This window comes from Neodiprion lecontei, chromosome 3 (genome assembly GCF_021901455.1).
Source record: "Neodiprion lecontei isolate iyNeoLeco1 chromosome 3, iyNeoLeco1.1, whole genome shotgun sequence".
Classification (NCBI taxonomy): domain Eukaryota; kingdom Metazoa; phylum Arthropoda; class Insecta; order Hymenoptera; family Diprionidae; genus Neodiprion; species Neodiprion lecontei.
The window spans coordinates 30769756-30873990 of record NC_060262.1 but is presented as its reverse complement, the minus strand read 5'-3'; the positions used below and the strand labels follow the sequence as shown (position 1 = coordinate 30873990).

The 104235-nt window shown below is 38.1% G+C and overlaps 4 protein-coding genes and 3 long non-coding RNA genes across 14 annotated transcripts; 2 read left to right on the top strand and 5 right to left on the bottom strand.

Moving 5' to 3' along the window:
- Positions 1–4580: 4580 nt before the first annotated feature.
- On the bottom strand, positions 4581–18126 carry LOC107225269 (1-acyl-sn-glycerol-3-phosphate acyltransferase beta). Of its 3 annotated transcripts, XM_046735860.1 has the most exons (7): positions 18012–18121; positions 17711–17931; positions 9089–9274; positions 8305–8438; positions 7681–7862; positions 7360–7525; positions 4581–7080 (listed from the first exon to the last, which is right to left on the bottom strand). In XM_046735860.1, the coding sequence occupies exons 2-7, from the start codon at positions 17773–17775 to the stop codon at positions 6917–6919; spliced, it is 897 nt and encodes a 298-aa protein (XP_046591816.1). In that variant the 5' UTR covers positions 17776–17931; positions 18012–18121; the 3' UTR covers positions 4581–6916. The 3 variants fall into 3 exon arrangements, with proteins under 3 accessions (XP_046591816.1, XP_015521166.1, XP_046591817.1); XM_015665680.2 differs by lacking the exon at positions 17711–17931 and having other exon boundaries at positions 18012–18126; XM_046735861.1 differs by lacking the exons at positions 17711–17931; positions 18012–18121 and adding an exon at positions 9710–10042.
- Positions 18127–20361: 2235 nt separating this feature from the next.
- On the top strand, positions 20362–26005 carry LOC124293724. 3 transcript variants are annotated; one of them, XR_006903600.1, is made up of 5 exons: positions 20362–22580; positions 23635–24023; positions 24749–24950; positions 25163–25425; positions 25949–26000. It is a non-coding gene; the product is annotated as an uncharacterized LOC124293724 (long non-coding RNA). The 3 variants fall into 3 exon arrangements; XR_006903599.1 differs by having other exon boundaries at positions 20362–24023; positions 25163–25345; positions 25949–26005; XR_006903597.1 differs by having other exon boundaries at positions 20362–24023.
- An 8575-nt stretch (positions 26006–34580) lies between these two features.
- On the bottom strand, positions 34581–38981 carry LOC124293725. The gene is made up of 5 exons (XR_006903601.1): positions 38571–38981; positions 38252–38351; positions 36546–36735; positions 36139–36301; positions 34581–34626 (listed from the first exon to the last, which is right to left on the bottom strand). It is a non-coding gene; the product is annotated as an uncharacterized LOC124293725 (long non-coding RNA).
- A 1167-nt stretch (positions 38982–40148) lies between these two features.
- Positions 40149–47830, bottom strand: LOC107227554 (1-acyl-sn-glycerol-3-phosphate acyltransferase alpha). Of its 4 annotated transcripts, XM_046735863.1 has the most exons (7): positions 47546–47830; positions 43645–43832; positions 43353–43486; positions 42324–42505; positions 41502–41676; positions 40735–40961; positions 40149–40646 (listed from the first exon to the last, which is right to left on the bottom strand). In XM_046735863.1, exons 2-6 carry the CDS (start codon positions 43830–43832, stop codon positions 40765–40767), a joined length of 876 nt encoding a protein of 291 aa, XP_046591819.1. In that variant the 5' UTR covers positions 47546–47830; the 3' UTR covers positions 40149–40646; positions 40735–40764. The 4 variants fall into 4 exon arrangements, with proteins under 4 accessions (XP_046591819.1, XP_046591818.1, XP_015524229.1 ...); XM_046735862.1 differs by having other exon boundaries at positions 40150–40961; positions 47498–47830; XM_015668743.2 differs by lacking the exon at positions 47546–47830 and adding an exon at positions 45101–45669 and having other exon boundaries at positions 40150–40961.
- LOC124293726 lies at positions 45654–49802 on the top strand. The gene is made up of 3 exons (XR_006903602.1): positions 45654–45938; positions 46071–46111; positions 49590–49802. It is a non-coding gene; the product is annotated as an uncharacterized LOC124293726 (long non-coding RNA).
- Positions 49803–51775: 1973 nt separating this feature from the next.
- LOC107227553 (protein obstructor-E) lies at positions 51776–55527 on the bottom strand. The gene is made up of 5 exons (XM_015668740.2): positions 55373–55527; positions 53141–53446; positions 52845–53039; positions 52556–52754; positions 51776–52395 (listed from the first exon to the last, which is right to left on the bottom strand). The coding sequence occupies exons 1-5, from the start codon at positions 55428–55430 to the stop codon at positions 52341–52343; spliced, it is 813 nt and encodes a 270-aa protein (XP_015524226.2). The 5' UTR covers positions 55431–55527; the 3' UTR covers positions 51776–52340.
- A 5175-nt stretch (positions 55528–60702) lies between these two features.
- LOC107216565 (beta-1,4-glucuronyltransferase 1) lies at positions 60703–102654 on the bottom strand. Its single transcript, XM_046735859.1, has 6 exons — positions 102200–102654; positions 91853–91898; positions 71401–72889; positions 66483–66818; positions 66034–66276; positions 60703–65915 (listed from the first exon to the last, which is right to left on the bottom strand). Exons 3-6 carry the CDS (start codon positions 72151–72153, stop codon positions 65718–65720), a joined length of 1530 nt encoding a protein of 509 aa, XP_046591815.1. The 5' UTR covers positions 72154–72889; positions 91853–91898; positions 102200–102654; the 3' UTR covers positions 60703–65717.
- Between the last annotated feature and the right edge of the window lie 1581 nt (positions 102655–104235).

Here is a 104235-nt window from a genome sequence, read left to right as displayed (position 1 = left end):
TTCCGCTCGTCTGTTTCAATGGTTTGACAGAACAAAAGAAAGAAACAGTCCGAATAGTGTTCACGGGACCATATTTTAGATTTCAGTAAACTAAATTTTATTGTGAAAACTGAATGCCAGATGTCTCATCCCGATAATTCGAAACAAGATAAATTAAACGACGTAATATTACAAATGACTGCGTTAACAAATGCAGTTGACGAATTGCGCGCAGAGGTGAATACGATCAAAGTCAAATCGCTGTTGATTAAAAATGAGAGGATTAACAATGAAGTTTCCGCAAGGAAAGCAATAATACATGAAAATGTTGGTAGGAAAAAGTCTGCTGCAACATTGCGAAAACTGAACGGTCGATCTCAAAATGGGACACAAAAAACATCTGGTCGTCAGATAGCTAAAAACCAAGATTCAAGTGAAATTTTTTCCACAGATACTGCCATAAATTCGCCACCTTACATGCCATCCGGTAAAAATATTGTATTGTCTGACTACTTTTTTCAAGAATTGCAAAATTCGTCTGCCTTTTCGAAGTGGGTGTCAAAATCGTCGCCAACGAACAAAAATAAATCGCAGAAACAAGAGCCGAGTAAAACGGCGGAAAAACGCGAGCCCGCAAGTGCCAATGTTCAATCGATAGGGAAAAAAATTAGAAACAGCGAGGAAACTCGGAGAACTTTGAAAACTGAAGAGAAAAAGCTCATCACTGAAAAAGATGGGAATGCAATAGTTGGTGCGAATAGTAGCAACGGTAAGAAGAACAAGAAGCAAACTGTAAAATCAGAACCAAGCGGTAGTTTGGACACTGCTGAATCGAATGATTCTGCCTCTATCGATACACGTAAAGCTAAAAAAAAGCTTAAGCAAAATCGCAGAAAGATCAAATCAGAGGAACTGTCTTCGAATGAACCGAGTCAAACATCCAATAGTGTCGTGTTGACTAAAGTAGAAACGTTGGATCGGAAAAACGTAAGAGATGAACAAGGTGCAAAAACTCCGGAAATAGACGGCCAAAGGAATGCTAATCGAACAACAAAACCAAAGCGGTTGTACAAATCAGGAAAACCGAGTGAGGATGAGCAACCAAAAACCATTTCAACATCCGAAACTGTTTCGAAGAACAATAGAAACGAACCAACTCCTACCTGCATGGGCAGCTTCAAACAGAATCTTGGATCTCTTTGTACACCGTTAAATAGATGCCGTAAAAACGTAGGTTCATCGAAAGCCGATTCGAAAGCAGAAGCAGAAGTTTTGGAAGCCCAACCTCTGATTGGAGATACATCTACCGTGCCGCCTAATGATTCCGTTGAACGTGCTACGGGTAAAAATAACGAAAAAAAGAATGGAAGTAAGAAGAAATTGGAGAAACAGGAACCAATGGAATCGCATTCTTTGAGTATATCTACCTTTGCTACAGTGTCGGGTACATCGGCTGAGATTCCAATCGAAAATACTAACACGAAGAAAAAGAATAATCTAAATAAAGTAAAAAAACAGGAAATGGCGGAATTACAATCGTCGAGTGTAGCTGACATTGATGTAGAGCCGAATAAATTGCCTGAAAAACCAACTGAAATTACTAAGAAAAAAAAGGTGAAAGATCAAAGAGGAGTAGAAACATCGGCATCTTCGAAAGCAGCTGTGGTTGATACGGAGTTAGATGTTGCGGTAGAAAAACCAATTGAAATGGTTGTGAAAAAAAGAAAAAGACATCAAAAGGAAATAGAAAAATCGCCAACATCAAGGACAACCGCCATTGATACTGAGCCGGATGGTTTGGTTGAAGAACCAACGGAAGTTGCTTCGACAAGGAGAAAGACACGAAAGATAATAGAAAAAGCTCCGCCCATGAGGACCGTCATCCCTGACAGAGAGTCGGATAATTCGGTTGAAGAACCAACTGAAATTACTACGAAGAGAAAAAGGAATAAAAAAGAAACGGAAAAGGAAAAGTTATCATCCTTAAGGACAGCTACCGTTGGTACAGAATTCGATCATTCACTGGAGGAACCTATTAAAACTGTTGAGAAAAAAACAAGAAATCGAGCAAAAACAGAAAAACCACTACCTGCGACGATAACTGCGATTAGTGACGAGTCGGATAGTTCGGCCGCGGAACCAATCGAAATTGTTACGAAAAAACGAGAGAGGCGTCGAAAAGAAAAGAACAAATCGCCACCATCCAGGACAGCTAACTTAGATACAGAATCGAACAGTACGGAAGAGGTACAGACTGAAATTGTGAATCAAAAAAGAAGAAATAAAAATAAAAGGGAAAACCCACCATCCACCAGTACAGATACTTTTGGCGCAGAGTTGAATAGCTCATTTGAAAAATCGACTGACATTGCTCCGAAAGAAAGAAAGAGACGAAGGAAGACGACTAGATCACCACATTCAAAGACAGCCATTCTAGATACAGATTCGGATAATACGGCTGATGTCCCGAATAAAATTTTTAATAAAAAAAGACGAAATCTTATGAAAGAAGACAAACCGCCATCTCCCAGCACAGATTCTGTTAGCACAGAATCAGATACCTCGGTTGAAGAACCAATACAAGCTGTAAAGAAAAATCGGAAGAACCGAAAGAAGACCAAAAAATCTCCAACCTCGAGTATAGACACTCTTAGTACTGAATCAGAGAAATCAGTGAGAAAGCTTCCTGACATTGAAACAAAAAAAAGGAGAAGACATCGAATGGCTTCGGAAAGATTGTCATCCTCGAGTACAACAACCCGGGATACAGAGTCGAAAAGTTCGGTCGAAATGACAACCCATGTTCCTGCGATAAAAAGAAGAGAGCATCCCAAAGAGGTAGAGAATTCATCATCTTCGAGTACATCTATTCATGGTACGGAGTCGTATGATTCTGTTGAAGTACCGACGATAGTTACTACACAAGAAAAAACGAATGACAACAAAGAGACACAAAAATTTCCAAAGCCATCAGTCGAACGAGAAGTTGATGATAATTCAAAACTCAAATCTAATAAAAAAACTCAAACATTGGAAGAGCCTGCCAGTTCGAAGTCGACGGAGATGGGTTTACTTGAGAGCTCGAGAAGGGTAAAAATCGCCGATGCTGCTGTCGGTACCCAAGAAGTAACTGACGAGCCTGAAAAATATGCGGAGAATCTAACCAGTGACAGTGGCTGGTCGATAGAGACCGGCACGACATCGGAGAGCTCATCAGTCGATCAAGATACTTCGAGGGGTGTGAATACTGACGAAGCTGCCGCTGCCGTACCCAAATGGACAACTACTGAGGAAGCGATCAGCGTGTGTGGTGCTACCGATAAGCTTCCGGCAGAGGTGTGGTTTCCAGATAACGATACACCTTCGGTGTATCATTGTAAAAAGAGTGTGAAACGGAATCAATACAAAAAGCTGCTTATCCCATTCAAGCGCAAGAGTAAAAAATGCCCGAAGTGCTGCGGACCCAGAAAGCTGTGTAATTCATGGCAGTCATCAAAATATACACGGAACGTAACTCCGTCCTCGGCTCGATCGTGTAATTCTGACAAGCGCCCGGTATCGTCTGCTGGTCCAGCTAATACGCCAACAGAGAAGCTTCCCTTCTGTAATCGAAAAACCTATCACAGTTATCGCGTATCTTCTGTGGTACCAAAACCGGATTTCCGACAACCGTATCCGCATTCGAATTCTGTACCTTGTCCAATTCGGACTGGATTTAATTTTCCAAAATCTGGTCGCCGAGGATACATCGAAAAGCCGCATCCCTGGGACCAGCAGCGGTTCGATCCTGCCGTCAATCACTTCTCGTCACGTTTTAATCCGCTCGGAGCAGTACCGACGAACAGCTCAATGACGTCCAACGATTTAGAGCAAATTACAACCGACGAAGAGGCGACCAGCAAAGTATCAGGATCACGGTCATCGCGTTCTCGACACAAGAAAAACGCGCACTCTAGATTCGATGATTTCTACATTCCGGCAGATTTTGGAAATTTTTCAACGCGAAGGCATTCAAATGCGCCGGATGCGAGAGAGCCGCAAACGGCGTCGAGCAGACCGGCTCTCCTTCGACGCGTAGCCAATTATTTCCTCTCAAGAAAATCCTCGCAGTATGCCGACGATCCGCAAACCGTGGCTGATTGTGCGGATCCTCAGTCGGCAGGTTACTATTCTACCTACGTCAAATCGCCGCCACGATACGCTCGCAAAGAGGATCTTCTGGATCGAAATCGTCGCAACTATCTAACGCAGAGGGCGGGATCGTATCGGAACTTCGAAGAATCGCAAAATGTTTTCACTCTTGTGCCGGTTCTCGTCGGCGAACAATCTCACGTTTCTGACAGAGGATTACGAGTGATAGAAATGTCTGACAGGCGTTACGCTTTTCCTTCACAGACGTTGGATCATCTTGTTCTGGATTGAGTGAAGCTTCAGCTGGATCCTCGAACTGGTAAGTTTAACACTTTATCAACGTGACACATGCTGTGAATCCACTTGTATTTGTTCGAATCATTATACAGACGTGATTACTCGAGATTCTATTAGATATACAGTATCAATCAATGGGATTTGAGCATGAGGGCAGCTAGTGTACTCGGCAGTTATAGTTTAAAATAATTTATTACAATAATAACAACATTTCTACACGTGCTCGCGACTACCTACATCATATACGTAATTATATCATAAACTACAATAATCAGTACCATAACTGTATCAGTACAATATACGTATAATATTATCAACTATTCGTATACGGATAATAAATAAGCCCTCACATCAACTGTCGTGTTGATCAACAGTTAGAAATAGTGTATGACGTGATATTTAGTACAGAAAAAAATATACCTATATATTTATACATAGTTTGTCGTTACTGCCTAATGAGACAGACATAACTACATATATACGTAGATGCATACACGCTTTACACGTGTATGCACACCAGGAACAATGGAGCGGAGATTGGAAAAAGTTATTCTGTACATTTTTCTCTTAAACTATTTACCAACTTGCCTTTTCATCATTACCGACTTACACTATTACACAATGGTCATGCACGTTGTGTGCGGGGTAATTAATCTAATTCCTCAATATTTTCACTTACACTTTAAACCGTTTTTGATTGCTGATCAAATGACTTCAGACTTTCAAAAGGAAAGTGTTGGAATAAAAATATTTGGCGTATTCCGTTGCAGTGCACTGATTGTACTGAAGCTGAGAGTTTATATTCCGAAATTATTGGAAAATAGAATGAGTTGAACACAGATCCAATTGCTGATTAGCAGTTCACCAACAGGTTCAAAATGTTCTTTATAAAATAAAAAAAAAAAAAAGCGTTACAAATGTTACATTCAAACGCAGCGGGCAAAATTTTTCATGATGTTACAAAAAACAACATGTTTTGTGACCGTCCGCCAACTGGGATATATGATTTGCATTTAGAAGATTAATATCGATATGTCTGCGTTACTTGGGTAAATGACAATCACCACTGAATAATTCTTTGGGTTATTACAATAACGAGGTTCTCAATCGCGCGTATATTCTAGATTTATTTTAAGGCCACTATAATAGCTCAGGATACCTAATTCACATACCAATACTTACACAAAAACTACGTATTTACAGAGTTCGAAAATCAATGTACAACCACGAACCATCGGAAAACCTTGATTATTCAAAATCTTAAAAATTTATTGTAATGAAAAACAAAAAAAAAAAATAGAAAAAACGGGGTTAAAAACACCCAAAGTTCTTAGCCATTCGGACTAGTAAAGTTTTGTCCTCAAAATTTCCAAAGTTTTGATAAATATAACGGAAGAAGGTGTTTTTTTTTATAAGAAACTGTACGAATACATTCGTATTTCGGGAACCAGAAGTTATGTTGTGTCACGAGACTATTTGAATTGCGCCGGTTCATTTTTGTCTTTCCTATGCGTCGTATTAATGTCATGACAAAAATTTCTAGAGACCATGAACAATCAACACCAGAAAAATATTTCACATTAATCCGAAGTAGTCGGAGTATATACATGAGATTAGTCCCTGTTACCAACATAAATAATAAAGTTTGTGCACAGCTGCTGTGGGACTAACCAGCGAATGTGCGTTAGGCTTAAATAATAATCTACATATGTAAAGATATCGCTTTTGAAAAAAAAAACATCAAAGATCTCACAATCAGTTCAAGTAAATGGTGTTGGGATCCAATTTCACCCATACCTTCAATTCGATTGGAAATCAATTCACCTTGATGAAATAGCCGACCTAAATTTAAACTCTATGAATTTTAACCAAAACTCGAACATGTTACCAGATTTTTATTTGCAATCTTAAAATGTTTAAAAATGAATCGCGTTAGAATTTAGATTGAGATAGAAAAGAAAATGTAATTCACCCGACATTTACTCTTCTTCATATGCCGTACACGACTTTTACGTAATACTATAATTGGATATATGATCGGTCGTAATTTGGATATGTTAGTTTTGTTTCAGTTCACAATCGATCGTTGGTACACATTTATATGCATATATCGCGTATACAATATAACAGGCGTGTGCGTGATAGACGACTTATATATTTTTTTCTTTTTTGCTTTCCTTACAATGTGTCGACATCATCTAAAAGTCTGTATAAAAAATGTTGTGCGGGATATTGTATACGTATAGCGTTTACACGTATACAACTGTTCGAATTTTTCATGTAAAATAGTTGTATGTGGCAACAATCGATTCTACTAGGTACACGAATTCTTACTGTACCGACGCCAAGGTCAGTAATCCAAGTTTCCATGGAATTTCCAACTCTACGTGTGTTTAAAGTATGACGCTGGCATTAGTCAATATATTTGCCGTTTCGTCTGGATCTTCGTGCACTGTCTCTTTGGATTATTATTACTACAATTTTTTCCCCATAAATTTCCTTACTCTCATTATTTCGAATTTGAATTGTCGACATGTAAAGCTAGAACTTCCTGAGAGGTTTCTTGGAAAACTTTGTTCATTTTATCGTAGGCTTCATCCATCAATTCCGCCATATTGTCCTTTGTCATTCCGACTGTGGAAATTGGTGGTAAAATGGTGATATAACTTTTTCCTGGAAATTAATTAACCATCGGTGAAGTTTAACACAGTATCCATTACAGTCCGGGCGAATGTCACAATTACGTGGACTATAGGTACAATTGTTAAAACTGACATGGGTTTGTATTGCTCTCGGGAATGTTAGAAGATAGAATAGAAACCATACTTCTGTCGTCAGACTGTAATTTTCCAATGTAATTAATAATCGTTTGATATACCAAAATACGTGTTTCGATGTTTTGGATTCCCATGAGTTCAACTATACGAATCGCGACATGAAGCTCCAACTTACCCGAGCCAAACTTCTTGAGGTTGTCGTTGAGAAAATAGTACTTCGAAACGACGACCGGTTGAATCGGGGTCTGGGAGGCGATAGCGACGTGGAAGGCGCCTTTCTTAAACGGAAGCAGCGTCGTTCCGGAGTGCCGCTTACCCTCAGGAAATAGACAAAGTTTTGCCTGATAGAAGAGTTGTAACATTATTGGACAATTGCTGAGTCGTATAAATGCAGCTCTCCTCTTAATTCAACGCGCTCACTGAAGTTCAATTTCCTTGTATTATTCCTCAATTGACAATATAATCGTATATATTCAACGGAGTAGACCGAACTGACCTTTCTGTTATTGATAATGTCCGCCGTCGAGTTCATGGTGCTATGTGCTTGCTCAGCTTGCCGTCTGTCGATGAAAATCGTACCCCAAAGCCAGGAGGCGAGGCCAAACGGCCCCAAGTAGAGAATCTCTTTTTTTGAAATCACCGTGCATCGTTCCAGCACAGGCCACAACTCTGCCAATACTGTGAATGCAAAATTTGTTTAATATAAAAATCGGTTACGAGGGTTAAATCGATCGGGTCAGGAACTGATTTAACAATGGAAATATGCAGTTTACGTCAACGGCATTACGGTAGAAAATATAAAATGATACTATGGGTAAATAATAAAATAACCGGACTATCAACACTCTGACCAAGAAAATAATTTGTAAACAATAATGATTCTTGTTCGAACGAAAATAGGTCATCTTACAATTAGTCAATCTCAGTGCACTAAATTGTCTAGCTCTGTATTTCGATTGCCGTACGATTGTAAATATTCATAAAAAAAATGTGAAAAAATGAATCGTCTAGTTATTCGACGAGTCTAATCGCTTACGCAGTTCCACGCAAAAGGCGTGTCCATCTACTTGGTGTTACGCATACATTGACATTAATTGATTATAGCAATGACAAGGTTTACCGCAAAGATCAAGTCCGCTCTGGTGATTGATCAACACCACACAACCCGTGTCTTTGACAATATTTTCCTTCCCACGAACATGAAATTGTATTCCCAGGAGTTTTGCAATTTGTCGTGCTCCCCACGCAGGTATGCTGTAAATTAAAGCTCACAGTTGCATATATACATATAAATATACGTACTGCCGTTCCTACGTAGAATCTCGTGCTTGCTACTCAAGCTGTAGCTAGTTTATACTGATTTGACGTGGATTTTTTTCATCGAAGGTATAAAAGTTTATGGGATGCGTATACTGAGGAAGAAAGTCTATAGTCTCGATTTTTTAATTAGTTTTTCTTCTTTTTTAACATTTCAAGTCTGAATATTTTTTAGTTTGAATATTCACTGTTCGAACACCCGACAGAAAAAAATGTAGCTAGTGAAAAATTAATGCACACATCACGCGAGAACCTTTGACTCATTAGCGGTTGGCAACAACGTTACACGTAATTATTGTCAGTCACTACGTTTTTGTTATCTCGTAAAGCGAAACGTTGTTTAAAACCTCAGATAAATATTTATAGTAAGTAATTCTGAGGTTTTCAGTTTCCTCTATATTCTGGTGTAGAAACATTTTCAATAGTCAATTAGGTATACTCAACTGGAAAATTTTAAGAGCGGTAAACTACCTACTCTAGTGTGAAAAAAAATGTATGAATTGTCCGCCGTAATAGAGTGGAAAATTAAAATTGACGTTACGTCGTAAGTACGTGTCACGGTTAATTACTAAAAGAGCGTTACTCACAGCGCATTTTTCCAATGTCCTGGCTGGAAGAGCATAATCGGTATGCACCATGTCGCCGCTATTGCACTGAGAAAAATAAAGAGTACAAATTTAATTCGATATCTTGCTGCATCGCTCACAGCGCAAACTACGACCAGGAGTAGCAGGAGAGCAACGCCGATGCTGCTGCAAGAAACACCCAGGACCCTAAAAAAAAAAGGAACGATACCGTCAGGATCTGGTTAAATCTGGTAAGCATGTTGGTTATATGTACGTTTCTTGAAGGCAGTATAGTGACGACGCGATTGTGCTGTATTTTTCATTTACATAATTTGGTAAGGCAGATAGGAAGCTTAAAATTTCAGACATCGTTGGGTCAGGAGGTTTCGAAATTTAAAATTACAAATAATTATCGCCTGAAATGAATATTGTACAATTTTGACTTTTGATGCCGAAACGTTGTTTCTACTCGCAATTGTTCATGCAACGGAATTCTCGCAAATCTGATCATCGTTAACGTGCGACATATTTCAAATTGCACCGATCAACGTTAGCTGTGAAAGTCAGTCAGTCAAGGCTTGATTTATTCGCTGACGCTTTGATTCTCGATAGTGTAGATAGTGCAGAAGCCAGACTACCTACCTATGTTGCAAAACTAAGGATAATTGGCAACATTGTGCACGTAGCCTCGATGAAACATGCATGCATACATCACTTCGAACGCGAATAAGTACACAGGCTTAAGGCTTTGCCATCTTGACACCGTAATGCGAGTTGAATAAATATCGGAGCACATTTCCATGAGTAAATATTGCGTGAGGATGAATAGGCCGATGTGAAACTTCAAGGTGTAAAATTCATTGCGGCGTCAATGTTATACTTAAAAGAAAAAACAAACTGACGACGACACCGACTTTTGTATAAAATCGAACCCACGAAAGAAAACTCTGATTTTCATGAGAACATTTAAGCCGTAGCATCCGTTTTGTACCTAACTAACACCGTTTCCTAAAAAAGATTAAATAAATTGCGGATACAATTTCCACCTTACTTTGAATTTCGGGTCTGAATAAAGTTAAAATTATTATTGCAAAGTAAAAACTTGAAGTTTGTATTGTTTGCGTATCAGTTCGGTGTTCCACTGAGTGGAGATCTTCACCATGCACCCTCAGCTACCGTCTTCACTCATCCATTGAAATTTTGTAAGAGATCTTGACGCGTTATACTTGACGTCGTGGCAACTAAATTTGAAAGAGCTTCTGAACCCTCAAGTCTAACTGCCGTCGCCGTCGAGACCCGCGAAGCAAAAGCAGTTCAGGACAGTTATATAATATATACAGGCGTATTGTTATATCTGACACTTAAACCAGGACGACGCCTGAGGCTGATTGCCCCCCGAGATTTACTGACAATGTAGGATTCAATAGCGTCGTGACGTCACTACCATACAACACGCAAGCCTTGATCTGACTCTCGTGCATTGTTACCTGATTTCCGCTCCAATAATAATCGCGTCCATCTCATTTCGTTACCAACGGTGAAAAGACCGTTGAGACGAAGATCTTATACAATTGTGATATTTTTCACTCTGACTTTGTTCGCCTGCAGCATTATAAATCAGTAAGCGAATGAAATCGAGATATCGTGAAAATTTATTCGATTGAAGAACGACTGGTCCTTTGTAATGGATTCGCGTCAATAGACTTAAGTCATCCTTCTCTTGCGCAAACCGTAATCAATAAAAAATAAACAGATCATTTTTTTGCGACTTATCTTTTATTCAACGCCCTGAATCAAGTCGAAATGCGCTTTATATAGCTTTTTTGGGATACGACAGCACGAGTTATCGATTTGTATGAAATTTGCTGAACGGGGCACATATGATTAACCGCAAGAAATATATATGGAGGAATATAGCAAGATGGGCTGGAATTACATTTAATATTTTCTATTACAGGAGTGCGGAATACCGAAATAAAATTTCTACCGCGTTATGGATACAGTAGTATAATATACTTTGTATACTCGTACGCTACGGCCGGTATAAAAATGTGCTCCAAGATGACGTTCCGTATCTCCGCAGAAACCATTCAGTGAATTCACATAGATGTCATTTCATATCTGAGATTTTATTTCTTTTCCCCACGTTCTATACGTCGCGATATATAATAACGAATCGATACTTTTCAAAGTGGTCATCATTCGCGAGAACTGGGTCACTGTTCGTTTGCAACTCGCGAGTCTCAGAGTGTAGAATTGTTGCCAAATTTTCTGCCTGATGCTTCATTGTTTGACCCTCGGGACTCCAATCATACAGCGACGACAACTGCAGACCAGCTTTTACAATATCACCTGTCATCCACTACTTTGACACTCCAAAAAAAACATCCGTTTGACATTCCGTTTCGAATTCAAGTTTTTTACATTTCATGTTCGTAGTTTCAATCCGGCGAGCCAGGAATCGCAAAACGTAGAAATGTATTGCCGCGACTGATACTAATGGGACAAAGAAAAACCGCAGATCGGAAGATATCCGTGGTCTGAGTTGCTCAACTGAGTCCTATCAGGGCAACGTTGCTAGACTTCGTTTAGGGCAAAAACCGATATTAGAGGAAGAAACCCGTGCCTGGTCTTCTCATTAAGACGTATCGACCGGCTGTGATCAGTTCCGATTCGCTACAGAAGAGCGAATCATTTGCGTAACGGAATACAGTTATTCATACCGTGTCTGATTTATATTATCGCGAGCCTTCGAGAAAACCGTGGTACGAGCATCAGTAATATTCGACGTAAAAACTTATACACATTGGAACATCTCCGTCGCTGAGAATGATCGTCGTCGTGATTCTAGGCAATCGCCAGCGTCGTTGGAGAACGAATTTATGATTGAGCAATGTTGATACAAATTGCCTGTAATTTTTCTCAACCTTACGGATTTCGTATACCTTCGTTACACAACGTCACATGCAGCAATCTGGTTGTTGGTATGATTGCACGTGATACGAGGCATAAGAAAGCTGAAAAAAAGAACACAATGACGCAGTGGCAGTGATAGCGTTGAAGAGACGAGTGCTTGCAGCCGCAGAGATATAGATACGTTGCATGTCTATTGTTCCAGCTGGTAAGAAAACCTGCCCGATGACAAAGTCAATAAATTAAAACGGTTCCGCAGATTGGTTATCATGTTCTATAGTTCGACTGAGAAAGTTATTATAATTCAGAAGTAGAGTCGTACTTATAAGGAGACAGGGAATTAGAGGGTCGCACTGTCAGAAGAATCGCCTGGTTTAAACAGCCTGAACCCTGATGAAAGTTCGAAACGCAGTTTAATAACTTCGGGTGAAAATTTGTCGTTTGACCGTACTTGCGGTAGTTAACGACGTTATAATTTTAAAACGCCAGAAAGTGCATACCGCGTACTTGCAGTTTGATATTCAGTTATATAATGCTAAAAACCGAAGTGTATCACCCGGACTTAGGAACAATTATGTTACATGACACGTACAACGCGACAAAAGATTAAAATTTAATATCTTACCAAGCTTAAACGATCATCGTTATCATTATCTCAGACTTCGGGTCAAAGAGTTGAACTTGGAACATGCCGACCACGAATCAGTGATATAAATGTATCTAGAGTTCACATTAGGTGCAAAAATTGGCGGGACAGATCAGCTTCGAATGAACAATATGCCGATACCTCATCAAATGGAATCACTCGTGTAACCTACTACCATTAATTTACGCTGAATTATTTAAGTAATAGTGTTATTAAAAAGGCAAATGCACACGTATCGAATACCGTTTCTCCGAGTGGATTGGAAGACGGCGAAACTGAAATCTGGCAATACACTGAGGTATATAATATGTGATACCAGGAAATATTTGCAGAGGTTTGAATATTATCTACTTAGAAATGATGATAATCAGGATTATCGAATCAGTCAATCAGCGAGCGTAGGTTTCAAGTATCTAACTATTAAAGTATCAGTCCCTTGATACGATCACGCCGAACGCAATCGCGGCGGTAATTCTGTTGTGGGTAATCAGGATTTCAACTGCATGTAATTCTTGTCAATGCATGTGACGGATAATTGCCAAAAGAGACATACTATACAATTATATCTCCGCAAAGGCAAGAGGCCAATAATTAATTGCCAACCCGACTAATCAATTCTACTCACATCAGCAGTACTCTAACCCAGATTCCCTCAGCATTCAGACTATCCTACGCGAAATTGCAATACAGTTATCCAAGTTAGATACGAAATAATAACTTTCAGTTGCAACGATGCTTTGTAACGAACATCACCAGAATGATGAACACTGGATGGACTTTAATTACATGTTACCCGTTCGAATCTAGCTTCATATGTGCGGATGAGGCTTTTATTACTGTTTGAATATCGTTGCTCCTACAGATACGTTATACGCACACGGTTGCTGCTAATACAATCTGTTTTATTCCGTAAGTTGTACAGGCGTGATAATTAGTTTTTCGTACGCCATTTCCATTTGGTGGTGAAAAAAGCGACACGTGTACTAGATATAAAATAGGGCCAACGATTACATATAGATCGTTGCTGGGTAGTCTGAAAAGGAATAAAACAGGAAAGAAGTTAAGGCAGAACGTGTTCCTCAGACGTATTCAATGTGTTTAATTATTACGGTAGAAAATAATAAATATTCGGATACAATTCTATGCTGCTTATTCGTCAGAATATCTAAAGATACATCGATTGAAGATAGAATTTACGAAAGTACAAATAATATGCACATCACAAGGCAAACTCAAGTCGACTTCTCGGTCTGTATGGTCTGACGATTACATATGCGATTACAATATTCCTGACTCTAGAGCGTATATTACTTTTTAAAAAATGTAGACGAATACGCCAGACTAGCTACGTCGTATTCAGAATTTAGTTCACAAGACCATTCGAGATTGGAACAGGTTAAGATTGGATTCAAAAGACGTAATATTCTCGTGTAGCATGATAAGACATCAATAGATACCCGGCTAATATGTAATTTACAACATTGCTCGGTTTTTAATCAGATATCTAAAACTGAAATTGACTTATTTTGAAACTGCAGCCATTCGCCAAAATTAGGATTATTCTTTGAAGTGATAAAATGGTGCCACAAAGGTGGTATTGATCGTAGGGATCAATCATACGACTCGCATCTTTTTGAGCTCGCTTCATTCAAATCAAAGTTCATGAAGTACTATCTAGATATCTACCGACGCACCCTGGCACTCGCTCCATTAGATACTGGTTAAAAGTAAACAAAATTCTTAATCATCCGATTGAGATAACGAGTACTCTGCGCCTATCTCTTGAGCTCGCGATGGATTATAATTCTTGAACATTTTTTTAACAACTACCTCAGAACTGTTGGATGAACGGTATCCCCGTATTTCTCTTTGCCTACTCTTTCCCAACATCATTTCTGAAAAGCAGCTGATGCTGAAACGAGACTCAATAACCTACTTAGCAAATTGCAGGAAATCTGAGAAGCGAATTAGTTCTGACCAAGTAAGTGGTTAATTAAAAAAAAACATACTTTGTCCTTTGCGAAACTGTGAAAATGTATAATTTGTTTCGTACCGTTATTTACTGATAGATTTTACACGGTTCGCCGAACGGCAAAAGAGCTGCGTGAAATTTTTTTGTACAAAAATTGGCTTGTATAATTCGGTTCTACCGACAGAATATTGTCTCTGCTTCAAATTTTTGTTAAATATTGAGATATGACTTTGAGTATCAAGGGCGTACTTTCTATGCGATCTGCTCGCTTTTCCCACATTTCTCACTTGTCAAACACCGCAATATGATGACTTTATCGTAGCTGCTAATCAAGCTGGCTGCATATATCTATACACATATTAACTGCTTGCAATCTGGTATAATATTTGATCAGATACCTTATCGACGATTTTTTTTTTCTTTTCGTTTTGTTTCTCTTGGTTTTCGTAAAGTGGAAAAAGGTTGTCGATCACTGTACCTATGACATAACGAATATAATCATCAAGAATATTCCGTTCATATCGTATTTATCTTGTTGCAAGATGTTTTGCTGGGATTACATGAAATGTATAAAATCTCAACAATTTCATTTAATTCATATTTACGAGCGCATGTCAATCGGAGAAATTGTAGAGCGTCGCAGCTACGGTAACATCTGCAAGCCGAGGAACCAGAATCGCTATACCAAAATTGCAGTACAAATGTACATAAATTAATCAGTGACTTAAATTTTTTCAAAGATGAACTCGAATACCGTATTTCAAAGAGAACGAAATGTATGTTCAGCCGCTAAAATTGACTTGGTGTTCTGTGTGCGGTACTGACGTAATACTCCATATGCGGAAAAGACGATTCGTTGTATTGTTCATCTGTCGAATAAAATGCTTTCTGTTTTGGGAATAAAATAGCGTTATAACATTTCGCGAATATGTTGTTCCGTTCGTTTGCATAGTTATGTTCATACCTGTATTGTACATTGTACGTATAAATGTCAAATACATCACAGTTCCAAGTTTTAAATTCACAATCCATAAGAACACCGATCAAGGTTGAATTTTTTACGTTTATTTTCACACACACGCACGCACACGCATGTGAAAATAAATTGACATATATTTAAGTAAAAAATAAATGTCATAATAAACGTAAACAATTATTTGTACATTCCGCAGTTGCCGGATTCGAAATTCGATGTTGTCCAAAGACGCAATTAACGTAGAAAGGGGAAATGTCAATCGGCGTTCCTTCGTATCACGTCCCACGCTCGAAAAGTGATTCTATTCTATCAGAAGTGTAATTTTATCGGGGAAACAATGAAATACTGATTTTGAATATTTTATCTTGCAATCGACTCTTCGTGACTATGTTGTGAACCCATTTTAATTTCCGTCGATGTTGTTTCCGCTTTACATCTTTTCAGAACGGCACTTCGAGACGAATGTAAACTTTTGTATTTATACTCATTACTTCCATCATCCTTCCATGATAAATGAAAACTTAGGTGTACTTTTGGCATAAACGATTTATACTCTAGTCTAGTCTAGATTTAGAAAATCTTTGCGACAGTGATTTCAGGTCTGCTATCCAAGCATGTTCTGTGGAGCGTTGATCGCACTTCTTACATGGCGTGCGTGACGCGATAGTGTGTACACTTTAGGAAATAACAGTGAGAAGAGTTACACGCGTGATTGTACGTACATGGTCATACGTACACGTACAGTGCGATAAGATCTGCCGATGTGCTGTGCGCTGACCCTGTGAGCACAACGCGTGTTGTTCTTCGGTAATCAATGAGCTGAGCAGATTAAATCTATTCGCAGGTCCAACTTCATCGGTAAGAGACTTATATTTTTACTCGTTTTTATTCTCACGTGATTCAGTCCAGACAATCACTCGACGTATTACATAGGCATAATACGTTCAATATTAGACCCACACATATCTAGTTGAATTGTTTAAATTACGGATAAATTTTCAATTACACTTCCGCACATATTATATAGGTATGTATATTTTACGTGCATCGACGATATACGTGGGAGTCGCTTGTTTTAAACGGTAATCGTGAAACAGACGTCTGTAATTTGGTGTGAACAATGTACATATTATGTCTTGGGGGTAAGGGTAGATATGACTAAGGATATATGTTGGAATAATCAATGCGTCCTGATCCGCTTTCGGAGGAAAGTTTCGTCCTTCGTGAAGAGTATAACCTTTATGAATGAGTGATGAATCGAAGTAGACGCAATATTTCCGTTCCACGGAAATCTAATGTCAGTACGGAATTCCCGGAATGTAATCATGTGAATACACATTTTTTATTTCTAAAGATCGTAATATGACGTATGACGTACGACTAGACTTAGAATTTTTCCCAGAAAGTATTCGTCGAGCTAATTGAAACGATTATTTCTTTTACATCACAAGCGAATTTTGGAATTTTCGTCGATGACAATTGGCGATGCAACTTCTTGCTTCGAACTGCGCAATAATCTACAAGCTCTGCCGTTGAATCTTCTCGACGCTATCTGTGCATATTTATAAATAACAATTTCTTTAAATATCTTAAGTTAAACAGATGTAATACATGTACGTGTGTACAATCATTTGCAAGTGAATGAAGTCGAGTAGTTGAGCCTGCGAAATTCATACTACACTCAAGTGTGGCGATTGACGGCGAAAGTGTTGCCCAATTATTGCGCAACACGTTCTAGCTGTAAAGTGTTGTTTGATTTGGATTTAAAACGTTCCTTAGCGTACCTACTTCGCTGTATAACCGATACGAAATCATCCCTCTATACCATCAGGATAGGTACTCTACCTTTACAGTATATAATTTTTCCACTAGATGATCGAAACCGCGAGAAATCGCTAGGCGGGTGAATCAGAACCTAACTTTGAAGTTTGAATATTAGTAAATATCTCTAGGGGTCAATCACTGTCGAAGCAAGTCGCGAGATTTTTTCTTTTCCAAAACCTAATATCGACTAGAAACGACCGTAGCCAAATACAACCCGTATTTTAAATATGCTTACAGATATTGATAGATTCGCATTGTTCCAATTCATTTATGAACAATGAATCAGAATGAATCCAAATTTCCAATACGTACCGACAAGATAGATTTGAAAAACGTAGAGGTATAACGGGAAAGATTGGTTGTGTTTTATCCAGCATGATAGACAAGTAGTCGAGAGTTTGACAACTTTATACTCTGCGTAATTGGATGAATGTTCAGACCTTCTGGATGTGTAAAACTTGACTTGAAATTGTTATCACGGACTCTTCGCGATGAATTAGATTCGGTAGGTTTAAATCAGACGTATTCATTAGCTGGCGGTACATAAAAGAAGCTCTTATTGTTAGTGCACTTAACACGCGTTACTATTTATTAAACGTGTCCTGATACTTACATTATAAAGAATCAGTAGTAAATAAAAACCACTAACAATCACTACCGTCAACTGTCGAACTTGCGATACCGTTCACTCCGCAGTCGGTGTAGTTCCTCACTAAAATGACACGAACCGACAGACACGTGCGCTGTATCGAGCGAGAGTTCTTCGGGTGACTTCGGGAGCTTTCGGTACTCAGGCAAAGCTCTCCTGCGCCTGATTACGCCAGCATTCAATTTTCGAAGTGATATCGATGATCCTTTACCATTTTACGGATTCATCTTGTATTGTTAGTCGGAAGTTAAAGACATGTACGATCGCGTTCGAACGCCGTTGCACGGTCTGCCTCCATGTCGCACACTTACAATTAGCCTCTAAAACCTAATCAGCCATAAGCGTTATCTGTACCTGTCGTGTTCACGCACGATAATATATTGTGATTTCATAACTAGTGTTATTCGTGATACAATTTCACGGCACGCGGTACTTGAGAAATAGACGTAATTATATTGTAAGGATAACGGATACGCAGGAAACGAGCTTAATTTCATGTACCGATTATAATTACTATAATTAGCATAATTAGCGACGATGTCAAGTAATCGTCGATTCGGTGCCGGTGGGTAGGGACGTTCATTAGGTTGATCGAGGACCCTGAAACCACGTATGAAGGGGAGTAAGGCATTAGCATTTGAAATGAACGAACTATTTGTGTTTGAACATATGTACGTGTACCTTTTCGATAGCTCGTAATAGTAATTCCGCTTTGCCGATACCTCGTTTCCGGAAGTAAAATACCGTCAATGAGGATGATTCTTGAAGATCTCCATCTTTTTCTCACAGGAAAGTCGTAATCGTAGCTCTGGCTAAATCGATTTTCACTGTGAGCATAACAAATTATAAGCCAGACTCACAATCAGTGGAAGGACTTGAACATTTTTCGGTCAGTAAATATTTTGCTTATTTTATTACTGTACACTGAGGAAAAAAGTTATCGAACTAAACAGCTAATTTTTTTGATTTCCATTTTATTAGGTTTAAACAATTTCTCACTTAGACCAACCACTTTTTATTTGAAAGAAAAATATTGATGCATTGATTTCAGTGCTGTATGCTTTCGAGTTCGATATATTCCAAAGAAGTACATATATATATTTCATAGGGTTTAACTAGAACTTTTCGGAACGAAAACTTTGCTTGAATCAGCAAATCTCATTTAATTCGTGAAAGAGTAGTACTTTAACTGCTGAACACACGGTTCAAAAGTGCCGAGAGATTGGAAACAATGCTTGCTGAAATATTAACGTTATTGTCAAATAGTATATTTGGCCCAATGTGATGTTTGTCTGACGTAATCAATGATAACTACGATCAAAGAAATGTGCAATATGTTGAAACAATAATTTGTTTCACAAGATAGGTTTTAATATTCATTCAGGAAAATTATTTTGTTCATCAGATTATATAGCTACTTCAAATAAAAAAAAAACCTTCTAAGTTAATGCGGATATGTTTGAGTGGAGCCAAGAAAAAGTTCTCGAGTTGCTATATGTACCATACTCGTATTTAATTCAAGTTATTGACTGATAGAATGAAATATAACTTTTCTCAGTTTTAAACAATCACATGTAGTTGAAATTGATTTCAAGACCTTTCGATACCATTTGATACGAGCTTGCAACAAATGAATCATTGTTTCTACGAAATTAAATTTTGGCTAATTCGATAGTCTTCTTATTCTTTGATGAACATGTTTCATGTTTTTAAACCGAACCGATAATTCATTCGAAATACTGCCAATTTCGGTCCCTAGACGCAAGCTTTCCCGTTTGAAAAGTAGCTTCAAAGATGTTTATATACCCGAATCCTTCGCATTGCGAAAATCTAGATTCATACGAATCTGCCAACTAAGTATATATAATGCGATATGCTGGGTTATGGTTTTGAAACCAAAATGTTTTCCAAAAACTATTCCGGAGTGACGCTACTATACGTTACATCTATACATTACATTTATATATCCTAGAACAGTTCGAGACGCGTTCGCAGAACTGGGATAATAGACAAATATTAAAGGAGTCATTGAATTATTTAAATACATTTTTAATTCACATACGGGGTTAGTCGAAGATTTCAATTTTTTCTGTACAATTGCCATATCTTCTTTGATCCAAAGAGAATATCCTATTTTTGAAACCGAATATTCGAGTCAAGGGATAATTTGTTTTACATGAAAAGTGCAGCGCTTGGATAAGAATATCAAACCAGAAGAGCAACTCACAATCAGTGATTTATGTAGCTCAATCTCTATTTAATTTATTTAAAATATTTTTTATTGGACCTAAATACGTATTTCTTAAATTAAAAACTAGATAAATTGTCGCTTTAAATAAATGTGCTCTCAGTGCACTGATTTTTTGGATCAATTAATACTTATTAAATCGAATAACTTTTTTTTCTCAGTGTAGCTAAACCACTCGAGTCTGCTGCAAAAGTGAGCTTGTTAATCAGGATACGTACAGTTTCTCTCCAAGTAAACTTACTGTATGCTTTTTACTTTTGTGTGCACACGTTAGGACTTCAGACTCGACGCACCTCGGTACTTTTTTGATTTTCGGTAGTTACATATTCATGGCGTATAAAACCTAATTAAACGCCCCTTGAAACATCAGTGCAAAGTAATCAAGAACTCGTGAACTAATTAGCAAGTCCCATCTAATCACCCGAGTGTAGCATACTCATGTCCTCCGCGTATATATTATATGTATAGGTATGACTTTTACTTTCATCATTCATCGTACCATGGTGTACTTCATTATTTACGCATAAAAATTACCGAACGAACGAAAATTGCTCGAATGGGTTCCTCAAACATTCTAGGACTTTAAAGCTTCTATAATTGATATTTCTAGGCAAAATTTCTACACGCTCAATTTAAACGGTGCGATGTCTAGATCTGCCCACGCTTGATAGCGTAATTTAATGATTTTTTTAAACTCTCCTCTACGAAGAGCTGAAGTGAAATAGCGCCGCACTCGAAAGTGTGTCCTCTATAATTCTCATCGCTCGTAGCTCCGTAGATCTGAATTATCATGATTTAATACTTCGTACTAATAATGTTGAAAAAAATTTGACCTAGGCTAAATAGAAATTGACACGAAATTTAGTCTAATTTCAAATTACCGTTCTTTCCTAACATATATTTTTACGACTAGCAGGACTGATTGCTCAGCTGCACCTACGGTTCCGTTGCAGTGTTTCTCTAGTCTACTGTCTCTAGGACGTTCTGCCAACGGCAAATGGCCAGGGGATAGCTCCTGCGCCTAGACAAGAATACCAGGGGAGCATAGCGGCACTTTAGTGATTTCAGGTTGGATAATCGTTTCTAGAGACACGGAGAGCTGGCTGATCTCGGCTCCAGTCACCGACCTAGGAAAACCGGTTTAGCCGCGATGCTGCCGAGGCGGCAAGTTCACTATTAGGGAACTAGGAAACCCAGTCGCTGTTTCGCTCCGATGCTCGATGGTCGGGTGAAAGGTAGTTCCACAGTTTGTATTTTGCGAATGATTAACACTTGCGCAATGGGGCCGCGTTCTTTCCATATCTTCGTCTAGAAATTTTTGACTTATAAATTCTATCTGTACATTACATGCTCGAATCGGACTGGATCAAGACATCCGATAGCACATTTATTTATACCTATTTTTTCAATTACATTTATGCATATATTTCACAAAATCACACAAAATACTGAACGGATTTGGCACCTCTGACCTTACGTTAATTGTAAGAAGTTGCAGATTCGGATTGCTATTAGCTTATAAAATCCAATGAGTACATGAGACGGAATTGTAAAGTCATTAGTAATGTTATTGCAACGATGAACTTTTGGGAAAATCGTTATTTCACAACTTTAACATTGTGTGAAATTCAAGAAATCGTAATAAAGCAAACCATACCTATATTTCGAAAACTTGAATCATTTGAAGTCATTCTAAAATTGCAAAGCTGCCATTTTTTCTCCAACCGTTTGTTACGGTAACGCTGCCACAACTTCATTCTCGTATGACTAGAATGATCGTAACAGCTGGGACGTGAACTGTTGTATGAATATTCAGTATTTAACATTTGGGTACCGGCATAAAAGGTGTGTTGACCTGATCTGATAGCGGTCAGAAATTTCTATTGTTTGCCATGTCTTAGTGTGGCAATGTAGGAGAGGTGATGAAACCTCGGACTCCCAGTCGCAACTAGGGCATTGTCAATGGTATGACATAACGCGGTTATTGTATCGTAATTTCGTAATCGTTAGCGGCTAGTGAAAATCGCTAAAAGATAGGAATGTGAAACTCGAAAAAAAAGAAATTGCGCATTGATTGTCGCTGTAAAAATTTGTATCAGCTCGATCGATGAATAACAATAAGATGATTCGCGTGCACGAACGGTGATAACAAACCGAACGAAACCTATCAGCATCAGAGAGTTTTATACTTCAGTGAAAACACTCAAGTTCAATTTAAATGGTGTGACGCGACGCATTAATCATACGAGTGGCACGGAGCACCGACTGGAACCTCCCAACAAACGGTAAGAAATTTAATGGTATTGATTATCACACTTGTCACAATCCTGTTTCTTCAAATTTTTGAATTGAGTATACGTATTTCTAGTGAAACTCTATTTGTTTTTACGTGCTTATTCGTTTCAATTCTTGGTTAAGAATAGGTTATTACAATTCCAAATCCGATTAGTTCTATGTATGGAAATGAATTTTTTTATAAGAATATGAATCAATGGACACCATCTTTTTTTCTCTCCAAAGAATTTTCTTTTTTCAATACGAAAGAATAACCGATGAATTAATACGACGTTTCGGATTTCTTTATGTTATGTGCAATTCGAACCAATTACTAGAGTGAGTCAACTAATCGATGAATTCGTTTTCATTCGGGGTGCATCTGAGTATAAATTTATATGAATTACCGTACAAAGACACCGTATTGGATCGAATTCAAGAATCTCAATCCCTTTCAATTCTTTCCGATTGTTGAGCCAGTAATTAAAACCCACTATTTGCTAGTCCAGATTGTTAATTCTGATTCTGAACAACTTTTATCGTTGGTCATTGTAATTTCGATTCGGACAGGAGCAGAAAATGGTAAGTTAAAACGACAATAACAGAATATGATGAGTTACGTTGTTTAGCAAGAGAAAAACGAATATTGTCGTGTGACATAGTTAGTGTTTTAACCTGCATAAAATCAGTTCAAACCAGTTTTCCTTATTTGATTTCAAATATATCTGTTTATTTCAAGCACTGCGTTTTACTTTTCATCACTTACGGTAATATGTATAAGAAAAATATTGATTTCTGGACTTTGACACAGTTTATTATACAAAGTTTACAGAAAATTTCATACAAATTGCTATACAACGTATAAAACAATGCAGTAGAATATAATTTCATAAAAAAACAGGGGAAGCGTATGTTTGATGAAGAAAAGAGAATATTGACGACAAGAGATTTTGATCTTACTTAATGATACTTTCAGTAATTATTGATTTGCAGAGTGATAAGCATTATCGCGAGAAATATTATTTTTACGGTCTAATTGTTCAATAAAAATAATTACTTTTCTAGATGACTGATATTTTTTCACTACCTTCGCTAACGGTAAATATGACGTGCTTACAGGGGGAAGTTCATTCGATTATTCGTTTAGTTGGAGGTAACACATTGAAATAGAATATCAAACGATTGATTTGTATTATACGAGACGAATGCCGTTGGGTTGTTTGTAACTAGGCGCCCAATCTGTTTGACTAATTACTTGTCAGGACCGTTACCTGAAGAAGATAGAGAGTTGCCCCACTGGACTTTGGTGTGACAACCAAAAATGGTCGTGCGCTTGCGCCCCCTGAGATGTTCCAATGGTAGAGTTGAAAACTTATTGCAGAACATCAGAGAGTTGCCGATTTCGACATGATGCTGGCTACATTCACCTTCCGAGTAACGCAGTCTTCGCAATGGTAAGCTCAAGCCAGTACTTGGCCTGTGTGTATTTACCGACTTGTCGGCGATACAAGAAATTAATGATGAAAATGATTTTCTTTGAAAATTCGTAGCAAAACAGTAATTTAATTAAAGTATACAGTATAAGGGTACCCGAGAGAAGAATGTATACATAGATCGTGAATAATAATAGATCAGATGTAATAATAATGCTGAGACCAAATAGTATATATGTATATGCGGTCCATGTACGATATTAATACATGTGATCCATTTGCGATCAATACGTGATGCATCCTCTAAATTTTATAATTTTCCAGGAGGCAAACTAGATTATCTACACTAATCGGCTATGATATGAAAATAGCAGAATTACAGATTTCGAAATAGGATTCTATTCGACACGCGCTCGATGTATTCCATAACATTAATATTCATAATTATTACAACTTTTCATTTGATGTCTCGATCTTGAATTTTCGTGGGCATAGAATCGAAACGCTGTTTTAGTTAGTCGCAAGTGAAGTATCTACGTTGGGTAGAGAAGCAGAATTGTTTTTCGGAAAGTGTTCGGATGAAAAAAAATTCAAAGTAACTGTAATACATCACGGATGCGCTAATTTTGATCGAGATGAAATGGATGCTCCGTATATGAGACAGTATTTAACGCAGTGTCCTGATCTAAAGACCACCTAAAAAGGTGATTGTCGGCGATTTATTATTATTTTTTTTTTCTTTGAAGCGGAGAGATAGAACGAAGCTTCTTGAAACTTGCAGTGTATTTTAACACACATATGAGAGGTACCAGCTAAAATTGTTTGCATCCAACTGTTACAGAACGGCAGCATTATTAGCTGACCCGTTAACTGGAGAATATATCTTTAGTAGACGCTGACCATCGAAGGGCGTAGCCGCTTGAGTCTGGAATCGGCAAGAGAGATAAGGTGCGTACTTCTTGTCTGAAATGTAAGAACTAAAATCATTATACATCATGTCATATCATCATACATCATACATCATACATCATCATATCATATATTATCATCATACATAGTATTAAAGTTCGAAACCAAAGTTTGGATGTTCGGATATTCGGATGTTCAGAAAGTGACGTCACTCAAATTTTTTTTTCTTTTGTCGTCATCGATCTATATAGACGAAAATCAACTAGCCGATTTCCTCAGTCCGGAAACAACCGCGCAGTAGAATGGACGTATGAGAACCGCGCTCCGCAGATTTTGAGTACCGGGGTCTCTACCTCCTGGACCCTGCGCTTCGGGGCCACTTTCTGGTGAAACTTGAGTTCCAGGACAAGCGCTCCGTAGTTTCTACGCTCCAGGTACGCTACCGGGTGAAACTAGACGTTCATTCAACTCGAATCTAAGACCAAAAACGTTTGACTCCAAGATCTAAGAAAAAGTAAGGCTAACTTCCTGCTTCCCACGTTTCTATGTTCCTGCTTTCATCGCTTTATTCTGCTTTTTTGTGTTTTTTTTTTCTTTCCTTTTTCTCTTTTTTTTCTGACATTGTCTTCGCCGTCTATGTGTCTTCTAATTCTCTGTTCTGATTTTTTGTATTCCTAGAACTTAAATAGAAATATAGAACTGGGCTAAGGTTTTGGACTCAAGACTTTGTTTATTTTTAAGTTTGTAATAATCGTTCCTAATATTATCATGGGAAAAATGAATAAATAAACCATTGAACCATTAAACCCCTTTGTATTTTTGGCAAATATTTCTGGGATTTTGAAAAGTGCTGAAACAAATTAATTGTGGCATTATTCCGACGTAATTTTGCGGGAGAAATCGATTGGGCGCAGTTCCAATTCGCTGCGATCAACGCATCGAAAGTTACAGCCAAGAAACAACACCTGTGATTATATGAATCCTTACGTAATGTTTTTGATGTGTTCTTATACTGAAAATATTTATTGCTATTCCAGGTACAACCCGAGGTGGTTATCGGTGGTTGTTCGAGGTGGTTGGCGATTGTTGGAGGTGGTCGGAGGTGGACGAGGAGGAGGACGAACTGAACTGAGTTTCAAAGCCCTGTTGACATAAAAGCAGCTATTCGATAGAAATTATAGTTTATAGCTTACACAGCCCATTGCATGATATTTCATTATAAATACGTATCTTTCAATGTATTTAGGAATAATTTATCAAATATACAGAGGTCATGTGCAAATAATAAATGGATTGATTCGACCTCAGTTTGATGTATTCATTGGAGCTTTAACAATAAATTTAAGCTTTGTTACTTCTTTTATTTTATTATGGATAATCAAAAACATTTCCGACTATTCGTGCTGTGGAAGCATGGGGATTAAGCCAAATGTAGCAAAAGATTAGAAACAGTGTATGTAGAGTACGGGTACTTTTCTGATAATGCAAATAGAATAGAATACCACGCCTTGCGAATTAGCTTTCCAGACAGAGATGAACGATGAATTTTAAGGACTGCATTATCGTTGTTGAATACTCTATACCTCATGGGAAAAGAAAATCTGTAACGATAAAATTATGCACCGGATCATCGTCGACTTTAAGATTTGAAATGTCCTACCATTTTCGAATACCTCCTACCTCCCCCTGCCACCTCCCACCATCAATGGCCACTTTCGACCATCCCCTATTACCTTCTGCCAGCGCCGACCACCTCCTACCATTTCCGAACACCTCCAACCGTCCTATTTACCTATATTACTAGATTAGCTATGATATGAAAAGAGAAGAATTATTCATTTCGAAATGGGATTCTATTCGACGCGCGCTCGATGTATTCCATAACATTAGTATTCATAATTATTTCAACAACTTTTCATTTTCTCTCTCGATCTTGAATTTTCATAGGCATAGAATCGAAACGTTGTTTTAGCTGGTCGCAAGTGAAGTATCTGCGTTGGGTAGAGGAGCAGAATTGTTTTTCGAAAAGTATTCGGATGGAAAAAAATTCAGAGTAACTGTAATACATCACGGATGCGCTAATTTTGAACGAGATGAAATGGATGCTTCGTATATGAGACGGTATTTAACGCTGCGTAGTGGTTTAAAGACCTAGAAAGGTGATAGGGAGAGAAAGAACGACGCTTCTTAACACTTCGAGTGTATTTTAACACACATTTGAAAGATACGAGCGAAATTTTTCATCATCCAACTGTCGCAGAACGGCAGCGTTATTAGCCGACCCGTTCACTGAAGAATATATCTTCAGTCAACGGCTGACCATCGAAGGGCCTGGCCGCTTGAGTCTGGAATCGGCAGGAGAGATAAAGTGCGTATTTCTTGTATGAAACGTGAAAGCTAAAATCATTATACATCATATCATATCATCATACATCATACATCATACATCATACATCATACATCGTACATCATACATCGTACATCATACATCATCATACATAGTATCAAAATTCGAAACCATAGTTTGGATGTCGGATGTTCAGAAAGTGACGTCACCAATTCAAAATCAGCTAGCAGAATTCCTCAGTCTGGAAACAACCGCGCAGTAGAGCGGACGGATGAGAGTCGCGCTCCGCAAATTTCGAGTACCGGGTTCTCAACCTCCCGGATCCCGCGCTTCGGGTCCGCTACGTATTTCGAGTACGGGGTTCTCAACCTCCCAGATCCCACGCTTCGGGTCCGCTACGCGGTGAAACTCGACTTCCAGGATAAGCGCTCCGTGGCTCCTCGTTCATGTTTATAATAAATTATTTCAATTCGTTTTTCGCTCAACCCCAAATTCGGTAGCTGTCAGTCCGCTAATAAAATTTCTCGACTTCCAGGATAAGCGCTCCGTGGTTTCTGGTACATGTTTACAATAAATTATTTCAATTCGTTTTTCGCGCAACCCCAAATTCGGTAGCTGTCAGTCCGCTAATAAAATTTCTCGACTTCCAGGATAGGCGCTCCGTGGCTCCTCGTTCATGTTTATAATAAATTATTTCAATTCGTTTTTCGCGCAACCCCAAATTCGGTAGCTGTCAGTCCGCTAATAAAATTTCTCGACTTCCAGGATAAGCGCTCCGTGGCTCCTCGTTCATGTTTATAATAAATTATTTCAATTCGTTTTTCGCGCAACCCCAAATTCGGTAGCTGTCAGTCCGCTAATAAAATTTCTCGACTTCCAGGATAAGCGCTCCGTGGTTTCTGGTACATGTTTACAATAAATTATTTCAATTCGTTTTTCGCGCAACCCCAAATTCGGTAGCTGTCAGTCCGCTAATAAAATTTCTCGACTTCCAGGATAGGCGCTCCGTGGCTCCTCGTTCATGTTTATAATAAATTATTTCAATTCGTTTTTCGCGCAACCCCAAATTCGGTAGCTGTCAGTCCGCTAATAAAATTTCTCGACTTCCAGGATAAGCGCTCCGTGGCTCCTCGTTCATGTTTATAATAAATTATTTCAATTCGTTTTTCGCGCAACCCCAAATTCGGTAGCTGTCAGTCCGCTAATAAAATTTCTCGACTTCCAGGATAAGCGCTCCGTGGTTTCTGGTACATGTTTACAATAAATTATTTCAATTCGTTTTTCGCGCAACCCCAAATTCGGTAGCTGTCAGTCCGCTAATAAAATTTCTCGACTTCCAGGATAGGCGCTCCGTGGCTCCTCGTTCATGTTTATAATAAATTATTTCAATTCGTTTTTCGCGCAACCCCAAATTCGGTAGCTGTCAGTCCGCTAATAAAATTTCTCGACTTCCAGGATAAGCGCTCCGTGGCTCCTCGTTCATGTTTATAATAAATTATTTCAATTCGTTTTTCGCGCAACCCCAAATTCGGTAGCTGTCAGTCCGCTAATAAAATTTCTCGACTTCCAGGATAAGCGCTCCGTGGTTTCTGGTACATGTTTACAATAAATTATTTCAATTCGTTTTTCGCGCAACCCCAAATTCGGTAGCTGTCAGTCCGCTAATAAAATTTCTCGACTTCCAGGATAAGCGCTCCGTGGCTCCTCGTTCATGTTTATAATAAATTATTTCAATTCGTTTTTCGCGCAACCCCAAATTCGGTAGCTGTCAGTCCGCTAATAAAATTTCTCGACTTCCAGGATAAGCGCTCCGTGGTTTCTGGTACATGTTTACAATAAATTATTTCAATTCGTTTTTCGCGCAACCCCAAATTCGGTAGCTGTCAGTCCGCTAATAAAATTTCTCGACTTCCAGGATAGGCGCTCCGTGGCTCCTCGTTCATGTTTATAATAAATTATTTCAATTCGTTTTTCGCTCAACCCCAAATTCGGTAGCTGTCAGTCCGCTAATAAAATTTCTCGACTTCCAGGATAGGCGCTCCGTGGCTCCTCGTTCATGTTTACAATAAATTATTTCAATTCGTTTTTCGCGCAACCCCAAATTCGGTAGCTGTCAGTCCGCTAATAAAATTTCTCGACTTCCAGGATAGGCGCTCCGTGGCTCTTCGTTCATGTTTATAATAAATTATTTCAATTCGTTTTTCGCTCAACCCCAAATTCGGTAGCTGTCAGTCCGCTAATAAAATTTCTCGACTTCCAGGATAAGCGCTCCGTGGCTCCTCGTTCATGTTTATAATAAATTATTTCAATTCGTTTTTCGCGCAACCCCAAATTCGGTAGCTGTCAGTCCGCTAATAAAATTTCTCGACTTCCAGGATAAGCGCTCCGTGGTTTCTGGTACATGTTTACAATAAATTATTTCAATTCGTTTTTCGCGCAACCCCAAATTCGGTAGCTGTCAGTCCGCTAATAAAATTTCTCGACTTCCAGGATAGGCGCTCCGTGGCTCCTCGTTCATGTTTATAATAAATTATTTCAATTCGTTTTTCGCTCAACCCCAAATTCGGTAGCTGTCAGTCCGCTAATAAAATTTCTCGACTTCCAGGATAAGCGCTCCGTGGCTCCTCGTTCATGTTTATAATAAATTATTTCAATTCGTTTTTCGCGCAACCCCAAATTCGGTAGCTGTCGGTGCGCTAATGAAATTTCTATAACTTCACAATCTTCTCATAATCTTTTTGGTAAAATATGTCGATAAAAAAATTATATCAAACCTTACACATTATTTTTGATTTGTTCTCACGCCTAAAATATTTATTAGTATTTGAGGTATAACTCGAGGTGGTTGAAGGTGGTCGGAGGTGGACGATGAGGAGCACGAGGAGGACGAGGAGGACGAGGATTTGTGCTGGGTGAGTAAAACACTTTCACAACATTTCATGGCAATTGTAATTATATTTCATCTGAAATATTACAAACTTGTCACGTTTACAATAAATTATTTCAATTCATTTTTCGTGCAAGCACATATTCAGTAGCTATGAATAATCTTATACAATTTATTATATTATTAATTAATTAATTAATATTCTTATAATATTTAATGGCAATTGTAATTATATTTCATCTGAAATATTACAAACTTGTCACGTTTACAATAAATTATTTCAATTCATTTTTCGTGCAAGCATATATTCAGTAGCTATGAATAATCTTATACAATTTATTATATTATTAATTAATTGATTAATTACATTAATCCTTACACAATATTTTTGATGTGTTCCTATACTAAAAATATTCATTACTATTCCAGGTATTACCCGGGGTGGTCGGAGGTGGACGAGGAGGAGGACGAGCTGGACGAGGAGGAGGACCAGGTGGACGAGGAGGAGGACGAGGTGGACGAGGAGGAGGCGGGGTGGGTCGTGGGAGAGGACCTCTCCTCTCCTCAGAGGAGGGGAGGGGGAGGGGCAGGGAAGGGGAAAGGTGGGCGGGGAGGGGGAAGGGACGGGAAGGGAAGGGGCGGGTGGCGGGGTGGGGCGGGAGGGGGGAGGGCGGCGGGGGGAGGGAGGGGGAGGGAGGGAGGGAAGGCGGTGGGGAGGGAGGGAGGGAGGGAGGGCGGGCGGGCGGGAGGGAGGGAGGGAGGGAGGGAGAGAGTAGAGGACGGATGTCGATGCGAGCCCGTTACAGTTAATAGAACAGTACACCCCCCCCCCTCCCGCGTCCTCCCTCCCTCCCTCCCTCCCTCCCTCCCTCCCTCCCTCCCGCCCCCCGCCGCCCTCCCCCTTCCCGCCCATCCCCGCCGCCCTCCCCCTCCCCGCCGCCCTCCCCCTTCCCGCCCCTCCCCGCCACCCTTCCCTCCCCTTCCCATCCCTTCCCCCCCCGCCCACCTCTCCCCTTCCCTGCCCCGCCCCTCCCCTCCTCTGAGGAGAGGAGAGGTCCTCTCCCACGACCCACCCCGCCTGCTCCTCGTCCACCTCGTCCTCCTCCTCGTCCACCTGGTCCACCTCCTCGTCCAGCTCGTCCTCCTCCTCGTCCACCTCCGACCACCTCGGGTAATACCTGGAATAGTAATGAATATTGTTAGTATAGGAACACATCAAAAATATTGTGTGAGGATAAATGTAATTAATCAATTAATTAATAATATAATAAATTGTATAAGATTATTCATAGCTACTGAATATGTGCTTGTACGAAAAATGAAGTGAAATAATTTATTGTAAACGTGACAAGTTTGTAATATTTCAGATAAAATATAATTACAATTGCCATGAAATATTGTAAAAGTGTTTTACTCACCCAGCACAAATCCTCGTCCTCCTCGTCCTCCTCCTCGTCCACCTCCGACCACCTTCAACCACCTCGAGTTATACCTCAAATACTAATAAATATTTTCAGCGTGAGAACAAATCAAAAATAATGTGTAAGGTTTGATATAATTTTTTTATCGACATATTTTACCAAAAAGATTATGAGAAGATTGTGAAGTTATAGAAATTTCATTAGCGCACCGACAGCTACCGAATTTGGGGTTGCGCGAAAAACGAATTGAAATAATTTATTATAAACATGAACGAGGAGCCACGGAGCGCTTATCCTGGAAGTCGAGAAATTTTATTAGCGGACTGACAGCTACCGAATTTGGGGTTGCGCGAAAAACGAATTGAAATAATTTATTGTAAACATGTACCAGAAACCACGGAGCGCTTATCCTGGAAGTCGAGAAATTTTATTAGCGGACTGACAGCTACCGAATTTGGGGTTGCGCGAAAAACGAATTGAAATAATTTATCATAAACATGAACGAGGAGCCACGGAGCGCTTATCCTGGAAGTCGAGAAATTTTATTAGCGGACTGACAGCTACCGAATTTGGGGTTGCGCGAAAAACGAATTGAAATAATTTATTATAAACATGAACGAGGAGCCACGGAGCGCTTATCCTGGAAGTCGAGAAATTTTATTAGCGGACTGACAGCTACCGAATTTGGGGTTGCGCGAAAAACGAATTGAAATAATTTATTGTAAACATGTACCAGAAACCACGGAGCGCTTATCCTGGAAGTCGAGAAATTTTATTAGCGGACTGACAGCTACCGAATTTGGGGTTGCGCGAAAAACGAATTGAAATAATTTATTATAAACATGAACGAGGAGCCACGGAGCGCTTATCCTGGAAGTCGAGAAATTTTATTAGCGGACTGACAGCTACCGAATTTGGGGTTGCGCGAAAAACGAATTGAAATAATTTATTATAAACATGAACGAGGAGCCACGGAGCGCCTATCCTGGAAGTCGAGAAATTTTATTAGCGGACTGACAGCTACCGAATTTGGGGTTGAGCGAAAAACGAATTGAAATAATTTATTATAAACATGAACGAGGAGCCACGGAGCGCCTATCCTGGAAGTCGAGAAATTTTATTAGCGGACTGACAGCTACCGAATTTGGGGTTGCGCGAAAAACGAATTGAAATAATTTATTGTAAACATGTACCAGAAACCACGGAGCGCTTATCCTGGAAGTCGAGAAATTTTATTAGCGGACTGACAGCTACCGAATTTGGGGTTGAGCGAAAAACGAATTGAAATAATTTATTATAAACATGAACGAGGAGCCACGGAGCGCTTATCCTGGAAGTCGAGTTTCACCGCGTAGCGGACCCGAAGCGTGGGATCTGGGAGGTTGAGAACCCCGTACTCGAAATACGTAGCGGACCCGAAGCGCGGGATCCGGGAGGTTGAGAACCCGGTACTCGAAATTTGCGGAGCGCGACTCTCATCCGTCCGCTCTACTGCGCGGTTGTTTCCAGACTGAGGAATTCTGCTAGCTGATTTTGAATTGGTGACGTCACTTTCTGAACATCCGACATCCAAACTATGGTTTCGAATTTTGATACTATGTATGATGATGTATGATGTACGATGTATGATGTACGATGTATGATGTATGATGTATGATGTATGATGTATGATGATATGATATGATGTATAATGATTTTAGCTTTCACGTTTCATACAAGAAATACGCACTTTATCTCTCCTGCCGATTCCAGACTCAAGCGGCCAGGCCCTTCGATGGTCAGCCGTTGACTGAAGATATATTCTTCAGTGAACGGGTCGGCTAATAACGCTGCCGTTCTGCGACAGTTGGATGATGAAAAATTTCGCTCGTATCTTTCAAATGTGTGTTAAAATACACTCGAAGTGTTAAGAAGCGTCGTTCTTTCTCTCCCTATCACCTTTCTAGGTCTTTAAACCACTACGCAGCGTTAAATACCGTCTCATATACGAAGCATCCATTTCATCTCGTTCAAAATTAGCGCATCCGTGATGTATTACAGTTACTCTGAATTTTTTTCCATCCGAATACTTTTCGAAAAACAATTCTGCTCCTCTACCCAACGCAGATACTTCACTTGCGACCAGCTAAAACAACGTTTCGATTCTATGCCTATGAAAATTCAAGATCGAGAGAGAAAATGAAAAGTTGTTGAAATAATTATGAATACTAATGTTATGGAATACATCGAGCGCGCGTCGAATAGAATCCCATTTCGAAATGAATAATTCTTCTCTTTTCATATCATAGCTAATCTAGTAATATAGGTAAATAGGACGGTTGGAGGTGTTCGGAAATGGTAGGAGGTGGTCGGCGCTGGCAGAAGGTAATAGGGGATGGTCGAAAGTGGCCATTGATGGTGGGAGGTGGCAGGGGGAGGTAGGAGGTATTCGAAAATGGTAGGACATTTCAAATCTTAAAGTCGACGATGATCCGGTGCATAATTTTATCGTTACAGATTTTCTTTTCCCATGAGGTATAGAGTATTCAACAACGATAATGCAGTCCTTAAAATTCATCGTTCATCTCTGTCTGGAAAGCTAATTCGCAAGGCGTGGTATTCTATTCTATTTGCATTATCAGAAAAGTACCCGTACTCTACATACACTGTTTCTAATCTTTTGCTACATTTGGCTTAATCCCCATGCTTCCACAGCACGAATAGTCGGAAATGTTTTTGATTATCCATAATAAAATAAAAGAAGTAACAAAGCTTAAATTTATTGTTAAAGCTCCAATGAATACATCAAACTGAGGTCGAATCAATCCATTTATTATTTGCACATGACCTCTGTATATTTGATAAATTATTCCTAAATACATTGAAAGATACGTATTTATAATGAAATATCATGCAATGGGCTGTGTAAGCTATAAACTATAATTTCTATCGAATAGCTGCTTTTATGTCAACAGGGCTTTGAAACTCAGTTCAGTTCGTCCTCCTCCTCGTCCACCTCCGACCACCTCCAACAATCGCCAACCACCTCGAACAACCACCGATAACCACCTCGGGTTGTACCTGGAATAGCAATAAATATTTTCAGTATAAGAACACATCAAAAACATTACGTAAGGATTCATATAATCACAGGTGTTGTTTCTTGGCTGTAACTTTCGATGCGTTGATCGCAGCGAATTGGAACTGCGCCCAATCGATTTCTCCCGCAAAATTACGTCGGAATAATGCCACAATTAATTTGTTTCAGCACTTTTCCAAATCGCGAAAATTTTCCTCAAAATTGCAAAGGGGTTAGCTTTACTTTTTCTTCATTTTTTAAGCCGAAAATTTCTGCTCTCAGATTAGATTCGTACGACCGTTCTCTGACTAACTGGACCCCCCGGAACTCAGAAAACGCAGCAAAAGGAGCGTGGGATCAACAGGAAAGAAGTTACGTACGACAAAGCACCTGCTGAAAAAATGTCGAAAACACAGGTTCTCGTTTTTTGGCTGTAACTTTTGACGCGTTGATCGCAGCGTATTGGAACTGCACCCATTCGATTCCCCTCGCAAAATTACGTCCGAATACTGCCACAATTAATTTATTCCGGCAGTTTTCAAAATCGCGAAAATTCACGCCGAAAATGCAAACGGGTTAGTCTTACTTTTTTTGGGGTCTTTAATTGGGTTTTCTGGGCAAAGAAGGGAATCAGAACATTGACGTACCAACAGCCCAGAAATTACGATAAATAAGCGTAGAAATGCCAAGTTCGCTTGCCGTAAGCTATAATTCGTATGTTGTAGCGACTGGAAACTGAGTGGAGTTATGTTCCAACACATCCGTCGAAGAATGTCTCAGCTCACATAGTTGCTATCGTATTATTTCAGAGGCATGTTTATGGATAACATCTCTCAAATATATTTGAAACTTATCTATTCTACAGTTGTCGATATTTCTGCTAGAATTCAAAATATCTACATTCTTTGTGAAATAAAAATATTAAAAAGTGCAGATGAGATTATGGGACAATTTTGCACGACTCGTACACTGTATAAATAACATATCATATTTTCCTACGACAGGAAAGCAATAGTTTTCTCAGACGCCTAGTAACATTTCCTGCATAATGAAGCGTCTTAATTATCTACTGGGGCATGCAATATATTCCATCATCGTGTGTCAGCGTTTTGCTGACCATCCCCCTGACATTGCTGTTACCGACAACGTAGACACAAATGATAAGTATAAGCTGATATGTATACATATATGTTTCAAGTAGCACACGGGTCGAAACTGCTTGCTAGTGCTCATTGGACTGTTCAATCGTTGACGAAATGGAAAAGTACACGGTCTACGATTCTGGAGCGGATTGTAGTGAATTGATTCAGTTTTTATTTTTTGTTAAATTGATATTATCTTACCTATAATTCGTATGTTGTAGCGAATTGATCCTCCTACTCCTACTACCACTCCTGATCCTATTCCTGATCCTACTTCTACTCCTCCTTCTGATCCTACTCCTATTCCTACTCCTGATCCTACTCCTGATCCTGATCCTACTTCATCAAATAGTATAAAAATGTTGAACTCACCGAGCACAAATCCTTGTCTTCCTTGTCCACCTTGTTCTCCTCGTCTTTGTCGTCCTCCTCCTTGTCCACCTCGATCACCCGCAACCGCCGTCGAATACTTCCGACCACCTGCGACCACCTCCAACCACCCCCAACAAACAACGATAACCACCTGGGGTTATATCTGGAATAGTAATAAATATTTTCAGTATAAGAACACATCAAAAATATTGTGTAAGGATTAATGTAATCAATTAACTAATCAATTATATAATAAATTTTATTAGCGCATTTATAGCTTCTGAATTAGTGATCGCGCGAAAAATGAAGTGAAACAATTTACATATTGTAAGCATGACTAGTTTAAGAAATTTTAAATAAAATATAATTACAATTTCCATTGAATATTATGAAAATGTTTTACTCACCGTGCACAAATCCTCTTTTCTTCTTCTTCCTCGTCCTCCTCCTCGTCCACCTCGTCCACCCCTAACCGCCTTCCACCACGTCCAACCACCTCCAACTACCGCCAACCACCTCTATTTGTCTCTCTTGAATTTTTTCTACTATGTACAGACAGGCATCGCCAGTAACTTGTTATAATGTTGGTGGATCGCTCTAGATGGGAAGTTTCAAAAATGTCCATAAATTGGCTGACATTCGTATTTTTGTTTTTTGTGAATTATCTCGCATCGCCGTGGTTGTCCAAAAAAAAGTCCATTGAGACTGACGGTAGCAGCCGGAATTAGCAGCATATCTTTTTAATATTTATTCTATTGAGGTAGAGGAAACCGTCAATCAAAATTTCGTAAAATACTTTTGACCCCCATACTTTTATAGAATCCCGAAGATAAATCTGGATTGCATTTTTATACTTTCGAAACATTCAACACGTTTGGCTACTAACTTTGGCTTCTAGCTTTAGGTTCATAAAAGTTCTCAACAAAATATCTACGGCGGAAAATTTTACACAAAATTTTGTCATCTACTTTGAAATACAATTATTTTTAATGTAAAAATCTAAATTTATTCATTCCTCTATGTTCTTCTTTCGTTTCGCTATAACTTTTGAAATACTTGATGCATATTTTTGCAAATTTGTGTATTTGTGTTCCACAAAAGTTGCCGGAAACCGGGGCCAGTATTGTAAGTGATTGCGGCATAACGATGTGAAACCCTCAAAATTACGATTGCCTCTCAAAGTGTCGCATGGAAAGATGAATCGACACTCTCAGTGTCATTTGAAAGTATTTTTCTTCTACTTTCATTATGCAAAAAAAATCTATACTTTGACCGTTGTTCTTTGCCAATAGGGCGAAAAATCTGGGCAAATTTTATTTCCAGCATCATTGAGAGAATTACGTAAATGTAAACAACTGCATTGGATTCAGCGTAAAGAAAAGACATATTTCACTTATTTTCAAAAAAGTTGATTGTTTAAGAGATGTTTAACAGTCTACATTGACGGGTATACCTCGAATACTAATAAATAATTTCAGTATTAGAGCATATCAACAACATTGTGTAACTATAATTTCTTTATTGACAGATTTGACCGACAAGATTATGAGAAAATTGTAAAACATTATAGAAATTTCATTGGCGCATTGATAGCTACTGAATTTGGGCTTGCGCGGAAAATTCATTGAAATAATTTATTGTGAACATGACAAGTTTGAAAAATCCCACCTAACGTATAATTACAATTGCCATTAAATATTATAAAAATGTTACACACACCGTGCAAAAATAGTAACATAGCTTTTTGATATTGGTTCACGTGAAAATAGTTGATTATAATGATTTATTTTGTACTATTATCGTCTACAAGTGGTTAAAAACTGAACGTAATCAATAAATATACAGCTAAATATTTAAGTAACACCGAAAAAAGGTTAATAATCAAATCAGATAATGGAGAAAAAATATCTTTTACATCGGTTCAAAGTGGAAACCGGGTTCTTTAAATGCTGCCGTATGAAAGATCGGGACAAGTACACATATTTTTTTTTTTAATCAATAAAGTACGATTGTTCGTTATTTTTTTTTTGTTCGGGAGATAACTTACGAAGCTTTCTAGAATTTCGAGCGTATTTAGACTCACATTTGGACAGTACAAGAAAAATTTACTCACCATCAATCTTCGCAAAATGGCGAAGTTATTAGCTGACCATTGAAGCGCCTTGCCGCTGGAATCTCGAATTGGCAGGAAAGATGGAGTGCGTCATTTTTGTCTGAAATGTAAAAAAATAAAATGACTTTGAATTGTCATATATTTTTTATCATCGACGAACTAAAAATCTCATAAAAAAACGTTAAATCACATTCATTTTCGTTCAGAATTCTTACGTTTGAGCTCGACAATTAACATGATATCACGGTTTTTTGGATCATCTTGATACATCAAATAGAATGGTGCACGAATTAAAAATAAGTAGTTTTAAAACACTTACTTGCTGAAGCTCGCTCGGGGTCGGATGCCTACGTAACTGGTTTTTGTGCTCGGGCGCTCGCTTATTCGTTGTCAGTGTTTTACCAGATGACAAAGTTGTAGGGGAGACTGAGGCACGATGACTCCTCGAAAAATTCTGGTATTTGCTTCACAGTGTACAGAATGAACACTGTCTTTGTGCATGTGAGGCAAACCGAATCTACCCGTAAGATTTTTTCTATATAATGCTACAAATCACGTTCACGCATGCATGTAAGTACAACGTATTGTGATTTTATGACAGCAAATTTCGTCAAAAAATACCACAGAACAATCAGCTAAGTGCTAACAGATCTTAAACACGACGCACAGCAATTTTAGCTCCAACTGAACGAAGTTACATTCGTGTATTCTTATGTATACCATGCCAACCACTCACCAAATGCAATTTGTTGATCCGAATCGTTAGGTTTGATTGTAATGATTTTAGTTTTCACATTTCAGACAAGAAATACGGACTTTATCTTTCCTGCCGATTATAGACTCAAGCGGCCAGGCCCTTCGATAGTCAGCCGTTGACTAAAGAAATATTCTTCAGTTAACGGGTCAGCTAATAATGCTGCCGTTCTGCGACAGTTGGATCATAACAATTCTTGCTAGTACCTTTCAAATGTGTGTTAAAATACACTTGAAGTTTCAAGAAGCTTCGTTCTATCTCTCCGCTTCAAAAAAAAAATAATAAATCGCCGACAATCACATTTTTAGAACTTTAAATCAGGACACTGCGTTAAATACTGTCTCATATACGGAGCATCTGTTTCATCTCGATCAAAATTAGCGCATCCGTGATGTATTACAGTTACTCTGAGTTTTTTCCCATACGAACACTTGTTGAAAAACAATGCTGCTTCTCTACCTAACGTAGATACTTCACTTGCGACTAGCTAAAACAGCGTTTCGATTCTATGCCTACGAAAATTCAAGATCGAGAGAGCAAATGAAAAGTTGTAATAATTATGAATATTAATGTTATAGACTACAAGGTGGAGCAGGGGGACGAGGAGGACGAAGGTGGTCGGAGTCGGCAGGGGGTGGTTGACGGTGGTTGGCGGTGGACGCGGTTACGCGTCTACTCACGGGGATGATCGAGCCGATCGACATTTCTAAGTCGCAGTCGACAAGTAATCTTACGTACTCACTTTGTATCGTCTCAATCTCAAGCTTCCACACTGACACTACTTTGGCTGCTACGAATGTCGGTGCGAGACCGTTAGGTAGAGTCGATAGACAGAACCCTCCTACGCACCCAGGTTCACCTGGGCCCACTCGCCCGCCGAAAACTGGTCACAAAAATTTACCCAGGGGTGTCCGTCTTTATGTTCTTCAGCCAACGTCAAGACTCACCGAGTCTTAAATCGTGTTGCCTTTAGTCAGGCGTTATAACGAGGCTGGTAGAGAAATTGTGTAAAATTAATTACAAATTATTCAAGTCACTCAGATTTATCTTTAGCTATTCCTAAATTCTAAACGGGATTTAATTTGATGCAGATTTTTTATGCTCCAATCGACGAGCCTTGTAGACAATAAATGCTCTTTGGATAACTCTATATTTATCACTTTACTTTTTACCACTTTAATTTACAATATTTCAGGTAATATATGTAAACCGAACTTCAAATGCACGTATACTGTTGGTACAGAAAATGCCTGCCGTAGATATTCACAAGGCAGCATATCGTTCACATTCTTTGTACACACCTCAGATTTGCAATTGGGTTGCGAAAACTTATTACTTTAAATAATAATTTGTAAATTTCTGATGTTTATTATTTATGTATCAATAAATGACAAATGTCGCATCCACTACATGTGCATAAAATATGTTACTTGTTACAAATATAATGAAAATTGCTGGCACATTATAAATAAAATACAAATAAGATATCGATAATATTAACGAATTGTTTACTTTGTCGAATCGACTGTGATTCTCCTTTCACAATTGATATTTTGGTAGAATAATTATAGCTTCATATCGCAGCTAATTGGCCTACTAATTCACTAAAAATTGATCAGTCTTCGGTATCCTGATAGATTTCTGTAAAGTAACGAACAGCATATACTACGCTGATATTGGATCGCAACAATATATGATTACCAGTAATTAATCATCTTCGAATGATTACATGATTAACATGAAGGCAACGATTTGCTCATCAACTCATTTCAGTCTTAGGGATTTCTATCCCTTGGAGTCCAGGATAATCTGGTGGCAATGGTGCAAGGACTTCTTTCGTCAACTCCTTCAGAGCTTCTCGCATCATTTTTTGCGTCCTTTCCATCAGATCATCGACGTCTTTCAATCCCAGACCTTCTGTAGGTACAGGCTTTAAAGTTTGAACAATCACTTTACCTGCAATGAATTCATGAAGCAGGTATTATTAGTACTTATGTAACATACATTGGTTTCTATTTTTTCATATTTTTTGAAGCTATGCTGGGCATCAGGTTGACACTTTATATTGCGAAGATTAGCTAACCAAAAATCGATACTTCTTATCAACCTTATTATTCTTAAGGAAGTTTTCTGAATAAGTCATCATAGAGTGAAATCGAACGAATATGATAGATTTTAACGATTTTGTAGTGACTTGAAACGATGTAGCGATATCAATGTTTTTTTTTTTTTTGTAATCTCGGTATTTTAGACTTTGGTATTTTTAAAGCATTTTTCGTATAAACTTGCGAATGCAATAATATGATAAATACGCAAGGTACAATTATTGTGCAATAAGATTAGTAAAAACATATCAGTCTTCAGCTGGCCAATTATACCTGAACTGTAGGATTCAAAGTTCTCGTAACTTATTTATGACGAACAAGTCAATACCATCTCGGTGGGTGAAATTCATTTCTTCAAATCACAAACGAAAACTAATGTATTTGCCCTTACCCCTGCCGAAGTAGTGATTTCTATGATTAATGAAGTAGTACGGCGAGTAGACTATTGGAAGAAGCGGAACTTGATTCTCGATTGCAATTCTAAAGGCGCCCTTCTTAAAGGGCAGCATACCCTTCGCAATAATGTTGTTATTTCGCGTACCCTCAGGAAATATCCACATCTTCACCTGCAACAGTACTCGTGGTCAATCGCGGAATCTGACCAGAAAAAATATCCTCAATGTTTTGTACGAATATTTACTTTTTAATTACCAGAAGAAAATGAAACGGAATGACTCACTCACTACGGTATAATATCGTATAAGAAGCATAACGTAATTAGTTCGACATTAGTGAGAGTTTTATAATGAATTAAAATATTATCACCAGTGTTGGGGATAAGATATTGATGCTGCAATAATCACTGTAACCACACACAGGCACGTTCACAGTAATGAAGAAAATAATTTGTGTACCGATTCGCAAACGACACTGTCAATTAAGTTATCAAACGCCATACTTTGTACCTTGAGCTTTTTTAGCAAAATTTTATTGCAAACGGTATGGCCAAATATAAATCATGCTATGACAAATATTTAAAACGAAACGAACTTAAGCCAGTAATAAAATTGTACAAGACACGGAGACGTAGCGTACATGAGTCAGAGTGCGATTTATAAAAATGAACAGATTTACCAACGTACAGTCCCACACACGAGTCATTTAGATCCGACATGACCTTGGTGACTTATTGTTGGAATTATTCAAGTGTAGAAAAGTTTAACGAGGGCGTTTCATTTTTATTCATAACGCAAACAGCTTTTTTCGTTCTTACCTTGCGAGTGTTGACAAGTTTACTCGTTTCATTGAGAGTCGCTACAGCTTTCCCTGGCGTTCGCTTATCAATGAAAACGACCCCGGCCAGCCAAGCCGCCAAGCCGAAGGGCCAGGCATAAAAAATCGCTTGCTTTGCCACAGGTGCACATTTTCCCATTACTTGCCAGATGTTGAACATTCCTTTGAAAGATAAATAAGTTAGCCGTGTAAAGAAACGATATAATAGAAGTATAAATTGAAGATGGAAAACTAAACGCGGAGATTATTAATATCGAAGCACCCTGTGTAATTTTTTGTGTGATGAAAACACTTGAACTTGTTCAAGATCTATAGCGACAATGCCTGAATTAGGATGAAAACTTTCGAGGATTCCAGTGCATCTTGCATTCGGGGAATGCACGGACTGTACGTATTGTACGTAAGGATAAAACTCCGGAAGTGTGAAAATGAAAGAACAACGCCATAATTCAACAGCCAGCTGCACAGAGATTCGGGTATCACAGCGCTGCCAAGTATAACAAATTGTGAAATCACTTGATACATTTAGACAAACCCAGGGCTTAATTTTGCGTAGGTGGATTTACCATCTCAATGGTTATAAATTATTAAACTGAATTGAGGATGTTACAGTTCTTACTGAAGAACCATCGGTGCGATTTTGGAACTCGCCCTATATCTCTCTAGCTGAATTTGATTCTTGCGCAGGTTGATTTACCATCTCTGGATGGTTATGATAATCGAAAAAAAATGGTAATTGTTGGTTTTAATTAGGATAATTCCGGATGAGATGGCGCTAGGTAAGAGATGGCTCATAGTACAGTTTCTCAAGTACTTTACTCTATTGGACTATACCATGTGTCATTTCTTATCTATCGCCATTTCATCCGGAATTTCCCTACATGTAACAAAGAATTGAAAAATTTGAATAACCTTGTAGGGTTTTTTCTAAATAAATGCGTAACATTTTATGCCATGAAAAAACTTGCACGTAGCAATTTTTCCTAGACGTGAATATTTGGATACCTACCAAGAATGTCGAGTGTGCTTTGATGATTGGCGACTACGACGCATCCCCGCTCTACACTCAATTCAGCCGCACCACGAAGTTCCCACTGAATACCCAAGATTTTGGTAACTTGCTTGAGCAGTGCTGACAGATCCCTGCAAAAGAGATTAATAAGTTTACACTCGTCAGCGCCGGTATGTTATTATTGGTTGCATTGTATTCGTAACATATTCGAAATGAAAGGCTATAAAAATTGAAATTTCAAGATGATTTCTTCAAACGATTTTCATTCACATTAGGCATATCAACTTACCGGCAATTCCTGACATCTTTAGGTCTGAGCATAATGTAAGGTATGCCCATCACGGCGATGGTAGAGGAGACTATGTAGTACAAAAGGAACCTGGCGTGAAAACGAACCACGTCATGGCTGTCCGATGTCAGAATTAAAGCTACCAGCAGGAAAATGATGGCCAAAAAATAGAGCAGCCAAGTAGTCATCTGAAACAAAAATTAAAACATCAGAATAATTGATTCGGATGACGTCGGCTCTGAAGAAGATTACTGCTAACGTGTCGTTTCTTCGTTAAAAATCCATCTCTACTCGGGTGAGGATAACTTATCTCGCAAATTCGCAGTGGGCAAATATTTTCTACAACTACAGGATTAGCAGTGTGGATAAATAGAATCGTGATTACTTCCTTCCTGCGTTAGTATTTAAAATATTTAAAATAGTCTGACATTTTACCACACCAGCGGTAGGCTACTTAGATTTCGCAAGTAATCGGGTTACAGTTAGCTGTCGATTTTGGCAGCTTAAATATCCGCGATAATAGGCTTTGGTTCTATTTAATTATGTCTGTTTACATGTGGGTGACACTTTAATCTCTGTATCTCTACACTGTCTGGAACACTGATCAATGACCCAGAAAACAAAAGATAATCACACTGCACCATGTGTACTCGTGGAAATCCAGATTCAACGTCTTTGGAGAGGGTACAGAGGAAAGTAAATGAATCACGTTTCAATTTTAGAATATAGCTTCAATTGAATGGACGGAATCAATTTATAGTATAATTATTATATAGATTTATGTACTCCTTAGAAAATTCATGCTCAGAAGTATATTTCCACAAAGACACTGCAGATTTTTAAGTCAATTTGGTTGTAAAAGTGAATTCTATAATAACACGGCGGCTAGTTTAAAGCCAAATAATTCATTACGGGTTACATTGATTGAATTTATAACATACGTTATACGTATCATGTTGTTTGTGATAATTTTTTTTTCCTTCACTCCACATCGATTTTCACACATTACAATCGTACTAAAGATGTTCCGCATACTCGAGGCTAGCCAAAGTTTCCGAAAATATACGTAATAAATAAATGTTTGGTGAAACAGTTGGTCTGATAACGTCTGTGCCAGCAGAACATTGAAATAACAGACAGAATTTAAATATTTATTTAGTGTGTAGATAAGCCGAACCGTATACACGTATATGTATACATGTGTATATATATAAAACTCATATACGTATATCTCATACGTGTGTAGAATACGCTTAAAATATTAATATTCCTCTTTGTCCGGACAAAAAGTTTTCTTTCAACGTGTACTTGATTCATTTTATTCCATCAATTTACTTCTCCGTTTCGAGCATGTGATTAATATGACGATATTTTTGTAACTGCATAAATACCTTTAAATATAATATTTTCAATATTCTACAAATATCAGACGAGCACAGAAGCAGCACAAACTCACCCTTGACTTGATACGGATCTTCCAACAAATGAAATTCTATTGATTCGTATAGTCGGCGGTTTTCTCAAAGATACGTTTTCCCACCAAACATAGCCTGGGCAAGCGGTCGAGCGACTGAAGTGTTTTCAAATGGACGATGAATGCTATTCTTATCTAGGCAACGAGAACTTTGCTCGCATAGACAAATATCGATCGCTCGAAAGTGATTTTTCATTAAGTTAGAACGACTTATGTACGTATGTCCGAACTGAATCGTATAAAATTTGAATACATTAGGCACCAAACGTTATTGTAGTTGAGTAATTAGAGATTTTTTTTTTTCACTTTCAAGTCACCCAAAAAATCGTTTCGACGATGTAAATGTTAGTTTGTCACAGTACGGGGCTGTTTCTGAAATTGTTCAACGAAGAAGGGTCTGCCACCGCGTATCTGCTCCATCATTTCGCAGACTCCTGCAGACGACGAGGTATTCGAGCGCCTCTCGCGCCCGTGATTCATCCTTGACCTTGGGAATTCCATGACGCCTACGCACATTCGGATGCATTGTTTCCGTCTAGACGCGCGAAGCCGCCTGCGCCGTTAAGTGCATCTATAGAGTTCACTGTCCCGATCTAAGTAAGCAAAGAAGATGCTGGCCTTCCGTCCGACAAATCGATCATCGATTAGAAATTGAGCCTGAAATTTTCACTCGATAAAAGAAACGTACGCAAAAAATCCTCCTGAATAAACATCCATTGCACTGATTGTGAGGCCTACCGACCTGCAGAATTCAACCAAATAGCGCTCAGGCTTGACGGATTCTTTTAACGGCACGTAATTCGTCAGTACTACACAATGGGTGAGTAATTTGTTCCAGATTCTCATTGGATAGTCTACAAATTCCGAAATCATTTTCCGCGCGGACACAAATGTGCGTAAGATATTGAACAACGCATTAATGTACAGCCTTGATAAGACACTTGTTTTTCAGAAGTGTGGCGCACACGCCTATCAACTTCCCCACTTTACAACGTAAGTATGCACGGTTATCAATTACTGCAATCAAACCTCTCACATGCTCTAACTAACACGAAGTCGCGTCTGCCACCTGCCGTGAACGACTGAAATAGCGTCAAATGGCGAAACGATCCGAGTCTTAAATAAATTAGTAAACAGACTCGTTAGTTCCATTGGAATTATGTTAACGACCAGACTCTCATTAGGAAAAGTCACGCGTATGCACGCGTATCCACGTTCCACACATTTTCAATGATTAAAAACTTATTGAACCTCAGGCAGGTGTGACTGACACATTGAAAATAATATTGTTTACCGAAGATCGTTTTGCTCTACTTTTGATTAATCCAATGACTGTATAACGATATGAGATAATCGAAGATTGGGATCAAGCGGATTAGCGTCAGGTTAAATTTGATCGCGCTACCCGGACGTCGGCCCTTTTTTCTGGAATACCGATTAAACATTGTAAAATATTATTTCTAGTAATATACCGCTCACGTCCCATGCAGCTGTCCTCGAGAGTTTTCTTCTCACATCTTGCACAAAGTCCCTATAAAGTTAATGACAAAAATAGCTGGCACGATCGGTAACCATAAAAGCTGCGACGCAAGGATATTTGCAAATTGCTCAACACGTCAGGAGTTTTTAACTCGGGTAAGCAAGATAACTGGTAAGTTTACGGAAATGGCAATGAGAAGCACATGCTCGATTTACAAGTACCGTTATTATATACTTAATACAGTTACACGTGTTTTTATAGTCAACGATAACCCAAGAAGATGTGATAATATTTGTCTGTTTTAAAAATAACGGGCCGATGATCACGATACGATATGATACAACTAGTTCCTAGGAAGACGTAGAATCGGTTTTAGCAATTCAGCATGCTTGCAGAAATTTTACAACTGAAAAAACGTGCAATTAATTCACCGACGAACTTGCTATTGAACCGTAATAAACATGTACGATTACAGAAGCTGGCTGTTAGGTGGTTGGTAAAAAGAAACAACCGCTGACTCAATCTATGATGAAAATACAACATTTTCTTCTATCTCTTATTTAAAGTGACTTTTGCAAAACCACGAATCAAGTTAAAAGTTTTAGCCCCGCGTGATAATCTTGTACATATACTATAACGTTAAAACTACACGGTGATTGTTGTAAGAAATTGAAAGGTTACCGTGTATTTCGAAGTTAGTACGTATTCGCACTCGTTGTGCCATATTTGCTCTCGTAAATGTAAATACACATTCCAACTTACAGGTGTACGTATAACATTCATACCGTTTGTAAAACGATTACAGAATATTAATTACATATAAATACCGCACGACAGCACAGAAGCTTAATTGTGAGAGGAAAAGAATCCAAGTTAACTGTAAGTTTATATTCACATACCGAGATGCCACAAGTATTAGAAGAACCAAATTTGAATGAGCAATTCACCTTCGATGTTAACTGTCGACTAAGGTACCATGAACTGCGTTTCAGTGATCATCAGATTTCGGTAAACGCCTTCGGGTATTCCATGAATAATTGTGACAAATGTGAGTCCGATGTTACCTCGAAAAAATTGATAAGCAGAAGGATTTTCAAGTAACCGACTAATTGCAAATATTTTGGCACAGCTGATTCCATTCGCAGTTCCGAATGCTGTTGGCTTACGAGCTCTGCGCGCGCGACGCATTCACCGGGCCAAGTTGAGCCTCCGACTGACAAAGCCCTTTATACAGTGGTGACGGCTACCCGAGAAATTCAACGGTTGAACATCACAGCTGGTACGCCGGTTTCACGTGTGTGCGTTTCTGCTAGGGTGGGTGGGAGTGTTTTTGTCCTTCTCTATTTTGCTCTCTCCATCCCAAGATAACGATAAGCTTCCAGGCTAGTACGATTATCGTAGGCGAGGATAACAATTGGACTAAGCGTGTGTTGTGCCGTCTTACGATCGGAAATACGAGCCCGGATGGTGTGTGTGTGTGTGTGTGTGTTACTACGGTACGGATCAGTGATCTATTCCGGCTTATTTACTTCTAGGATTCAGAAAGGTGAGCGTGTCCCGCTGCTTATAAGAGTAACAACACAGGCGAACAAAAAAATATTTATTTTACTTCAAGTTTATATTTAAATAAATAAATTTTGATTCCATACATTTAATAATGGCCAAAATCTTCGTGTAATATTTATAAAGTTTGCTTTTGTGTTTCGACGTTGATAAATGACACCGGTCCAACACGAGCTTTAATTCAGCATCCTAGATATCAAGCTTTGTTTTCTTCCACGTAACTAATAGAAGAAAAAATAGGTTTATTAGATAACGTTCGCTTTTATAAATTTTAAGAAAAATTACCTATTTTCTCAAACAAGCATTGTAAATAAGAATTAAAGAAACTTCGGATTCGCATTTCAATTTTTTAATAAAAGTGATTTGAATGCGAAATTCAAGTTTGCTTAGTCGTTATTTACAATAAATGGTCGAGAAAATAGGTGGTTTTTCTTAAAATCCGAAATATCCTTCTGTTTTCTACGAAAGCAAACTTTGTCTGATAAAACTATTTTTTCTTTCATTAGTTAGGTGAAAAAAATCAAAATTCGACATGCATAACTCAGACTCAAAATACGTGTTGACCGGTATAATAACGATAGCTGAATAACTTGGGAAATTTCCAGTACTTCTGAAATAAAACCTGTAGTCTAAAACTTTAGACTGTCGAGGTCGTCATTACTGCAAGTATTTATAGGTATATCGGAAATACGAGAGATTTTTCATCGTAATTTTTAATCTCTTTATTCGAGATTATTCGTGTAGCAGAAGAATAGCACCGGAAGTGTCTAAATCGAATGAAGTAGCTTAAAAACATCCTGCTTCAACCTTATGGGGACCTTGGGTTTAGAATTTTCAGAGAATCGATTTTTTTTTCAATATTTCGAAAGTATACTGTGAAAATTTGGTAATGACATTCACAGTATTTTAAGTTTTACAGCCAATTGAAGGTCGGCGCGAAAGTGAGTAGAAGGGTCGGTCCGCTCAGTGAATAGTTCTATTGTTCGTAGAAAAGCAGCTGCTACCTGAGTTGTCTACCTGAGTTGTAGTGAAAATATTTCAGTTTTGACAGTTAAATCGGTTAGCATAACTCTCGGTCTACAAACGGTCTATGATTTTTGAGAAAATACTTATTTGAAATTTTAAACGCGTTTATCTCGAACCTACTTTTTTCTGTCTTATGTTGATCAATTAAAAAAAACTACTCGACCGATTCATCTCAAATTAAAATATGTTATTAAGTACACTGGCAGCTATCGCAGGGACTACAACGAAAATTTTCCATCAAATATTTATAATTTTTTTATAAACAAAACATTGTTAAAATCCGGCTGTTTTCCGACTTCTAATTTTGACAATACGCCATTTTGTCAATTTTTTTTTCATTTCAGTTCCTGCGATAGATATACTCATAATAATTAAGGGTCATTTTTAATCTTTTGGTTTCAGATAAGTGGAAGAACCAAAACGATCAACAGCAGCACGGTCAACTTTTTTCGAAGGGACGACTTCAGCGCCATTTTTAAAATAATAAAAAAAAATTTCTTTTTTTTTTAATTCCAATTTTGTAAAATTTATAAGTAATAAAACATACCTACAAAATTTATGTGACATTGTTCATTTCTTTCATTAAAAAAAAAAAATTTTGAAAAGCAGTCAAATTCTCACCCGCTAGACCGCAAGGTCCCCTTATCTCAAACTGGGAACAAAACACAGGATTCGATTTAATACCTTTTTCGAAATCAGGTGACTCACTGGTTTGACTAGCGTATGTGAATAACGCTGCTTGTTCGATATCGCGAAATAGAGGAAAAATGATAACGTTCGTTGATTAGAAATGAGTGTGATAAGTAGGTAAAAATGCCACTTAAAATAAGGACTTTCACTTATACATTGATCAGTAGAGCTTATTGGCAAAAATTCATTTTGCGGTTCACGATTGACAATTGGGGGAAAAGAAAATTCTTAAACCAAATCAGAATCTGTTGACTCGTGAAATGGTTCTCGTTAATGTGTTTGCCAACAAAACGCCGGGAATTTGAATTCATGTACTATTCAAATCCGTTTGTAGTGCTTGTTTGCGTGTGTAGTTTTTGTAGAGCTCGAACTCTTTACAGTGTTTACATCATTTAATCATCCATAATACACTATTTATGCCTTTGTACTCGACCAGAGTGATTAACTATAATTATAAAAGAGGACAGGCTTGATAATCAAGCTCTGGTTCGAAACACATTAGCAAGGTAACACGGTCATAGTTATTGATTACTGCTCTACATGTGTGCGTAGCGAAGTGATCAACGGCACCTGTATCGCATGTGCCATTCTCTGATAAAAATTCGACTCCTACGCATCGAAGTTTCCAGAGGAAACGAGGAAACTAGTGCCCATATTTGATTGAACAGGAAATTTGCAGTTGATCTATCTAAATGGTAACTAATAGGTATATGTAGTTAGCGGATACGTTGTGATGTTTCTAAATACCGTGATATCCATTTCAAGTTGTTGTATGAAAGCTTAAATTATTTCAAAACTTGAAAAAGGTTTTAATTCTCGTCTCAAGCTATTCTACGCCCGATTTGCTTTACAAAAATTCAAACCGGTATTTACTTTCGAGTACATCAGAATTACGTGCGCAATTAAACATGTCATATTGTATCAATTTCAAGATATAGTTGAAGCGTTACGTAAGTTATCCGTTGAAATCAGACTCATCATTCATTTCACTAACATACGCTAGATTTTCATAGATATCGATACCACTTTTACAGACGATAAATTATCTAGCACTATCTGTTTCTGAACTAGATTTCAAACATTATATCGATGTAATTAACCGAAGCAGAACGTTACCTGTTCTATTCGCAAAAAGAACGAGTTCAACGACTTCGTAATAATTATGGTAAGAAATATGCGTGCAAAAAATCGTTTCGGTAAAAACAATTATAAATTTTTGAACACTTTTTAAGTGCATACTTGAATATTACACCGAAATAACATCGCGTTTGATTAACCGAGCCACTGATAGACTACAGCTTGAGACGGGAAGTATTACTTGCAATTTTTCTATGCAGCGCGTGAGATATGGATTATGACAAATTTATCACAGGCTTTTTAACGCCTTTGATCTCTGATTTACCTGTATCGCTCCGTGCCTCACTCTGTTGCCGGTGTCGAGGCCTGAGATAATCTAGCCTTTACAGTACGACAGATTACTTGAAACCTAAGTCATTCTGGTCCTTGGGGTGGCGCAATAACCGTCCACATTTGCATCAGATTTTTTCAATTGGTACGTTATGTGATTCATCGCCTGTGTTGTGACTTTCAAACAATAACTTTCCTGACAATAACGTGTTACGTGTACTACAGTTTCCGGTCTTACCTTCCAGTGTCTCCTTTGAGTCTTAAATGGGCAATGGAATAATTCTCTAAAGAGACAATTTTTATTATTCTGATAACAATTCCGCTCATTTTGACTAAAAAATATCGATAAAAGATGTGGCTGTGTGTGACATAGCCAAAGCTATCAATATAAGAAAAACCGTCGAACTGGGGGATGATGCAGCTTCTTCCGTGTATCGTTTTCGCCGATCCTTTTCGATTCATCGCAATATGCAAACTGACAAATGTCAAAATTCATTCGGGAATCTCAAATCCTTTATTTAATCAGTTCATAGTAATTTGTGGCATAGGTTCATCCTAGAATAACACCATTGAACGTACGTTCGTTTGAAGGATTTTTTTCTCATAGGTATTGGTTTTGATCAGATTTACATGGTCCAAGTTGGCGGCCACAGTAATAGCTATTGAAATTCGAAGAATTAAATGTATAATATAGTGCGAAACATCTAGCGCTTACGTTTCTGATCTCGCCAAAGCAGAGCGTGTCTTGAGGAAATGTCTTATGCTTTTCAATGGCTCAGAAATGGGTCAGTAATAAGTGTCGAGTCACTTTGATAACTTGATGGGATTTAGTAATCTGTGGTAGTCCTCAATCAAGATAACAAATATGGAGGTGTGAAATAAACGACTTGAAATAATCCCAATTATTGTATGGTATCAGACAGTTTTAGTGTCAAGTATTTGTTTTGATAATGTGCATGTCATGTAACGACTGTGTCAAACTCATGGCTTTCTTCGGCACGTAGTACAAGGTTCTTCGAGTCCAGTGTCAACCGCATCTTCTCTTCCGCCTCATGACTAAAACAACTTCACTTGACCGACACCTCTGTCCAAAATAGAGCCAGCCGGCTCGCTGAAAAATTGAAACAGTGAATACGAGAGGTGAGATTTTTGATAAAATTTTACTCTTGCTTGGATGAAAATTTGATTAAGATCTCAGAATATTATCACAGGTTGTATTAACTATGCCTTTTAAGTAGCTTTATTACAGATGTAAAATTGATCGTACTAACCATCCGGTAACATTTTCAGCTGCATCGCAGGCGTTGATATCTTCGCTGAACGCATTTCCTTCGCCACAGTTTTGAAGGCGGGGGCTGTTATCGACGCAGATGAAGTAACGCTGGCAATCTTGCGGGCTTCTGAAGTAGCGAATCTCGCCTTGTGCAAAAATTCCTTCGCCGGGTGGAGGGCAACGGAAACCCAAGTACGCTAAGAGAAGGAGAAAATCCGCATTAAAAATCGCCTGCACAGTTGCGGATATGAAATTTATCCCATAACGCCTGCAAACCGGAAATCTACCTTCGGCGTCGCAATCAGGCACTTGATCCGGCCAATCGCAACGGTAGCTTTCGGCATTGAAGGCAAGTCCCTCTGGGCAGTCGAATATGTATCCTTTGCCATCGGCGCAATTCATGAATTTTCCACAGTTCACACTGTCGCCGACCTTGAAGTATCCGAACTGATGAGGGCAGTCTTCGGTTGGCTGAGGGGGCTCTGTGGTAGACCGAAATCGAAAAAAAGCGATCGATTTATCTCGGAGTTCGAAATCTCCTCTAAAATATATCGTTCAGAGATCATTTTGAACTGATACTTACGGAGGCTTCGTCGACCATCACAGTTCACGTCGATGGGGTAGCCGCAAGGATAGTTGAATCGAGCGTCAGGATTGAATAATAATCCTTCGGGGCAAAGCTTCTCCTCGGGAACGCCATCGATGCACTCGATGTAAGCGTCGCATTGCGTTGGGACGGGGAATCTTCCGTTCTTCTCCGGGCAACTGCCCGAATACGCTCGGGGTGTGGTCGAAGGAGTCGGTTGGTACTGTTGCGGTACTTGGGAAGCGCTTTGAACCTGGGGACGTTGAGCGAAGTATTGCTGCTGGAATTGACGCTGAGCAAAGCCTGCAATCAAGTCACGCGGGTAAAAAATATTTTTTTTGTTTTTTATATACGAATTAAAAATATCGAAGCAATAGTTCAATCTTGTACCGGTTTAATTCTTTTTTTCTTTTTTTATTGGTAACAACTGGAACGCACGACATTTTCGCAATTTAAAAGCAATTCCATTATCGCGTAAACAAGCCCGTTTATAAAGATCGATGACTTAAATTATGTGCGTCATATGCGAATATCATTAATAGCTTATATTTATATTGCGAGGTGGAATCGAAGAAATAAAATGCTAAACGTCAAGGTTAACTTGAGGCGGAGAAGAATATTTATTCAATTTCATCAACTCGTCGCGGATAGTTACTTGAAACTTCGATTTTGAATAATCATAAAATTTGTACCGTTTGTCATTTATGGAAATTTAATCGACAGTCCATGTGATTACTCGTACGTCGGACACAAGTCCGTGTGATAATCGTGCGAAAGAAAGCGAAATGACAGAATCGCAAAACATCACAAGTTCCATCATTCGTTAACAGTTATCAAACAGCGTACCGATCAGTTCTTAAGCCACCATTTACGAAACGAAGAGTCTACGAGAATTCAGGTTCCCCGCGTAACGAGAGGGAAAGTTGCGCATCTTTGCAACCTTCGCGCGTGTGTGTCGATTACACAACGCAATGCGTGTTTCGGCAAGTATTTAATATCAGTGAATTCCAAGTACAGACAACCGTTCGGAAATACAAAATTTTCCATTTTCCTGAAACTTCCTCACGCCGTTCCAGACGCAGGAAATATTAAATGATTTATCTTCTATCGCGATACCTCACGTTTTGATTTATCTGCAAGGATTTGTACCTATTCACTTCGGTTATAAATTCAGTTCAAGATAACTTATGAGTTTCCACGAGTCTAAGCCTTCTTGAATCCTTTGGTACAAATTACGGCATAATCGACTGCAGGAAAGTTTAGTGGCCGAGTCGAACGAGCGAAAGCTCGACAACTAAATCGAGTTAATCTTGCCTCGACGGACACACAAAATTTTTAGAGCATACGTCGATGAATGAAACTATCGTATAGAGGATTTTGTTTAAACAACTGATTCTAACTAAATTCATGCATATTTTCAGCCGAAATTCTCAAAACTCACTACGATATTACACCGCAGTATTGTATACGTTCAGCTCGGCCAAGAACAATTCGGAATTGAAGGTCGCTATGCACGTGCACCTATGCAAGTTCCACAGTCACTAATGGACACCTTGACTGAATATAAAACGTTTCTTGAAACCTATGACGTTAGAACGATGGAAATACCCAAGCTAGTCGTTCTTCTATGGCTTGAGTAATAGGTAAGCTATAGCAATTACAAGTTCAATGTGTTCCCCAATATTGAACAAACTATACCGTCCAATACATTTTTGTTCTATGCAACGATTAGTAACTGAAATTACTGCTTTTTTGTAATATCGTTTTATCGGTCTATACCCAACGATTTAATGAGAAAATCCAACTTGGTCAACGCGACAGTAAAGAAACGTTTCAGGCGGAAGGAATTTTCAATATATCAGCATCAAAATTTTCCGTGCTATTTTTTATTTTCTTGATTTTAGCTGAGGTCACATTGCTGGACAGTTATAAAATTTGAAATGATAAAAAATGAAAAATCTTCAATCTCCAACTTTGGCTAATTCTGATGTAAATTGAAGCTGACAGTTTCGTTATCTTACAATTTCAATGACTCAAACTTAGTCGAGCGTCGTTGCGATAGACCTCGCACTCTGTGCGAACTTGGAATAGTTGACTCGACGAAATATCGAAAAGCGTCATCGTGAAATTGGACGAATTGCAACTGATTAACGGAAAACTATAAGTAATCGTGCGTTGTTTAACCGGTTTGAAACTAATCCTTTAATACTTTGGTGAATCGGTACTCACTGGATACAGCAAAAACTGCAACGAATATCGCTAAGGTCACGATCGGCAGACGAGCCATGATGATCGGAAATATATTGATCACCTTATACTCTGTTGTATTCTTTCACGATTCTGTACCAAAACTATACGAGAGCCTCACTTGTCCGAGCTTATATCACCTCGGAAATGGGGAGAGAGAGAGTCCGTTCCTACCTTGTCGAAATGACAAGGACCTGCGCGAGGTCCGATGTGCCGTGATGCTTCATTGAAATTTCAAGTTGTTCGTGCCTGCGTCTATGCTTTGCTTCCATCGACGGGAATTTGTATGCGTGCGCTTGAATGGGAAGAGGCTACGAATCACGATTCGGGGTAGCGAGAAGTGCTATCCATCTCACACTCGAAGATTATTATGGGCTGAGCGTCGGGTATCCTTCAAAGGAAAATTCGCATTCCGCGAAATATGTTCTTACTGGTTGAAATGTCTGTAGGCTGAAGCGGATAAATCTAAACGAGAGTCTGCGGACAAAATACTCGGCCACTTTTTTTTTTAATTTTGTTTAATTTTGAGTTCTTTTTTGCCAGTAAATTATAATTAAATGTCAGCAATTCAGTGGGGATTGTGCACAACGAAAGGTAAGAAATCTGGGTGAAAAAATTATGTACAAGCGAGTACAATTCGTCGGAGTAAATTCGTTTACATACGATTTTACACAGACTCGATGGTCATCCACGTGAAACGTGACTTAAAAATTATAGTCTCCCAAAACGAAATTAAACACCATCGTGCATCAATTCGGTGAACGCGTGATTGTAAAACAAACCACTACCAAGAGTTTTTTAACTCTAGTTATAAGTTGTCGAAAAAAAAGATCGGTTCGTTTGTATGCTGTAGGTAGGCCTGTACACGTGGAATTTGCATGAGATTCACACGCGCTCGTAGATGCGCAATTTAACAAGAAGATATTTTTCTTTCTAAGCAATGAGTTTCAGATTTCGTGTAAACAACACTCTTGTAACAACAGAATCAGGGAGGAGAAGTAAAATATTCATTTTTTTGGTAGCTGTATTTTTATCCAAACAATTTTTAACTTCGAATTCTCGATGGCGAATCGCCAAAATGTTATAGCAGCAACTTAAGGAGTTAGTAGATATGTTACGACTCCAAGGCCAAAAACGCTCACTCAGTGAGCAAAAATAACGGCTGGAACGCGTCATGGCTCGAACCACAACGAAAGATCGAAATTCCATCGTTTTTCGCTTTGTGGCCGTTATAATTTCGACCACGACGCGTTATACACGTTTGACTCGTAAACAGACACGTACATTGTCGATACAAACGAAGTGTATTTTGACATGTATCCAGTATAGTTATAAGTATGTAAACTAATCAGCATCACTGGCATTAATTGATAAACCAAAGAATACAAGTGGTGAATTTTGATACTTTTGCAATTTAGAGGATTTAATCGGTATTATAGAAAATGCTTTGATAGCAATGTGACACAAATGAACACGAAGTGAAAATTTTGAAAACAAACTGTTGGTTGTATGTCGACCGTTGTATACTTGGTAATGCTGTCGCGAAACGATTGAATCTATTTACAGTTACAGAAGTAGAATTGAACGAAAAATATTGTAACGTCGCGAGAACAGCTATCGAACTTTATTTGTCGTTATATCAGCAATGCCAGGTGAAAGCGAAAATTGAAGGAAGAAGCTTGGTTGTTGCACCTGTTTCGTTAAATCACACATTAAATCGCGCTCTCGAGTGTATTTGAGTGACATGCAACCCGAGCGAGATGGAAAGTGTCGCTTCAATTTTAAGCTCCAAGATCATCTCATGCACTTCATAGTTTTGAAATTGCTTGACGAAAACAGCTGGAGAAGTTTGTCACTCCCTAATAGATCTATTTTTCATTTTTGGATCCTGGTTTATTCTGCAAATAGCTTGTATTCAAAATTGTCCCCTCTTGTTCGTTTTTGTCCCATCGCTATGAGAACATTTCCAATAATAACGCATAAATCGTCTGAATTAAAAAAGAATCGAAATCCATCACTTACGTCCTTTGCTTTATCAGTTAATGACAGTGATGGTGATTAGTTTATATTCACAACTTTACAGAATAGAAGTTAAAATACACTTTGCTCATATATATTCTTAATTTTCGTGTCCGTTTACTAAGAGAATTCAAATTTGTTCTTGGTCAATCATGATTTTCCAGAACGCGTCGCGGATACGCGTCAAAACGCATTGCGGTCGAAATGCAACGGCCAAAAAACGAAAAACGATAGAATTTCGTTCTTTGGTTGTGTGGTCCGCGTCATGACGCATTCTAGCCTTTTTTTTTTTTGTCTGGCTCACTCAGTGAGAGTTTTCGGTCTTGGGGTGTAACAGATGTACTATATATTTTGCTGAAGCCCGAACTTCGGATTCTAGACAACGGAATACATTTGGTGAATTGGAATCTCGTCTTGTTCGAAGAGGGAAAGTTCGTCAATGAAACTGGGAGTCCCAAGGTGGGGCTAATTAACATTACTGATGTAAGGTCCGCGCAGAGGCGCATCTCCCTGCATGAACAAAAATCGACTTCCATGGTATAAGCCACGCGGCACAATCCGAATAGTATAAGTCGAAAACCTTTATCCCGTGTACTTTTTCACCTCGGGATTGCCGGCCATAATTAACCCCGAGGCGAACGCCACCGCGGTTAACTGTTTTCCCTGCACATGCAGACGAGGTGAAAGTATTCCTCCTGGTGGGACCGGGGACATAACACGAAAGATCGATTCGTCGCCCACAGTGCCCATTCATATTTATCAACGGTGTTAATTTCTATACGACAGAGCAGTGGAATTATTACACACAATGAGTACAGTTGTACAAGGAGAAAAGAATTGTTTGTTTCTTCTCGATTTTACAGTCAGTCAGTTACATTTTCAAATCAGGTATTCGTTGGTCTATCTATGCAAAATAAAAGTAAGACAGCGATTGTTAAACGAAGTAGCCGAAGAGCAGAGCAGTTTACCAAATATTTGTTGTAAAAAATTGAATTTAATTCAATCACCAATTCTAAATATTATGTCATGTAGTTTGAATTTATAGATTGTAAAATGGAAAGAATGCCATTCCATGTTACCTAATAAAATATTGCTTCACTGAAAGTTATATCTCCGTATATTAAGTGTATACAGTATTTCAATATTCAAAGCCTGCATCGGGTAGTGCTTGTAAAAGTGATTTAGAACGAACGAGATGAATCGTAAGAAAAGTTCAGTCTATCATCCACGAGGAGATGAAAATAAAATGATAAGACGAGGTAGAAAAGTCTATACGGATATGCTAACCAAGTAGCTTGTCATAGTTATAAAATGTCAAGGTTTTCCCCGGGGCAACAGCATGCAGAAGCAACACTCTCACTAGTTTGAAGACGACACGCGGTAGCAGCGATCTTTTACTTAGACTCGTCTAGGCAAGTTCTCGTGGCAGCCGGTAAAGTTATGCAACCACCTCATCTGGAACGAGGAAAAGGTTAACTCTGAACCGCGTTGAAAATCTGGCTAGGTATTTCTGGCAAGGTCGATGACGTTCAATTAATATCACAGAGAATAATAATTTTAAGTGAAGGTCAAAAGTCACGTGACTCGAATTTGATTTTGTTTTGTGACTTGCGAGGAAACCGACGATTACTGTACTACATGGGAAAACTAATAAAATAAAATATAACGATAGCGCTAAAATGGCAAAAATGGAGTTATAAATTAAAAGCAGGAGAATCTCGTAGTATTTTCTGAGCTGTTAATACCTAAGCGAAGTTCTCGGGGTATTGTTTGAATTTCTAAGAGTCCAATTTGTGGGAAAAGGGTTCTGCAAATCGATTTTAAGACGAAACGTATTTGGCTCCGAAGATCGCTAGGAATCGTCACGCTAGCTTAATCCCTTTGACATTTTCCGGCAAAATTATAGTAGATATTGAAAAACGCTGAAATCGATTTATGCAGACGCCATAAAATTATGAAGCCCAGCCCCAAGTCGCTGCGATTAACGCTTCAAAAATTACAGCTAACGAACGGAAAAATTTCGTCTTATTTCCACAGCTGTCATTCCCACGATGTTTCGGATGGCTTTATCGATTTTTCGGGTGCCCGATTAGATGGAAAAAGTTCAAGGAATTCCAGAATTTTATAGCAGTCCAACTTTCAAAATTTGATATGACCTTACGGTATTGAATTACCGTTTGCTACAAGCTACAAAAAACGTTGCTATCGAAAAAACAGGTTTCAGTACGCGATTCGCAGCCATCTAGTGAAAAAATAGTAATACTTAAGAGTATGTCCACTTTTAGTTAACATCCCCCATATTTGATCCACTAAATTTCATTTTCAGCGCAAGTACTTTTATGTTTGCAAATTCGTATAGAATGGGATTCAAAAACACGATAGACTTACCGTCTTGAATCGTATTTCTAAATCTTGTTTAATTATATTTTTCAACAACTAATCGTGGCAACGAAACAGATCTCTGAAATAGTTGTAAAGATTTTTTTATATAACGCGAGCATGCTTTACGTGTTTTTCCATACATGTATCCCGTGCACAAAGTACCCATTTCTACGACGGTCGAGTGAGTCTGCAAATGCGCATGCGCGAAGTACTGAAAAGACAACTTTTGAGTCCTAGAAGTTGAGAGTGGTCATTTCAGTACTACGCGCAGACGCCGTCGCAACCAAGTCTAACGTGACGCGATCCTAACCTCAATTTTGTGCTTTGTGAAAAGACGTGTAGCATACTTTTGGTCTATACAGAATCGTGTGCAACAAGGAGCTAACGGTCTTTTCGCGTCGCGTATTTACAATAATCGTCTTCGGCTTGTATGCGTGCTCACCTACGACTCCTGTTGCAAACTTACGCTCGGCCCAATAAGACCGTGTCTGCCTCCTCGTTACTCATTCTGCTATTTTCTCAATTTTTTCAATTGTGTTTTGTTTGCTCCAACAGTTGGAAACTCGTACGGTGTGTGATGTGTTGTATAATACGTTCGTATAAATGTGAAGAACTAATTGCGGCTGTGAGACAGTTGAATTTGAAGAGTTTTTCAGCCGGTGCAGAGCCGTGAATGATGTATACACAGGCACGCCAAGAGGTAAATTAAATATCGTTTAATACGCGTTAATGTGCGTATTCCCCACAGGCATTATGGTTGCGAGCAAAGTAACGTAGGAGGGAGTTTTTGCACGAAACAAAAGTCACGTTAAGGGTGTAGAATCTCCACGTAGTCCAGTATTCACGTCTCGTGGAAGCGTTCAAATTAGATGCGCAGTGATTGGAGAGTTTTTATCAAATAACAATGACAATTACCGACAGTTTGAAATTATATTTTTTCGACATTTTACAATGGACTGCTTTCATTTTATCGGATGTCGGAACGGTATATCAAATATTTTTCAAGTGATTTCACATGTTATGAACATAGGCATTAAGGCACAGAATATATTATAGTTTAATTACATTTAATATCACTGCCATCGTGCATGAGATAATTGCTAATACTGCAAAACTATGCATTTTCTAATTTATATACAGATCGGGGTGAACCGAAAATTTCTAACTAACTGTACTAAAGCTCTGAAATAGTAAGTTTTGTTTTACTCTTCTCGTTTTTTTTTTTTTTTAAATTAAAGCTGTTTAACTTTGACACTGAGACAGTGATATACATACAATATACAATATATATTTACTCTCGTATCTACTAATCAGTGTAGTACTATATATTAAATTTTAGATTACTTAAGCGCATTTAAAATTTTCTTTTTAAGATTAACCTTTTTCGTTTGTTTCTTTCATGATTCAACTGCAAACTCATACATGCTTATTGTGTACATTGACTATATATGTATATAATCATGTATGAAATTTTATGAAACAGGAAAAAAAATCATAATAATAAAAATAATGATAACAAGAATAATTGAAATCCGATTTTATAGATATACAAAATAAACTAAATATATTTACACTTATTTTTGGCTTACCACAAAAGAATCACACCTATGTGTTGTCACAAAGGGTTTCCCCGTAGCATTATTGAAATGAACTGAGGTAAAATTATGACATACTTAAAAACTAGGTTTCTTCTAGTCAAATGGTAAAAACTAGGTATATTCAAATTATTACCTATTTTCTTACGAAGGGTTAAAAAAAAATTACCTTGTATAAATACTATGGAATGATTTACGCAATTGTTCTGTGATTTCGCACCAATATTACAACTATTCATATATAATATATATATATGTATATACTGTGCAGGTGTGTCGTAGCAACGATAATAATTTCAATAGGTTATAACTTATTGAAAGCACATTATTTAGCATAGTGACAATAGAGACGTAAGTACCTTTCCTAACATTACATTGGATCGTAGATACATATTCGGTATATGTACATACATATACATGTACATACATACATACATACATACATACATACATACATACATACATTCGTACATGCATATATAAATATAAATATATGTGTATGTTCAATATGCGTACAGTTATGGCACCGTGTCACGTAACATTGCAAGAATACTGCAAGATCGGAAATAAATTGACTCTTATAGTTAAGATTAGGTGGCCGTATATTCGTTAGTTTGATTTACCCTTTAGCTTACGTCGGATTAATTGATGAATTACAGGTAAGCAGTTGTTTAATGAACGGCAAGCTCGAATTGACCAAGCCAACTTGGCGTGCGTTGACCGAAGCAATGTCGCGTGTATTTAGTGCATTTTTCAATAAACTTAGGAACAGATATTTCTATTTTATACTCATATTGTCGAAATGCTTTTTTGAAAATTTATCGAAAAACATTGTACAAAATTTCCTTAGATTTGCAGGAGTCTACCTTTTATATTAGTAGATGCGGATATTTTAGAAACACAATTCCAATTGCAAATATGGTTTCCAACAGAACCTTTGACAGAAACAAAAAAGTAAGAAATAAACTAAAAGAACTAAAACTTTAAATTTCTCAAGTGATACTGCGTGTGAGAATCTGATATATCAAGAAAAAAACGAACAAAAATTAGTTGACAACAATTGGAAATGCATTGATTGAGATTTTGTGGCCGGTCAAAACCACACATTTTATGTACATAATATGATGATTATAACGAAAGAAGAATCATAGTATGAATTATAATTTCATTGCTTTTGCATTTAAAAGTTTTTATACGTCTTTATGTCAATACTTAAAGAATTGATATCGTATAAAAAATTTGGAGGCAATACTGTAGAAAACTAAGCCTACAATAAAACGTAGTTCTACTGCACTTGATGCATATTTTAAGCAAGACAAATATGTAAATTTTTCTACAAAGCTGAAGCTAGCAGCCAAATGTTCCAATATTCATTCGAACAAGGTAGTGAAGTCCGAAAATCAAGATTATGTGAAATACCTTAAACCTCCGATACTTTTATAGAATTATGAGGATGAAACTGAAGTGCATTTTTCTATTTCCAAAAAGTTTAACACGTTTGGCTGTTAATTCTGGCTGCTAGCTTCAGCTTCATAATCTTCTTTTTATCTCAAATCCTGCCGAAGTGTCTATACATGATTTTTTTATTGCAAAAACGAGTGATAAAAAAGAAACTGGTTCTGTACAGATTCGTTCGGTGAACTTTGTGCAAAAGTAAACGGCAATCACTTAAAATATAATTTAAAGAAAGCTTGACATACTTATGTGAAATATTGAAATAGGAATGTGAAAGAAATTTTTTCAATATTCTTCGATCTTAAAAAATCTTGAAAATAGCTTGACTATAATCATTTCTCTGATATTTTTGACCGATCGTATACATGAATTTTCAAAAAATCTATTTCAACCAAAAGTTCCAATATTTGTATCTGTTAGAGCAAAACTGTGCCACTGAGTCGCACATTTCAGCAGTACAAATTATCGGACACAGCTAATTTATACCTAATTTTATTGCCATGATTTAATTTTAGATTGAAATGAGCTCAGTGATGAATATGCCCACTCATTTCAACTTCAAAAGTCTTTGCAAGAAATACAAACCAGTGATACCGACAGATTCATTGGTTTTATTAGCGAGTGATTGGAAGAACGTTACCGTGTTAAAATCAAGCTGAGAAATAAAAAAATTAATTCCATCAGTAAGTACCCATGGTAGAAATCCCAATAATTGATTCAAGATTGTACGACCATTTTCTTGATAAAGAGTCAATCTATTTTGATAAATAATATTAGGAAGCCGATTTCGCAGCATCCTTGTTCAGTTGCCAGATCAACCAGCCATTCAAAATGTACGACAAATATGTATGTATGATAAAACGTAAATCGATAGCAACCATGTCCATACATGAAAAAAGTTTAGTCTAATCGTAAGGTATGGTATATATATATATATGGTACTACGTATAATACATCTTTTGCAATATGAAATGCATATTTATAATAGTCTGATCAACTTAGTGAAGTGTAAAGTAAAAGTAATATAAATCACGAAGTTGTCCGTTTTGTTAATGTAGAAAATCGTACGATGCTTACGTGAATTAAAATATAATATATAAATAAATACAGATGGGGAAATCTCCGTAATTTTAGGAACTGCAACGTGACGTTAGTTCAATTTGACAGTTAACTCTCTATCGGATTCTAGATTTCAGCGTATTGCACTGTTTTTCTAACATTAGTAGTCATTCAATTTAATGCTGAATTTGCCACTTAAAGATTATACTATGTAGTAACAAAAAACCTTTTCAAAGTCTTAAAAAATCTCTTCACCGATAATTTTAGTAGAAGATGAATTTAAAAATAAAAAGACAAAAACAAAAACAAAATCAACAACAAGAAGTAGCTGTTGGCTCATTGGCACATTACTAGAATTTTCATTCATCTTTTTAATCACTTCAATAATTCTCTAACTGTTGGCACAATTTTACCATTCAGCAGGGTTAAAAGGTTAAAACATTATGGTAGGCACTTTGGCCGTATCCAGAAAAAAACGTTAGCTCAATTGTTATGGGATGGTCGTTTCATCCCACCTCTATCCGATATTGCTTACTGAAGCTAAGATGCTGTGTTACAACGTATGCACAATGTTTCACCTTGGATATTCAGAAGCGTCAGATTTAAAATATTATTTTGCCATTGAGGTGTTGACATTATTACCTCCAGCTCTTGATGTCATAATTGTCACCCGTTACTGATAATCCGTTGACATTCTCTAAGTATTGAACGAGGTGTTTTATTTCCCATAATCTTTTTCTTAATATCCTTAGGATTTTATGCGCCATTTAGGAAAAGGCCACGTGTCAGCTGTCAATTTAACGTTAATTTACTTGTTGCCAATATTTTTTCTTTATAGTTGCCAAATAATCATGATAAGAAGTTTGGAATTATACAATTCGGCTATAGTATTTATAGGATAAAGATATAAAGGATAAAATAAAAAATGAAGATAACCTATTGGCCATATTAACAATAATATTCTCTGTACCGAACTATAATGCAAAATATTTTCAAAACTAATGTAATGAATACTTTGGCTACTTAGATTAGGAGAGAACGAAACATCGGAATCCTGACAAATACGAGGTAACTTTCAAAGCCTAAAAGCAAATTACAATTTTAATCAACTGTCATAGCACTCATATTTTGAAGATTATTTATCTCTCGATCGAAAGACGTTTCGGTGCAGGCACGATTGTACAGGAGCTCCCAATAATCATCAGTGTTATCGTACAAGTAAAACTTAGGGACAAAAACAAGTTGCAATAGGCGAACTTTTTTTTTTTACCAAGCACCAACTCCTCGAAAATTCCCTCGTATTTTTACATAAATTACTGACGAATGTGTATCCCATTTAACATCAAACTTGGAACAGCACAGTGATTTCTGATTCATCTCGCGTACGTGATATATGCTTGACGCCATTACTCAAATAACAAGAATATTTCGATAAAATTACGTCTTGTTTGGATCAGCATTGTTTTCTGACAGCTAAAATGCCATAGAAGCCGTTCAAATATTATGTTCCCTTTCATTAGATACGAATTAGTAATGAAAATAGTAATTGCATCCATATACTATTACTAAGTTTATAGAAAATACTTAAACTTAGAATCCTGGATTCAACGTTCTTAACAATTTTAATAACAGTTTTGTCACTGACGTGTGCACAAAGATGACTCGGGATCTCGATTCTTTGTCAGCCGGGCTCGCCGCTCTCTGGAATTATTCACACTGGACTACGACTTACGACTCGAACAAACCGCCTTTATTCGGGCCGGTAAGCGGGTGCCGGAGCAACTCAAAACAACTTGCTGGACCCGAATGGCGCTGGGCTACACCGCACAACCTTTTCGCGTTCCATAAATCACCTTGAGCTCTGGCATGATGATTTTCTTGATCAATGCATTCGTTTTTCCAGTAAGCATATCCCTGACAGGATCTTTCTTGAAGGTTTTTATCCCGGGCTTATGAACAAGGAAAGCATTGTCCAAAATTAAAAAATCGTAGTCCAGTACGCAGAGAGTGTAACCCTGAAATGAGAACGATGTGTCATTTGACACTCACGGGTGTGTCATCAGGTTCGAAATTCTTCGAGAGCTGGTGTAATCGAAGTTACAGCCTCGCTGTCGTTTTATCTGTTCATCTCACCTGTGTCATTTTATCACTTTTCCCCTCCCAACTGAGCCTTTCATCGTAGAGAGGGTCGTTGTTTGTCCCGATAAAGATTGGCTCCCAGTGAACGAACGCTCCGGTTCGTTTCCCGACGTGAAAGACGTGCAGTCCCTCAGTTTCTGGGGCCTCTTGCCACTCCTTGCTTCGAGGTACATTGTGACAGCCGGAGCAAACCTTTTTGTGGAACGGTATCGCCGTTTTTGCTTTCAACATTTTTTGCTGTCGTAAGGAAAACAAGAAAATGTAGTTCAACCGGCCAAAGACGCATATAATGTTTTAGAAATCTTGTACGAATGTACCCAACAGCACCGCAGAGAGCGGTGCAGAGAAAAAGTATTTTTAAACTGAGGTATTTGTTAGTTTCCTACATTTCTTTTCGTAACTATCTACATGCATACACACGCAAGTTAGAGAATAACGCATACCAGCTGAGTTTTGTTCCGCGGTACTTGGCTGTCAGCACTGACTTCAAATATAGAGAGTGGAAAGACTTTGGGATTAGGCTTGTAAAGAGGCTGCTGATCTCTCCGCCTGATCATCTCAAGGAATCGCGACGCCAGATCTGGACTCGGATAGAGTTCTATATCGCTTGGCAAGACGTAATGCGTTGGAGCCCATTCCCTCGCAATGTTTCTTCCCACATTGACGGGATACAAAAGCTTCTTCTCAGATTTATACATCTTGGAAACAGTCACGTTCGCCCAAGGTGGAGGCAGCGTGCAATTCCAACCTTCGGAGAGCACCTTGCTCGACGAAGGTACCTGAAAGTTATAAAATATTGGATCATGAAATAATGTCAGAATTCTTGGAGCTGCGTATTTTTATTTTTATTTCTCGTTAAATTTTTCGTAATTATAAACGAGGTCTCTGCACGTAAAGTACGATAAAATACGCCCGTACTGAATGAAAAACCCGTTCCAATTAAAGGTGAAAATAAAACCTGCACGGTATCAAATAAAGACGGCGAACTTAAGAAACTACCATTCCGTGAATCGAAAAAGCAGTTACAACACCGACCGCGACGCTGGGCGTCCTTTGGAAAACAATGATGCTACCTTCAATGTTAAACCGTCGAAAAATTCAGACAAATCGGAACAAGGCCGAGTTATTCCAGGTATTTTCGAGGATGTCGATATATTGCTGTTGCATATGGTATAGAATACATAATCGGGTTCTCCAACTTCTGACACCATATTCACGAGATTTTTAGTAACGTTACGGTAACGGTGTATTTTTTTAGATTTGTTTTAAATTCAACAAACTATAACATAAAGATATTTTTCAAATTTGACTCCTTCGAAGTAATTTTTAAGTTGCGAGATGGTAATTTTTTGTTTAAATTTCGTTACATTAATTCATAACTATCTTCAACCTCATCTATTTTTGCTATTATCTATATGTGTTATCATTACGTATCGGCACTCATCGTCTCCGATGAATAGAGTCAATTGATTTGAAAAAACCGCGAATCATCATAGAAGGAACAACGCTGATTACGAAATTCGACATAGAAAGGAAATTGGGTAGGAGCAAATCGGTTTCACAATTGGTAATTTTGTCCGCTAAGGTAATTATGTACAATCGTGACGGGGCAAACGTGATTTAATTATTTCACTTTACTCTATGTTTTCTCATTCAATAAGTATTCTGCCGACATTGGGTAACAAACACCGCGACGTTGTATATTCCCTTGCTTTTGTATTCAACGCGACAAATCAGAAAATTGATCTTTTGCAATGATTTTTCGCAAGGCAAATTCAGTCTCAATACATACCGCCTGCATACCGAGTAAAGGCTCGTTAAAATTCCCACAAAAGAAATAAGTGTATACGTAACGTAAATTTTGTCGATTACGAAATTTCATATACCTATTCAATCTGTTGCGTAATAAATTTTCTTTCAAACAACTTCCGGATTCACAATCAAAACCGAGTCTCGTCTGTATAAGATATAACAGCAAATTGCGAGCGTGGGAATCTTCCACCTTGTTTATCTACGCAAGATAGATACCGCCTAACATCTTCACACGATATCTCCTGGCAGTAGTAACGTAATAAATTTTCGACGCAAAATTATGTTATTCGAGTTTAGATTATTGGCTTACGCAACTCTCGGTACTATACATAGTATGCGTAGTATAGCTAGTTATACGGTATAAAGTCCTATATAATCCTGTTCGGAGTTCGAAAACTCTATTTCGCACCAAGCCATGTAGCTCGGTAAGACATCTCCAAATAATAATTCAGAGTTTTTATGCTAATTAGCCGCAAATTAAAAAAAAAATTATAACCGAACAGGAAGATGATAATATACTATATTACTAGTCGTGTTGAGCACAGGAGCAGATCCGGATGTAAAGTTGTTTGCTCACCAACAGACGGAATTGCCACTGATCAAGTTTATTGCCTGACGAAGATTGGTTCTATTGATGAGCGGATAAAATCTGGTAAGGCGATGACATCAAAGATATTTTTACATCCCCACCTCACAAAGGTGGCCGTCAGTCAGACTTTATAGACCGTAATGCAGAGTTCGGAGTTCAAGAAAAGTAAGATTTTGCCAGGGATATAATGACTTCAACAATTATTGTACCGTACTGTAATATAGGAGGAGGTGAAAGACTGACATGACCTCGGCAATTCTCATTACAAGTGAAGTTTACTTAGAAGAGGTAACCAGTTCTATGTAAGAACCAAGGTACCTTGGCTATCGTTATATGTTCGAAGAATTTCCAATCAACGCAGAATCTCGTCGTACCTAATCAATTCGTGACGCATTCGCATATGCTTAGATATTTATAGGATATAATACCGTATTGCCGACAATTACTAACGCTGAAGAACGGTTGGAATTTGTATAATGTGTTGTTTAAAGCTTTCCCTTGAGGGTTTGTCAACTCATGCGGTTTTCAATTGTATACACTAATCATATAAACGTCGGTAAATAGGAGGTATTAAATTATCTCAGCACGCCTGCCGTGCACGTGGCTAAAGTACGTATTACGCAAATTGCGAAGAGTAGTCATTTCCATACTACTACATCATTTTAATTGAATTAAGCGATACAGTACGTGGTAATTTGAGCAATTCAGAAAAACTTGCTCGCGTCACAATGATTAAGAACATGTGTTAGACTAACGACAAGAAAACTGTGAAATCAATGGTGATCCACGCTTTCTCGTTTTAGTTTGTAAATTAACAGTAATTAACGGTAATTACGTATAAATGCTCAAATCGATAGTTTCCAACAAAATGATTCTGCAATATTTTTCAGCTACCAAATCTATCGTTGAGATCATCTTAACCGCTTAGGTCTCCGAGTCTTTAGAAACAATACTTCTATGATACAAGTAAAGAGACTGTTGGTAAGAAATTCATTGGCAAAAATGTTCTGTTTTAACAGCTATGAAAGATTATGGTACGAATATTTGGAAAACAACACGATTGAATTGTTATATCAACGATATACTTGGCATCTCACGAGAACCGAGCCATTTCCCTCCACCATAACCATCACCAGTAGCTTCAACTTTTCTCGATTCTTAATCCGCGTCGCAAAGTTCTTCGTTACTTTGGAAATTACTCATTTTTCGAAATTAAATGATACACCGCAAGCTTTACATTGAATACTATCGACTTTGATATGAATTTGGAGTACATATAACATCATCAGCTTACGCGAACTCACAATAAGAACTGGAATAATCGACCAGTCGAAATACAGAATATATTCTCATTGGCGTTGTGTTACTACACAGTTGTTTATTAGACGTCTCTATCACTTTGGCGAATCTGATATTCTCTAGAGTTCATACCCCCGGACTTCGATGAATTATTGACACCTCAAGCGCGGTGAACTCTTTAACAAAGGAAACGCAATGTTTACGAGGCTGAAGCTAGCAGCCAGAATCAGCAGCTAAACGTTCTAATGTTCGTTCAAATAAGGCAATGAAATCTGTAGATCAAAATTTTGTGAAATATCCTGAACCCCCATACTTTTATAGAATGATGAGGATAAAACTGAAGTGCATCTTTCTATTTACAAAAAGTTTAACACGTTTGGCTGATAACTCCGGCTGGCAACTTCAGCTTCATGCAATCCTTCTCTTCACCTAGTTTCGCACAGACGTGTTCCTATGGGACGAATGCTAAGTCTAATCACCTCAAACGGTCTCGTGAAACTCGTTTGATAAGTTTGGTAATAAAGCTAGTGAAGATTAGTCGTTTTGAAAAAGTTTACTTGTATTTCTCAACACAGTCTCTTTCTATGACTATGCATTTACCGGAGATGCCTACAGCCTGAGAAATCTCACCCACTCTTTGATTCGGCGATCTTTCCTAACCATGTAATGAATTTTTTTCACCATATCCGATGTGGTAACCTCAGTTGGTTGTCCGGAGTGCACTTTATCTCTAGTTGTGTTTCGGCCATGTTTAAATTCGTTTATTCTAAAAATAAACGGTTTTCATCGAAGGAACAGAGTCCCCGTGTACTTCGTCCAACTCAGCTGTAATCAGCGCGATCGTTCATGTTTTTAAATAACGTTTGATCACTGCAAGGTATTCTTATTTCTATATTTTCACAACTACTAACAGGATCATTTCAAACGTATCTCAAACCTAAACTAACCGTCGTTTTATGCTAAAACTTATAGGTTAGTTTGAAGAATACTATTGCGTGGTCATATAGTACGAAGTTCATTCTGGCGCTATATTGCGGAACATTTACCTTACTTATCAAACGACTTTCTACACGGTTATATTAACTCAAGGTGAACCTGATCCTTATTCGTTGAACTATAAATTGTTTACGGATCTGTAACAAAGTAACAGTTCACGACTATATTACACTAATCGTAGGAGATACTAATTTCTCTGAATAAAACTTAAAGTACTCTCAACAGGATGTTACAGTCACTCTTCACTGACCGCGTTAAGTTTCACTTGTTTTGATTATTACCAAACCTTACTCATCACTGATGTAAAAATGCCATAATCAGCACATTTCTACGTGTAATGACGCCGAGAAATGTATTCCTGTAATTGAATTACCACTTATTGTAGAAATACAATTTTTTACTTCGACCACACATGGAACAAAAAAAAGTTTTTTGATATTTTTGTTCATTGTTCCACGTAGAATTGCGCTGACTGTGGCATTTTTACGCCAATGTTGCGAAAGCTTTGATGATATTGAAAATGAGCGACATTTAACTCGGTTGGTAAAGACTGACGATGGACATGATCTTAATGCGCATTGGGGTGAAAACATGATGTCCCCAAGACAAAAATCTAAGTCTACGAAGATGTCGAGTGAAGAATGAATAAGGCGACATCTACTCACAGTTTTCGGTATATGTTTGGTGCTGAAGAATACGTGGAAGGTGACGAGCTGGGAAACCAGGGGACTTCCGCATATCCTTAGGTACTTTATGGTGTCGACCGTGGGTTGAAAGTCTGTGCCAGGTGCGTAAAGCGCTACGGAAACGGGGGCTTGCCACCTCTCCAGCAGTGGCTCGAGGTTGTCGAGAAAGGTGTAATCGGCGTGGGTCGTGTAGGTCACGCTTTCCCAGCACCTCACCTTCGTGGACATCGGGACGTAATTGTAAAGTACCCAGTAGTCGCCCCTCAGTGCCGTTTTCGGCGTCGTCGACCTGTCGTTACAGGGTATCGCCTCCTCCAGCGTCATCGATCCCATCGTCGTGCTGACGGACTCCTGCTGCTTTTGAGTCGTCGTAGCGTTTCCGCTTTTACCCCCCTGCACTTCCTCGTTATCCTTCCCCGTTTTATCCCTCATTGTCAGAGCCGCCGTTTCCTTCGTCGCCGCGGATGATGCAGCGCTCTTACCATCTTGGATCGAACCGATTCCCGTCTCCCTCGTCGACCCCGCCTTTGAACCCTCCGGTAAACTCGCGGTCGCCGACAGCTCCGTCGCCTTGGACACCTCAACCAAGGGTTGGGCCCAACTCGTCGGCGCCTCCTCGATCCACGGCCCTAACGATCCGATGTGCACGCAGACGTAGAGGAGCACGAAAACGTTCATAACCACCGAGAGTCTCAGCGCCCAGTTGCGCCGTATTATTCCCAGCATGGTCATTGTTGTCTTTTTTTTTTTTATTGTTTTTAGTTTTTTTTTTTCGAATTTTTATTATATTTTTGGCTCCAACCGTACGAATCGTCTCGTCTAATTGTTTTCAACTTTTAAATCGTTCCTTACGTTTCCTACGCCTAGATACATTATTTATACTGGTTTTCGATATATTCCTAACTTACTTTATTCGTATCACAAGTTCCGTTTATTTCGTATCATTTTTTTTTTCTGAATTTGTATAAACGACACGATAACTGTATTTTATCACTTATCAATTCAAGTCCCGGCAAGCTATATTATTTACTCAACGTATGTACAGATAATGCGAGAATTTAATTCGCATTCTGACGTTAATGCTATAATCGTATAATTTGAAAACAGTTTCACTTTCAGAAATGTATATTTTTCCGAAAGTTTACATCTGTTGCTGCCAGCGCTGTTGCCTTCTTTGTAGAGGTTTTCCTCAGCTCCATTTAACTAGCTAATAAATATTGAAATCTATATGAAATTAAAATTGTATAAAATCAACTCGAAATTTGACGCGTATACATGAGGAACAGACATCGATCCGAAGAAACGAAACTACTCTCGGTGAAACAACGGTAGAAAATTTTAATTTAAACTATTCGATAATTTTCTCCACAATTTTCTTTCTTATGTTCGTATCATCTTATGAATGACGAAGAAATATTTTCAGAGTGCGTAGAAGGGCTGATTTCCAATTCACTTCCCAGTAGTTAGTCTGCAACAGAAAGAAAAATTGATTCGTTACAATTTGTATATTCAATTGGGAGGAAATAAAGTTACAATTTCATTACTCTCGGGTTTAGTTTGAAAGTCTACAGGCGCTTCGGTGTTACGATATTGTTATTGTATTCGACAAATCACGAGATACACACCACTTGCTCTTGCAATCGAATCGGGCGATCGATCGGTTTGATATTGAGTCATGAACAAGCAATGAACACGTGACATCCTTATTTATATGCTATGTAGACATTTTGATCAAATAGTTTTCACTGAAGGCGTCACCTCGGCCAAGTCTGTATAATAGGTCTATCGTCGTATAAATCTGAGACGTGGTTTCGGGTTTTCAAGAATGTATTTCGTACGATACGGATAGATATTTCGTATTCATTAAAGTCACGTTGGGTGAGTTTCTTAACCGTCTAACAGTTATCGAATGTCTGCAGGTTGGTTCGATTCTATTAAAAAAGCATCGCTATCGTCTATACGTGTCTATTCTGAAAAGACTACAAGGAAATACAAAAAAATAAAACAGACGATTTTAAAATCATTCTCCCAAGTCATGTATAATACGAATAACGGATCATGATGAGTAAAAAAGATCGAACAAACCGAGAGAAGAACCCTCGACGATTTTACTAATTCAATTTCGTTCCTCTGTTTTCACGCGGGTACAAAAAACACACGTACAAATGGACAGTACCTACTCAAAATGTGACCCGAATAACGAGGACCAAGTATTGGATTTGTTCAACGAGCACGGTACACGGAAGCTCGAGAGATCTGAAAGAGATAAAACCTGCAGGCCGTCTGACTGATCCACTGGCAGTTGTTCAACGGCTGAAGGGGGTCAGAAAACAGTACGACAAAAATAGAATCTCCTTAGAAACAAGGCCTACGTTGCGCTGTTGCAACGCGCTTTGACTAGGACATCAAACTCTGTGTGCTGAAAGCTTTGCGTCATTTTTTAAATCTCTTTGGCGATTTTTAATCCCTGCAACTGCACTGGATCCATCAAGTTGTAAGATTTTGTTTTACAAATTCTTAATTTTAATGATCGATAGATATGGTATATACCTTAGATGATTGGCGGAAGTTAATACAACGAGAGAAACGGGGAAAAGAGGTCACCGAAATGTTGGAGGTTATTATACGGTGAAATTAGATTTATTGGTATCTGGGATTCGTGGCATAACAAGAATCAAAGTAAAATACACATAACATATTCATCTACATACCTACATATATTACATACGTCAGCCTGAGATTTTAAATCTAGTCGCTGTCGACACTTTTGCACGTTGTGCAGGAGTTTAAACAGTTCGTTTGAAACATTCCAATGATTTATTAACAGTACCGTACATTGGTCGATGAAGATAATGGAGTACAAATGATGATGATTAGCTTCCGTGGATTGGGAGAGGTTTTTTTCATGACGTATCCCGCTGTGGTGGGCACGCTTGAAGTAGTGTACGAAAATTCGCCCGTTGTCTACAATTTTACAATTGGGCTTAATCAGGCGACGTTGTTTTTGAATCTCCCTGGCCGGAGGATCTAGGCTGACGCCTAAGCCGAAGCTGACTTGACTATATCCAACCAATCCTTTTGTTGGTTTTCTTACTGCTCTCTCTCCCTTCCTCCCTCCCTCTTGTTCTTCCGATATCTCACACAAAGTGCAGGAAGTAAGTCAGAGATCTCTTTGTGCGACATGCGTAGTATAGGTACTGTTGACGCTACATATTGTTGGTAATTCGACGGATCTTTTTGCAAACTGTTTAAACGCAGACACACACTGGCAGACATGCTGCAGCCGTCTTGAGAAGCACGTCAAACGTGCGAATTATGTGCATCGCGAACGCAGCTTGCATCAGGTTTCTCCGACTATTTCCCAGCGCGTACGGCATTGGCAATGATCTCGCTTACACGGGAGGGAGATCGCACCGATTCGGAACGTAGGTATAATACTTTGCATGCACGCGATACCCTGGCTACGCTGTACGAGAGGAATCGAGAGATAGTTTACCGAATATCCATTAGATGCTGCGGAGATCGAATCGGAAACTATTTTTTCCCGGGATTGATCACCGTCGCAAAATGACGAACGACAAAAAAGAAACTGAAGATATCGAGCGGTATTTTTTTATGGAGATATAAATTTGAAAAACTGGTGATTTCGAAAAATTAACGACGGAGCCAGGAATCGAACCTGGTATCTAGAGATGCTTGACCGGAGCCTTACTCCACTAGACCACCTAGCCGCCTAGGTATTTTCTTATGCCTGTTAATTCTCGGTGCCGTTTATCGTCAGCCATTCAATTTGATTATATCATTAGTATAAATACATCCGATAAATAAGTTGTGACAAACTATTCAAATCAATTAATTTAAACATGTGAGAATCAAGATAAAATCTTTATCCTGCGCGAATGGTATGTGATTCGTATTGGGAATGCCAATTTTTCAATAACAGCAGCATCGAAGAAATCTTTTTCGGGAATATTTTATATGGTAGCGAAATCCTGTCGAAAAATACAAAATTTTCGTACACGGTGATCTACCCAATTATTCAATTAACTTATCTTTCCATCAGAATCAATTTAATACATTCCCCTTTATTGGTTTCCCGTCGTTCTACCGACAGCATTTGTCAATTAGCCGTAACACGAATATATAAATAAACGCTTGAATTTAGCGAACGAAGGGTAATTAAATTTCACTATTTCCGCCCATTCGTACTTGACGGGCGATCCTTTCCAGCGGATGTGCAACAACCTCGACACGACACGTAATTTTGACGCCATCGTAAAATCTGCATATTATTTCATTCCGACTCATTATATCCGAGCGTCGAGCTCGTGGTTATTCAAATTTAGTTCACAAGGAAATCCGTTGGAGTGAAATGCATACATCAGGAATCCGTGTAGCAAAAATTTTTGTAATTTCCTTATTGTTGATCCTTAAAAATATAAGCAAAAATATAACAGCAGCCACAGAGAAAATCCTTCAATTTTTCCAAGTGGCGGACTCGAATATTGGCAAAATTGCCCGCGAGTGTGAAAAAAAAGGAATCGTTCGTGAATTCCTCGGCCAAAGGGACATCCCGTTATAACTCGTCTCTTTTCGCATATTTTTTGGCACAATATACCGTTGACGTGCGTTCGCGTTCCCGCCTCAAGGCTGAAACTTCAAAAGCCTTAAGGTACCCGAGGTTTGTCAGCCGTTAACCCAGTACCTCTTACTTGAAATTCGAAGGCAATGTAAGTGCGCACGTATCCGGCAGACTAGCGTTCGCCGGATTTGCTCGCGTGAATTAGTTGCTCGAACGCTCCTCTCGTATTATGTACGTACGGACCTACGACGTACATACATAGATACCGATGATAGTCGATCGATGCGCATAATTCTACGAAATGTTTTGTGTCCAATCATCCTGCGGTAACATTCGGCCATTTCGATCAGCTTAAAAGCCGTTGTGCGGAACGGAAGCTCTGATAGTCAACTGATTTTATTATTCTAATGTGAAATTTAAGGATTTTATTTTTACATTTTCCTCCTTTTTTTTTTACCAAACAATTCCATCCTTGTTCCAGTGAAAGCGAAGCGTTTACAGATTTTTATTTTCTTTTATGACTAGATTGCAGTGTGTAGGTTTTAGTATACGAGTAATTTGTACTCACATACAATAAAGATACGTATTCGCATATATGTATAATATGGAGGCCGTACATGTACATATGTATGTCCGTTACCCGTGTACGCTTTACGTATGTAGGCCTGTCAGATTAAACCACGTGACCGGGGAAAATGATGCAACAAAGAGAAGACCTTCCGTTGATATTTTTTTATTTATTTTTTTTCATTCTACCGACACTGTTAACTTTTAGCATCGATTAACCGTTGCTCAATGTAACAATACAAATTTTTTTTATCGAAACAAGATAATGATGTAACATTGAATTATAAAAGTACTTAATTATTTTTCTAATTTTTTATTTCTTTAAGTGTTTACTTTGAATGTTTTTCTAATGCGCACATGAGTATTCATTCGCCAGACATTCTAAATGATTGATCAGCTGGATATGCAGGCAAGTAACTGTAACTAAAACAATCTAATCGCAAAAGTCGTGTAATAAACTTCATCGTACGACTGACTTAAAATTACCATCGTTAAATACCTATTCGATACTTGATTTGGATAATAAAAATTGCGTATTGACGTATATGACCTCACATCCTATAGTTCTATACATCTACAGTAGGACCAGCTAATGCGACATACAAAATGCTGGAATGTCTTGAGGCTAACGACGCGAAAAAACCTTGCACGTTTCAGCTGGTTACACTTCGCAGTTATATCGATGATTTCCAGTAAATACGTCTCATTATGCAGATATTTTATGCAGAAATATGAAAGATATCCAATTTTTTACTTTTGTAAATTCTATTTGTAACGATATTACATGCGAGTCACATAGAATATAAAGTAATTCGTATGTACGCGCCTTAAGCACATACAACGTTTCAAAATAAAGGGCAAACGCTTAACTCTAGGTGTCACGTCGGTCAAGATCACCTATCCGGTGAAATAAGTGTAACTCTCTCTCTGCGAGCCGGGGCCGAAGCGAACGGTCGATATAAAGTCTAGTCCTGTCATATTCACATTCTCATAATTTCGTTAACATTTGGGAAAACAAAACAAGTCAAAAAAAAAAAAAAGGGGGAACAAAAAAAAAAAGAAAATTGACACGACGATTCATACAAGAAGTGTAACCCAACGCAATCCCCATCTTTCGGAGCCTGTGAGCCTAAAGAACAAATCCAAATATCTGATCGACGAACGACCACGCAGTATAATCGGTGAAGACCGATTCTATAAAAGGAATATCAAAGAACTTCAACATCCATGATCATCTACGGAGCCGTTAGGCCACCTCTCTTCATCAGAGATATTCCGAGCTAAGTCATCTTTTCATTACTGATTTGTAGGTGGATTGTGCCACAAATCTGTAATAGCCTTCTTAAGTCAGTATTTTATATCTTCGTCTGTTAACTTTATTGTAATCTCACCATAATTTAGAGTCCTTTGTCAGTAGATTCATTCTTTCACTAGAATCATTTTTAAATTTGAAGCATAAAGGAAAGGAGAGCCAGTCTTTCGTTAATATGGTACAAAAATTTTACCAGAATAATTATATACAAAACGTCGGTAATCGCGTTGAGTAATTTTAACGTGTGAATGAAAGAGTGAATGAGATTTTCTATGATTGCCTGTTCTTTTAAAAGGTTATACCAAAACTCAATAAATCTGTGTTCTACATTGTTACCTCCTGATTTAATGTATTTTGTTTATTGAATATATCTAGATTTCTAATATAACATAAAATCAAAACGTATCGGTTGAACCTCAAAAAAAAAAAAAAAAAAACCGTTACATATTGCTGATAACTTTGTCAAAGGATGTGCGTGGTGAAAAAAAAACCTAATTTCGAGCGGCGGAAAATACTTCGTCCATCTTTTCTGTTCAGAGAACGGGGAGAGTTGCTTTGAAAGTAACTGCGGTGACTTCGATCGAGACGAATGTGCGGTAGTAACGAAGCGTGAAAAAAGATGCAAATTAGAGTAATTTTACACGTGAAAAAACAGCTCCGATTTCATATTTTACACAAATTTATACAATCTCTCGAAACAAGGACTCAAGGTCTCTTTTTTTACTGCACCAGACAACTCGTTCTGATCTAAGTAACGAGATATAAAATCGAGGGTACGGAGAGTGACTTTAAACTGTTCCGTTGCGCAGTGGTTTAATGCTCACCAGCCTCGAGGCTCGGTAAATTATTCGACACGTCAAATAACCCGTCAAGTCATGCAACGTCGAATAATTTCTGTAGCCTAGGATCATTTTGTCTGTCGCGTTATTATCATGCTCGTAATCCTATGAATTTTCGCCTCCAAGTTGGGAAACATCTTGCAGATCATTTCACGCGATACTATTGGCTGTTAGGAATGGAATCGTCGAGAGCATGATGAATGTCAGGGAATTTCTGCGTCGAAACATTACAATAACGTCATCGATCCGTCGGACAGACCGTTGTTGGATAATTATTTTTCGACTGCACTGCCACGAGCAATGTTATTCGCGATACCTATGAAAAGGGGATGCTGAAGGGTGGTCGGCCACCCGTAAACAAAAGAGCCAGGCGAATTCTATTTTCAGCACGGAAATAGGCAACGCTACCAGAGCCTGACGTACGTGTCCAGATGAGATCGATAGCAGCGGCTGCTGCTGCTGCTGCTGCTGCTGGTGCTGCTGGTTCATGAAGAAACGCAGTGCGGGAAATTGAAATTAAATCCGGATGTGGAAGAAAAGTTATTCGAAGACTCGCATGATGTATTTTTGCAGCGTAATAATATAACGTGAAGTGTCTGGGTTTCTCGAAAGTTGAACATCTTTTCGACTAATACAGCGAACGTTCTAAACTTTCGCATATATAGCATGTTCCACCTTTTCGGACAAGGTATTCAAACGGCAACCGAGCAACGATCTTGGATTCAACAACCGCGAGACTCTCGAATAAAGACAATCGAATGAATTTTACTTAAATCTGAAAGTCAAATTGCCTTTCAAATCGTTGTTTCACCTTTTGCAACGTCTGCGGTACAGTAGGAAAGCTTCCTACATACCCAATCCATGAACATCACCTCTAACAACGCTTACATTTGCAGAAATTTCGTAAGCCTGGTACATAACAGCGTTGTGAAAAATGATTATCGTTTATTCCTACCGTAAAAAGATTACGTTTACATTATTATTATTATTATTATTATTATTATTTTTCCGATCGATAGTACGGTATTCGGAAACGACATACCTGTGCCGCAAAATCGCGTGTAATAGCGTTATAAAAACCAAAACGACATGCGGTGGCGAACGCGTAGCTACGTAACGCAAAGCTCAGAATGATTATATTGCAGGAAAATTTGAGTGTCTTCTCGTTCTACGATTACTATATCTTAATAAAGCTTCGTTTTAAGCTGCCTGCTGAAAAGTCGCAAATAATATTGACCTTAGTTGTATTACACTTTTCTTCTTTGACTTTCGTACGAGAAAATAGAGTTCTTTAAATCATACACATCATTTCGTTTCATACATAGGTACATATATTTGCAAATAATGTCAAATTTCTGTTGTTTCATTGAAATACAATATAATATATGACACAAGGGTCATTAATAATTAGCGGGTGATCAAACGGATGTCAGTGATTGCTCAAATCTCTCACGGCACAAGTAATTCAAATGGTTGTGACAAACTTGCATAAATATAAAATATGGGAAATGAACGCGATCGGTAGAAGCTGTATTATTGAATTATCAGAGATACTAAATCTGTAACTTTCGTTCATTCGACAACAATCGCATTCTTAGTCAGGGCGGCTAGGTGGTCTAGTGGAGTAAGGCTCCGGTAAAGCATCGCTAGATACCAGGTTCGATTCCTGGCTCCGTCGTTAATTTTTCGAATTTACCAGTAGTTCAAAAATTATATACGTTTCACAAAATGAAAATTGCCTCGTGATTAATATTAATATTGATGATGCATATCCGCATTTCAATATTAGACGGTCATTGACTGTCTTACGAGCTTCGCACCAAGAAGCGTAAGATTCCAAAATGTAAACACACTTACAGACATTCTTACAAGTTGTGCTCGAAGAGGAAGAACACTTTATATATTCACACATACTATCACAGCACAAGAAAACAAATTTGAACTTACTGGTGATGAGAGGAATTAACGACATCAGAGTCAGGGCGGCTAGGTGGTCTAGTGGAGTAAGGCTCCGGTAAAGCATCGCTAGATACCAGGTTCGATTCCTGGCTCCGTCGTTAATTTTTCGAATTTACCAGTAGTTCAAAAATTATATACGTTTCACAATCGCATTCTTAGTTATTTTTAGTATTGAAAAGTAAAATTTTATTAATTTTTTTTTACCTAGTAGTCTAGCTTCAACTCTGCGAAGTAAAGAAATGCCTGTGACATTCTGTTTTTAATATTTTTTAAAGTCACATACACTGCACTTTTACATTATTTAGATTTCTCGTTTCAACATCAAGGCAAATGTAGAACATCGAAGATGCTTTCATTCCGTTTCGACTTTCCCTTCGCAACTGTGCAGTAAAACCTTCAATAAGCCATACCTCACATCGGCGAATGAAAAGTTTCTATACCAGAAATAAACCCTCGTGTCAAATCGATTAATCGCAAGTCTGAAACTGATTCGCTAGAAACATACATGTTTTCTTACCTGTTATTTTCTATTTACAATTTTTATCTTTTGGCTCATCGTGAGCCACTAACCGATCGTTATACCAACCTAGTCATCTAACGTCGTCACGTAATATTCGTTAAGTTCACCTTTCGCCGGAGCTTCACCGGTCATCAGTAGTTTCATATATATATATACAGATAAAGTTTAAATTGTGATCTGGAAGTGTAACGTTATTATTCCGCAACGCGCTGTAATTATCGTCAAGTAATTTGTAATATTACGGCGTTAATGCCCGGCAAGTAATAGTCGCCTCTGCAATAAATGCTGGCAGAAAAGCGAGGCGACCCGCGGTAAGAAACCCGTCGCATCTGTTTTCATCACGGCACCAGAACTCATTAGTAATTACATTGATAATGGGGGAACGTCGAGATGCAGCGTCTGCACGAGTACCTGCAAAGCCTAGAGGGGAAAACTCGATGCGAAACAAAAATGACGTAACTTTTAGTCCGTGAGGGGTTGTCTCCTAAATTGGCTTTTCACTGTTACGTTACAAGCGTAAGGCAAAGTTTCCTTTTTATTTTCAATCGTCACTCTTTTGCAGCGGCAGCGGTTCATACTCAGCCGCCTACCCGCCATCGTTCCAGGACGAACTCAATTTATCGGTAATAGGAGCTACAGGAGCTACTTGGTGCGCAACGTCAATTTTACTTCGTATGACAAACTCCTCGTGTCCCGGCTCGTCGCGTCACCTGGTAAGTAGAATTAACGTTTCATTATTTTCATTCGATAATCTCGAAACTTCACGATAGTTGGAGAGCTACTTCTGATCTTCTGTATAATATAAATGTTGTAAAAGTTATTTTTTATAAACTGAAGCGAACCGCGCGAAATCGTTAGATCATTTTACTCAATAATTAATTACATTGCTGTGCACGTAAGCGTATGACGAACAAGTCTCGGGATTCTGACCAAAGGTTATACCTATGTATAGGAATTAGCCGAACGTCGTGTATAATTTTTTTAAATAAACCCACATCGCTATTGACAAGTTTTCACTTTTCTCCAATAGAAAGTGTGGTCAAGTATGATAGAGAAAATAAGATTTCAGCAGCATTAATTCACGAGGCGGTCTTTCCTGTCAACAACATCGCAGGCAGGTGGTAACGGCAATTCTAGATTACGCGATGATTTTGAGATATTATTGAACGGATATTCCCAACCAAAGTGAGTCTCGGTGAGAATATTGAACACTTCGCGATGAGATCAAAATCTGAAAAACAATCATAACCATTTGATGAAATAATTCGTTTTAAATAATAATAATGCCAATGGAAGTGGTTAATAAATTGTTTAAACAAAAATTTGTGTAACAAATCTCTAGTGAATTTTTTGAATTTCATATAAAATGAATTCATTGTCTTTCTAAATACCTATGAATTTTTTTGTAATTCTCGGCTAAAACTTCTTCAATGTAATTTACAACCATTTATGAAACACCATCCAAAAATTCAGGACTTTTGACTCGTTAAAAAAAAAAATTTTAATTCTCGAAAATGGGTTTTTCGCAATCACCGAAAATTCAGAAAAAAAAAAAAAAAATCACAGATACTCGGAATAATCAATGAATTCATTTTATACGAAATTTAAAAAAATGCATTAATACAAAAATACAGAAATTTTTGTTTGAACAATTTATTAACAATGTATTGGCATTATTATTATTCAAAATGAATTATCCTATCAACTTGGTTATGATTGATTTTTTCCATATTTTTATCGCATCTCGAAGTGTTCAATATTCTCACCGAAACTCATATTTGGTTGGAAATATCCATCCAATCAGACCTTAATTTATCAAGTCACATGTAAACCAATATAATGCCATTAAATCGGATCATCGAATGTGTATTCGTGAGGAACTTTTGAGCTCGGATAAAAGTTCTCAGACCATCAAATTAATTACCGATTCAGCAGTTTCGATACACCTGCAGCGCATAGAGCATCTCATATATTGCGAAATATCAGCCGATATACCTTATGGAGATGGCAATTTCTCAACGGTGCAGCTTGAACACAGTTATTGTACCTAGAGTACGCCTCTGGCTTCCGTTATAACGCGCCTTTGGCATACCGGTTGAGTGCAGGTAAATTTATAAGTCGTGTGTCGGAGTGACTGAGTTTAAAGTCAGAGCTTTCTTTCGTTTCATTTACAGAGGTAAACTTCTATCCGTTCAGTGTGCAAAGTTGGAATAGTCGCGTACACACACAATCGCGTGCAAAACACAGGAAGCTTCAATCTAGAGCAGTTGTATAAACGTGAAAAATGGGTTGCGAAATGTTGACTTGAAAAAAGCTCCGTTATACATCTGGTCTTTACACCTCCCGACAGATTCACGATCTCTCGGATTTGCATAATTCGAAGAGAAAAAGCCGGGAGCTCGAGATGAATTAACCTACGACATGAAGCTTCGCACTACCAACGATTAACTTTCAAGTTCCAGTTTCATCTCGAAGAGTAATATTTATACCTAGCTGTACTTCTCGTGTACTGTAGATGTGTTTCTTTTTACTATTCTGTAACAGAGCCAAAATGATTATGCCGGCAAGTCGAGCGTGTAAATTGGCATTCATGTAATTACGTGATGTAGGTACACGCCATAATACGAACTGGAAATCAGCTACGGGGTAAATGAAAAAATATGTTTGCAAATTGGCGTTTGTCCGCGTTACAACGTCCGTGCAAAACGCATTCGTTCCAAACGGCTGCTCCGTGCAACTAGACTTTCGTACAAACTGTTCCATGGTATTGTCGTGTACAAACAAGCGTCTACCCTGCAGATGCCTATTTACGATACCAACGTTCGCACTTCACACAGTTTAATTCTGCACAAGCGGATATGCGTCATTCCACCCCTCGGGGTTATAGCGTCGCTCGTGTTCAAATGCGTGTCCGTTCCAATCGTTAGTCGGTGAACGAAGAGGGGCGGAAAATTACTAGCTGCATGCGATTTTTATTTACGAAGGTAGGAAGGGACGATCCACGCGAAGGACGATAATAGTACGAAGAGAGAGGGAGAGAGAGAAAGATGTATATTTGTAAAGAGAAATGTATTATAAACGAATAGAGAACTAATAGAGCGGTACGACTCTGGCAGTCGGTACAAGAGGTCAATTAAAATGTCATCGCTGCTTCGGCCTATCGTTTCTCTGTCCATAATCAATGAAAAATGAACGCTTTGTACACTCAAATATTAGGCCGAAGTTTTTACGTGCTACAAAGCCATCAATTTCAAACAGCTCATGCATCGTAATAGGCTAAAGTGATAAGTGCTTGGCACCCACGCAAGGGATCACGGACTGAAGATAAAGACACGACTATGACATGCTATACTAATTTCTGAGTGATGAATTTTACGTAGATAATTCCGTTTTGTTGTACTGTGTAGTCCACGTCTAATCTTCACGACTTGCGGCGGTTAAGTACCCTTGAGAGCCATAAAACAGGCCTTTTATCAAACATTATTTCCGAAGTCATGAATAACGATAGACAATTGATTTTTTTAAAAACTTGAATCGTCCATTTATCAACTTTATTCGCATTCAAGAAAAAGTCATTTAGCTTCAGTAATCAAAAAGTTATTGACAAAAACGTGCAGAGTTGCTCGCGATGCACCATTAAATGGTAAACATGATTCCGCGTAAGGCACAAATATAAAACAAAACAAAACAGAAAAAAAACTACAATCTGAAAGATATTCACTACAACTTGTTGGGAGCAGATTTTGAAAAAACAAATTCAAAACCCTTTTTTCCGGCATTCTGCTCTCAATAGGCTATAGCGAATAAATGTCACTGTCTATCTCAGTTTAAATTTTCATGCAAATCGTTGGAGCGGTTTTCGACATTTCATGCTTATCTTTCAATGTTGCACCGCGCGTAACGCTGCACGTTATTGTCAATAACTTTTTGATTACTGAAACTGAATGACTTTTTCTCAATTCTGAATAAATTTGATAAATGGACGATTCAAGTTTAAAAGAAATCAAGTGCCTATCGTTATTCATGACTTCGGAAATAATGTTTGAAAAAAGGTCTGTTTTCCGACTCTCATGGCTACCTAACCCCCTCGACTAACCGACGTCGAATAGACGCACGTATCCTATAACGTTGCGAGCGAAGAAAGCGGGGCTGAAATTATCACGCATTGTCCTCTCTTTAGACAACCAGTTACGTGCAAATAAATAACCCTCTAATTACTTGGCGTCTTGTTCAGTCGTGATTCATAATCGTTAACCTCGTCGTCGCCTCTCATGTTTAGAGGAAAAAATGGGGTGGGTCACCCGTCTGGGTCACGCGAGTGTATTAGCTCCCTGGCTAATTGTAATATTAAAAAACTGTCGCGACCCCTTGAACGTTTCTAAGTTTATTTTGCCATACATATCGTATCGGCTGAGCATGCCGAATATGCGTGAGTCAATGACCACTGACTCAGTATCGCAGGGGTCAAGCACGATGCGGTCCTTCGTAGACGTAGAGAAGTAAATCTTACTTCATCGTTTCCACCAATCACGCGAACCCGAAACTGGTCTCGTGTTTTAGGCGCTTATACACGGTTGCTCTCGGCAGTCAAGTTGTATGTATTACTATTCCGAGCACAACATCTGACGCGAGGTTAATGAACTGCAATGATATAGTATAGTAAGAGTATGTAACAATACAACTATTATACATCTCTGCGTGTACGAAGAGTTGAACTTGACAAGGCACTTAAGTACGGGTATGTTAGATCCACATAATAGAGTCGATTCAGTCTCATGATCACTCAAGGAGTTCTACAGTCTTTACACTTTCGCTTGCTATTCTTGTACCACGCGTGACTTATCGACGCGACATCGCGAATACCGTGCGATCTTTTCGGTACAAGTAAATCTGCATACCGGCAATTGATTGTAAAATACAAATTCGGTCCTTAAAACTTTGCGATTTAAGTTCGTAGATACAGCGTCGCAGCCGGATAATCGCGAAGGAATAACTTTACCTCGAATCATGTACAAAATGTATTATATACATCATTATATATGTACTGTGTATTTGACGATATAATCTTTACCGTTCGAAAATTATTTCGCCTGAATTTTATGAATTCCTGAATTACTCTCACACGTGATTATGTTTTGCATGTGAATGAACGTTACAGATTTGCAAATTTGAAATGTTTCATTGTAATGACGTACGTCAATTTTTATCGTTGAATCCTCTTCGCCGGCTTTACGTACAGGTCTGTGAATAGCGGAAGACCTGTGTTTTTTACTATACATAGACTCGTTTTGTATGCACAGTAATGTTCATTTATGGGTTCCCAGTGGATCAATATTTTTTTTTTTTGTCTGGAATCAAATATGAAACAAACTTTCTTTCTATGAAATTTTATGTGCCTGCGATCGATGTGTCGTTTGTTTCTCCTCTCACTTGCGTCGCTAGTCATAGACGCATAAAATTTGCTTAGAAACAATTCAAAAAAAGTAGTCAACCACTGGGAACCCATTAATGAATATTGCTGTACATACACGTTATGGGCAAAAGATAACGGAAGTGTAGGCGTCGACCACTACGAACTGACTCACCGATTATGTGACTGACCACTGACCCAGTTCCTCATATCATCATGAACGAATTATCACGAACCCATAGGAAGGAGCGATTGCTAAGCGAAAACTAAGAGTCGCTCCGTTCAATTGTACATGGAAAAAATTTTTTTCTCAAATAGACAATTGTATTAATTGTTTTTTTTCCCCCTTTTCTTTTTCTTTTGCCAGCAATTGATTATGCGTACGTATGGAAGATGAAAATATCAGATTTTCAAACCACTTTATACCGACACCTCGAACATTCTGTAATGTTCCTTAAAAATACTTTTGTAGAATTGTTCAAGTGACGGAGCTCCTCGATAACAGCCGTCATAACGCTTAAGCAATGTATCATCAGCATCGCTATTCATCATTCTATGTTTTTTAGGTGTACATATGTTTGCATTTAATGGCTTGGGTCTTACAATAATAGCGACTGTCTGGTAGCAGCGACATACAAGCTATAGACGCGTAATACCCGATATTAATCTTAGATACTTGTACGAGAAGTTTGAAACTCCGCTTAGAAAAGTGCAGAGAACGTATAAATAATATACGGGGGTTAAAATTTTATGCTTTATAAAAATTTAATCCAATTCTTTTTCCTCGGTTTTTCCTCATATAATGTATGGGGTACTCTTTATCATAGTCGCTGCTGACGAATCGTACCCTGAACACGTGTACAATTTACGACATCGATTGACTATTGACAACGCAAATTATAACGGTAAGAATCTCGTAGTTTCTTTTTCTTTTTTTTTCTACTTTTTTTTTCAATTCAACGATATCGCATTACAGTCGAATACGATTATTCGCGTGGATGATACCGTCTTTTCGAATCGAGACTTGCCGCTATAATTTATGCATACGTATAATAATTGACGGTATGCGTTTGAAATATACATTTGTGTGCAGAAACAGCTCGTTCGTTAATACCACTGAACTATACTACTTTAGCGCAAATGAATTAACAGTCGTTCTTCGCTACATAGACTTTAAATTTAATCACCCTTTTTTTCCTTCGGCACATGAGACTTTGTCAAATACGTCCTTTCATTTATTAATACATACCTACGTGACGTAGATTTTTGTTCGCATAGTGAGTGGAGATAGCAGGGATTGGAGGGCTTCTTGCTTTGGGAGAGTTCCAGTGATTAATGGATACACCGTTTACGCTTTTATGACATTAAGCGTAACCCCCGTCGACCAATATCAACTTTTGGTACGCCACGATCAGTGACGCGGCGGCGCAATTTTCGCGACTAATCGCATATCATGTATTTGTATGTACAATGTGCACAGTGACGTTGAAAGTTGATAAATATTTATAGATTAAATTCAACTTGTACATAGCATTGGAACACGTGATAATAAATCAAATCAGCCCGCCGATTTACAGGTGATGTAAAAAAATATCAATATCATAATTCTGGCATGAATTATACCCGTCACGTATGAACATAAGTAAACATCCGGATAGTACACCTCATAAATATATAGGTATAGGTATATATGTATGGGCTAGATTCAGATTTTTGATCACCTTATCGTCGAAACTATAATTTCCCCTAATCTCGAGCAATTTGTTTACGTGCAATACGCGGTAAGCCATACTTCCATTCGCAATCGAGAGGCAAAGAGAGAGAAAGTGATCATTTCTAACCCAGAAAATTGATCGTGCAAGTGTGCGTTGACCTTAATAACCTATAATATTATCAAACGAGATAATAATATAACGGAATTGGATATTGATCCGTATAATTGCTTATTAATAGAGTTATTGAAAAGAGTCTATCTATTTTACCGTATATTCGGTATATTAGAATAAGAACACGATTTTATGGCGAAAACTTTTGTAGCGGACAGGCAGCAAAGGACGTGCTCGCTCGCTTGCAAAAAGGAGTGAAGTGTACCTTATTAAATAGACTCACAGGGACTGCGTAATTTTTGGTCAAAAGCACTTAGACCTGGCTTGGCGAGTGTGTAATAATTATCACGTTGTGCTTGTTAAAATTGCATTAGACCAAATTGTTTGTACCTACTGCAGATATGTAAATGTGTAAAGTTGTACATGAATCGAACGTTTCTCGTGCTCGGCGAAAGTGGCATTGCTTAAAGCCGACTGGCCTCGATTTGGATTTTGGCTGGTATACAGAGATGTCATGTATAACGATGTGCACACATACACGCACCTCAGAGCTGTAAATAACACTAGTCTCTTGGTAATGATTCGGCTTTTAACACTGGCTCTCCTGCATGGGAAGCCGAGACGAACGGAGGTCGCTGTTGTTAGATGTAAATTCATACATACTTCGGAACCATCACCGGGACGAATGATAATCACCGCGAGCGTGGTGGTCCCCTACAGTCCCCTGGTCGTTACATCTGTAACGGCCTTGTGAATAATTGGAAGGATGTACGGCTTTCCAACGCTGTCGAATTTGCGCAACCTTTAGTTTTCGTTTTCAATTTTTACTTGCACTTTTTTTCTTCCTTTAAACACGGTGTACGGTTCTATTAGCAACTGTGGTTGCAAATACATGATCAATACAATACGTACACTTCGATTCTGCCGTACATAGCGAAGACTCAAGGTTTGATTGATCACCGATTATCATATCATAACAAGATAACACCTCGTTAATACATCTTTTGCGTATACTGTATAATACACCTCTATGTATGTATGCATAATGATTCTTTTCGCGCAAATCAGACTAAAAAGAAGAAAACACGCCCATGTGAAAAATAGTTCAAATATACGTGAATGCATACGTTAATTTTATACAAAGCTGCATTTTGTATATGGTTAATCTGAGTACGGAACAAGGGACGACGTCCATCTGCTCAAAATACCTGATTCAAAGATCTATCCCACTCAGATGACGATTTTTCAAACCCATCAAATAATTAATTATTATTGAATTACTTGCCGTGTGGATCATTACTTCTTACAAATAGCAATCAATTTTTTATTAGCAAGGGACGCGATAAAAGTATCGATTTCTTAGTACTGTACCTATTTATGAAGCTTTTGGACACGGCAGAGATTACATACTGAGAAAACGACCATTCAAAGTGGATAACGTTGAGTAAATGAAAGACAGACAAATAAAACTGAAAGTTGTTGATAAGATAATTCTGGTAGGAATGACGAAAAGAAGGATATGAGAGGATTTTTATAACGTAAATCAGGTATGAAATTACCGTATTTCTCGCATCTACGTTCGTCGGCCTTGGACCTTACCTAACTATACAGTTGTGCAAATACACATCCATCTTATTTGCGTCACACTTTCACACGCATCATTTAACACGTTTTAGATGATTATCACGCTTGTGTATAATACGTAACCTGTATTTGTACCTCCTTTTTTACAAACAGCCACGCTTCAACGCGTAGCGTCAAGGTAGAATGATTTTTCAAATTAAGTAGGTACACAGTGCAGACTAGTAGGTTTTCATCGATAAATAAATTCGTACTCACGAATTGGCATGGTAGTGATCGTTAAATACTCTAGAGAATACATCCATCGAACGGCACGGACAGGAAACTGTCTCCGCTGTCGGCAACGAATTCCTCGTGTGTTGCCACAAGTCGGAAATTATTTTTAATCGTACGTGAGAACACGCGTTGAATAAGACAATTATTTTAGAGGTACAAGTGTCGAAGTCCCAAAGAACGTGCGTCACTCAAGGTTTTCAACTTTGCATAAAAAATGCAGCACTGACAAACTCTTTCGCAATTTTCATTCACCAACAAATCAAAGCACATATCCTCCGATGTATGAACATTGAATCATAATTTTGTTTTGATATTCCACTTATTTTTTCACTCGCATCTGGCAAAACCGACATCTAAGCTTCTGACGCTAAACTCATAATCTGATCAACTGTTAGATTATACGATCGACCCACCGATTATCAATCTTCATAAATCATTTTTATTGTTGAAAATAACGCGCCTATTTTTCGCCCTGGAAAGATTATTGCGAATTTATAAAGCCTCTACGTTCTACCTATGTGAGGTTATCGAAGGTAGATAGCAGTTATCGAGTGTAAAAAAAATCATACCTTCATCAGCGAGCAGCATGAACGAAGCTTGATTGCGATAACGAGCAGATAATAAGATCGTAAAAAATGCAGCTAAAAAAAAAATCAATAGCAATTCAAATCTTGAAAAAAGAAATACTATTGTATTGAAATTTGCGAACATTCGTCGATTCGCATTATCACTTTTCATTATACTTACATTAATTATTGTCACGAATAATTTCCACGGGACGCTACAAAATTATTTTGATGCGAAAATTATAAGATTCAGCTACGTCGTATGATTTATGCTATACGATATTGCGAAGCACCGTAAATCGATCTCGAGTTCATAAATGAAATCTAATTAAAAACTTGATCGTTTCGTTACATCCGTTTGTAACAAAAAAAAAAAGATAAAATCGCCGGTACGTCACTGGAGAGAATTTATTCGGGAAAACAACGTCGCCGTAAATTATTCGGATTAGACTTTCTCGATATCTTCAGATATTTTTGAAACGACTTTCACCGTCAAGAGTCTATCAAGTTTTTACATAATTCATGGCGTTCTAATATAACGCGAGTTATCATCACGGTATGCATTTATTTCAGTACATACATATTTCAACGATTCAGCGTGGTAATTGTAGGCGTGCAGATGGCTGATGAAATTCGTGTCAGGGGGAATAAAACCGGAGTCTTTGCACCGCGCCGCGAGAAATGAAGTTAGATCGCGTGATTCCCAAATTATTGTTATAAATCCCGTCAGTCAGTTACTTGATCTCCAAACGTCGCCGACGGTTTGGGAGTATCTTGAATTACTTTCATTCGGTTGCACGTCACGCAACGTAGAAGCTACAGAACGAGTCGAATTCTAAGGAATACGTCGCAAGGTTTTCAGCAACAAGGAAATATTCGTGCTGTTCGCTATATTTCTGTAAATCTTGTCTAATCGATGCATGGACATAATTAATTCACGTTTGATGAAATAAGCGAGAATTTAAATGAAGAAAACATTTCTTGCTCACTCACCTTTACTATTCGAAAACCTTCGTATGGCTTGTATTCCCTCGTATTCCTGGAACATAAAAAATAACGGCCGATTGTAATACACATGTATCGTTACACGGCACCACGCTAATAAAAATTTTGTGAAATACCTTGAACTCTCAATACTTGTATAGAATTATGGGGATAAAACTGAATTGCATTTTTATATTTCCAAAAAATTTAACACTTTTTGGCTGATAACTGTGGCTGCAAGCTTCAGCTTCATGCAGTTTCAACCGTCGAACAATTTAGCATAAGTCGATTTTCCTCGATCGCTGAGAACGATTTGTGTGAACAAAGTTTATAGTACAATATTATTATTCCTTCCAAGCAACACCACACATCGTTTCAGACCCGGCCAAAAATTCTAAGAGGTCGCAAAATTGAGTTTTCGATTTCCCATTTAAATAACACGATAACTGAGTTATATGTATACACAACAATATGTAAAAATAATAAAAAATAAAACGATAAAGAATTCTTTCTAATAGATGTATTAAATATCGTCCTGAGGATGACTCTGATCAGAGTCGAAACATTGACTTGAAATATTGTTGTTAATACATGACCTACGTATTCAAGATCCATCACAACTTATATACACAACATTCAAGGAGGAATAGAGAATCTATGTAAGGCATGCACCACCTTTGAAGCGCGAAAATATGTTTTTAAACAATATAAATCGGAAGGTGGATGGCATGATTTGTAATTATGGCAAAATATACTTCACGTTCGATAAATAAATCGTACTACGTGAACGAACCTTCGTACGTGCACGTTCTTACCTTGAATGCGCTGAAAGGCACACATTTATTTACAAGTCAAGTTTTCTATGCTTTATTTAAACGGCAAATCGATAACTCAATTTTGCGACCTCTTAGAATTTTTTACTGGGTCTAAAACGGTGCACGGTGTTGCTTGGGGTCGCAAACTTGAGTATAAGCTAGCGAGAGTATAAAAAAAAAAGGAAAAAGTTTTTTTCGCGTCACATATACGTATCAAATTTCGTGATTAAGTAAGTGCAACAGTCATAATCAGTTTTGCGCAGTCTTCCGCAAACGTGTAATTGAAATTGTGAGTGATTTCATTAAAATCGCATTAAATATACGCCAGCTGCATAAACCAAAACTGATAAATATGTTCGTCCCAGTTTTAATTAATTCATTCAATTCCGAAAATGAGGCCTTATCACGTTTGAGTTGAAATAACAGTGTTTGAATGTACATTAATTGATTCCACGCGCGTTATAAATTAATTCCTATTTAATCCGGAATTGGAACAGGTTTAAGTTCACTTCTTTATACAATGGTGCAATCGATTAAGACCAAACAAAACATGCCGATTGATAGATGTGTTCCGAGTTTGCTACACCATACACTTTTATCGGAAAAAAAATTACGAGAACAATTCTTATCACTTCGATAAATTATACCGACTGGTACGAAACTTTCATACTTATACTGCATGTGTGCAACAATATATTTTGTGCGTTGTGTTTGCCCACCATTGCAAATATCACGTATATTATCAGGCACGATTGTGTCGGAACAGTTCTTGCTGCCGTCTGTTGGCAACGCGAAACTGATACCAGTGATGAGATAGGAAATTGATAAGTCGCGGAAATCCAGATTCACGTTGTCAACGTATTATATTTACTGAATACATTTCATGCGTCATTAGTATGTGTCTGTATCAATATTTTATCAGCGGTTAAACGAACGACGAAATTCAATTCCAAACCCGAAGAGCAGCGTGTTATTTGTAATGGGAGCGCATTAATCAGTGACTGAAATAATTGAAAGAAAACAACTTTGAACATCTAATTATTATGCGAACAAAAAGCTTGGAAAGATTATAGCACTATCGAGACTATTCTGAAAATTATATAATTAATAATGAAAGAATTCTTTTGTCAAGATGTTGACGTCCTATTTTCGACATTGTATAATACAAATTCGAGATTTGCAATTCAACTGATTTTATGCACAGCCAATTGAACGAGGCGAATAAGTGAACGTGTACCTCGGAAACACCTGTAGCTGTATTTTCGTTCGTTAGTTGGTTATTTTCGCTTCTGTGCAGGAAATTAGTTTGTCGAGGAATGTATTGTGGCGAAATTATGTCAGTGGCTGCCTAGAATTTTTAGGAATACCGTACAGCCACAGTCATCGTCAAAATGCAATGCGCAAATTGAAATTCGATTGATTGATTTTCGAAGATTAGAATTAATATTTTCGATGTGCATTTGAGACTGAAAAGAAAAGAAGAAACATTAGACCACTAAAATTATAAAAATGGGATATTATATTTTGTTCAAGAGGATTTCGGAGATCGGGGAATGTCGACCAGCTAAAAATGCTCCCAAACAGTAGCGACAAACTTTCTAAGGTTTGATGACATTAGGTCAAGTGAAAGACGCGACGTCCAGGCTGAAAAATGTTATAGACAGCGTTGGCGGTATTTTGGAGGAATTCTACTGTTTTGGAAAAAAAGAAAAGAAGTGAGAAAAATTAAATTACAAGCGATAACGGTGATTGTGAGATGCGGGCACAAAAACGCACTTCTTCGCCGTCAACTCATCGCGCCGATTATACATTTTCAGCGATGGCGTAAATTAATTTCGAACAACACTGTTTTGTTATTATTTGTTGCGAAATTAATTTCCAACACTGCTGCATTGCATTGTACGTGTTAAAATATTGGTAAAGCACTGTGCGATCTCTCTGAAGAATATGATTATCATAATATATGTACCATAATTGAGCACGTTTTTATCTGAGATTATTGAATATTTTCATTGTCAAGGAAATATTGTTTCAGTTAAACTGAACTCGATTCTCTTGACGGCGAGCCAAAGCTGCGTACTTAAAAAAAAAAAAAAAAAAAAATTATACGAAGGCTTACAAGACCGGTAAGTGATTAACAACGCATCCTTGAAACTCAATGACCAATATATGGTGAATTCCATGTCAACTCGAGCAATGATTTTCCTTCACCATTTTCCATTCACTTCAGGATTTGTCATACGATTCTATAGTCGCAACAAAACACTCGTGAATGTTGTCAGATTTTTTCACCCAACCGTTAATTTTCTATGATTATGCAAACCCATGTAAAAATTGGCATATGTTTTCAAAATCTCGAAAACTGCTCAAAAATGTTATTTTCCATCCCGATCATTCTGACACCACTCCAATGATGGGACGATTTCTTCTATTTTTTTTTATAGCACTTTCAACATTTCAAACAAACGAAATACCACGTTCCAACGTTTCGAAACTTCTCCAAAAATTCCCAAAAATTCCACGCCCTTGCGTTAAAAGATTGGGAATTGAAAATAAAATTTTTGAAGCGAATCGAATATGGTGAAGGAAATGTGGATTTTTTTATCGACGTTTGAGAAATATTTTTAAACATCGAGGCACCTACCGAAATGCGATAAATATAATACTGGTTGTAGTATACGAAAATAGTCTTATACAATTCGTCGATTTTTTACGGTACTTCCGAGACCAAAGCATGAAGTGCAAGTAGGCGTTTATACGAGTACACTAGCCATGCAGCAGCATTACACGAGGAAACCAATTCCAAACACTGTAACCTGAGTTACAGCTTTGTCCTGCAGCAGCTTGTGCAATTAAAGGCGAGGCCGATATTGAAACACATCGTGTGGACAATTTGGTCCCACTGTCACGACGATTTACCCTGCAAGGTTTGGACACGTCATACTTACACCTATACCTGTGCATATATATTCTATCGTGCAGGTGAAGCAAGTGCAGTTCTGGGCCTTTCCAATGCGTCAACTTTGTCTCAGGAACCGCGAGGTTCTCCCCGGCAACTTGCAACCGGTTTCACGGTTCACACGATCTCGTAGAAGACGGTAGAAGCAATTTATGCATTAGGTATACAGTATAGCATAGAATACGCGTGTTTAATAATACACACGCATATACAGTTACAGGTGGCAGGTATAAGAGACACGTTTCAGGGACTCTCAAATCGCGAAACTGGAACGCGATCGATTCGGTTATTAATAATCATATCCGTCCGGTCGCGCCGTAAGAAAATTTGTACTCATTCGTTCGAGTATCTTCATATTTTCATGCTCCGAGAGTTCACACGCTTATTTTATCTTTTTCTTTTCCGTTTTCAAATCAAATTTAAGTACACGACAAGTTTATGTCGAGCACAATCTTTTTGGAAGATTGATTTTTACATATTGGATCACTTCCAAGCGTTACTACAGGCTGTAAAAATTTGTTTAAATCGAATATTACGTTGAGGCTTGTTTGCAAATAACCTAGAGAATTTTTTACAAGAACCAAGCTTTGCATGAAAATTATTTAATCAAAATAGGTCTCAGTCTAGCGCATATATAAGTAAGATTTACACGTATAATAGTAAAAGTCTGATAACAACCTTGAAATTTTGTGGAGCATAAAAAGTTGTTAGATATACTTCAAACTTTCTAATATACATATAGCGCTTGAATCAATATTCTAAAGTATATAAGAGTAATGAAATTCGTACGATTTTGCACCAAGCTAATTATTATAATGCTCCATCCTTGATTTTAATTAGTACGTTGTCTCTCTGCAAGAAGCATTACGAGAAACTTGGGATTAATTACGGTGCTTGTAATCTACCTTTATACACAAATGAGAATCGCGTTTATGTTTATGAGATCATCCCGCATTTTTTGCGACGAAATAGTCAGAGGATGAGATATAATATGAAATCATAAGGATCGAGAAGGAGATTGCGTGACAGTCAATCGTCAGAGGCGATACCGCAGACACACCGAACTGCCACCATTTCCATTGCACTTCTTTTTTCATAGCTCGATTCGCGGATTATTTATGAGTTTCCGAGCTATTTATCGTGCCGCCGTCGCGATCCAGTTATATTACGTATTGATTTAAGCAATTATAATGCAGATACCTATAATAAGGGTTTCTTTTCTTTTTAATGTAACATGTGATACCGTAGATTATACCATAGCTGGGGATATGATTAATTTTACATCCGCCGCTTTATCGACCCGTTGACAAGGATATTTTTTATAAGAAATATGCAGGACAGGTATAGACATGTTTGCAAAAGATTACAGGCTTTGGTCGGGAACAAAAAGAAGTTATCTTAGTTTTACGTTTTTTTTTGTAAAACACAGAAAAATCTTTTATATGACTAGTTTCAAGATATTCCGTTTTCAATCCTGACATTCGTAGCAGAGTAAAAAATGTGATGACTACGGTCAATTTCATATTCCCTGGAATATTCACAGTCTCCTTAGATGCCAGGGAATAGACACTGACCAAGGGAAAGATATGGTGTGCAGGGTATAGACTTACTAATGAATGAGTAAAACAAAAGACTCCAAAATACGAATATTTATGTTTCTTTAATTTGTATGATCCGTTTAATTCGTCTTCATATATTTTGTATAATTACATATAATAATTAGTCTTGTCGTTCCACGTACTACCAAAGATGAAAATGTATAAAAGTAATTGAAAATCTTTGAACTCGAAAGATTCCTCAACATAACGGAACATAAAATCATTCCTTTTTTGGATTGTACCTCGGATCGTACATAAATATTTTCTTATTATATGCGTATGTTTCCTGGTCATTTTGTATTTCCCTTGTCATGTGCCGAAGGAGATGTACCAGGGGAGAGATGTTTTTGCAGAAAATCGTTGATAGTATAGAGACAAGTCTTGTTTTCGGTTCTCAATTTGGACAGAGCGACTATTACTCATATTACAATAGATGTTGCCTAAATCTAAATTGAATAGATCACTAATTGCAACATTTCTGTACGGAAATCTACCGATTAATTCGATTTTTTTCAAAATAGGGTGCTGACATTTTTTCAAGCCCTTATATTTTTTTTTGGCACTACTACAAACGAAATCATTGTTACTACAAACAACTACCCACAAAAACCTACAAGAATCAACAAAAAATATTTAGGTTTTTTCAAGTCGGGTGCTAGGTTCACATAGGTATCTAACGCGGCAGTTGCACCCCGCTGTGAAAACAAAGTGCAACGGCGTTCACCCGTCTTGCCAACTTTGTCCCGACCTCTTAATACGCTTACATAGTAATAATGAACAAGTTTGTTGTATTAATTCAAAAATAACGGCCGTAAAAATGCGAAAGCAAAAGACGTTGAAAGACGGGAACAAAGCGGAATTTGGAAAAATAGAAATACGGAATCAAATTAGTTACTGAAATACCATTATACGTTTATACAGGTATCAAAAATCTATTTTTTATCGCAACTCATTCGATAGGTTACCAGATATTGCCATTGGAATCAACAAATTTGTTGGAGGGACACGCCGGGGTAGAGACAATGTTACTATTTGAACTCAATTATCGGGAATTCTGAAAATATTTGATGTTCGAAATTCAGTTCGCCACATAGAACACAGTTTAAATTACAACTACAGTCACAAATTTATTTTTCATTTCCTTCTACTTTTTTTTCGAAAAGACACAAATAGATCGCCTATCTTGGAACTACCCATACAGTTGTATTCTTCGAATTTTTTCACGATGCTGTGCTTACTCTTATTTTGAACAGGCTGTGCCAACCATGAAAGACGCAATGCAAAAATCCGCAAACTGAATTTTGTTTCTTTACACTTATTAAGTCGGTGGGGTCGTACAACTAATCCTTTCTTGCCGTCAGGCTTTATTCCATGAAATTGTAATCGTTAAGTATCAGATGCTGGAAACGATTTTACAACAGAAATACGATTGCAAGTGAGACAAACGGCGGCCATATTGATATTGCGAGTCAGGGTTAAATCAGAGTTGCCGACGCAGAGAAGCTGCTCTATCTTTGATACTATTCTTTACATGGTGGGCAGTACTGTCCTCGATAAAATTTGAGTATATTATATATTGTAGAAAAAAAAATAAAAAAACAATCAACAGCGCTCTTGTTTCAACCGAGGTTTCAACAGTCGAATGACGTTGGTCAGCGCATGCAGTAGCAGACTGAAAGCGAGCGTGATATCATACTTGTACGTCAAATACGAGCGAGCGATGACGACGTTAACACGTGTCTTCCTTGCCTCAAGGTCAGATCGGCTTTACGCTTGGAGTGATTAACCTGGGCCGATGGACAAGGCCGGGCAGCCCCTCTATTCCGGGAGAAGGACCGAGTCTATTCGCATTTCGCCGACCGCGATGCGGCGGAGCGATGCAGTCTGAAGCAAGCCAACCGAGTCGAGAGTGCCAAGAAACACTCACAATCGGCCCTACGGAACGCGCTAGGGCCGTGACTCGTGACTCTTGACCTTTGCTCGGTTACCGGAGCTTTGCATCACGTCTCGAGGCTCCTTTTTCGCAAGGTTTCAAGCGCGGGCCTACGTGACGAGACGATCATTCCCTTTCATATATAGCAGGGCAAAAGCACTGTGGCAGATCATCGGTGTAAGAGGTGTGAACAACGACGATTATTTCGTCCCTAGAATGAAGGCACGTTGCGCTGAACGAGTCGCGTTCACAGATTTTTGGAGTGAAAGCTAGGCAATGTCCGTATCAAACGACGCTGTGCAGGGGACACTGGATGGTCGTGGTTCGTCTCTGCGTGAAATCCATTTCAGAGAATTTTATCTCGATTCGATACACCCGAATGAACAACTGTAAGAGAGAACTGGATTCTAAATGTAAAAATTAGTATTTGCTAATGAAAATTATATGTTTCGTCGGAATTTTTTGATACCTTTCGAGACTTTTACCCACACCGTGTCTATCCCTAGCTTCAAATAAGACTGGCGAACCGAAGCGTCGAACTTCCGCTTCGCACATATGCGAAGTGAGTTGATTGAGATCAGTCAACGATTTATGATGAGGAATAATCGTTATTTCGCGATTTTGGAAATGTTTGAAATTCAGTAAGCCGTAATAAATCAAGATGTACTCATATTTTGAAATCTTAGTTCCTTCAGTCGTTGTAAAAATAAGAGAATAGTGAATTTTTCTCCAATATTTCGTTACGATAACGGTACAAACTTCAATCTCGTGATGTTTTCGCTTTTCAGCAGCAGGTGCAGTCAAATGTTCCACACGTGTAAGTAATTGTGTTTGCACAGAGGCAGACTACCGATATTGAAAACAATGTAAATATTCAACATGTTACAAGAATATCGCGTGTCAATCCAGCTGAGTACACAAAATTATTCCGCACATAATTAACGCTCGTGCAAATTTCAAGTTGAGAATCACTGTTTAAACTTTCAGGGATCTCGGTACAAATGTAACGCCGCTTCTTCACCGGCCTTTTGATATGACACCGGATGTCCTACTGTTGGACGCTGACAAAAATTCATTCTGATTGGCGTAGGATGAGGGAGCACTGTGACTTCCTTTTCATCGGGTTGTCGAGACGCGTAGTTGTACGTTATATGCATTGACTGATTACGACTGTGTCCGCTTCCGCTAATTTAAGCTTTCCAAATATGTAGTGTAAGCGAGCCATTCGAATAAGATTAGTCACATGGGGATCTATCGCGGGGTTATAGAAGCATGAAAACGGGCAATCGGCCTATTATTGTCCGTATAAGAAGTGCGATTATCATTTGGTTAGGCGCCGAATGAAAATTTTTAATAATATATTAATAAGTTTGATAAAATCGAAAGACAGCATGGCTAATTCCTATGATAGAATCCACATGAATCAAGTTGAAGTTAGTAACGTTAACGTAACGAAACATCATAGAATAAATCATTTTACAATTTTTGAACGAATTTTAAGCAGTTGACTTTTCAAAATATGAACATGTTTTTTTTTTGTTATGACTTACTAGCTGAATTTCAGACAATCCTAAGGCTGCGATGTAACGATTTTCCTGAAAGTGCTTCGTTAAATTAACGTTATCAAGTTCAACCTTATCCACACGGTGATTCGTTGTTTGTACGAACGCCGCAGCTGAAATAACCGCGTTCTAAAAATTTAAAGAAGCATGGATGCGTGTATAATCTTATAGATTACATAGAAATCTATAGTAGCAGACACGTGTGCACTTCAATGTTTATTTTAAATGCATGTGTGTTCAGTGTAAATATTCCGCGGTTTAAGCAACTGGTAAAATTGGTGCCTCAATTTCCGTGTAGATTTAACAGAGAACCAAATTCTCCCACGCTTTTTGACAAAGATGACGATATCATCTGATCACGTTACAACAAATATACCATCACGTTATTTCCGGCTTACCCTTCGACGTGTTGTATTTGTTTTTATTGAACTTAATACTGGAATATATGTATATAATTATACGGCATCATTCTATAAACGGTAGTTTTTGGTAAACTGAAATGCAGTGTTTTTTTGCGTTCAAAGTGGTGTTGTAGAGAAAAAAATTAACTCTGAATATATATCGACATTTTTGTCGTTTCAGTTAATAGTCCGCGTATATATAATTGTGTAATGTGGTTATGATCACGTTGTATGAGATGAGAAATTTGTTTTCTCGTCATGGTGAACTATTTGGCGGAAGGGAAAAACCCTGCGATAAGCAGCTGTGACTTTTCACTTGTTCGTTTCGGAAACGAATCGTGACAGTGAAAAATTGAACATGCAGCAGGTGTATCGGCTGAAAATTTACGAACCATTGCGGGAGAGGGATTTTTTATTTTCACGTGAACGGAATACGGAAACGCGGTGGTTCCGTGCATCAGGTAAGATCAATAAGCTTTCATTTTGGATAAGAGTTATACCTTGGCAAAAATCAATCTCTCGGGGTCAAAACTCTACCGATTGTACTATTGAAAACTGCATAGCTGGTGCAATTCTCACCATTTCGCGCTCTGTAAAATCTTATCATTTCATTTACCAGTATATGTTATTTATATATTATGATGGCGTAAAAGTTAAACCGTAAACCACAATCATCCGATATCCCTGGTCAAATTCTGTTACAAGGAAAATTCAGTTCTCATTAGTACGAAAAAGATATCAAAATTATTTCAATGATTAAACAGCCTCGTTAAATCCGATCGTTCATCACCATTATTCGGATGTAAAATACTTGGTATCTAGATGTGAAAGAAATTATTCGCCATGATACAGCTTACGTTATCAAAATCCTAGTTTATACAAAGTGGGCTGATACCCGGTGTGAAAAATAATATCGATATATACGTTTCATATACATCTAATGTAAGAGATTGTTTAAATAATTTTTCTTCGATAACGTCCTGATTCGCCTTAAAAACAGGTACGTACATTTAATCCGTATTATCGATCAACGCAAAAACTGGTCGTCATTCGATGATGTAAAGAGTTGTGGGAAAGGAAGTTTTTACCTTTGATTTATTCGCACTGCAGAAGAAAGACGACGTCGTTGTACGAATGACGGTACCATGAATAAATTTTTTTTTTGTCAGTAAACGCTTTCATTGGTCCGTTAGAATCACAAGGTAAAAAATTGGAAAAACTTCATTATTTCGCTCACATGTCACTCACTGATTGACGAGGATTGATTTCGCGCTACGTTTCAAATATATGCTTCTAGATACGTGCATACGTCCTACGGTAATATGTGTACAATAAGATACGAGAATTCGGAACTGGGTTACTGTTATCGTGATTTTGAACGCCTCACGGAGCACGGCACGGGCGCCAACTACACAACTGTCAGTGTCTTTACTAATCCGAGATGCAGAGCTGACATTTCGGCCAATTTCAGAGTCAGAGCTCCGCCTCCATCACCACGCATAACGATGCTGCATAGAAGACAGCGACTGACTGATCCTACCCTGGTCCCTAAGTATGCGTTCCTCTATATCGAATGCTGGGTGATTGGGCCAATCCGTGTTCCGGCTGCTTCGGCATACTGCGCAGGTCACTCTTGCGCAGCTCGGCCGTAGCTGACAATGAGTCGAATCTTCGAGTCTGTAATGTAATTGAAGACGGGAATTTAAAAACCGTGCAATAGTGCCGTCATTTTTTCCTTGGAATTAAAAAAAAAAAAATTACCTAGATTTTTTTGATTCTTCTCTTCAATCCAGCCCATGCACTTGGATGTTCAAAGGAAAAATCTGTGCACGCGGTTGACTTTTGAATTTAAGCATAACCACCGGCTAGGCAAATATTGTACTTCGGCCAAGCTTTCAAGGAACTTATGCATTTTTTCATTATCGTAGCCAGGAATTAATCACGAATTTGGCCATAGGTTGCCTGTTGACCATTTGACATTTGTCCCCTTAAATCTGTCATCGCTGCATATTTCTCGGCAAAAATTCTTCCCGCCGGAGTCATTTGTTGTATAAAACGTTACCTATTGCAGTTTGTTTGTAAAATTTTGAAAAACGAAGTGTAGGGTGGAAAATTATTAATTGGTTGTTTTACGTCCATCCGAAAATCATCGTATAGTAAAACTGCTATTAATTCATTTTGAATAGCGGCAAGTGTGAGAGTATACAAATCATTGAATTTCAATCTTCACCCATTACTTTATTCACAAGACCTGCTTCAATGCTGCTTCGTTTGATCACTATTTTAGTTTAATGAATTCACGCTCATCGTAAGTTATTTGCGTAAATAAACGTAGCGCGCGAGTATACGATTTTGCCGTCCTCTGTTGGCGAAGTAAAGAAATATTACGTTACCGCAATCGGGACAAGCGATTCCTGCTGAACGATCGGGGGCAGCTAAACTGTTCGGAACGCTGAATAAATCATATTACCAAGCGTGATATATCGCAAAGTAGCGCCCTCCCAAGAAATGTGATGCTGTAACGTTGCATGGCCTAGCTGCAGTCAGCTGCGGTAAAAGAACCGGCATTCATTTCGTAATTGCTGCTGAAAAGGTTTCAAATTGACATCGGATGCTATATTCGGGATGGTGAGGAGAATTATGCAGCCACATTGTTGAAAGGCAGAAGCATGATTTCATGAATTCATGATCTGGGATTTGATTATATGCGACAGAGAAGTGTCGTACTAGTCGGTATAACAGACCGTTCAATTTCGCTGTTGTGGCAAATCTCGACTTGGGAGTTTCACGGGAATATTATTCGGTATGTCCCGTTCGTGATAACTTTTCGAGGAGCGAGTACGCCGAGATAATTTCGTGCGTATCCGGCTAATAGAAAAATTAGAGAATCGTAATAGGAGTCTGATGCCGAGCTATGGTATTTACTGTGCGTCATATTCTGATCCTTTCGAGTTTTTATGGAAACGTCAGTGTCGAAAGTAGAGTTGATTGGTACTTTTAATTGTACACGGACAACGATTTTATTTAAATTGTACGCCCACGCTGAATGTGACTTCATCTTCCGCCTAGTACTGTAATAAAATTATACATATATCTTCAATCCTGTCGATCAATCCCAGTGATC

Coding starts and splice junctions, on each gene's coding strand:
- LOC107225269 (XM_046735860.1), bottom strand. CDS start 17,775: ATGCTGGATAAAACACAACCAATCTTTCCCGTTATACCTCTACGTTTT. Junction 9,275..17,710: donor TTTTCAAATCTATCTTGTCG/GTACGTATTGGA, acceptor TTTTTTTTTTAG/GGTCCTGGGTGTTTCTTGCA. Junction 7,526..7,680: donor ACATTATCAATAACAGAAAG/GTCAGTTCGGTC, acceptor CTCTTCTATCAG/GCAAAACTTTGTCTATTTCC.
- LOC107227554 (XM_046735863.1), bottom strand. CDS start 43,832: ATGACTACTTGGCTGCTCTATTTTTTGGCCATCATTTTCCTGCTGGTA. Junction 43,487..43,644: donor AAAGATGTCAGGAATTGCCG/GTAAGTTGATAT, acceptor TCTCTTTTGCAG/GGATCTGTCAGCACTGCTCA. Junction 42,506..43,352: donor AAGCACACTCGACATTCTTG/GTAGGTATCCAA, acceptor TATCTTTCAAAG/GAATGTTCAACATCTGGCAA.
- LOC107227553 (XM_015668740.2), bottom strand. CDS start 55,430: ATGGCTCGTCTGCCGATCGTGACCTTAGCGATATTCGTTGCAGTTTTT. Junction 53,447..55,372: donor TGCAGTTTTTGCTGTATCCA/GTGAGTACCGAT, acceptor ACTTGATTGCAG/GCTTTGCTCAGCGTCAATTC. Junction 52,396..52,555: donor GCTGAAAATGTTACCGGATG/GTTAGTACGATC, acceptor TCAATTTTTCAG/CGAGCCGGCTGGCTCTATTT.
- LOC107216565 (XM_046735859.1), bottom strand. CDS start 72,153: ATGACCATGCTGGGAATAATACGGCGCAACTGGGCGCTGAGACTCTCG. Junction 66,277..66,482: donor CGCGGAACAAAACTCAGCTG/GTATGCGTTATT, acceptor TCCTTACGACAG/CAAAAAATGTTGAAAGCAAA. Junction 65,916..66,033: donor AAAGTGATAAAATGACACAG/GTGAGATGAACA, acceptor TTCTCATTTCAG/GGTTACACTCTCTGCGTACT.